Consider the following 140,826-nt stretch of genomic DNA (forward strand, 5'->3'; position numbering starts at 1 on the left):
CAACTTCTGTTCACTCTACCCTGGCTGTGCTGGGTGACAGAATGCACTGCATTTTAAAAAGTGATGCAGAGGAATGTTTTACCTCCAGATTAGTTTGGATCCTGCTGAGGGACTCTGGGGCCTGGGCTGAGTTAGCTGCAGTGAGGGTGGGAGGCAGGGGCTCCAGGACAGATACCACTGTGGGCAGCCCGGACCAGAGGGTCCTTCGCCATGGCCTAGGCCTCCAGCTGCCCCCGGTGCCCGCCAGGTTGGTCTTGTCCATCTGCTCCTGGGCTGCAAGGCCTCCCATCTTCACTGGCCTGTCCTCCAAGGGGCCAGAAGGGCCTGCCACCCCCTTGGCCAGGGAGGACTGAATTCAGGCTTTGTGGCCCTTTGGCACCTTCACACACTAAAGGCACTCATGTCCCACATGAAATGGAATTTTCTTGCAGTGGGTTATAATTTCCAGGAATCACACTTGGGAATTTTGGGGAAGTGAGATAATCGACACATTGTTTTCAAGTGTTTGTAGACACTAGCTCTAACAGTGATGGCGATGCAATGTCACTTGCATTGTGGTATAGGTACGGAATGGAATACCACGCAGCAGTAAACATGACACACAATAGCAACGGTTGAATCTCACAAATAGGTTGTTGGGCCACAAGAAAGGACATACTATTGATTCCATTCATACAGAGTTCAAAAACAGGCAAAATTAGCATATGGCGTCAGAAGTCAGGATAGGGGTTACCCTTGGGGAGGCAGGTGGTAACAGGAAAGGGCACGAGGAGAGCTCTGGGTGCTGGTGATGTTGTTTTTTCCTCTGGGTGCTGGTTATGTGGTGTGTGCGGTTTGTGAAGGTTCATAGAGCTGCGCATTTGACGTTGTGCTTTTCTGCATATATCTTACATTTTAATAGAAACTTTAAAAAATTGAATGCTAGTTAATTTTGAATTTGCAAGTTGATCTCACATTTTTGGAGCCGATACATGTTTTTCAGGTTTCAAAACATTTTCAGAGGCCCCGGGCTTAAGTGTATTCAAGACTGGGCCACAGACAGGGGCTGTCCTCCACCATTCCCCCTGGGCTGTGGCGGGTTCCTGCTCCTACTGCCTGGCCTTGCTGACCATAATCCTGTGGGATGACCCCGGGGGTCCTAGCAGTGGGCTTTAGCAGAGCAGCCATCCAGCCACCCCCCTCCCAGGTGAGGAAAAGCTCACTGCAGGGTCTCCCCTAAGCATCCCAACCCCACGCCACCCCCAAGTCGCCCACAACAGACGTGTTCACGCCACCACCTGGAACTTACTGCCTTGTGTCTCACTGAAGTTCTATATGCATGACCCGTCCCTGTGGCCTCTTGAGGCTGGGGCCCACCGCATCCTTGGGTGCCCTGCCTGGAAGACACCTGGGTGGGTGCCCCCCTGCAGTGGATTTTCCAATCACATGCAGGGTGATATGGGGTGTATCGGTTCCCTCCCCCCGAAGCCCTAGTTTGTAAAATTAGGACGTGTCACCGAACACGTGAGGATCAAATGCACTAAGGCGAGCAGGTCTAAGAATGGTGTCATCTCCCTCCTGCAGGGGGAGCTCCCAATCCTTGACTGCTACGATGTCAATAGGAGGCGATCCCAGAAGGAAGTGCAGAGCCCCTCATTCCTCAACGGCACCCCAAATAATCCACTCCTTGAAAAAGGTCAAAGAAATGCCAGCAATTTATTGATTTCCTACATTTCCAAAAAAAGCAAATACAAAGTGTATATCACAGGGAAATTGGGCCTGGCCAGCATAAGTTCTTATACAAATATGAAGCAAGGTGGGGATGGGCTCCAGGGAGGCTCCAAGATATCTCAGCGACCCCACGGGTCTCCCCTCTCCACCCATTCCATAGTCCCAGGCTCGGTCCTTCCAGCCATCGCAGGGGACAGGAAGAGACTCAGTGGTCTATGTCCCTCCTCATTTGGCTCCAAATGGGAACATTTTAATTTTTGGTATCAAATCCAGTAGCATGAGGCCATATGGGCTTAAAAATTCTGAAATGTGCCTCAGAAACATAGAGTCTGGCCAACCTGTTACTCCATTTCTCTAGGAAAGGCATCCTCAAACCTCTCTCCATTTTGCCTCTTCCAAAGTGACAGGCACAGGCCAACAGCACAGGCAACAGGCCCAGCTAGTGGCATCAAAAGGCATGAAGAGAGGTTTCCCAAATGAGGCCTGGCCTCACTGCCCACCTAGGTCCACTTGTGTTTGAACAGCTGTCCCGTCCCCCAAGGATGTGCCTCTTGATTGGGGTGAGAAGGAGCTGAGGTACCACAGGATCAGGGCAGTGCTAAGGAGAAGGGGTACTTCCTTGGGGTTTGAAGTAGATGCACTTCTGGTGGTTTATTTCTCTTTGGCTCTGACTGGCCTGGGCAGCCTTCTCAGACTGGGAGATCCCTAAAGCCAAGGACCCCCCCATCTCCCTTTTCCTCCCTGAGAACGTAAGCTCTACGAGGCCACTGTTCACTGATGTATCCTTCGACAGTGCCGCACACATGGGGATGCTCAATAAACATTACGAAGAAATGAACTCCCCTGGGTCCTAATGACTGGAGACCAGGCCGGTCTCGGGAGGCCCAGGCTCCCCCTGAGAGGGAGGGGGGAAGCCAGGAGTGGGCCTCGATCACCAGCAAGGAAACCAGGGGGAGCCTTACAGAAACACGCACCAGGGGCTCCTGGCTAGTCGGACCGGGAGACCTTTCGGGGCACAGTGTCCTCACACATCCGGCCTTGTCCACCCCACTGCCCCCAGTCTCAGTTGTCACATCTCTCAAAAGGCAGAACCTGAGTCCAGAAAGGTGTTTTTCAGTTCTGATTGTGGGGGTAAGAAGTGGGGATTGGGTTGGGGAAACCCCAGAGAGAGGAAGGAGGCTTGGAAGAGGAAGAAGCTTGAGCAGCAGTTTCTCTCCTTCTAGAGAAGGATACAGCCACGGCAGTTAATTCCTATCTAATACTAGGAACGCTAGCATGGGAGGGGAGGCAGAAGCAGGGGGAGCCTGGGGAGCCCTGAACCCCACTCTTTCTTACAGTATATATATTAAGGGCTATTGACACAGAAAGGTTTTTTGCGGAGGCCCTCCTACAACTTCTCATCTGAAATGCACTAGAGCACGGGGGCTTGGGTGTGGCTGCTGCTGTCCTGGCCAGGCTCTTTTCTCACTTCCCCTGTAGTTTTCCCAAAGACAAGAGTGGAGACAGGACCTCCAGGGCTAGGGGGAGGTGGAGACGGCCTCTGGTTGGGGCGTGGGCTTGCTGGTGCCCTGAAACGATGCTTCCCTTTCCTGGGCTACCCCAATTCTCTTCCTCCAAGTCTCCCGGGGCCTGAAACACCCCCTCACTTGAGCCTCGGCAGGCAGGCAGCCTTCGAGGGAGGCAGCTTCTTGGTTACTTTCCAAATATCCGTCTGTTCCAGTGGAACTGGAGCAGGCCGAGGCCCAGTCCCAGGCTATGCTCCTCTCTGCTGGGAAAATGAAGACCTAACAGCCATTCCCCGAACAGCTCTTTGGCTCTCAGCACCATTTTTGCCTTCTTTTTTTCCTGCAACAAGTATATTATGAGCCCCCTGAAGGATGGGGCTTCATAGGCGGAGCCTACTCTGAAGGGTACGCAGCCCAAGACAATGGCTGGGACCCATCTCTCCAGCTCCTACTCCCCCGGGGACAGACCTCTTACAGCCAAACCAGAGTGCCTGTCCTCGCTGCCTTGCAGAGCCCCACCTCCTGCCCAACCCCAGTCCTTGTGGCACTGCGGGAAGGGTGGCATCATCAGACACACCAGATTTTCCCATGAGATACACTCTGCCTCAACACCCCTCCAGCCTCCCTTCCTGAAAAGCCCCTCACACCTCGGGACATGGCAGGCACTAGACCTGCAGGTCTCCTCCGAGGGCCTGTCCCTGGTGAGGGCCCCTTGCCCTGGCACTATACATTTTAGTGTAGAACTACAGACAGCTAACCAAAAAGCACGTTATAATTGCTTAAGAGTAAGAAGCACGGCAGAGTTCTTTCACCACCTTATAAGCTGTGATAAAACAGCTTACTTAGCTTTTTTTCTATTTGTGGTCATGCTTTCAGGCATTCATGCACACACACACACTTACATTACACACATGCACACACACACATATATATACCATTTCTTAGAGACAGAAATATTGATGTCAGATATAAGCCCCTTTAACTCAAGAAAGGTCCCTCCCAAGCCCCTCCCCAACCCCCATTGCCTGCCACTTCCCCTAAGGAAAAAAAAATAGAATCTAAAAATATTTCCATTGTTTTCAGGTTTGTTCAGTTGCATTTGAACTTTTCCAAATACTGCACAGTGTGGACAGAATAACCCATCTGGCAAGGCCTGAGGTCTCCTCAGCTGGGTCATGTCATTTCTGGAAAAGGAGAAGTCCACAAGTTAGCACTTATAGAGAGATGCCGGCTCACCAGGAAGACTGGCCCAAACTGCCACTCCCCTCCTCGCCCACATCAGCACCGAGGTGTACTCTGGCCCAAGACTGGGTTCATGGCCACCTTCGATTCATTCACAGGTTGTCCTGTTGATTCAGAGGCTTGCTAGCTTTGTCCCCCGCCGCCATCCCCTGCCCGCCCTGCCCCACCGACTTGGGGCCCACACAGAGATAAGTATTCAGACTGCTCACTAAGAATCTGCAAAATTTAGTCCCCCCCCACCCCTTTTTTTGTCTCCTGTTGTCAAAGCTCACCTGCCAGGAGAGATTGTCTGCAGTCTTATTTAATCCTCATCAGGACCAAAGCTACAACCTCCTCTCCTCAAGTCCTGGGGTTGGGGGTTGGGGTACAGGGAGCTGGCAGACAGCAGGGGTGCCAAGAACCCCCTGAACTTTATGGCTTGGGAGGTCCTGTCCTCATCCCAGCTGTCTGCAGACAGCTCCATACCAGGGCTGCCTCTGGTGACCTTCTCCAGGTTTGACAATGTCTGGTTTGAATATCTAAGTGTGGTCCTTGGTTTACCTGTATCAGAAGCATTTTGGGTGCTTGTTTATAAAGGCATATTCCTAGACTCCACACCAGTTCCACTGAGTCAGAATTGCCAGTTTTGGGGCCAAGAGTGTGCATTTTGGCAAGCATTCCAGGTGATTCTAATGAATGCTAAGGCTTGAAAGCCTTTGTCATAGATACTGGTTTAGAGGTTTTGGCTCCTAGAATCAGCAACTGGAAACCTGCAAGCTTGTGACACCTAGGCATGTGCAGAGCCTGGAAAGTGGCCTATAAAAAAGATAAGAAAGTGGACTGTAGATGCCCAAACTCAGAATGACATGTTGTATAGCTCCAGGAGGCCAGTCACACTGTGGTCCATGTGAATGGCACCACATAGGTTGTGCACTGCACAACCTACACGACTGTATGCAGCAGCCCTGTCCAGGCTTCTGGCCCTGCTGACTTGGCCAGGACATTGTATAACTCTAATGTCCATGGTGGGACAGCTTATGCCCCCTGGCCAAGAAGTTCACGCAGCTGCCTTCACAGCACTTGTGTTGGTCACAGCCAGGGAGTCTGCACAGTCAAAGGATGCTTCCTGCATCCCTGGGAAGCACAGGCCTGGTCCTTCTCTCTGAGACTGGCCGAGCTCACTGCAGTGGTCCTGGAGGCACCCCCAGCTGATGCTTACCTGCAAGCTGAGCTTGCTCGGACAGCCTCTTCTTAGAAACGGGAGGTGAAGTTCCTGAGGCTGTTGGCCCCGGTGAATGTCCCCAGCATGTTCCTATCGAAACCTTGCTGCAAGGGGACAAACATCAACCTTTAGAGATGTCCTAGGACGAAGCAGTGTGGGGCTTCCCGCAGGGTCAGAGACTGCCCTCCTGGGACATCCTCAGACTTGAACCATGCTCCCTGGCTGCTTGGCTGAGCCCTCCAGACATGGAGGCCCTCTGATCACTGTGGGCATGGGTTGGGGCTGAAACTGGCCGAATTAAATGTGCAACCAAACTTAATGCTGTTAGTACCCGTGAGTTAGTAAAACATGTTTGGACTTCTACCAGCACGTTTGCATTTCCAGCTTGCCTTTGCAGAGACCTGCATCAAGGCATGACAATTGAGGCTAGTGCTTATTACTTGTTAAAAAGGAAAACAACCAAATTCAGATTGGAGAAATTGTGAGCTGCTCTTCCCTATCTCTGTCTTTTCATTGTTGTTAATCCTGACAGCTCTTGGGTAGGAAGGATGTGCCCAGCATTCCTCAAACACAGGAGCAGGGGGCTGTGCTGCTGGTGAGAAGCCACCGTGTCACAGGCCCCCGAGCTCCTGCTGGGTGGAGACGATGCCTTGTTCCTGCTATTTCTCCTAGCACAGGTGCTCAATGCATGCCTGGCAGTGAAGGAGGGCAGCATGAAGTGAGAGAAGCAAAGGGCCACATGCCCTTGGGACGCAGCCCTGGGTGCCTGCCCTGAGCTCGGAGGACTCAGCGCGAGTCGGCTCTCACCGACCTGTGGGAATGGGTGGGGAGATGGCACACGGGATCCAAAACAGGAACCAGTTCCTAGCGCCATTCCTGCCTTGTTTGGGCATGTATCATATGATGTCATTTTCCCCTGAAGATTTGCCTGCTCGCTCCTGTCAACTGGCTGAATGTGGTAGAAAGAACCCAGGAGTGAGAAGTTCTGGGCCCTAGTTCTAGCCTTTGCACTGACTCACTGAACCAAGACACTCAAACTCTGTGGGTCCTGATTCCCCTTTCTGCAAAATACAGAGTCAGGCCGGCCAGCCTCACCTGTGCTTGTGATAACCCAATTAACGCTGGATGTGAAGGGGCTCTGGGAATGGAGGCACTGACCTAGATCAGGTCAAGGCTGTTGTCAAGCACAGACTCAACAAGGTTGCTGATTCCCAAGTGCACTGCACAGAGAGACTTCACTCTGAGAGCGTAATAAGAGTGTCCCAGGCTGGTTGTGGTCTCTGTATTCTTGGGTTGAGTTGCCCCACCCTGGACCACTATCAAACAGCTCGAGGGAGCTCTCATCCAATCCTTACCTGCTTCATCCCCACTTGGCCTTCCCAGCAGCTTTCACTTGGCCAGGCCCGCACTCATTGCGGTGTTGTAGGAAAAGAGAACAAGCCATGGCCTTCAGTTCCCCAGCCAAGTGTGAGCACAGCAGCCTCACGGCCTCCCTACTTGTGTCCCCGGCTATGTTGGAGGTAGAGCTCTTCCTCCATCTGGCCTTTGGCGGTCATTGCCCCATCTCTTCTCCTGCCTCTTCAGGCCCCTCTTGACCCTCTAAGACCCATCTGGTTCTCCACTCTTCCTCCTCTTCAATCCCCATCATTGTCCCCTTCTCTGCCCACTCCCTCTCCTCTCACAACAGGGATGCTCAGATCCCCTCAGTCTTTGAACAGGTCTCCTTTTATCCCATCCCCACCCCACTTTGATCCCCTATCTTTCAGGCCAAACTGAGGTGAGCAGCCTCTCCTCCGGCCCCTCACCTCCTCCCTTCCCACCCACTGCAGTGGCTCCCTCGGGGTCCCCTTGCTTGACCAGCAGGGCTTTCCAAGGTCGCTGGTGACCCCTGAATCACCAAATCCAGGGCCTTTCCCAATCTCTATCCTCCCTGCCTTCTCAGTAGCACTAGGCACTGCCGTGCATCCCTCCTTGGAGTTTTCTCTTCCAGTAAGGTCCTTGCTGGCCCCTCACACAGTCCTCCTTGTTTTCCTGGCCCTTCTTCCTCCTCAGCCCCACCCCAGGCCTCTAGCCCATTTCCTTCTGCCTGGTCCCTTGAGACCTGTCCATGGGCACGTACCCCACGGTCTGTCTTGCCTGTGCTCCAGGCTCTGCCTGTCTGAACAATGCCCCAGTCTGCAGGGCCGCTGGCCTCGCTCCCGCGGTCCCATGTCACAGCCCAGCCTGGACTCCCCTCCGATTCTTTCAAGCTCAGTCTCTCCAGATTGGGACTCTTCTCACTCCTCCCGCAAAAGCATTTTTGACCCCTCCCCAGTTGATGTAGTTCTGCTAATGTAACCACAGCGTCTCTAAGCTAAACGCTTCAGCACCGTAGCTATTCCATTTTTTCCACCTCTTGTCTTTTCTTTCCTTCTTCACCACTGCCCCCTTCTCAGTCCAAAGAATGGCCATAACAGGAATGGGAAGGAGGGGTCCAGTATGAAGAGATTCTATAAACCGGACCTGATAAGGACTTTGTGATTGAGAGGAGAGGAGACAAAGGTCACCCCCAGACAAGTGCAGCAACCCCCCAGAGGCTCTTGGTCCACTTTGCCTTGCACACTGGCGTGGAAATAAGTCCCTTTAAAGGGTTGCTTTGATCATGAACCCCTCTACTCAAAACCCTCAATGGCTCCCCAGAGCCAAAGGCAAAAAGTCCTCTGAAATTCAAGGGGCTTTGTAATCTAGCCCAAATCTACCTTTTCAGCCAAAACACACACCACACCCCCAAAGAACTGTGTGCCTTTTGTCCACAGAGCTTTTCAGTTTGCTCTTAAACAACCCCACCCCAGGCCTCTAGCCCATTTCCTTGATTTCCTCTGCCTTCCGTGTGCTCACCACCCCTGTGAGATCCCAAAGCCTAGAGCTTTGTTCAGGACATTTATCACACTCATCGCCGTGCACATCGTTTGTCCGATTCTGCCTCCTGCCAATCTCCCTCTCCATCCATGCAGCCTCCAGTATGAAAGCGTGGGAGAGCTGAGCTGAAGGGGGTTAATGGCGCAGGCTCTTACCTGTCTGAGAATACCCTGCAGTTCCTTGTTGGACCACATGTCAGACAGCAAGAGGCGGGCAGCTTCTGCAGCCTTGGGTGAGACACTGGACAGGGGGGAGGTTCATTTGTGAGGCAAGATTCCCAGGGAGCAGGAGAGGGAGCACCCTCCTCCCCCACAGCCCCACCTCTAGGTCCTGGAGATGTACGAGGCCCCAGGGATGCCTGAGAGGGGAGCCCCACTGGGGAGTGCTGAGCCCTGGTCACCCTAAACAGTGGGCACAGCCCCATGCCCCTGCCCGCCTGGAGGCACCCAGCTTTGTCTTTGGGAGCCAGGAGGGGGTGATGCTCTCCCACTCCCGTCCCCTGGCCCTTGCCCTGAGAGGAGAGAGCCCCACGGAGCAATGCTCCCCTCCCTTGGGTCTGCTCTTCCATGCCTCCTGCTGGCCCTCTGAGGACGAGGGCCCCCTCGTGTTTTGGTCCCCCCTGTGCAGCCCTGAGGCCTGGAGGCTGGACCCCTAGCTCTACAGCATGCTCTGCTTCCGGAACTTTCCTTCCTTCTCAGCCTCTCCATTCCTGCCCCCCGCCCCTGCACTAGGTCCTGTTTCCTGCTCTATCTATGTCTGTGTCTTCTAAGTGAGCTGCACGGCTGCCTGCCTTGCGGGGTGAGGTGGGGCTGTGGTGTGGGAGAGGGTGAGAGACGGGGCACCCACCCTGCGTGCGTGCCCACCTGCTGCGGCTCAGGTTGATGACATTGTTGAGCATGCTGCTGGAGAAGTACTGCTTGGCCATCTGTGGCTGAGAAGCCATCAGGTTCCTCACGGTGTAGCAGACTGAGGACAAGATGTCTTCGGAGTTGTTGGTGTTGCCAGTGTGGTTGGTCAGGAGCCTGATCACTTCCGGGAACACCTGGTTCCCTGGGAGAAAAGGGGAATGGGGACCAGGGGGTCAGGATGACTGAGGCAAAGAAGGGATGAGGCTTCCCTTTGGGGCCACAGCCCTGGACAGCCCTCACTCAGGCCAGCTCCAGCTCAGGGCTTTGGGATTCAGATTGGACCTCCACAAACCTGCTCCACATCCGTCATAGGTGACCTCCCTCTTCCTGCCTCCAAGCCCTCCTGGAATGCTCAGCCCAGGGCATGGTTAGAGAGTTAGACCTTCCAGCAGGCTCTGGAAAGTGTGAGTGCGTGTTTGGGGGTGGGGGGGCATCTGCTGAGTGCCATCTAGGGGGAGGGAAGAGCTGGGTGCTCTTGATATCCACGGAGGTGGCACTTACCCATTGCTCTGTGCAGCACAGGGTGGCGGGACATGTTGCTTAGGAGGGAGGCTCCAGAACGCACCACATCCGAGTTGCCAGATTGCAAGAGGCGGGCAATTTGTGGCAAGCCCTTCTCCTTCAGCCCGATCAGTTGGCTCATGCCACTGGACATCTAAGAAAAAAGGAGTGAGTGAGGACCTGGCCTGTGGCTTTTCTGGGCACCATGGTGTGCAGAAGAGGGGCAGGGAATCCCAAATAAAGAAACCTCAGAATTTTCTCCCTCTCGTATTGGAAGCACTGGCAGGGAGAGAAAAATTTGCTTGCATGTGGGCAACTACAGAACAAAACACTCACGATAAAATGCACCTCCTGCTTCCACTTTCCTGACCCTGATCCCAGCTCCCTGGATCAGCCTGGAACTCAGATGGGTGGTGAGTGGGAAGTCTGAGGGCCTGCAGTTCTCTCACTGGTGGGCAAAATTTGTGCCAGTTGCCACTCCTCACCCCTTTGTCTCAGCTCTGCCTCCTTCATATCTCCCAGCAGTAACTGCCCATGCCAAACCAGACGGTTGAGGGTGTTTGTTAATTGAAGATCTGACCGTCTTCTTCTAACATTTTTTACCTCCATATATATTTATCGAGCGCCTCCCCAAGAGTTGGCGTGGGGAGAAGCGTGGACCACAGAGGTGTATACAAAAGGGTCTGGCCCACGTGGAGATACCAGCCAGGGCTCCCTGCAGGTAAGTCAGCTCCTCTGGGCCTCTAAGCAACAAAGTCACCCTGGGCCTAACCTGGTCCATGCTGGTTTGGCACTCTCCAAGACTGCCAGCCTCATGCCCTCCCAGCCAGCAAAGTCCATCTTTACCCTTGGCTTGCTGCCACCCAATATCCTCTTGTCCTAAGTAAAGATGAGGAATAGAGCTGCTTTTCCCATATAACCCCCCCTTGGATGGCAAACAGGCCTCCTATGGCTATAACCCACACCACTGTACATTCTAACCTTCAGACTCTATTTGGCCTCTGAGTCTATACTGATTCTGAGACACTTTCCCCGGGACATGCCCGGGCCCCACACTCTCTACTTCCACCACTGCCAGTTCAATGAATGGGAGATGCCCCCTACCGCAAACACACTCCCTATTCCTGCCCCCTCCCCAGGCACACAGCCCAGGACCAGGAAGCACGAGGCAAGGGGGATTCTGTGGACGCAGATGGAATCCATCAGGAGGGTGTCCTTCCGCTGTCCACTGCTGTGTGCTCCCAGAGGGCAGGGGCATTTCTGCCCTGTAATTTCCCCCAGCCCTAGCCCAGAGCCTTGCACCGACCAGGCATTCTGTACTCCTTTGAAGAGTGATGCTCTGGAGCCTGTATGTGCTTTGTCTGTCTCAGACATGGAAAAAGTAGGGAGCAGAGCCCGGCCCATGAGCTGGAGAAAAGGGGAGAGCTGCCGGGGGGGGGGGGGGCAAAAGGAGCCCCTCCTCACCAGCCCCTTGCTGGCCGTCAGGTTCTGCAGGGCCCCGGCGCAGGCCTCCAGGGTGGCATCCTTCTTGCTCTTGCCCATGAGTTTCAGGTAGGTGCGGATGGCATCTGAGTGGTACAGCCAGTTGCTGCCCTTGGGATTAGTCTCTTCCTCAGGAAGGGGGCAGTCGTAGTTGTTGTTCTGCGGAGAAAGAGCAGGTCAGAGGGGAGCCTGGAGGGGGCCTGACCTGGGCACTCTGCCTGCCCCCCAGCCTCAGGGTCGTGGTTCCCCGGTGGGGAATGGCAGCCTTGCTGCATCCCTGTCCTCTGGGCATTGTGGCAGCTCTGGGAGTGAGGAAGAGGCCGCGGTCCTCAGGTGTGTCTCCAAGGCAGGCAGGGGGCACTGCTGGTATCTCAGGAAGTTGTGGGCCAGGGCAGCCTCTGACCAAGCCATCCAGCTGGGCAAAGCTGCTTTGGGTTCTCACCCCATGATGCTTCCTCCCCTCCCAGACTCAGACACTGAACTTGATCCTCCCTTGGCCAACAGGGGTGGTCCAGGGCCTGGCTTCCACTGCCGTCCGCAGCAGACTCCATCCCAGCGGAGGAAGCCTGACCCTCCCTCCACAGCACCCTTCTGCCTCTGGGAAAACCTGGGGGTGCTCAGGAAGCAGGGGAACCAAAGGTGGGATTAGGGTTCTGGCTAACCCTGAATCCTCAAAGGGAAAAGAAGACAAGGGAAGGCTTTACCCATTATACAGCAAGAAAGACTGAGGCCTGCAGACAGAGGGCTGATGCTTTTGACCTCTGGGGTGGTCCTACAGTCCCAAGGATACAGATCCTCTCTGTATGCAACATGGGGATGCCCTTTAGCCTGCTCCCTGGGAACGCAGAACCACTCCAAGGCCACGCTTTGGGTCACACTTGTCCTCTGGGGCTGGGTGCAGGCTCCAGGAAGGCAGAGGGGAGATGGTGGATGAGGTGCCGGGGCCTGGCGAGGAGCGTGGTGGGGTGCGGTCCCGGCTGTGCTGCGCTCACCATCATTTTGTCGCTCTTGTTGCTGAAGCAGCCGGTGGAGGACTTGTCCGTGTAGGAGTTGCGGGCGTTGTACTCCAGCTGGCGGTAGCGGGTGGGCACCTCTGCATCCAGGCGGTAGGAGAGGTTGTGCAGGATACACATGCAGTTCTCCACGGACTGGGGGTTAAGCAGAAGCCAGCACCTGAGCCTCTGCCTGGCTTCTGGCAGGCTCCCAGGCTTGCTCCCTACCCTAACTAACAGTGATGGGTGGGCACCCCAGGCAGCGCCCTGCACCGGGAGGAGGCGAACACAGGGCACCCACCACAGCCCTTGGTCTGGAAAGGTCTCCTGGTGACACTTCCCGGGGCCTGGGTTTGAACCCCAGCTCTATTGTTTCCTGGCTGGGTAAACTTGAAGGACTTGCTTCACCCTGCTGGGCCTCAGTTTCCTCATCTGTAAAATGGAGCTAACATTGCCTATCTCATTGGGGTATAGTGAAGATGATATATGGAGATATCTATCATGGGGCCTGGCACATAGTAGGACTCAACAGATAGTGGCTACTGCCCCTAACGCTCTGGGCGGTGTGCTGATGGGCAGCTTGGGAAGAACTTGCCTTCCTTCCCGGCACAAACTCCTTCAGAAACAGTCCCATTATCTTCTGGGTTCAAAAGCCACCTCATCCCCACTGCCCCTATCATTCCCTCTTTTCATGACCTCCAATAGCAAATACCCAGAATCAAAAGTGTCAAACCCATTGTTTGTTAATGGGATTATAAGTATCAGTGCCATATTGAAGGCAAACATGATCGAAAGTGGTTGTTTAAAGGCATGTATCTCGCATATTAGCACTACAAATATAAATATTTACATAATATACTTCTAAGGTATGACATTGGTACAAAGAGTTAACAACAGAGTGGAATATGGGAAAACCTAACCACTGCATATTATAGACTATATTTAATAGGAATACCTCACCAATACTACACTAATACTAGGGATGAATAATCAGGGGCTGATAAGCGCTTTGGGGTGTTTTGGGTTATGATATTGTTTAAAGTTGAGAGTGATGATGATTGTTTTAAAAAAAAAAGTGTCAAACTATCCAAAGTCTACACAGAGAGGCCTGGGACTCAGTAACTCACAAGAGCAGCTGGTCCCAGACCTCTGCCGTCTTCCTCTGTTGAACCTCCCAGGCTGGGCTCTGGGGCAGCAGATTTATCCTCTTAATAGGGTTTGGCCTGCTGGAGTTTGAGGGAGTCTGACTTTCAGGGCCCCGGGTTATGTGTTGTAAGAGAGGGAAAAGAAAACCTGTTGCCCGCTGGGACCAGGCTGAGCGGCTGTGTGACAAGGCTCTTTCACAGGGCCTTGTTGCTTCCCATGGTGGGAGCAGGAGATAAAACTGCGCTCAGAACCCAGGAGTCTGCAGTGTCTAGCTGGTCCCCTGGGGGTCTGGGGGCTGCTGGGCCTCACTATTTTCCTACTCAGGTGGTTCCTAAAAGTCCCACTGCTGCTCACTGTCCTGCCACAGTGGAAATATCTCAGCTTTCAGTTTCTCTTCACACCATGATTTTTTCCTTTCTGCCCATTTGTGCCAAAGTCCAGCTCATGGCTGCTTAGACACTGGGAAGACAGCATCAGTGTGCAGCCCCTGGGGCTCTGGGACGGGATCTGCAGCACCAACAGTGGCAAACGTTCATTGAGAGTTTGCTCTGCGCCAGGCACTCCTCCATGTGTTTTACTTATTAACTAATTGAATCCTTATAGCAGCCCGTGAGGTAGGCATTATGATCATCTCCATTTGAGTGACAAGTAAACTGAGGAACAGAGAGGTTAAGCAAGTGCCGACATTGGCTCCAAAGCTCCAAGCCTGCACCTTTAAGCACCGCTGTGTCTGCCTCAGGCACCCTGGAAAAGGATCAAGGTGCTCTGCATCCAGACATCCCCTCTGCTCTGTCCCAGCCCTTGTGCTCCAGTCCTGTGACCAGGCCATACCTCAGAGGTCCCCAGAAAGTGCAGACCTGACTCGTGGAGTCTGGGAGAGAAAACTTTCAGGACTTGGAGTCCGAGGAGCCACCCTCACTGAGGGGGTCAAGGCCTGGGACCTGCGGGCTCTGGACCGAGGGGGGCTGTGGGTGGGGTGGGGTGCCGCCAGGTGGCTGCCCGCTCACCTTGTCATCGCAGCGGTTGGCTGCCACGCAGTTCTGAACGTAGGCCATGAGGGAATCAATGAGCCCTGAGTAGTTTCGCATGGTCTGGCGGCCTGCATCGGCTGAGCTCAGGTTCCTGAGGGAGAGAGCAGGGCCGGTGGGAGGACAGGGGGAAGGAGGGGAGAGGTGGGAGAGGAGAAGACGGTGGGGGGCAGGCAGAGAAGAGAACAGGAGGGGCAGGACACAGGCAGGGAGGACGGGGTGGATGTTAGAGGTGTGGTAGGAGGTGGGAGGGAGGGAGGAAGGAAGAAGGAAGAGAAGAAAGAGAAGAAAGGAATGGAGAAGGAAAAGGAAATGAGGAAGACGGAAGAAAAGAAAATCATTTAGTTCAATTCTGCCCAGCCCTAGCAGAGGCTGAGATGGGGTCCTGTTTGAACCTAGTTCTTTTCCACCCTTCTCTCTTGCCCACCCAGTCCCCTGGTCTGCAACTTTTATGACTGCCAAGGCCTCCAGGGCAGCTGGCAGGCCCGGGCATACACCTCGCCACTAGTGGGCACCTGTGGACAGTGGCTGGAAGCTTCTCTCCCATCTCTTCATTCTCTTTCCGTGAGGAAGCTCTGTGGGGTGCTGCGGGCAGGTGCTGGATGAGAGTGGGGCCAACGTGGGGCTTGGCTGGGGTCCAGATGCGCCCTCCCACCGAGGCTGGGTTCTTCCCCCAGAGGCAGGCTCACGCCCAAGCAATCTGGGCCCGTCTGCCTGGTGCAGGTGGGTGTGGCTGCCGTTCCTCCCCACAGCCCTGCAGTCTCATTAAGTCCTTAATCACACAGGCATCTCAGCTCCCCAGCTCCCTGCTCCCTGGAGGCTCCCACTGGAAGCTGGTGGGGAGGTTTTGGGGAGGAGCTCAGGTGGAGACAAAAGCACATGCCAACCATACCCTCGCTCTGCAGGGGGCATTCTCAGGAGTTGGGGAGGACAAATGGCATTACAGCAAGGGGTGATCCTAAAGGGGAGCTTCCTCCACCCTCTGTACCAGCACACCACTCCCCACCTCTGTGCCTGCCTCCAGCTTGTAAACCTCTGCTCCGAGGAATGAGCACACCCAGATTCCCTCCATCAACAGCCCCAAAGGGACTTGCCACACCTTGGTATGGAACTCAGGAAACTTTGGGCAAAGAAGTACCATCTTCAAGCTGATGAATATGGCAAATGGTTTTAACACCACAGCTGGGAAGTGACTCATTAGCAGCCAATCGGTAGACTTTTGTCTAAAAGAACACTGTTCATGAGAGTACAAGAAATGCATTTTGGGGGCACTGGAGGAGTCAGAAATGGCTGAACCAGTTTGAATATTGGATCCAGGCCTTTCCACTCTTAGATTCCTAACTGATGTCCTCTGTGTTCCCTCCAAAAGTCCTAGGGTCCTAAGCCTTACCCAGGCTCAGGGAGGTTAGGGATGCCTGGGACCCACCGTGTCTTACAGCCTGCCCAGGAGGGTCAGCCCCAGCTTCTGTTATGCTTTCCAGCCTGGCTAAATGTTGTCTGAGATGGGGCTGTCTGGGGGAAGGGTCTAGGGCTGGGGCAGGAAGACCCCATCTGCCTTCTTCTCTCACCTCAAGCAGCCGGTGGCATTAAAGAAGACCTCGGGATCCACCACTTCCCGGGACATGTTGCTGTTGCCGTCACACCAGCCGGAGAAGGGGATGATGACACGGTCAGCCAGGACAGGCAGAGCATCAGTAATGAGCTCCTCCTTCAGCTCGTCAGTGGAAGACAGGTTCCAGAGCAGCCCTGGGGGTTGTGGATAGCCAACCGCATGCATGCTGGGCTCAAGAAGACCCCAGGAGGCCCAGTTCCACCCCCAGCCTGGGCTCTAGCAAAGGGGCCCAACTGAAACATCTCCCTCCAGGTACATCATCCAATTGTTTCATGATCCCATCTCAGCATCCCAACTAGAGTGCCAGTCCTTTGAGGGCAGACAGCATCTTCGAGTTCTCTAAGTCAAAATTATGCATATGGAAGGTGATCAAAAAATGTGTTGATCAATGGTTTTTACTATACATGCTAGCACTGAGAATCTTCTAATGTTCTCTACTACCCATCTGAAAGTTATTCCAGAAATGCTTATTTATGTTACTCTGTACATGGTCTCATCTTCTCAGTCCAATTTGAAGCCTTCGTGTTGACTTCAATCTCTTGTGCGCCCCTCCTGAAGCAATTAGCATATTTTCTTGGACACAGGGTAGGTACTTTAGACTTGTTAACTCCTACCCACACCTGATATTCTACTTTTCCCATCACCTGCAAATCCCAGAGTCTACTGACTATGGATCCTGCCTGTACATCAGCCCCACCCTCTTGCCTTCCATCCTCAAAAAGACTTTGACCACACTATCCAGAGTTTCATCACCAGGACACCACTCACCTGCCCAAAGCCAGTGCCATGGGGCTCTCAGGACAATAGCCTAAGGCCAAATCGGCTCCTCTGTGCCCTAGCCCGGCCCTGAGGGCTCAACTGTCTTGCACATCTCTCCACCTTGGCTCTCCATGGTTGGGTGTCCTTACCGGTCAGTTGTTTCTGGATCTCAGTGCTTCCGGTCCTCCTCAGCAAGTTGACGGCCTCACGGATCCCGTTCTGCCGGCGGGTCTCCAGCTTGTTGGTGGTGCTCCTGAACACCAGGTTGCGCAGGGCCCCAGCCGCGGCCTGCTGGACATTCTGGTTGGGGCTGCGGAGGAGGTCCACCAGCTTGCAGATGCCCCCCAGCTGATACACCTGCGGGAACAGGGTTGCCACATGGCCTGGTCAAGGGAAGCGAAGCTGAACTAATAATTGTCAAAGTGGATTTTTTTTTTTTTTTCAGAACAAAAAAAATCTACTTTCAGTTTAGAAACACCCAAGTCAACCAAAAACAAAAAGCAGTGTGGGGTAATGGAAACTGACTTAGATCAGGAGCCAAAAGACTTTGGTTCAGATCCCAGCTCCCCCACATCTGGCCTGGAGGACCCTCAGCAAACCACTTTGTTCCCTGAGTCCCATTTTTCCCACTATGGAGGATGGTGGTGGGGATCAGATGAGAAAATGGATACACACATTTAAAAAATTCTAAAGCAGAACAAAGACATAAGGAAACCCTTTCTCCCTTGGTTTGATGCAAAAGACTCTTGGATTCTCTAGGAAATACTGGGCTAGATTGCAGAGTCTATAGGTGTCCTCCCTTTCAGCCAAGCTTGGGAGGCACAAACAGGCCATGTTTTCTACCATAGATGCCTGATGAAAGAGGGAAACATGAGATGGTGTGTATGCACGTGTATGTGTGTGTGGAGAGAGGGAGAGGGAGGGGGGAGAAGAAGGAGAGGGGGTAGGAGGAAGGAGAGAAGGGGGATGGGAGGGGAGTTAAGGGGTAAAGAGTCATGTTCTTTAGTGGAATTTGAGGAAATGGATTTCTGTTGAACCTATGGCTGTCACTGAGGTGTCTCTTCAATGACCAGTGGAGGAAACACATCTGGCTCCACATCTGTGGGGCAAGGTCCACTCAACCAGACCAGAGGGCTTTGCTCGGCACAGTGGGTTAAGGTGCTCAGCTCTACTCTTCTCTCCAGATAGCTGAGCAGGGTGAGAAGGAGCCAACTGCAAATGCTCCTACCCATCTCTAAATGCAGGGTTAAGCTGACACATCTAGACCTGGTCCAGGCCTACTGGGGAGGAAGGTGTACCTGTTGCTTGGCAGACTCATCCTGGAAGCAGGTGTGCTGGATATAATAGGCACCGATGGCCTGGTACTTCTCATCCTGGGAGCTCAGGTATTGCACAGCCTTGGGAATGGTCAGTCCACTGCACTCGATGTCCTCACTGCAGATCCTGGGAGGAATGGGGCAGTGAGGGTGGGTTATACAGGGTGGGCTGGGATCCCTGGTGCAGGGGCTCAGAATTCCCCTTCGTAAACTCAAATTGCCACAGCCTCATTGTCCTCCAGAAAACCAGAACATGACAGCCCCAGGCCCACTTGGAGAATACCCCTGTAGAACAGCTCCTCCAGAGGAGGGAAAAGGTTCACCCATTAGATATCCCCAATGTGAGAACACTGACTGTGATGAGGCCCCAGTTAATATTCAAGCAGGGAAGTTAGCTTTGGACTGAGAAACATCTCTGCCTGTTCCCTAAGGGAAACCTCCCCACCCACCCTGCATATCTCTTACATCTGTGCCTGCTACTGGGAAAATGGAAGAAAATGGCTGTGAGCCTGTCTATTTGTCCACCTACCCATCCATCCATCCACCCACTCATCCATCCATCCATCCATCCATCCATCCATCCATCCATCCACACATCCACCCATCCATCCATCCCCAGTCTAGCTGACTGCTCTTATGCAAAAATTCTTACATCCATTCCTTTCTACAGCCACCACCTTCCTACTGACCATGATCAACTCCCCTGGGGGCAGCAGCAACAGCCCCCCAACTGGTTCTCTTCACTAAGCTCCCCCACCCAACATTCTACATCTTTAGGCAGATTAGCTGTCCTAAAACTCTGCTTACCTTGTTATTCCCTAGTTCATAAATTGTCGGTGGAGTCTCCACACTGCAAGTTCAGACTGAAACTGCTTCAACTGATAGTCAAGGGCATGTGTTAGATTGAACCAAATGAAACGGTTATAGTCAACCTTTTCTGAATCACAAAGCCAGACATTTCATGTTTTAACCTAGTACTCTGGCTTCCCTGTGTCTTGCACAATCCCCGGACTCCAACAAGGATCTGCTCTGATAGGTCTGCTCTCTTCACTGCGTATTGATCAGAAGGGCTCTGAGCCTGTGTCTAGAATGTCCTGCCTTCTCTTCACTCCCCATGGGATCCTAACCACCCCACAGGCCCCACCAAGGTCCCACTTCTTCTGTGAAGCCTTCCCAAGGGGGCAGGTCTCTCTTCTAAGAACCCCTTGTGCTCTCATGGTATTTATCCATAGGCAGCTTTTTCATGTGTCTGTGTTTCGGTTCCCCACAGAGACTGAGGGTTCCCTGAGGGTAGGGGGCAGATCTTTCTGTGGTCCCACCTCATTCGATATCCTTCCAACATTTATAGAGAGAGCCCTCTCTTCATTTTATTAGCCTAATGTCTTACCTACCATTGTAGGTATTCAGTAAATATTTGTAGTTTTAGCTTTGGCAACCCAACTCTATTTCTGGAAAAATCACTCAAGGGGCAGAGCTCCCTAGATTTTGGTCAGTAGCATCCTGCCCTGAATTGATAGAATGTCACCCTGCATCCATCAGTCAAATATCACCTCTAAACCACCTGTCAGCCATCCCATCTCACCTCCAACCTGTCCTCTTTCAGGGCCTCTGGTTTGGGGCAATGAGCCAGGGCCAATGCTAGCCTGATCAGTCTCTGAGATCTTACAGCCTTCAAGTAGTTGGGAGAGGTCTAGCTTTATAACCAGGTTCTGCTTATTTTCAGAACACCATGATATGAGCAGGGAAGAGCCCAGGAGCAGCGTCAGCTGTGTGGCCTCAAGCATGCTACTGAACATCTCTGTGCTCAGTTTCTTCCTGAGGAGCACTAGCTCTGCTTCAAAGGAGTTGGGAGGATTAGCCATAAAGAATGTAAAGCTCCTGGGGCTCTGTAAAAAGTGGTTAATAATGCAGCTCTCGCAGTTCCAGCACAGGTCTGGACTCTCTTGTTCATGCTTGAAGCCCCTGCACTGACCACAGAGCCTGACAGTAGTAGATGCTCAGTCAGTATTTGCCAAACAAAGGAATAACAATGACCATTAGGTGACAGTAAAGGACAGTTCAGTACAGAATTACTATACGACCTAGCAATCCCACTTTTAGTCATATACCCAAAAGAACTGAAAGCAAAAAGCTCAATAAGTTTTCTGTACACCAGTGTTCGTAGTGGCATTATTCACAATAGGCAAAAGATGGAAGCAACCCAAGTGTCCATCAACAGATGAAGGGATAAACAAAATGTGGTATATCCATATAATGGGATATTATTTAGCTCTAAGGTGTTCTGATACATGCCACAGCATGCATGAACCTTGAAGACATCATGTTGAGTGAAATAAGCCAGACACAAAAGGATAAATTTTGTCTGATTCCACTTACATGAAATCACAAGAAGATGCAAATTCACAGAGTCAGAATATAGATTACAGGTTACTAGGGCCAAGGGTGAAGATGGGGAATGGGGAGTTAATGCTTAATGGGTACAGAGTTACTGTTGGGGTGATGGAAAAGTTTTGTTAATGGGTGGTGGAGATGGTAGCACACTGAATTGTATACTTGAAAATGGTAACAATGGGAAGTTGTGGGGTGTCTACATCACCACAATAAAACTTAAAAAAAAAAAAAAAGTTTGTAGGTTCATGGGACTCCGAGCCCTGGAGGGCAGGCTGATGTCCCTCAGGACAGGATTTGTGCCTGTTCCTCAGCTTTTATGTCTAACTGTCCTATTTGTCTTTTAGAACCACCCGTCATACATCATGGAGCATGGACCCCCTTTCCCATCATCCACACTAAGGCACGGTCGTTGGCTCATTCAGAACGTGGGTGGAGAGCTACACGCCCACTACTGCAGGTGCTCAGTCACTGGCCTGAATTACATTCACCGGGACGGCTTGTTAAAACTCACGTTGCTGGGCCCCTCTCCCAGTGTTTCTGAGTCAGTAGGTCTGTGCAGCCTGAGAGTGAGTGTTCCTAACAAATCCCCAGGTAGTTCTGCTGGTCTGGGGACCACTTTGAGACCCTCTGGCCTCAATAACCTTCTCTGATTAGTCTTACTCTGTTCATAATCTGTGATCCTTTAAAATCTACATACTCAATCTATTTATTTTAGTGTCTGGGTGATGTTCCCCTTTCACACTGCAAATTCCCTGAGGTCAGCGAGTCCCCAAGGGCAGGGACTACTGACTCCCTGAGGACAGAGGCTGTACCTTTCTCACCATCCCAAGGAGCTCCTCTGACAGAGGGCACCAGTCCAATGGCTTGCCTCCCACCTGCCCTGGCCCCCAGCCCCCGACCCCAGATTAGTTTAGATGCACTCACTTGGAGCTGGCTCTGGAGTGGCCGAAGGACAGGTCCTTGTTGCAGGACATGGGTGGGACATACACCGGGTCCGGCTTGGGGGTGCAGGAGGGTGGGTGCACAGGGTACTTCTTGACGGCCTTCTGGCCACTGCAGGTGCTGTAGAAGCTATAGCGGTTCTGGGTGGTCTTGTGGCTCTTGCTGCCCAGCGTGCCCTTGCGCAGGGTGCCCCGCGGGTCACAGTAGAGGTCAGGCTCGCTGCGGCTGGCCTTGATTTTCTGCATGAAGCAGATGTCGCTGCCCGCGCCGGTGGTGGCACAGCTGCCCCGGGGGTACTGCCGGCCCCAGTTCTCCACCTGGCTGTAAGAGCTGAAGCGCCTGTTGTCAGGCTCTCGCTTGAGGGTCCCATTGTAGATCTGGGCAGGAAAGGGGAGAAAGGCTCAGACAAGGTTTCTGATCCCGGAAATCCAGCCGGCCACTGGATCCCCCCCCCACCCTCCATAATCCTGCTTCTGGGTTCTCTACTGGAAATGCTCATAGAACTTTAGTCATCATCTGATATATTATTTGTCAAACTGCAGGCTATGGCCCATTATGGAGTATGAAATCAACTTAGTAGATTGTGGCCATTGTTAAAAAATAAAATAGTATAAAATATACTGGAATAGAAAATGTTAGATCACAATGCATGTAGTAAAGACAAGTACTGTTTTGTGAAACTGTGTATGACTTCTGTGTTATAATGTAAAATAAATTTCTTTACTGTGGGTTGTAGACAAAAAGTTTGACAGCCACTGGATCTGATCAAACAGCCATATAGTCCTTAAGGGGAGTCTGAGGTCCAGAGGGGAGAGGGGCTTCCAGTAGACACTTGGTGAGAGAGGGGCAAAACCAGGACTTGAGCCTCTGTCTCCGAGCCCTCGCCTAGTGCCACGTCCACATACCACAGCTTTCGACACAGCCTGCCCTGGTCACTTGCACCAAGTACGGGAAAGTTCCCCTATTCTGGCTATTTTTCTGCAAGAAGCAAATGGTAACAGGCCCCCTAGGAGAAAACCCTCAAATTCCAAAGAGGGAAAATAATCCTGATCCCCAGGCAGAGGGAGGCAGGCCTGGGGGCTAGGGGCTGCAGGGTGGGGCCCAGAGAGGCCACTGTGGCTTTGTTATCAGGCTTGCAACAGGGAGAAGCTGCGCAGAGCATCAACCCACCTGCAAAACACACCTGAGGGTGCCCCACTGGGCCCCGTGAGGGCACAGCCTGGGGAGGCAGCCTCCTTGGGAAGAGCCTGCGGAGCCAGAGACCTGGCAGGAATTAGCAATGGAACGACAGCGTGTGAGGAAGACTTTCCCAGGCACTCGCAGACCGTGGGTCTGGCCCGCTCTGACTTGTTCCCAGACTAGAGGATCAAGATGGAGCCTGGTAAAAGCCTCCACACAGGTGCTGACTTGGTGCTCACCTTTTCCCGGGATGAGCCAGGGCCAAGTCCAGCAACCCAGAGCCTGCCCGCCCCACCCCATGAGTGTGTGTGTGTGTGTGTGTGTGTGTGTGTGTGTGTGTGTGTGTGTGTGTGTGTGTGTAGGGGGAAGTGGTTAGGCACTGGGTAATTCTCCTCCATACCAGATTTACCCACACAAGGCTGGGGAGGGGCCGGCCCTCGGCCTGTGCTTAGACAGCAGGACACCACCCCTGGTTCCAGCTCCCAGAAAGACTGGCCATCAGTCTGCTTGTCAGAAGTGGCGTCCAAAGCTCAGAAGCCACAAACTTAACCTTGGCAATGGCGCCCTTGTGCCCTTCACCGACGCACTCAGCTGTGCGCTCAGGCAGGTGCAATTTTCTTCTCCAGACCGAGTTGAAGCAGTCTACCCCAAAGGGAACTGGCGAGTGGGTGTTGGGGGAGGGCCAAGTGGACAACAACAAGGCAGAAGGCAGAAGAGTGGGGCGCTACGTGGGATCGGACACCCAGGGGAGTGAATCTCCCTGGCAACGTGGAATATGACTCCCGGGGAGGAATGTAGATCTGGCATCGTGGGACGGAGAACATCTTCTTGACCAAAAGGGGGATGTGAAAGGAAATGAAATAAGCTTCAGTGGCAGAGAGATTCCAAAAGGAGCCGAGAGGTCACTCTGGTGGGCACTCTTACGCACACTTTAGACAACCCTTTTTAGGTTCTAAAGAATTGGGGTAGCTGGTGGTGGATACCTGAAACTATCAAACTACAACCCAGAACCCACGAATCTCGAAGACAGTTGTATAAAAATGTAGCTTATGAGGGGTGACAATGGGATTGGGAAAGCCATAAGGACCACACTCCACTTTGTCTAGTTTATGGATGGATGAGTAGAAAAACAGGGGAAGGAAACAAACAGACAAAGGTACCCAGTGTTCTTTTTCACTTCAATTGCTCTTTTTCACTTTAATTATTATTCTTATTATTTTTGTGTGTGTGCTAATGAAGGTGTCAGGGATTGATTTAGGTGATGAATGTACAACTATGTAATGGTACTGTGAACAATCGAATGTACGATTTGTTTTGTATGACTGCGTGGTATGTGACTATATCTCAATAAAATGAAGATAAAAAAAATCTATAGAGACAGAAATAGATTAGTGGTTATGTATGACTGGGGAATGACAGAGGGATTGAGAAATGACTGCTAAGGGGTATAGAGTTTTTCTTTTTGGAGTAACGAAACCATTCTACAGTTGATTGTAGTGATGAATACAGAATTTTGTGAACATACTAAAAGCCATTGATTGTACACTTTGGATGGATTGTATGATATGTAAATATATCTCAATAAAACTGCTTTAAAAAAAAAAAAAAAGAAGAGTGGGGCAGTCTTTTGAGTATTTGGAGGAATGCGCACCTTGCAGATTACATGCAAAATATGCAATTAGGCCTCCGATGCTTTAGGCCAATGGCCACACCCTTCTATCTCCATTCCCTTGTGGGGGAAAGAAGGAGGCAGGTGGCGCTTTGGAGGAAAAGCCAAGCACTCCTAACGGCAGGCTAAGCCTTAAATGGAAATGCAACAAGGAGCTCCTTTGTTCTCAGTAAATGACACTCCTGGACGTCATCTCCAACCCCTGATGAGAAGTCCAAAGCTCCTCCTGGCCCAAACCCAGTGCAAATGTGATCATGCTCATTAAGCCTGACAGAGGCTTTGGGCTAGGCTCTCCTGTGCTGGGAAAAGGAGCAGCAGCATCTTGCCAAGTCTAAGCCGAGGTGGGTTGCCCACAGGGAGCGGGGTGCTGATGCACCACACAGTGGGTGTGGTGGGAAGGTAGAGGCGCCCCCGTGGGACTGCACTTCCTAGCTTCTGTCCATCAGCCACACCCCAGTGTCATCACCCATTCCTGGAAACCCTACCCCAGCTCCTGCATCACAGGTGCTGGTGGGATGTGGTGTCTGAACACGGTGGCTGAATACAGCTGTGGATGACTTCTTCCATCGCCGTGGCCCTTTGCTGTGACTTTGACACATGGGAGAAAAGCTTCCTCTTAGCCAAGGCCCTGTTCTCTTCCAGTGCCACCAGGTGGCCTGGGTTCCTCTGCAGGGCTCAGAAAAGGGAGGTTGCACTCAGCCCTCCCTTAGCAGACCACTTGTGACCTAGCTGGAGCCCGAAGCCTTTCCCCCTTTCTTCCAGAAGGCTGAAATCCAGGTGCATTCCTCAAGTTCACTGAACTGGGACTTCCGCTGCAGAGGAAGCCATGGTGATTAAGAGCACAGATTCTGGAGCCAGCCAGCCTGGATTGAATCCTGGATGCATCAATTCGTCAGATGGGTGGCCTTGGGCAAGTTACTTAACTCCTCTGTGCCTCGGTTTCTTCATCTGTAAAACTGGGATTATCCTAGTAGTACCCTACATAGCGCAGTAGTGAGAATTCAGCAAATTAATGTTTGTAAAGCATTTGGGACAGTGTGTGACATAAGTGTTTGTTCGGTAGGTACATCCATATTCCTCTCTCAGATGGGGGCCAGGCTAGCCTGGCTGAAGAGTTTTACATTGCCCAGGGCACACCTAGGGAAGGTGCCAGATTGGCACAAAGAGGGGGATGAAGCCAGGAAGCCAGGACAGCTGGTGCACACACTCGGATTCAGAGCCCTATGCTGGAACATGTCTAAATATGTTTCAGAATAATGGAGGTGTGTGGTCTGCCCAGATGGGGCACCCAGAATGGAACGAGGTTTTATGACAGAATTGCAGGGTGTTTCTTTACATGGGTGCCATCCACACGTTAGGCAGGGCATTTCTTCATTGTGCACGATGCCCCAAGCATTGCAAGATGTTTAGTGCCCCTGGCCCCCAGAACTTAAATGTCAGTAATGCCTCACAGATAATGCAATACGCAAAAATGCCCCATGCATTTCCAAACACTCCCTTCCAGGTCCCAAGTGAGCAGCTGCAGGCAGAATGGAGTGCTGGCAAGGGCTGCACACACAGGCACATGTGTGCCTGCAGCTGGGGAGAGCTTTGCTGCCAGGGCTGGGTCTCCCAGGCACATCCCACACTCAGATAGGGATCGATCCCTGCTGGCAGCCTTCTCCTCTTTTAATACAAAGGACAGGACACACACACACACACACACACACACACACACACACACACACACACACACACGGTTATCTCATGTGCTTTGGGGAAACTCCAGCCTCAGGTGGGACGGTCATGGATTAAAACAGAAATCCAACATCGTGAGAGCAGAGCTGACCCCTCAGTGGGAGAGAAGGCTGGATGGGAAGCTGCAGGTGCATCCAGAGAGATACGCCTCTTCATCTGGGAGAGCACTGAGGCTGCTGGGGTGCAGCAGTCAAGACTGGGAACCACAGCCAAGGTGGGCCAGAGAGAGAGCTGTTTTAGAAAGAAGCCTCTCCTCAGCCAGTTCCTGCTCTGCTTTCCCCTTCTGCTAAAGACATAGGTCTTGTAACTCTCCCACCTTTCTCCCTGGAGAAGTGTGTTATTTTAACCTCACACTGAATGTCTCCCACCCCCTCAATGTAATCTACTCCTCCTGTTCCTCCTTAAATCAGAAAGCTCTCAGAGGCCAACTTTCTCATTTACAGACCAGGAAACTGAGTCCTAGAGAGAGGCTAGACCAAATTCAAGCAATACAAGCCCATGGATCCAGGGCCTCAAAGAACCGAATGTGGTCAGCTTCCCCTTAAGAGTTCCATTTAGTCTGGAGAGGCCTCCTGGGAACTGGAAGGGCTCCCATTCACCCAGGATCATTGGATAGGACACTAACTAATCAGTGAGGAAGAGACGGGGTGGTTTCGTCCTTCCATCTGAGATCCCTTCTGATTCCTACCTTTCTAAACCCACTGCTCAGCCTTTGGGCCTGGCTCTCATCAGTCCACCATGGACAACTCCAGTGCCTCCCACCAGCCACCCACTCTACCCCACTCCCCACTCCTGGAGCTCTGGTCTCTGCCCCGTGATGCCAGCACATCGACCTTCATCAGACGGAGCTTTCATTGGACTGTGCCTTGCTTGAGAGCCTACAGTATCTCTCTGTTGCTTGCAAGTCAAAGTCATCAGCCTGATCCCACCCTACCTGTCCAGTCATCTCCTCCCCTCCCCAACGCACCCCTTTACGCAGCCCTAGGGCATCATGTCACCCGCCTTCTGGCCTCCCCTCTTCTGCTCGGGCTCTTCCCCACCCCGGATAGTTTTCCTTGCCAAACTCCTCTCAAATCCCACATTCCTTCAAGGCCTCTTCTCAAATCTGTCATCGCCACAAAGCTTACTCTGACCCAACACAGAGCCCTTTCTCCAGACATCAATACTGCTGAGAGTTGGCATGACTCACGCTCACACCCATTTGCCTCTGGTCTTGGTGCTCCAGTTGCTAAGGTCGGTTTTTGTCACTTTCCAAGCTCTCCAGGGCAAAGATGCCCTTTATTGTGCCTAGAACAGGCCTGGGCTCACAGCAAATGCTCAACTATAGAGGTGCTGTGACTCATCATGGGAATTTGTGCTGGGGATGGAGATTCGATTCAGGCCGCTGATTGGTACCGGGGTTCTCACGGCCTCCACAGGCACAGGGAGCCACCATGAACTAAGTGAATTTCTAGGAAGGCAGGAGGGTTCCAGACAGGGCAAGCCAGTCTATGAGGGTGGCACAAAATGGGTTCGATCTGTGACAGCCCAGGATGTTTCACTTCACTCCTTGGCTTGGGAGACTGCAGCTGTTTGGCTGAGCCCAGAGAGGTCTATTCAATCTCCAACTGCCCAGACAGAAGCTGCCTGGCTGCTTGGGAGCCAGGTATGTGCTGGGCAGGCCAAGATGAAAAGAGTGCCTGTGTCCCCAGCTATTAGCCCATTTTGAAACTAAGCTTCTGCCAACAAGGTGGGGCCGGCCAAACCGGCTCTCCAGCAGGCACACCCTGCTCTTCCCTGGGGACACACCCTGCAAAATGCCCAACAGGGCCATCGCCGGCAACATAAATCTCCTGACACCCTTGTCATGAGAGTGTGTGCACACACTGTTTCACAGGTTCAGGGTGCCTCTTGCACCTAGCAAGGCCCTCCTGAGAAAGTACCTGGATTGGAAGCCCTTCGAGGATAGACTCCATTTGCCAGTCCCCCTCTTCCCAGCATGCAATGACATTTGATGTCTGAGGGGCTTCCCAGCCCCCAGACCCTCATCAATGTCCTGTTCCCTTCATAATCACCAAACTGGGGAAGAAAACAGATTTTCTGAAAATCTTTTTCCTCTCCCCCTCCACACCTGAGAAGTAGGTCTTTCTCAGCTCCTGACACCCACAGAATGGGTTGGGGGAACAAAGGTCTAAGGTTGAATATGCAGACATCTGTTTCCTTCCAGAAAGGAAACCTCTGGCAGGTATTTGCCACTCAAAGGCCTGAGTGGCTAGGGACCCCCAAACCTAGAACTGTCTTTTTCCATGGACTCAGACAAGTCGAAGGCATGGTCATCCTGCCCTCCAGGAGCCCCATGTTCTGTGGTCACAGCTTGGCTTTCAAACTCAGAGGCCGGCCCTGCTGCCCAGTGATGACTTTGAGGGTGCCTCCTGGGGAGGGAAGGGCAAGGGGGCCTTATGAGGTGCCCAGTGTGAAGTGTCTCCTGGAATCTCAGCTCCCAGAAGAATACACTTGGGAGTCGGGAAGATCCCATTGTGCCAGGTGCCCCCACCCTTTGCTGGGGACATCTGAGGAGGAGGTTCCCTGGCTCCTGGGTGGTCCCGTGCACTGAGCCAGTCCTAAGAAGAGGAGGGCCAGAGTGTGAGGTGGAAGAATTCAGAGGGGCATATGCTTACTTGGCCCAAAAAAGAGCCCCTTGGAGACAACAATGGTTGAAGGAAACCATTACTCCTGCTGATTAGATAATCAAGAATTCCACATGAAGGGAGGCATAGTTTTTTGGGCCCTCCAGTGCTTGTGTTAGAGATCTTCCCTTTGGAAGATAAGTGTGCATGGATGTGTGCACACACACACACACTACCATACACACTCCCCACTTGCCCATGTGGGACACATCACTTCACCTGGGGAGGGTCCAGGAAGGGTAGGTCTTTGGAAGTTCCTTGAGCATATCCCAAGAAGACCATAGCAGTGTATGGTGCTTTGCACTTTGCAAAGAGCTTCCCCATTCATCACCTTGTTGGAACCTCAGTGTATCCCTCTTCCCCCGCCCCTCCAATGAAGTGTGAGGGCAAAGGGCAGCATCCTCATTCTCTCTGTGAGTAAGCTCAAAGAACTTGAGGTTTGACCAAGGCCACATAGCTAAGATGTGTCAGATCCTGAACTAGGACTCAGGCCTCTAACCTCTGATCACTGTTTGTCCTCCAGACCCTCTATCTCCAGAGTCTGGTAACGTGGGCAAGTCCAAATGGCAAAGAGCCTCTGCTGCTCTGCAGGGGGATAGGCTTTGGGCTGCTCCAGGAACTCCACCAGTATCTCTGGCCAGTTGCCAGCCTTGACTTCTAGAAGAGCCCCCTCCCAGGGATTCCAGACATAGGAGGTGCCTGCCCCTCCTCTTTAGGCCAATTGTGGAAGGTCCAGCAAAGCCCACCTTGGGAGAAATTTAAGAAGAATGTAGCTGCTCAGCTGTGTGACATGACTCTACTGCCCAAAGACCCGTGTCCCAAGGGACATCTGTGGGCAAGGACACCTTGTGGTCATGGCAATGGGCCCATCCTTGTTAGCGACCACAAAAGGGAAGCTGCAGAAAAGTGATTGCTTTTGTACCTCTCCAACCACACCTGACTCTAAGTGCATTGCTAAGCACACACAGGTGGGGCTGAGAAAGCAGGGAGTGTGCTGAGGTTGGTAATCGAGGCTGAGCCCTGGAGTCTCCTGGAATTAATCAGGTCTTGCTGAGCTCCTTCAGGCATTATCTGCTGGGTGGCCATGCTCCCATCCTCTGGGGTAGTTAGGAGGGGGGAAAAGGGAGGGGAGGGTCACTGTCTGGCCCTGACCTCTCCAACTTTCTCTAGGCTTCCTCCCTGAGCGCTCCCCAATCTCCCAGCAGGACAGGGAGAGTTGATCAGAGCTGCAGTTAGACATGGAAGAAGCTTGGGGATTTTCTTCAAACCCTCAGGATAATCCTTCAGGTTGGTCCCAAACAGCAATCCCACAGAGATTGCAGACACTTGAGAAATGGAGAGAACTATGGACTCTCAGTGAGAAACCTAATCTGTAAATGCTTCATTTAGGAAAATTGTTCAGCCAGATGTGTGGCTGGTCACCTCCGGGAGGGGTGGGAGCTCTACCCTGTGGCTTTTGTCCCTGGTGAAGGACCACAGACAACGGTGACGGTGACGTGTTACCCAGACCCTCAGCTCTGTTCCCTGACCTTCCAGGACAGCCTCGGGAAATGATCCCGAACGGATCAGCATCTCCTTATCCCATGCCCCAGAATCTTCCAAAGCGTGGGATATACTCAGCTGGTGGTTGTGAGGAAACTTTAGGGGATTTGAGGACTCAGCAATAACTAACACTGAGGCACAGAGAAAGCTCTTCCCTTTTGCATTTTGATGACAATGAAGAGAAAGTTGACAAATTCTCAGTTGGTGCCAGTATGTTTCTTTAGCACTTGACAATCTCCCTTTCTGACCAGAATAAATTTTTTTTTTTTTTAAAAAGGCTCAGAACTTTCTGTTGGGTTAAAATATCTAGGTGGAATTTAATAATGTTTTTTTGTTTTCATTCTATTTATTATTATGGTGATTAAGATCATGGTTCGCCTTCATTAATGGCAAGACATAGTTTTTTTTCCTTCGGGTTAGTGATGTGAAGTTTCCTTTCAAAATAAATGCGTTGAAATTTAAAAGTAATTCCATGAAAAGTAAGTAAATAATAATTGGTATGATAATGATTTCACAAAAGCTGTGACAATGGAGTTCAAATGACAGGTTTGGGAAATGCGATTGCCCACAGAGGCCAAGGCCAGCGCAATGTAAGTGTAATGAGGTGCAAGGTCAAGGAGTCAGGAGATCCGAGGGCTGGTCCTGGTTCTCCCACTGACCAGCTGTGTAGCCTTGGGCCAGTCACTTTACCTCTCTGAGCCTCAGTTTCTCCAACTGCAGCGCGCCCTCTAAGGTTTCCTCTGATTCTTGACAGTCTATGATTCAGCCCTTGCTGAAAGTCACAAATGAGCTCTAGATCAAACCCCACAAGCCCTGCATCTCCACCCCTGCCAGGCCACGCCCTGAGCACAGTGTGGGGGCAGGAGGGGTAGGGAGGGGCTACTGGTCTAGAACCCCACAGCTGCTGCTCTGCCCGCCTGTGTCTTCCCCCCAACCCCGCCCCACCTGATCTGATTTTGTTTTTCAGCTGAGTTTGCTCTCCTGGGGAGGGAAGGACTCCGCAGAGACACGCCGGGGCCCTGGGGGAATGCTGAGCCTCACCTTGGTGAAGGGCGGGGACAGCTCTTCCACCCACTTGGGAAATGCTGCTGCGTTCTGTCTAGCTGAGCCCAGCAGCAAAAGGAAAACTCTCACACCAGAAAAGGGACACCAGGAGATCTACTGAGAATGCCTTTGTTTTGATGGCCCTTCTTCACGCGCCCACGCTCCTTCCTCCTCTTGCTTTGCAACCCCCGTCCTGGAAGTCCACTGGCTCCGGACTCAGTTCTGCCAAATCTACCGGTGAGGTACTGGGCCAGTCCCTGCAATTTCCTGTATCTTGATTCCCCTGAAAATAAAATCGGAATAACAGTATCTGGTTTACCTCCCTTTCACAAAGACTGAAGGATCAACTGAGAAATGAAAGCATGAGCACTTTGTGTAAATTTAAAATACTACACTAATTCAAGGGATTATTCCATTATTGCGACACTGAAGGCTTGCATTGTTGCCGCTTGAGAGCTGACTGAAGATGAGTGCAGTGGAGCTAGAGCAGCCTTGCAAACTGCCACTTGTCTCCTAATCCAGAAACTCAGGGTCCATCTCCAAACCTCTAAGACTCCGGGAACTAGGTCTGGAGAAGGGAAAGAAAGCTGAGATCATCTGGTCCCACCCTTCATTACAGATGAGGAAACTGAGGCCTGGAGAGGTTTAAGCTAGTTTGTGCTGCAAAATTTAGCATTTAATTATATTTTCTCTTATGCTGTTGTTTCATCTGTTAGTTAGCTTTTAACTATGGAGTACGGTCTTTTAATACTTGTTGTTTGAGTAGGTTAATTCTTGTCAAAAAAAAAAAAGACTCAAAACTCCACTAATTTTCTCCACTAATTTTACAATAAAGAATTTGCAATTATCCTTGATTCTTCAAATCTTCCCTCTGTCACAGAGGCTCCACTTTGAATATATGTGTGAAGGGAAAGGCTGGGGAACAGTGGCCAACTGACATGGAAGGTTCCTTCTTGGGAGAAGACCTTATTCCATTTTCTATAGCCAGAGATTTATCCGCCTCACAATATCACAGTGGTATGGGAGAAACTGAGCCCCAGGCCCATCCATGCACTAGCTTTCCCAGCCTAGCTGTAAACTCAGAGCACTGCACAAACAGAACAAAATCACCTAATGAAGACTTGCTGATTGATTAAGCCAAAGGAAGATGCAAAACAGGCTTCTGCCATCTCTCCTGAGGAGAACAGAATTCCTTGCCGTGGTCGCCCTGAGAAGGGCCAGCTGCTGATTGAGTCCCAGGGTGGCCAAGCCTGATGTTTCCCATAAGCTATGCCACTGCTACCGAGTCCCCTGGCAGTAACATCTCTCCATCAACATTCCGGGCAGTTTGCCCTGGGCTCCCCTGAGGGTCTGTGTGACCAGGACAGTGATGTGAGATGCAGAAGGAAGGTGTGGGCTAGTGTGCTCGCTCAGCTCAGAGGGGTCCAGTGGGTTCTGTGCCCCTTGGGAGCTGGCTGCCGAAGGCCAGGGAGGCTGACCAGACCTCTGGGGCCGGCAGCACAGAACCAGCTGCCCTGCTTTGGGTGGAGCCTATTGTTTGTGAACAGTCAGAAAGGGAGGTCCAGGGGCTACTCTCAGACCAGCCCCAGGTCTGGGAGCATTTCTCATCTGCTCCTTTGTCCCCGCTCTGCTAAGGGGCGGCCTCCTCTCCTTTCAAACCCAGTTCAAAGCTGGGCTCTGCCCGCTGCCTCCGAGTGCACCCTAGGAGGACCCTGGGAGGACACTGTGCCCCAAGGTGCTGACACGGTGGCATTCTCCGACCTCTCTCCTCCAGAAAGGATACGGAATACAGGATGTCACAGCCGTGAGGAGACCTTCTAGCAACCAGCCGTCCTACTGATGATAAACCTGAGGCCCGGCGGGGAGCGGTCCCACACCTGGGAGGCAGTGATGGAGAAACCCCGCCCCCAGGCCAGTGCGCCTTCCTCTTCTCTGGACTCTAAAGGAGTATCACTCCCTTACCCAATCCTCAGGCGCGAGGAGGGGCCTCAGGGAGCTCTGAGAGGCCGAAGTCAGCCAAGCTGGGAAATATAAGCTCAGAAAGGAAACTAATCTCCTGGGCCCCACCTGAAGAGTGATGGAAACTTCTCATGAAGAAAGCAGAGCCATTTCGATAGACCATGTCTTATAAAGGAGGAGCCGTCCTCAAGGAACACCCCAAAACATAGACGTCTGCCATAGTCCTCTCCTCTCCAGTTTAAATGTAGGGAGTGTCTCCAGCAGCAGCCATGTGTCCCAGAAAGCATGGCGCACAATGGGCTGCAACTCCACAGGGAGGGGTTTCCCAGAGCCCGCCCAGCTGGCCCTGGCTCAGGCGCCTCCATGCCTCTCTGGAAGCACATTCTGTCCCTCAGCAAGTAGGATCCTTGCCTCTTCTTGTTGGATGAGAGCCTGGGGCCCTGGTGGGACCCTCCTACCTCGCAGGGCTGGGTGGGGGTGAGTCACGAGCTGGCAGCAGGGACACTGAGTTGGCAAACACATCAATCAATCACTGCCTCTTGGAGCAGGATCGGTGCCCTTCTGGGGGAGGAGGAGACTGTGCTCACTTTCTGTCTTTCCCTCACCTGGACTTTCTGAGAAAAGACAGAGGCCCAGCAGGCCCTGCCAAAGGAACCCTGCTGGTGCATCCGGAAAGTGGCCTTCAGAACTGAGAAATGGGGGCAGGTGAGGGGGTCTGGGTCTGGGTTTTAAGTCAGGGTAGTTATTAGGCAGACCTATTGGCTGTGCCTCAGTTCCCCCTCTGTAAAGCTAAAAGTAAATGAGGTCCTACCGTCTTTCCATCCTATTGCAAGGGTTAATTAAGTGCTGTTTTCCTGGAGCCTGGAGATGCTCAGATGAAAGCAGGGAGGAAGTGCAGAAGCCATTATCCATCTGCAGGCCTGAAGCCGAGATCTCAGCTGGAGGAGCTGAGCCTGCCTCCAAGCTCCTCACTGCCTGGGGAGACCACCACACAGGCTGTGGCTCCAGGGACCTGCCACCACTCACAGTCAGCTCTCAAGCCACACAGAACCCTGGAAAGTTGGTGCCGAATTCATCCTTCATTAGGATCTAAGAAAACCAAGACTTCACTTCTCTGTGAAGGCCACCCCAGGCCTCCCAGCTGAGAATGGAATCCAGTTCTCCCACTGCTGATCAGATATGTCATATCCTTAACCCTCCCACTGCCCTTTGAGAAAGGAATTTTACCTCCTTCAGAAATGGGCAAGCCAAGGCTCAGCAAAGTTAAGAACTTGCTTAGGGCCACACAGCTAGTTAAGGGGCAGAGCTGGGATTTGGAAATGAAGTTCCTGGTCAAAGTCTGTGCTTATTCCATCGCAGCAGGTGGTCTCTGGGAACTGCCTCTGTTAACATTGGATTGGTAAGACTTGCTCTTTCTGCTGCTCCAAGAGAAAAGACCCTGCCATGTTTCTCTCTGGCATTCCCACTGCAGTACCTGAGCCAGGGCTCTGTCCTTGTGGATGCTTAATCAAACTGGTTAACATGACTGACGGTGACTAAGGTGACTAAACAGTGTGCTGAGATTTCCTATCCACTGTTGAAGCTTGAACCAACCGTCGTCTTCTCATCTGTTAAAGAGGCTCACCCAGGTTGCCTCAGGGCTGGGGAGGGCAGGGTCAGGTCTCAGGGTAAGGGCCCCTAGCAAGTTGTCCACAAGACCCTGTCATGATGGGATCATCAAACACAGACATACCAGTTAGCCAAGTGCAACTGAGAAGGAGCTGGGAGAAAGTTTTACAGGCAAATCCTGGGTAAAAGTGGAGAAAGGGGTCAAAGAATTCTCGCTGATTATCTTCTTGGGAGTTCTCACCCCAGGAGATCCAGGCTGGGTTAGATATGGTGGTCACCATGGGAGGCCCTGCTCCAGACCTCCTGGGCAAGGATGCCTGCGTGGCTTCTATCCTCTGCAGGTCAGATCCTGGGCAGGAGGGTCTAGTCCAATCCATAACTGAAGATCACTTCATGCAAAATGACTACCTGAAGAAATGAATGCTCAGGGTGTGCTTCTTGATTTGAAAATAGGAAAAGTCTTTCGAGTTGGAGTTGATAGAAAAGGGGGTTGCCATCTTAATTCAGGAACATTTCCTGGAAATAAAAATCTGCTTCCTGAGCTTCATTTGGGATACACACATGCAATAAAAGCCTGCGTTCAGCTTCAGAACAGAAGGGCTGTGTCTTCCGACAGCTCTGGCTCTCTATTCCCCTCGTGCTGGTCCTCAGTAGACCCGGAGGAAGACTTCCAGGATCCATTACAAGGACCTCTGAGAGGGGTCAGAAAGCCTCCATTTTCTCACCAGAAATGGCTACTACAGGCTGAACCTAGGAGAGGAGCACTTACAGGGGTGTTGATTATACTTCAGGGACTGAATGGGAAGACACTCTGGCGGAGGGTTTTCTCATTGACAAAGAAAAATGCAGAACACCCAGTTAAATTTGAATTAAAAAAAATACATAATTTTTTAGTATACGTATGTCTCAAATATTGTATCTTACTGCATTTATCTGACAACCGTACCCTGATCCCCAGTAATGCTTACAACCGTGCAAACCCAGGATGGTCTCAGAAGAAAAATCATGGCCACTCTCCTGCCTCTTTTGAGCCAGGCTGACTCCCCAAAGAGGGAGCAGGCTGGTTTGGGGTGCAGGGGGTGGGAGGAAATGTAGGGACCCAAACTCCTGAGTCTCTTGCAAGACACCGGAACACAGCTGAGTGTTAAAATATGGAGATTGCAGAAAAACATAAAAGGACCATCACAAAAAGTGTAAATGGCTGGGGTAATTAAAACAGAACTCCACTAGGTTAAGAGCCGGAAGAGAGGTTCTAGTCTGCTGTACCATTAACCGGCTGTGTGCCCTTCAGCAGGCCATTTATCCTCTTTGGGCCTGAGTTTCCTCAACTGTAGCTTGTCCTGTTGGGGCAATAACATTCCACAAGTCTGGTTCTGGGGATGGGAACAGCACAGCTGTGCCTGCTCATTTGTAAAATTAGGTAACCTGGCCAAAGGCCGCTGTGTCCTTTGCTTCATCCATATCTCTCTCCGCCCCCAAGCTCTTCCCTCTCCGTGAGGCCCCAGGGCTCCAGAGTGCCATCACTGTCATCCGGCAGGGGTAGGACTGTCTAGTAGAGAGAGGAGAACTGGCGCAGCCAATGATTGCTTTGAACCAGTCTTTTCTTTTTCTTAAGCTCCTTGATGTTTTTGGTATGCCAGACTTTGTTGTAAGTTTTATTTTATTACAAGACCAGCTCTCTATATTCAATTTCTCAATTGTGATAGAAATGATCATGGCAATCATTGATTATAAATAGTATGTTCATACATTTTTTTAAAGAATTAGAAGGATCATTGTTTCTGATGTAGAAGATGAATTAAAACTATAAGGTAACACCATGGCTTTTTAAACATTTCTAGAACTTTTTTTGGCAGTTGCCTGCAGATCTTTTAGGAATTTAAGTAAAATAGACACTCAATGGTGACAAGTGTTTGCAATTTGAGGGTAGTTTGATATCTGGAAGAGGAACCAAATCTGAGGAATGGGGTGCTCAAAGTGGGAAATGGGTGATGACAATAGGGAAATAAACTAATTTTCTTAAATGACTCCTAAAATAACACTAAGATTTTTTACTTTAAAATTTTGAGAGGTTCCAGAAACATTTCAAGCAATGGCAGCATTGGTGTAATGCCCCAGTATAGCAACTCACACTTGCATTGTCTGTTGATGGACCTCTGTGCTTCTCCAATTCGACTACAAGTTCACTGAGGGCAAAGCCAGAGTCTGTTCATCTGTGTGTCTGCAGGATGCCTAGCTCATTGCCATGCCCAGTGGTTGCTCAATACAAGTCGGCTGACAGAGCAAATATAAAATATCTGAAGGAAACGGTCCTTCCATCAGCTTTTTAAAAAGCTGCTGAGAACATGCTGACGACGTTTTGTGCAGAAGAGCCATGCCCTCCTCCTACGCTCCCTGCCTTCTGCCCCATGTTGGTTTAACCAGAGGGGAGGAAATAAAATCACTCCGTGCCACTTGTACCTTCCATGGGAAAATCCCACAGGCGTAACGACTCTCCCACTGCCGCAGAGCTCTATTACCTTCTCTCCAGCTTTCCTTGTCCCTAAGCCGGGACCCCGTTTGTTTTTGCCCGGTCCTCGGCTGATTATATGTCTGGCTCCAGTATCAATTACTCCATTTCCTCCTGACTTGTCCCCTCCCCCTGCCAGATCCTCGTGTGTGCTCGGCTCCTCACAGTTCCCATGGCCTCCCTTGGACTAAGAGGAGACGGGACGAGTCTCGGCAGCTGCCCTGGCATGAGTCACATCTAAAGTCCTGCCAAGGACGAAGGAGCGAGGAGGGCTAGGCCTCAGGGTGGAGGAAAGGGAAGGGATTTTCATTGATTGTCAGAAAATGGACATGGAGAAGGGTAGGGGACATTTTAGGGAGCATTAAAAGCTCATGAGATAGCTAAGGATTGAGTTCATTAACCAGAAGCAAAATGTGCTATGTCTGTCATAGGAAGATTTCTTCTTAGGAGCACCTCCCTCCAAAGAGTTCCTTTATGGCTCTTAAAGTTAGAAATTTCCACGTGTAATAACCCCACATTACCAATTTTATAACAGTTGACAGTTAAGGATATAATGATATCAACCTGTGAGTGAAGTAGATACAGCAAGTATCTCCATTCCTATTTTACAGGTGAGAAAACTGATGCCTGGAGAGGTTAAGTTCTGTTAGTGAGCGGCAGAAGCAGGACAAGAATCTAAGTCTTTTAATCCCTGATTTGGTAAGACAACGTCTGTAAAGACAGGTAACATCTGTCTTGTCAGTGTGATTACGCATCTGACTGCTGGTCCACCGGCCTGCCTCCTTGGCTCTAACCGAGTTCCCACACACTGCTTCCTAAGTCATTTTCTCGTAGTCTGCCTGCTCATCTTCCTTCGTGTTAAAGACCCTCATTCATATCTGTGCCTGATATATTAGCTTATTGGGCTTGGTCGACTGTATTATGTGCCACTAAGGGTATTGACTGATATCAAGGGTCAGGATAAAAAAGGAGGGAAGTAAATTTGCAGCAAACTAGTTCATTCTTCCCTTTCGTTCCCAAACTGCAAGAAGCAAAAAAACACACCCTCCAAAATTAGCCCCAACAAGAATTTAGGAAGGAAGGAATCAAGCCAACAACATAAGGACACCTCACTTGTAAACCACCCACCCTTGCCCTGGCCAGGACCCCAAGATCTTAACAATCAGACCTCTACACAACATGAGCTCAAAGCAAATGCTGCTGAAGGGAGCCCCAAGAAGACAGTGCCCCCAGCGTGCTGAGGAAAAGCAGCCCTTAATCCTCATCTGCACCATGGCTCCAGGGTCTCACAAAAGAATTTCCCAAGAACAATTCAGGCCAATGTTGAAATCAGCAATGTGAGTAAAAATCATGTAACTTGGGGCCTGGGAGAAACCTTGGGTGTCACCTTGCCCCAAACCCATGATTTCAGAGTAGAAGAAAACTCCTGCACTGGCCAAGCATCCAGCGCAGTGCTTGGCACAGATCAGAGGTCACCAAGTATTTGTTCAATAAATGGATGGATGCGTGTAGTAGATGGAGATCACAGAGGAAGTCAATCATAGAGCCAGGATGAAGGAATCTAGAATAATCCCTACCCATTTAATTAAAAAAACAGTCTCAAGAATGATTATGAACCAGGCTTTTTCATGCATATTATTTCATTTTATCCCGACAGTAATCCCACAGGGTAGATTTTGTTTTTATCCACTTTACATATGAGGAAACAGAGGCTCAGAAGTTGACATAATTTGTCCAAGGCAGAGTGGCAGAGCTAGAATTTAAACCTAGGTTTGTCTAACTTACAAACTCAAGAAAGCTCTGCTACAGCATGCAGACTCTTACTCCTGGAGTCACTGCAGTAGGCACGTTCTCTTGGCCTTGGAGAACCTTACAGCCTCCTTCTTGGCCATCAGCACAATTGAGGCCCCTTGAGGATTTCCTAGAAAAATCCAAATCGGTCCACATATGGACCTCAAGAATTCGAACTTCTCTCAAATCCATGATTGAATCAGACATATTGAGAAAAGACCCCTTTTTATGCTCTTCTTTTTACAGGCTTCTCTCGACAATGTTCTCATTTGAGATATTCAGAAATATCCAGTCACCCCAAAGACAAGTCTGCATTAAAAGCCACCTCTGAAATAATGGCCAACGGAACAGACGTGGTCAGAGTTAGTGAGGCTCACCTCACAGACCTAAGCTGTCCCTTCCCAACCGGCATCGCTCTTGCCAGCAACCAGCATGGGTTTGCTCCACCATAAACCCCAAACCATCCCCACGCACATTCCAGATATTTTTGAATGGAAGCCGTTCCTTACCGGGTATCCCCATGAGCCATTGCCTGCCTGGAACTTGGAGTAGTAGCTGCTCCGGCTGGCGGTCCCATAGTTGTAGTTGTCAGCCAAGCCATCGTACATGGAACCTTGAGGGCGAAGGAAGGGGGTTAGGAAAGCCAAGGCCATGCTCTCCCCCCACCCCTCTGCCCCAGCGTAGAGAAGAGATCATCAGCTGGATTTCTCCATCTGAGCTCCACCTCCTCTACAGCCAAGGGGCCAGGCGGCACACACCGCTGCAGGGATAGCTCTAGAGGCTTGGCTGCCCCTTCCTGAGGACCTACTGGCTCCCCTGCTGCTTGGGGCAGACCCATTGACACCTACAGGCGAGGAGTTGGCCTGGAGGGCCTTGGAGCACCGCCATTCCAGCCCAGGGAATCATGATTCCCTGTTCCACAAGGATAAGCTTCCCACTAGGGGAAGGCACGCAGGATCCCGACATTCTAGGTGCAGAGCCCCAAGGTCAGGGCCACGGAGCAGCAGCAGCTGGTTAGGTCCAAGTCCGGGCAGACTCTAAACTAACTTCCAGGCTCAGCCCGGCCCCCACCAGTGACCAGGTGACCTTCCTTCATTCTCCTAGGTGCTCCAGCTGGTGAAGGGGGCAAAGTGATCAACCTCCAAGGGCCCCGGGGAGGATTAATTAATGTTTTCAGAGTGCTTGGAGACCCACAAATAACAGGCTCCACTGGAGGACAGAATGTCATTAGGGTTATTAGCGGCAAAGTGGCTTTGAATCACGGAAAGCAGGACTGGAGTTTGGGCTCCTGATGGGGCCACCCCCTTCCTCTAACCTTCACTGGATGGCGTGGGGACCCTAAAGGACAGCTCCAACTCCATGCAAGCTGGTCTGCTCACTGTCCTCAAAACATGACTTCCATGACTTTGCTCACCACATACATTCCCCTTTCCGAGGCTGTCTTCTCTCTTTTGATACAACCATCTAATCTCATCCTTCTATGAAGCCAAGCTCAAGATCTTACCTGCTCCAGGAAGCCTTTGTTGACCAGCCTTGCCCAAGGCAATCTCTTCTGTGTTTAAACACATACTCTCTTGCTGTATGTACCCCAAGTCACATCCTGCTTGTACCCTATTCCCTCAGCTACACTGTGAACTCCATAAGGACTAAGCCATATCTCCATGGCCTGGATGGCCCCAGAGCAAGGATTGCCCCGCACCAGGACCTCTTGTTAAATGATGGGCTCTGGGAATAAAAGTCAGTGGGATCCAATGGGAGCCTCCAAAGAGGAGGGGTGCACTACTTTTCTCTAAAGTGATGGCAGGACTCCACCATCAGAAACTGTCTAGGGAGCAGGGGATTTGACGGTGATCTCACCTGGCCAAATTATCCCATTCCCCATACCCCCACCCCGTCTGCCACACCCACTTAGATGCCCAAGCCTTTTCTGGAGACTGGAATATTCAAGCTGAGTCTGAGGCAGGAGAGAGTAGAATGACTAGCAGAGAGGCAGCTTTGAAATGAGGCAGGTGCCCTGCTGGTGCCACCTCCTTACCGATGTCCTCCCCATAGTTCACAGGGGAGGGCACTAACCCCAATCTCCACCCCCAGCCCCTATTATGGAGGGCCGACTGGGCATTGGGGCTATCAGGCTGTGGCATGGAGAACCTGCCCTGGGAGCCAAGAGATGTTGAAATTGGTCCTGGTTCTGGCACCTGGGCAAGTCATTTGCTCTCTCTGGGCCTCAATTTCCTCCTCTGTAAAAAGAGGGGGTTGTTCTGTATACATCCTGAAGGCCCCATATGGCTCCAGCATTCCGTCATTGTGTGATTATAGTGACACACGCCCGATGGCATTCAGAGAAGCCCCACTTCTCTTCTCTAGAGAGAGGGTTTGGTTTACAAGGAAGAAGGGCAGACATCAAAGCCTACGCCATGGCCTCGGGGTCATTACAGAGGCTTCCTCCCTCCCTGAAAGCCCCAGCAGCCCCACTCTCTGAGCCCAGGCACAGACCTGGCTCCTGCAGGAACTCCTCCTACAAGCAACATCCTGGGACCCAGCCAAGCAGCTTCCTGAGCCTCTGACCTACTCGAGCTCCCCACTGAGTGCAGGCAGCTCGTTTTCTCTCCCTTTCCCCAGAAGCTGCCCCTAGAAAGGCTGCCTTAATCAGGAGAAGTTGAGAGGCGATCTCATGGGCTCTGACACCTTGAACTAGCTCTCATGGGGCAGGGGGGCCGCGGCCTGGCAGGTTCCTGACCAGAACCCTAGGCTGCCGGTGGCCAGGTCTTGTCTGCCATCTTGCCATCCTTCCCACTTCAGTCTTCCCTTTTGGTGCTTGGCAGGCCAGAGTTTGCTTGGCTTTCACCCTAGGAGTGGGTATTTCTCACCAAAGGGCAGGCAGGGGTCAGCCAGCTGCTTCCGGATGGAAAATCTGGGGTGATGACAGACAAAGGGTTCTACAGAGTTCCCAGAGAGGTCTCCTGCTGGAAGGGGCATCCCCAGGAAGCTCCGTGGAGGGCAAGTTCCCCTGGCTTCTGCCCCTTCCTGAGAGGGAATCTGTCAGCAGTGATGTGGCTCTACCACAAGGTCATCCAAAATAAGCATCTCTTCTTCCCTCCTCCCTCAAGGCCCTGCACCTGTGTGCCTTCCTCTCCCACACTCTTCCCCGGGTGACAGGTGGTGGATTCTTGTACCATGGAGGCAGGGGTCTACATGACCTCTGAAATGTCCTACAACTCTAAGAGCCACCCCCGTGTCCCTGGGTGACTCTATGACAGGTGTGGGATGTATGTGTGAGCCTTCAGGCCCTGCCGGGCATCTGCAATTGGGGGTCAGATGGCCCCACGCCCCCCTTCAGCTGCTTTGCTTGGCTGTCCTGTGAGAGTGAGGCTGCCATCACACAGGCCAGCATTGCTTCTCCGGAGAGGGCGGGGAGGGGTCCAGAGACTTTAATCACCTTGTGGTCACACCTGGCAGTGGGGGCAGGTGGGAGGGGATCTCTGTCTGTGAGAGCCCTGCTCTCACAACAGGAGCTATTTCTTCCTCTCCTGACCCCACGGTGTGTGGCTGGTAAGTAATGGCCTCTGAAAGTCAAGTTCAATGGCAAGAAAATGGGGCTTCTCAATGTGTAGCTTAGAAGCCTTTCACTGCCCCACATGGTCCCCGACTTCTCTAGAACTCATTTCTTCCAGGAAGCCTTCCCAGACCAGCTCCACTTGTTACCATCACCCCTGGTGGATTGTCTTCATGGTACAGGGTCGTGGTGACGTGCAGTAGTTTCTCCATCACACACCTGTGCCGGTCTCTGCCATCATGTACTTTGGGAATCATGTTTATCTTTCCTCTGGATCTTGGGTACAGGGCACTGCTCAGGCTGGAGCTGGGCCTAATGGGACTGAGCTGGCCCTTCCTGTCGACCAGTTCTTCTCCCCTGCCCAACGCTTGTCGTGAAGGTCTTCAGGTGTCTGGTGCCTGGAGGTTGGACTTCTTCGTTTAACTGCAGAATGGGACCAGGATCCTTGAATTCTACTCAGCCAGGCCCTCCGCCCTCCCAAAGAGCTCCATGGCAGGTGGGCTACACTAGGGAACAGACTAGAGCTGAGGGCAGCTCCAGAGCATCCAAGGCCACCTCCTCGAGGAAGATTCTTGGTCCTAGGGGTGGTGAGGGGAGGTGATCCTAGCAGACAACTCACCCTCCCACCCCCAAACCATCTCTATCCTCCCAGCCAAGCACCTGCCTTCAAACTGTTCTCTCCAGATCGGCACACACACCACAGGCACCAAGATGGTGGCTTCTCAGTGAAGATGGCTGCCAGCCCAACTTGCGCGTCATCCCCAGGAAGCATCTGCTCACTCCCAAGCCCCCAACCATAAGGTCAAAGGGTAAATGTCTCAGAACTTATGTTGTTTTCCCTCATATACAAGCAATACAAGCTGTGCTGTCCACACAGCTTGTGTCTTTTATGTCAGTGTCTCAGGGTGTAAAACCCTACCCTGAAGGAAAGTGCTTGGAAAATCCACCACTCAGATGATCAGCATCCCTGGATGCTACTTCCTTTTGGTATCTTAGACAACAACCGACTGATTCTCTCTTGTGTCATGGGGCAACCCAAGCTTTCTTGCCTACAAAAGCTTTGAAAATGGAGGTAACTCTTTTGTTAAGACACATGGATTCTCTCACCAATGAGGACAGGCCAGCCGTTGCCAGATGACTCAACCCTTTCCAACTCCAAGCTTTCAAATGGGTCACACCCACCGCACCTGAAACATTCTTTCTCTTCTTCTCAGCCAAGCCCACTCCCTGCATTCAAAACCTTACACAAAACCAGCTTCTCCTAGAGATGGCCCCACCCAGCTCTCAGCACTCCAAACCCTCCAGCATAACCACTTATGTCAGCACTCTCTCCCACTGCTCTTCTCACCCCGTGCTTAGACTGTGGCTTCTGTAATTCTCTGTGTGGCCTTCTCCCAGAAGGCAGGGCCTGGGTCTCCCCACTCAGGCTGGGAGCTCCCCAAAGCAAGGGATCTTCCCCAACCCCCACCTCCAGGACCAGCTTCTACCTAGGAGAAAGCTCTTAGGACAATGGCCTGATCAGCCAACATGTTGCGCTGAGGGGCAAAAGTCAACCAAAACCTCCCCTACCCCTACCCCTCACAAATCCCACTCTCTTGCTAGTCTGGAGAACTTGTCACAGGAGAAGCTGCTCTCGAGGTTTATATATTGTTGAATCTGTCATCCATAAAGCCAATCTCTCTTCTAGCTCCTTCTACACTTAAATAAAGCTTACCTGTCCCTCAGCACAAAAAGCTCAAACCCATCTTTGAGCCTTCAAAATGCCTTCTGATTCACCCCCTGAAATTTCTTCCACCCCTGGTGCCCAGTAAGGTTAGGCCTATACTCAGAGCAATTTAAATTAGATAACAAGAAGAACTTCCAAGGAAGACCCTTCCAAGACAATCCCCTGTGCTTTTCCTGCCCCAAGAGTGGGCAGGAGCCGTGTCTGTGGGATGGCTCAGGTGACTCGAGGGAGGAGAATGCCAGACCTTTCCACCCCTTTCTTCCCTGGCCTGCTGGGGGCGCTGTGGACATGCCCCCCCATTAGAGCTTCCGCGAGCCAGAGGAGGGCGAGGCGTTCAGCACAGCCTCACTCACCAGGTACTCTGGTGTGGTTCTTACCCTTTTCCCAGGCACCTGTATGGGAACAAATGCCAAAACAAATTGGGCTGCTACGGCCAGCACACTGACTCTGGCAGGCTTTACCGGGACGCGTTCAGCAGCTCTCGTGAATCCTGCTTCTCTTTCTGATTATCTGTTCATGGCCACCACTAACCCTAAGGATTGGGCAGGGCATCCTGTGGGGTCAGAATCAGCCCAGGGGGGCAGGGCGGTGGGTAGTGTGGGCAGGGGCTCAAATAGGACTTGGGCACGTGGTTGGGGGTCCAGAGTGCAAACAAAACAAAACAAAACAGTCACCATCAACTACTACATTAGATGTCCATGAGTGTGTGTGAGTGAGAGAGGTGTGCATGTCAAGGTACAGGTGTGATCCCCAGGTTGTGTTCATGCACCAGTGAGGGAGGGGGTCTAGCACAGTGCTTCTCAAACTTTGCTGCACATCAGAATCTCCTGAGGAGCTTTTAAAAATCCTGATGCCCTGGCATCTCCCATATTAGTTACATCAGAATCGCTGGAGTGGAACCCAGGCATCAGCATTCTTGATTCCAATGTGTAGGCAAGTTTGAGAAAAGTGGAATAGAAGATTTTTTTTTTTTTTTTTGTATATTTGGATGTTTATAAGAGAGAATCGACTGAATGATAGGCCTTGGCAGGGAGGAACCTTTTGTGGGATGGGTTGTACAGTTTGGGTGAATGGTTGGTAGAGGCAGGGAGTTGTATAATCCATTTTCAAAGTGTGTTAATGTTGCAAAGCACTTTAGAGATGATCTAACCCAGCCTTTTAGACTTGCAAACACCCAGAGAAAGGCAGAGACTTGCCCATGATGGCACGTCTGTCAGTGGCAAACCCAGTATAGAACTCAAGTCTCCTGAGCCAAGCTGGGCTCCTGCCACAGCACAAGCTGCAAGATGGTATGTGCCTGTGTGCACGTGTGTGTGCACATATGTGCATATGGGGTGTGCAAACAACTTCACATCAGGATGTCTAACATTTTCCATTTAATTTTCTTCATACACGACACACCTTCTAAGTAGTCACACCCCATTGCAGAAGTACATCCCAGCTTTTTAAACCTAGAACAATTGACTTATTGATATTTATAATTTGGCATGTGCAGAGATGAATTTGCTAATGAGCTTAGCAAAGGAGCAGGACCCAGGGAAACAGTATTTGCTGTGAACACCTTGGACTCTTCAGCATTTTTGCATTTGTTCTAACAGGCCAATGGAAATTCTGGCTAAAACTCCAACTTCAAGCCAAGATACACTGTCAAGAAACAAGAACTGGTTCACTTAAAGTTTAATTAGTATGTTTCACTACTGGAACAAAGCTAAAGCTTTACCATCTCCCATCACAGCTTTGGTCTAGAGAAAACAAAACAAGATGGGATGTGTGTCCACTGTAGCCAGGAAAGGACAACGTTCATGAGAGCGTAACAAGCAGAACCTGTGCTCAGGCAGAGGTTCGTGCTGCGACCTAGCCAAACACAAATACAAAAAAAGCCAAAAAAAGGATGGAGCTCCTAAGGCAGGATCCTTCCCCTGTCCTGCACTGGTGAGCTAGCAGCAGCCTGCCACACAGGAGAGACCCGAGTGGTGTTTGCCGAGGGCGGAAAGGATGAAGGAATGATGAAGGGGATCCCAGACCCTCCCCTAGCCTGATGTTGCCCCCCAACACCTGCCTCTGACCAGAGAGAAATAGATGTTAAGCAATTTTAGATGGAAAATGGTACTTCTGAGAACTTCACAAACTTCTACCAGGCAGTGAGATACAAATGAGGCAAATGGTGCTGGTAATGTTTGGATTTCCCTGGAATGAGGAATGTGACAAAGGAAGCTCATTTAAACAAACTTTGTGTGTTCGCGGTGGTGGCAGTGGGTTTTGGGGGTTGAATTAGATGAGATTTGTGTTAAGCTTTAAAAAGAGGTTCCAAGTGAAGTGATAAAGATCCTGAACGTGGAAGGGTGTTTTCTTTTGGGCTGGATAAGCAACGCACCAGCCCTTTACCGCACATAAGGAAGCTCATCATCAACTCCTGGAGGGAATTTTCCACACTCAGTAAAGTCAGGTTTTCCTTGCAAAAATATTTTGCTGAGCAGCCATGTCTCCCTCATTTTCCTCTAGCTTCAAGCACAGACTGATCTTCCCCTGGGAAGAAAAGGACCCCCAGACACTTAATGTGCACAAGACGCTCAGAAGATGGGGGAGATGTGCTACCCAGGGGCCAGCACAGGAGAAGATCAAGATGGGTAGGCAGGGTCACAGCGGCCTCCCACAGGCCCTCCAGGCCAGAGAACCCCCTCCTGCCCCAGGACTGCCTGATCAGGGCAAGGCATCTGTCTGACCTGCTGCATTTCAGGGAGGACATGGGTGGTGCCATTTGGTGCCAGGCTCCAGCCAAGGGACTCCTTCTTCCAGCCCTTGGTGACTCAATTCCCTCTCCCTGATAAGTCAGAAAAGAACCCCAGCAGAGAGGGCTCTGCGGAAAAGATGGTTCTCCTGCCAGGGCCATGGGTGGCCTATTCCTGACTGTCTTACACAAGGCACAGCAGAGGCAGACACTCTGGCAGGCCACCTGTGGGGTGTGAATGTTTTTTAGGGCAAGATTCTTAACTAGGGGGGCCCTAGATGGTATTCAGGGGGCCCAAGAGGAACAAAGACTCCAGAGAAACCAAGTCTTGACTCTTGGAGACTAAAGCAGAATCGCAGTCCATCCAGGGGCATGAGGGGAGTGGCCTAGAGCATGGTCCTTCAGTGTCCACTCACCCCTCTCAGGAGCCAGAGGAGGCCTAAGAAAAGAAGGACAGGGAGAGTAAAGGCAGCCATGGAGCCAAGCAGGGAACACTGGGCAGCTCTAATGGAGAGGATGGGAAATCTGATGAAAACGAAGCCAGATAAACCAGAAACACCAGCTCCAAGTGGCAAAACTGCCTTGCCCAGCTAGGATGGTGCTGGGAATCTCCCCAGAAGCTGAGGGCAGAGGGGGGTGTGCCTATGTGGTCTGTCCTTGGAGAACCCTGTTTCTGGAGAGGTAGGCATTAGCTGAAGACCCTTGCCAGGGCTTAGGGTGGAGAAACAGAGAGAGAACGAAGGAGACCCCATCAGAGAGATGTTGTCCACGAACACAAGGCCAGAAACAGAGCACTCCGTGACACCAGCCAGTATCCTGATAGCTGGGAAGAAGAAGGGGTGCTTGAAGCACCTGGAGCCAGTCTGAGATTCTTCTGGAGATGTGAGCCTGGAACTAGGCCAGGGATGGAGTGGGAGTGGGAAGGGAACAGGTAAGTCTTGTTCAGGGCAGAGAGGAGGTTGGCTTGACCTGTGCTCCTTGACCCGTGGAATGGGCAAGGACCTGTCCCTCCTCTTTACTACCCTCGCTATCACCAGCTTTCTCATAAGGGACTAGCTCAACAAACTAATCTACTTCGTAGTCTGCAGAATCTTTATTAACATTTCAATAAATTTATCAAAACAAAAAAATATATAATAGTAATAATTATACATACGTTAAAATTTATGATTTACTAGTTTGTATGTAATTCTTACTGGGAATTCTTTGTATTAAAGTATCTGGTCTAAAAATTATCCACGAATGTCTCTGTCAGGTTCTGCACCTTCTTCCTCCAGTTTGGGGGTTCTATCTCTTTCTCCTAGCCCACCCCATCTTGGACCTTGGCATCCACAGAGACTGCAGCCCAAGGGGAGGGGACTCAGGCCCGTCACCCTGATTGGGAAGAGCTGTGAGGGCTCTGCCGGGGTTCTCCTTGGGTCGGGTGGGATCCCCACCCCTGCCTTACTCTGCTTTAACCCACACCAGCCTCACACCCCGGCCCCCTTCCTTACTCTCTCCCTAAGATTCCTGTTCCTACTCAAGCTGGGTAGGGTAAGGAGAATTCAGTAAGAAAGGTTTCCTGCGTTAGCGACAGGGAAGGAAGGGCTCCCATCCCGGTCCCCGTGGTCAAGTGGTCTACTCGCCCCTGCGTGACCTTCGAACCAGACTTGCCTCCTGCCCGTGGAAGGCTCCCGCTGAAGTGCCCCGGAGCTCCAGGGGCTTGTCTCCGCTCCCCGCCACTTCCCGTTCCGCAGCGCCTCTCCTGCGCCCGCGCTCCGGCCTCAGTGACACCCCTCGCCACGCCACGCGGCCACACACGAGTCCCACGGGCTTGGGGTGCTGCCTGACTAAAGGCGCAGTGGAACGCGAGGCCCGGGAAGGGGAGGGAGGAGGGCCCATTACCCAAGGCGACCACTGGGCTGCGGCACCCAGGGCAGCCGGGACAGGTCAGCATGGGGGCTGGTCCCCTCCCCTCTCCCCAGCAGCTCTCAGAAAGAAAAAGCCATCCGGGTCCGGGGCTACGCGTCGGGACAACGTCCTGGAGGGAGACCCTCAGCTTTAGGGCGCTGGAGAGACGCTCCCGGCTGACTGCTCCGGAGAACCAACCCCTGCGCCCACCTGCGCACAGCCGAGCTCTTGGAACAGGCGGGCGGGTCCGGGATCGCGGCTCCGCTTCGTCGGAACCCGCGGGGAGCTCGGCTGCTCGCACTCGGCTCAGACCCGGCCTCGGGCCGGCGGCCCCTCGCTTCCCTGCGGCCCCTGGGTGCGCGCGGTCCTGGGCCCCCGCCGCCAGATCCGGGGCGCACGGACCATGCGGGCGCCAGGCCTTTACCTCGGTTGGAGTGGCTCAGGGTGGACGACTGGGAAGCCTTGGATTTCTGCCGCTTGACGGTCATCATCACCTGCTCCTGCACGCGCTGCCTGCCCGACGTGCCTGTCTTCATCTTTTGGTCCGACGGCAAAGCCAGCGTCGTGTTGTCCTGGTCCTGGAAGCATTCGTAGGCCAAGGCGGTCTTGAGCGGCGAGTGGTTCATGGTGGCGGGAGGCGCGCGTGGGCCGGGGGCCTGGAAGAGCAGAGAGGCACGGGGAGGTGCGGTGCAGCGGGCGGGAGGGTACTCTTCTGGCTCTCAGAGGCTCCCTATGGCCATAGAGTGAGTGGTCCGCGTGAGGGCTCCCGCCGGCTGCTCCTGGCGCTTCCACCTGGGTCGTCCCTCTCCTGGCACTGGCTCGGCTAGCCTTCCGTCAGACTGGATATACCACCCCTGCTCTGCACCACCCACTCCACTCGGCTGCGCGCTGCCGCTGCTCAGACGCGGAGCTGCAGGGCACCGCCGCTGCGGGAGCGAGCGCTCTCGGGGAGGGGGCGGGCGGAGGATAGGGGCTGGGCTGCGTAGCTGCGCCTGGGACCGTCAGTATCTTCCCTTTTTTCCTTGCTCTCCTTTCCCGTTCCCCACGACGTGTGGGTGGCGAGGCTCCCGGGGAGACGCCCCTCTGTCCTGTTCCTGCTCGCTCATGGAAAAAGCGTGTGCTCAGCTCAGGACTGAGGGAGATCTCTCTCTAGGAAACAGGAGTCTCTCTTGACCAGATGGGAGAGCCAGGTGTCCATCTCCCTCTGACTGAGGTCGTGACAGAGATCAGCCCTGTTGATGGGGGACAACCTGTCCTACTGTAAGGCAGCTTCCACTCTGAAGGGAGTGGGGTTGGGACCCGAAGCCCACACCCAGGACCACAGACTTGAGGTATAAAAGGAGTAGACCTGCCATGTGTGGGTATGCCTGGGTTTAACCCCACGAGGGCTGTGGATCCTCTCTGAAACTGCACTCTGAGCTCCTACAGTGGTGCCTGGCACATACTAGGTGCTCAATTAAAAAACACTTTTGAATGGTTGAATGAATAAATGCTATTTCATTTAAGGTGAATTAAGTCAAACTTGACTCCAACCCAGATCCTTACTAGAAGGGCACTTTGCTTATAAAATACCCCACTACGGACATATTATTGTGGTACTCCTGTGTACATTCTCTTCTGCCCGCACATACCCCTGTGGATACATATGCAGTGATATTTCATTCATGCAGCATCCTCCTCAGCCACTGAGATAGCCCACACCAGTGAATTGGGTATGTAACAGGAGCTGGGCATTTTAAAACCTATGTTGATGGAAATCTTTCTTAAAGTATCACATGCCACATTGCTTCTTTAAGCAAAAGATACTGAACACATTTTACATACCTCTTGATGACTTGGGGTCCTCATTCTGGACCCCCATTATGGAACTCTGCAGTGGTCCAGTCCTCTCGGGGTTTTAGTTTGCAGGTGTCCTCCAGCTATGTAGTGTTGTTAGCTGTCACTTCTACCGTCATTTGTAGTTGCCACTCACAGCTGATCTACCCACTTTTAGTTTGCTCTTGTAATCTGCAAAGGAAGGGAAAATCAGAAATCTATGCTTGTTAGGAATTGTATGTGGGGGAAGGATCAAGAAGACTTGACGACCCATGTGGGTTGCTTGCTTACTTCCTGAGAAGTGGGGGTTGTATGCAGGCAGCCCCAGCTTTTCCCCACAGTGCATTCCTGGTACCCACATGCAGAGCAGATTCTTGTAAGGCAGATCATAGTTTCCAATAGAAACAGTTTTAAAATTGAGGGTTTTGTTCCCAAGAACTCAGCATCAAATAAAGCAGAGAGGTGACCATCAATATGTCACAAAGACAAAGTTTCAACACCTGTAAAACTCTATCCTCATTTAAAACTTTAAGATTCTGCTTCCAGCCATAGACTTTCAGGGTTGGATGCAGCCTTGGAAACTATCCATCCCAGCCTCCCCATTTTACTGGCAGGGAGAGGAGGTGGCTGTGCCCACGGTCACCAAGTTAATATATGGCAAAGCTTTATTCTAACCAGTCCTGGTGACTCCTGATCCAGTGCTCTTTCCACCACTGGTCTCCCTTATAAACATCCTATAAAATGGGCATTACAGTACAGCACACACCAATTATAAAAGGGCCCCAATGTACTATAAAGTGTACATAACAACACATAAAAATACAATTCTGTTGTATCACACATTTGGTCTATCTAAGAACTAATATGCTAGTTACAATAAATGTTAATTAAGTCTTTAAATAGTGATAATTTTGCTACCTTCTATGATGTAAAAGGGCCCTGAAGGAAGTGATTTGGAGTTACCCATAGTGCTATAAAAGGTGAGGCCAAGGAAGTTAAAACTGATTATTTTAAAAATTGTTTCCAGGTTCAGTTATTCTATCTGCTTCCCTATCATTTTGATATTGATACTATTTTAATATATTGACAGTGATAGCCAACATTTACCATGATCTTACGAAGTGCCAGGCGTAGCCCCTTTACATGGACCATTTATTCGAATCCCTGCAATGACCTGTGAGGTGGGAACCATCGCTGTCATCTCTCTTTTTCAGATGAGGAAACCCAGCTGGTAAATGGCCGATCCTGGCCTGGGCACTCAATGATGGCAGCCTCCTGCACATTTCCCTATGGCAAGCCCTGGGCTCAAAAACCCTTTTACAAAACCTTGTGGATTGCACTCTCTTTGTCCAGTATATGGATGGATGGGTGGAAAGGTGGGGACAGAGACTGAATGAAGGGTGGGGTGGGATGGGGGGGATGATTTGGGTATTCTTTTTTACTTTTGTTTCTTGTTCTTGTTCTGATTCTTTCTGGTGTGGGGAGGATGTTCAGGGGTCGATTGGGGTGGTAGATGCATGGCTGTGTGGTGGTGCTGTGGACAGTTGGTTGTGCATTGTGGATGGTCGTGTGGTGTGTGAGTGTATCTCAATAAAACTGAATTTAATTAAAAAACAAAACAAAACCCTTTCACAGGCCAATCTTTTACCAGCATCCACCCATTTCCTTCTCAGGGCATGACAGTCAGTCCAGATGGGTTTCAGTTCTAGTTGTATTGCAAACGAGCTTGATTCTAGAGAGGATCCTCCCCGGGCCCCCTGCCCTAAATCTGTAAAGTGAGGGGGTAGCATGGATGGTTCCAAAGGTCCACTTTAGCCCTAACACGCTGTGACTCTCATGTCAATTTTGGGGACTTGTAGAGCAGGAGAATCTTGAGTCCTCTAGACAATATTTTCTCATCTTCCCCTTGTTCTGAGGGGACCGCACTGAACCACCTCTGTGCACCAGCAGCAGGTGCTCTTTGCATATTTTAATTCAGCCAGTCCTCCCAACTACCCCTCGAGGAGATACTAGTTTCCTCATTTGGCAAATGAGGAAACACACTTAGCTTAAGTTAGCGGAGAAGCTTGGATTTGAACCAAGGTCTGACTCCTGGCCTGGAGAAGGAGAGGAAGGGGTGGTCAAGTCACATGTTTTTGGCCAGGGTGTGCCAGGTACATTCAGGCTAGAAGGATTGCTTTGCGGGCTCAAGTGCACAGTTTTGAGCCAGCAGGCCAGAGCTGTTTCCTTGGCATCTCTCTCTTCTGCCTGCTGGAGCCCCCCTTCTGTGGGGCCCTGCCTCAGAAACAGGCCAGAGAAGAGGGTAACACTCCTGAAGTGAGAAGTGATGTTGACTAGGCACTGTCACATGAGTGAGCTCTGGGATGCTCCCAGGTGACTGTCAGAACATACATTTCGATGGTGAAAAAACTCTAATGGGTGTGGGTTGATTTGAATTTAGAGGTTGTGGGGGTGGTTTGGGAAAAGCTTCCTGAAAGAAGTTAATTTTGACTTGATTCTGAAGCAAGATGAGTGAATTTTCATCTTCAAAGGCATTAGAATGAATGAATATGAATGAGGTTCTTATTCTCTTTGCTGCCTGCCCTAGAGCATTATGCATGACCCAAATTTCACTCTCCACAGTCAAGACTTCCAGTCTTCATGAAATTAAAGCATCCTGTGACCTCAGGGTTCGCTAAAAAATAGAACATGGATTCATTTATTCAACAAATATTTATTGAGCATCTACTATATGACAGATCCTGCCCTAGACACTGGGGGATATGGTGGTGAAGAAGACAAAGCCTCTGCCCTTAGAGAGCTCATCTTCTAGAGATGGGGGAGGAGGGGAAGGCTGGGACAGGGGGAACGGCTAGCCCAGGCAAAAGCTGAAAGGAGGTCTCTGGGGCTCCTGCTGCCTCCAAGAGCTTCCAGCTCCCCAGATGAGGGGACCCCCTCCACGTGTGCCCCACACTGCCACATCCCTCACCCTCTAGGGAGCTAGTGACAGGTAGGAAGAGGCAGCTTCCTTTCTGGACCCCTACACCTGCCAGGATGGCTCCACCTTATTGAGCCCTGTTCCCCTGCGTCTGGCCCATGTTCAGACTGCCCAGACAGCTGCTGTGGGACCAGCACCCCACTATCAAGCCTTTTCTAGTCAGTTCCTTTGGCCAGATAGTGGACTCCAACAGCTGCCTATCTCAGGAACCCACAACCTTCCCTGTGAACCACCCTGCCCCCTCTCCAGTCTCTAAATAGCCTCTGTGTTTTCACCCTTATCGTTTTGTCTCCCCGGTACTGATGCCTGCCTCTTCGCCTTTGCATCTGTGCTACTCCCTCTGCTTAGAACACCCTCACCCAGCCACCTAAATACGCACTGAGTGCCTCGGTGGGCTAGACACCACACCAGGCCCCGGGGATACAGAGATGAAAAAAGACAGCCTGGGATCCTGCTCCCACGGGGCTTACATTCTAGGGAGGTTTGCAAAGAGTAAGCTTGCACATGAATGAAAAAAGTGAGTATGAATTGTATGAAGTGCTGGGAAAGGGACAAATGAGAGGCCGACAGAGAATAGAGAAGGAGATGACGTCAGCCACGGTGGTCACGCCTGGAGTGTGAGGTCAGAGCTGAGCCCATCTCAGGGGTAGGGGGAAGGGGGCAGGGCTATGGAGGCCATGAGCCCGGCAGGTTCCCAGATCAGAAAGGCTGGCGTGACAGCAATGTAGCACAAGAGGGGCGGTGGGCACAAGATGGGGCTCACACAGAGGCAGTCAGCTCTGTCCTGTATAACTTTCTGTGATGGTGGAGATATTCTATATCTGTGCTGGCTATTTAAGTCATTTAAAATAAAATGAAATAAAAAATTCAGTTCCTCAGACACAAGCACCACATTTCAAGTGCTCACTGGCCACCTATGGCTAGCAGCCTCTGACCTGGATGGCACAGGACCAGGCAGATCCTTCTGGGCCTCTCTCTGGGGTTTGATTTTATCCTAAGAGTGATGAGAAGTCACTAAGGGGACATAAACAAGGGGGCGACCAGACCCTCCCACCCCCTGTGTACTGAGTTGACTAGTGTCCCTTCAAAACTCGTGTCCACCTGGGAACTGTGAGTGTGACCTTATTTGGAAATAGGGTCTTTGCAGAGGTAATCAAGCTAAGATGAGGTCAACCTGGATTCGGACGGGCCCAAAATCCAATATGACTATGCCATTTTATAAGAAGCAAATTTGGACACAGAGACGCAAACGCACAGAGAGGAGAACACGTCGTGAAGACACAGGAACGCAGGGAGAAGGCCCTGTGACCACAGGAGGGACATGTCTACAAGCCAGGGAACCCCGAGCACCGCCAGCAACCGCCGGAAGTTAGAAGACAGGTGTGGAACACTTGCTCCCTCAGAGCCTCCAGAAGGAACCAACCCAGCTGGCACTTTGATTTTGGACGTCTGGCCTCCAGAATTTCGAGGCAATGAATGTCTGTTGTTTGAAGCCACCAAGTTCATGCTGATTCATTAAAGATGCCCTAGGAAACCAATACTCCCTGCCTTCCTGCCGCTCCTCGATCCTTGCTTAGGAATACCCAAACTGAAATAAATACTCCCTCCTGGGACCCTTTGTGACTGAACCCACTTCTGTTACCGTTCTTGTCACCCTTCATCATATTTACTCGTTTACATGACCTTGAGCAGCCTGAGGGAAGGGACGTGTGCTATTCCTTTCTGTTTCCTTGCTGTGTGTGTTACTGGTACACATTTGATGCTCAGTAATGTTTATTTTGTTGAACTGAACCCACCCACTGGCTCTGGAACCACTTCCCAGGCCTTTACCAAGCCTCTTGAGTAAGTTGGGCTTGGCTTATGCTTTTCTAATGGCCACTTTCTCCTCTGAACTTTATCCTCACCTCCTGCTGGTAGGAATTCCTCAGAAACACACATGCTCTCTCTGGGCTGCCGTGAGAGCCCAGGGAATCTGTCTTCCTGATTTCCCAAGGGGTACTTACATCAGTAAATCAGAACTGTTCAACCTCCTCCATCCCCTGCCCTGTCCTGGCCATCTCTGGAAAAGCAAATCTAGGAGACAATAATTTGCAAGGATTTGAATAATCAAAGCCTCATAGATGCTCAGTGGTGGTCTCTGTCAGAATCCTGGACCTCCCTGCCCTCAGTGTGCCAGGGCCAGGAATGGAGCACATTCTCATCCTGCTGAGACTGCATACTTTCCCAGGATGGGACTGCAGGGCCATTGTGCCTGGCAGGTACAGAGGGTACATAGGGGGGTCCCAGCCAAGTCAGGAAATGGGAAAAATGAACGGGGTGGGACCAGTGGAGGCAATTCCCCAGCCCTTTGCCCAGCACCCCAATTGCAGGATTGGAGGATGTGGCCACGGATCCCCCTATGCATTAGGGTTGGGGCTAGAGGGATGCCTGGTGCCCATTTATACCAACCCTGCTCTGCTCTGGAAGGAGGTGACAGAAAGGGGTTGGGGTGCAGAGGCCTGGAAAGGAGGGCCTGGATGACTGTAAGGCGTGCTGAGCTAGGCCTGCTAAGGGGCGAGGCCGGGGTGTGCACCAAGGGCTCCCTGACACACCACAACTCTCTCAGAGCTGCCATTCTGGTCTCTCTGGGTAGGGTGGGTGGGGCGGCAGCTGGGGAGGGAGGCAAGGTGATGAATAACAGCGGGGACCCAGCCCGGCCAGCCGGCTGCCATCAGCACCAGATCTGCACTGCGCCTGGCCCCTCTGCCAACCCCAAATTCCAGTTCTGTCCTCCTGATGTTGGCATAACCTGGGTCCTGCCTTTCCATCTGCCCTCTCCGCTTGGCCACCAGTGCTGCTTGTGTCCCCCTGCTAGGACCAGGGCTCCTGGCCTGAGCCCACACATCTCCGTGGGAGCAAAGGCCACTTCTGCACAGATTCCAGGGCACTCCTGGGGGCCAGCCTGGTACAATAAGAAGAACAGGGGCTTTGGAGTCAACTGTTCAAACGATGCCACTGATAGCTGTGTGATCTTGGGTGAGCCACATAACCTCTCTGTGCCTCAGTTTCCTCATTAGGTTAGTAACACCTACCCCACCTGGCTCTTGTGGCCAATAAATGAGGTGTTATATATATAAAATGTCTAGCACAGTGCTCAGTACACTGTAGGTCCTTAATAATAAGCAGAACTTCCCTCCTTCCAGCACCTCCCGGCCTCTGATCTAACTGCTCTCTCTTCTGTGACTCTCCACTTTAGACATATCATTCAGGGCCACATTCCCGGCACGTGGCTTTCCCCCTTAATCTCAGAGACCTCAAACCTTCCTCCCTTCCCTGCCAAGTGGGGCCATACCTCCTTCCAGACTGTCGGCACCCTCTCTCCTACAGCCCTGGCCCCCTCACCTTTTGTCTACAACTGTGGCTCTGTCCTTATTGCCCTTGGAAACCTCAGAATTTGGAGGTGGGGGGACCTCAGACACCATCGAGTCTAGCCCCGATTGATCAGAAGAGGTGGCTGAGTGCAGAGGGTTGTGGTGACAGGGCCTCGTGAAGGTCTGTCACCTGGGGGTTGGGATCCTGCCTCCCTGCCCTGTGCAGGCTCAGATCCCTCTTTAATGGGTGCATGAGGGTGGGGGCTGGATGACAAGCTTGAGCCTTAAAAGGGAAGCCAAGGCTGGAGAGGAGCCCAAGAGGCGGTTCCTGGAGATGTCACTCCTCTAGCTGTCCTGTGCTGGGAGAATCACTAGCCTTTGGGAGGCGGGGCAGCAGCCCAGGGAAGGGCTGTAGGAGCTGCGAACCTGGCAGGAGCTTGGGGTGTGCGCCCAGAGAGCTGAGCAGGCCTCTGTGCTCCCTCCTCTCTCTCTCAGTCACCTGCCCAGCCCCAACCCCAGCCCCACACAGTCCTGATGGTAATTTGGTGAGTCACCCACCCGCGCCTACAGACAGGGCAGCCCCACCCAGGGCAGCTGGCACCCTGGATGGTGTTTCTGTTCTGGGCTGCTGGGCAGGCAGCCTGCCAGGCCACGAATGGGCATTGATGGGGAGCCAAGATGCCCCAGGGCCTTGGGCCAGGCTAAGAACCTGCTGAGTGGCAGAGCCTCCCATCTGCATTGCCCCATCACCATAGTCAGGGCCCCTTGCAGGGATCCTGGGTTGAGGCGTCTTCTTCGTGGGACCACCAGTAACAAGGGACGGGCCTGGATCTCCCACATCTGTGCTCAGTAGGGCCCTGGGCTTCAGGCTGCTCCCAAAGTATCCATAGTCTCCCATCGACTGGGCCTGAGTTGGGGGCCATGACCAGTCACTTGGGCATCCCTCTACCTGGCTGCCTCTTCACCTCCACCTGTTCAAATTCTATCTGCCCTTCACAACCCGACTCAAATTCTACCACCTTCCCCAAAGTCCTACAGGTCCCCAGTTGGCAGCAATATCTGCCTCCTCCAAACTGAGTAATTTGTGCCTCTCTTGGATCCCTTAGCACATTATGTTTTTCTCCCCTACTGAACTGTACTCTCTTTGCATCATCAGCAGGCCAAGTACAGTGCCCTGAATATTGAAATGGCCCAATAAATGTTTATCTGGTTGATTTGCATTCCATTTATGTGTTCTGTTATGACATGCCTATGATCAGACACCCCTTTCGGCACCTTTCTGCTCCCACCTTCCCCCACTCTCTTTCCAGCCATATCAAGATACCAGATGACATCGTCATACCTTGACCTCAGGCCCTGCTGGAGCTGGGGCTGGGCCTGGACCCACCTTGACAAAGTGCCCCATGACAATCAGTGGTTCCATGACACTTGACCCTCCAGCCATCTCTGTTCTTAGCTCTTCCCTCTCCACTGCAGCTGGCAGGAGAGCAGGGTGAAGGGGCAGGGTGGTCAGGCCTGGGACTGGGAGCTCCCAGAAAGCTTAAACCCCACTCCTTTCTAATGGGTCCTCCAGACACGTTTTGCATCTCCCAGTCCTGACCCTTGACTGGCCTGCTTTGGTAGAACTTCTGGCCCCAAGGAAGACCCCAAGTGTGTCCTCTTGCAGGGAGGATTCTGCCCCCTACTCCACTGGCTTGGAAGCTGACTGGCCAAGCAGGAACCACTGGGATTGGGTTGAGTCCCTGGTGGCCCCTGAACCCCAGTTTAAATCAGATATTCCTGATCCACTGCCTTCAGCTCCAGAACTCAGGCTGGGATGGGGTTGGGGTGGGGAGGGTGGGTGTGTGACATTAGAGATGAATTTGCAGATCTAGTAGGAAACAGGGAATACTGGAGACACAGTAATGTGGAAGAAATATAGTCCACAGCTAAGAGATTTGCTCTTTCTACTGTCAATGGAAAATTATATGAGGACTCACACAGAGTGAGAACTTTCGGACGATTTTTGGCCTCTGTTTACATCTTTAATCCATAGAAGCATAATAATGTGTCCCATCTATCTTGCTCTTTACAGTTTACAAAGTGGTTTCCTGTCTTTTCTCTTTTGGGATCTGCCCATCAATTACTTGAGAGAAGTGTTGGCCTCTATTATTACCCCCTGTGGTAGGGATGAGGGGACTGAGGCTCAGGGAGGGAGTGTGACTTGCCCAAAGCCACTGCTGGAGAGTGGCAGGGCTGAGCCCACACACACCACACCACACACACCACATCCACCACAAACACCACACTACGCACACCACACTACACATACCATGCACACCATACCACACACACCACACTGTGTACACCACACACACCATGCACACCACACACACACACCACACACACCACACCACAAACACCAGACTACACACACCATGCACACCACACCACACACACCGTGCACACCACACACACCACACTACACACACACCACATACACCAGACTACACACACCATGCACAGCATACCACATACGCCACACTATGTACACCACGCATACCATGCACACCACACACACCACACCACAAACACCAGACTACACACACCATGCACACACCACACACACCACACTACACACACCACACCACATACACCAGACTACACACACCATGCACAGCATACCACACACACCACACTATATACACCACGCACACCATGCACACCACACACACCACACCACATGCACCAGACTACACACACCATGCACACCACACACGCCACACCACACATACCACAAGACTTATCTGGGGTAGAGAGAGTTTCTGAAGTAAGTGCACAGGCTTCAGGGACACTAACACCGGAACTCTCTCAGGCTCTTGGCATGAGCTGTCAGCCTGTCTCAGCAAACCCACTCAGTGCCAGGCTGGGTGGGGGTGTGAGACCCATGGCTGGACGGAGTGGGAGGAGGGCAACAGCAGGATGACACAGCCCCTCAGCAATGGCACCACGCAAGGACCAGCTGGCTCCTGCCCAGCATGGGGCAGCCAATCTCTCACCCTCTGTCCCTCCCCTTTCCCCATCTGACTTTCTGTTTGGTTTCGATTCCTATCAAGAAAAGAATGATGCCCCAATGGCTCTGGGAAAAGTGAAGTGGCCATGGGCGCCGTCACCTCTTCACCAGGAGGAATTTAGGGAGCCAGTTAGGTCTCTGCCAGGAAGTTGGAGGGGCCCAGCCTCTGACAACTGCCTAGCCTCTGGGCCTGGCGGCCGTCATTCTCATCCTTCCCCACTTCATGGGATGGCTTTAGGCAGTCAGAGAAAACATAGCCACAATTAAGCACAACAGGAAAACAAAATAGGACTTGGTCTTTCTAAGAGGTCTTTCATTCTGAGAGCTCAGGCAGTTTTATGAGCCTTGGGAGGCCCCCCCCCCATGCCCCCTTTACAGATGGGTAAATTGAGGTGCTGTACACGAAGAGAGTCAGAACAGGTCTCTGGTTGAGTTATGGGTCAGTGCTGGTGGCCAGGAACTTGGCTTTAAGGTCCATCTGGCTCCCCCACTTGGTTGGGTCCTCCAGACTTCACCAGAATGCCTTGTGTTTTTTTGTTTTGTTTTGTTTTTTAAAAAGTCCTCAGGATTTGTTGTATCTTCTTGGAGATAGTTAGAATGGGGCCCAGCCCGCATCTCTAGCCTGACAGGAAGTGGGGTGTCAGGGGGAGAGGTGGATGGAGGAGAAGCATGAAAGGTGGGTATTGAGGTAATGAAAGCACTGCCTGGGAGCCTTGCACCTCTCTCTACCTGGTACAAAGCTGAGCTCTGGGCCTGGCTTGACCACCAAGTTGCTGTGTGACTTTGGACAAGTCATTTGCCCTCTCTGGGTTTCAGTTTTCTGGCTCGTAAAATGAGGGGTTGGAGTAGATGCTCCAAGGCAGCGTTTCTCACATCTTAATGTGCATCGAATCACCAGGCAAACGTGTTAAAAAGCAGATTCTGATTCTGCAGGTCTGGGGTGGGGTCTTAGGCTCTACATTTCTAGCCAGCTTCCAGGTGGCATTAGGGCTGCAGGTCCTCAGGCCACATTTTGAGTAACAAGCCCCCAAGTCTCAGGGTTAGTCATCTAACCAGGATCTGTAAAACGCCATCATCTCATTGTCACTGCCTTCCCTAGAAGGCTGTTTGACGATCAAATAGGCTAATGGGTGTAAAAGTGCTTCGTAAGCTGTAAAGTACTGTCCAAAGATGTTTTTTTAAAAGATCACCCGTCATATGATTAAGGTTTGATATTTGGAGCCAAAGGACTCAGTTCAAAATCAAGTTCTAATACTCTCCCGAACTAAGGACCTCAGAGGAAGACTTCATTCCTTTGAGCCTGTGAAATGGTAATAATATAATTGACCTCACAGACTTGTTAGGAGGATTAAATAAAATACGATCATTGAAACAGCATAGAAGATACTGTACCCAGGAGATACTCAGAAATCATTCTTCCTTGTAAGCAACATCCCACCTACAGGAGCCTCTGCTGATGTTTCCACCCTCACTGGTTCTTTTCTCTCCCATCCTGGGGTCCAGCTGCCCAGGTCATGACATAATGGTCACTTTGATTCTCTATTCACCTATGCCTGGGCCCCAAGGTCCCACCCAGGCTCCTCCAATTTCCTGCTGTCCTGGAGGTGGGACCACCAACTCCCCCTGCCCAAATCTCCTGAGAGAGCTTAGCCCCTGCGCTTGGAGCTGCCGGGAGCGCTTGCCTCAGCTACCACCACCTGGAGTTTGGGGGGTTGGGTGGGAGGGAGGCCAGTTGGCTCAGATCAGAGGGATTTGCATTTCATTTCCCTTGGGAAATTGTGTGCCGCCCAAAGGTGCCTGGGGGAGTGGCAGCCAGTTTCCATGGTGATGAAGCTCTGTGGCTGTAAGCACGGTAGAGGGAAGGTACAAGGCCCACTGCAAGCTGGGGGCTCGCTCCCAGCCTCCCAGTCCTCTCCCAAGCCTCGCCCCCTCAGCAGTGTTTCTTTTCTCCTCTACCTCCCACTTCACCGCAGCATCCCACCCTCTCCCGTAGTATGAGCCAGCAAGATGGGCCCTGGGATAGCCAGAAGCAGCTGTGTGCAGGCCTCTGGAGAGGGTTCCAGGGGAAGACTCTCTCCCAACCCATGGCAGTGTGAAGTCTGGTTATGCCTAAACAGAACAATTACCCTAATTGCTGTTTGTGCTAATTATGCTGTCATCATCGGTCCTACAATGGGATGGGCATTACTCACCCCCAGCTGGCCATGGAGCAGCAGCCAAGCCACTGGACAGGGTGCTGGGGGTCCAGCACCCAGCTCACACAGTTCCCCAGTGCCCAGCTGAGTCCTGTTTGAGCCAAGATCCACCCTGCACCACATTTCAGGTCTTTGGGGGTCTTTGACCAGTACTGGGATATCTTTTCATTTCTAGGTATAAAGGTTTGGGTCTGTGGGGGTATAAAGTTTACATAATATACCTAAATGTGCAAAAATAAAATAAGTAAATTGACCTCATTGTCTATGTCCAATCTTACTGAACTCTCAATGTCCCTTTCTGATAATGGTGCACCATCAGTAGCAGAAAACAAACCAAACTTGGCCCTTCAAGGTAGCTCAGATGCTGATTTATAAGAATATCTTTTGGATTAATTCAAAGTCACCTGGGTGGGAAGTCAACTCAAAGCAGAAACTCCCTATCAGGGCTGTTCCTCCCCATCTCAAGGGAGCTGCCTCCCCTTCCTCCTGCTTGCACCCTCATGTTACTGGGGGAGTGGGGGTCTGCACACTGCCCTCCACCCTCCCGTCTCAGAGCCTTCTGCCATGTCTGAGACGAGGCACTGGGATAGCTCCCGAGCCCTGGCTGTGACAAGAACCCCACCTCAGCTTGGGTGTGCCACCCCACAGGTGCCTGGTGCTTTGCTTGCCCACTGGCGACTCTGGCTATCTGCCTACCAGCACTCTCTGCTTCTTCTGCAACTTCCTCAGGGACACACAGGGCTTTCCAGAAGTCCTGCATGCCTTGCAAAGGCCATGGGGAGCCAGGGGCCAAGAGCTCAGGCTCATCTCTCTAGTTGCTTCCCTCAGGCATTTGTAATCTACTGCCCCATGTCTTTTTGGATTTGGCCCCACGGGGACCACCAGACTCTTCTGAAGGGCTTGTAATTTTCTAGGTGTATATCCTAAGAAGCTAGGAGCAAGACTCCTGCACAAGGATCTCACACCAAACCTGTCTGGAAGTTCCTACCCCTACGTGACACCCCCTCCCTCCCACTGTCTGCATCTGATGGTGGTGGGGAGGAGGGCAGTACACACATGTCCAACTCTTTTACCCTCCTTCCCCTGCGTTTTCTGGGCCCTCTCCAACCTAGAGAAGGGCTTTTTCCTACCTCTTCCTGTTGGGTGGAAGCGTCTTACATCATCCCCTCTTACATATCCTTCCTGGGCTTAGCCTTAATGACAGAAGAGCTTCAGGGAAAAGAAGAAAAAAAAAAAAATTGGATAACTGCATTAGATCATGTGAGATTTGAAAATTAGCAACCAAAGAAAACTCATAGCAACCTGGGGTAGAGGACTGAGCTGGGACTTAGAGCCAGAAGACTGGTTTATGTCCCAACATGGCTCTTTTCTAGCTCATTCTGTCACAAAAGGAGATGCTGGAGGCGGGTCTTGAAGGATCTGTAGGAATTTTCTAGGTGGAGAGAGCATATGCAAAAGCGGAGATATAGGAACAGTTTGGGGGGATCTTGGTGATGGGGAGGGCTGGGACAGAGTTTGGCCGCTCTTACATGCCAGGTGAAGGAACGTGTGTGCGGGATCCAGCGGCCAGGAAAGTGTCATGGGACATCTGGAGCTCTGGGCCACCTGGCTCTTTTTAGAGAACTATCCCCTCTCTCCAATTTGCAGCAAGAGACAGTAGCAGGAGGCTTGTGCTTTGAACATGACTTGGCCCCCTGGTCATTGTTGATTGGTCCAGCCGTACCTAAACTGCTCCAAACGAAGTTCCCTGCACAGGGGATCGGGACTGAGCAAGGGTGGGCCTCACTGGGAAGCGGGAGACCTCGGTGCACTGTGCCGCCTGGCAAGCAGAGAACCCCAGCACAGAGACACGAAGCAGACACAGCGAGGAGAGAAGAAGGATGAAGCGAGAGTCTGGGCAAACTTCTAGCCCCTGGTCCCAGCCACTCCTCTGGCCTTGGGCATCCTTGTCTTGGGATTCATGATAACTCATAGAGGATTCTGTTGATCAGGGAGGGGCCTGGTCCACGGAGAGTAAAAACAATGATGACAGCACCCCTCTTTCCAGGTGAGTCCACACATACTAGCTCACATGGTCATGCTTGGCTCTCCTGGGCACTTCCTATGGACAGTGAATCATCCTGGGTCCCGGATGTGGGAGAGTTCCTGTGGAAGGGGACCGGACAGCGATGGAAAGAAGGACGAGGTGACCTGTGAAGACCTTATGGTGGTCAGAAGAGAACAGTCCTGCTGGTGGTGACAGGCCAAAGCAGATGTGGATTAGCTCTCCCCCAGGCTGACATGCCAGTTCTCTGAGCTTCTACCAGAGGGGGGAGGCTGCCAAGTAGAGGGTTCAAGACCTGCAGAAAGAGTGAAATGGTGCAAGTTCTGCAAAAGCTCCTGGGCACAGGCCTCCCCCCCACCCCCCACCTTTGGGGAGACTCTGGTCGTTTCCACACATTCCTCCAGCCCAGTTTCTCATCACTAATCAGGCCACTTTATCCTAGCGGATGGTCCTCAAACCAGAGAGCATAAGTATCCTCTGGCAGTGCTTCTTCTAAAAGGAACCCACCCAGGTCTGGGGTGAGGCCCAGGAATCTGAGTCTTTAAGCTGCATACCAGGTCCAGTTAACTCTGATGCAGATCCCCCTTGAGAAACACTGCCTGGTCTTTTCTCCCCTGTTCTCATTTCTATCTGTACCATTTCATCCTCTTATTCCCTTTACCAGGAATACCGTCTTGATTTCTGTCTTCCAAGTCCCTTCCTATTTCCCTTGTCTCTTCTCCATCCACCACGTCTCCTGAAGGCCAGTGTGGGCGGCATTGGGGTTCTGTGGGCAGAGCACAGGCTTTGGAGCTGGACAGGTTGGGTTTTTGTTCCCGTCATGGAAGTTCACAGTGTCCCTGGGGTAGTTAACTTCTCTGAACTTCAGCTATCCCCTTCCCTGTAAAAAGAGACTAAAACTAACTTGTAGGGTATTTTTGAGAGGATTAAATGGGAAGAGAAGTGTAAAAGTGCCTGTGACAGCATAGGTATTTAATAAATGGTAGTTTTGGTTTGAATTATTCAAAAAGGTTCTTCCTGACAGGGTAGGTGTGAGGTGTGGGACTTTGCAAAGCAAACTCTGCACCCAAAGAAGATGGGATAAGCAAAACCCCATTTCTACATGGAAATAACTAACCCGAAGGATTTTGCTCCTATAAAGTTAGTATAAGTTATTGGCAGGCACATTCTTGGAATATGGCAGGTTATGTTTTATGAGTTACTTCAATTTCTCTTGCTGTAATTTGAGCACATTTTCTCTTGTTTTTTTCTTCAGTAAGCAGCCAGACTGCTATTCCGAATCCTCTGTGATTACAAAAAAAGTCTTTCAGGGCTTGAGGACTTACTCTAGCTCCAACTTTTAGTTGGTCTAATCAAAACTCAGACATTCAATTTGGTGTGGCTGTGCCCAGCAACTTCCCAGGGAATAGCAGTGAGGCTGGAGAAGAATGAAACGTGGCCCTTGTTTCTGAGGAGGCCACAGGCATGAGGGCAAGATTTACGCAATCAGACGATCCAAGGAACAAGGCAAGACCAATGTGATTCATTTGTGTTATACCCAAGCAAACAGAGGGTGTGGACAGAGCTGCCCACGTTAGCACAAGCAATATAAAAAAGAAATAGCACAGCAACTATGAAAACATACCAGGGGGTAGAGGGACAGGAAGAAAGCAATACAGTGTGAAAACGATGGTTGAAGGATCCAGTCTGGAAGAAAGCCTAAGCTAAAACAGAAACAGATTCCTCACTTGAGTTTCACATTTTAGAATATGCTAATACGGTGTGAGTTCAAAGACTAAACGATTATAAAATTGAATGAGATGAAAAGGGATTGCAGGGTTAGCAAAACAAATGGAGAACCAAATACAGTGACATAGCTGGTAAGCGATTTTGAAACAACCACATACAAGGCTGAAAATAGAATGGCATAAGGACAGGCTTGAGACCATCATAATCAACACACAAAAAAAGAGACAGACTGGAGTGATTAGAGAGAATATAATCGGTTTGGAGGACAAAAAAAAAGATTAGCTAATATAACAGTATTAATATTCCTACAGTTGAGAACCAAGGGAATGAAACAAAAAAGACATTCAGGAATATAGCACAGAAAACTTTTCCCTTAAATAAAGGGAGAACGAAACTTGCAGACGAAAAGGGCATGTGGCCTGCCAAGAAAAAAAGAGGCAATGATCAACACTGAGACATATCCTGTCTAAGTTATTGAACTTCAAAGCATAAAGAATTTTTCAGGCATCGAGGCAGATAAAAACAAGTCAGTACAAGCAGGAAAACCCGAGTTAGCCTCAGATTTCGCCACATTCAATGGCAAAAGTGAACGAAGTAAGGGCCGCAAAATACAGAGTAAAAGAAATCAGGACCCACGAACCCTGCACAAAGCATGCTGTGTTCAAGTCTCAAGGCAACAGGGCATCTTCAGACGTGATGAGTCTTGAAAGTACTATCTGACAATAAAATCCTCAAAGTAATTCTTTGAAGAAAGGACTAGTGCTAAGCCTTGCATCCATTTAAATATAAAATTGTTGCAGAGCAAAATGTAAACACTTAAAAAAATCCAACAGAATGAAAATGATGTAAGCAACAAAACTCAGGAGGTGGGAATCTGGGAGGTGGGATGACATGCAGCATGCTAACCATCTCATCTCTCAGAGTAGGGAGCTGATCACACTGTCTAAAATGAAAGCATAATTTAAAAAAAAACAATGACAATCTCTTAGTGATTTTGAAAAATGATTTATTTTCTTATCCATAGAGGGGTCTTATAGGTACAATTGTCTCTTGTGATTAAGAAACACCTGTCCAAAATTGAGCAATGCCTTCACTTTATTTTCCATTATTTTCTGTCACATATAAGTTAAAATAAACTTATTTTCAGTTTTTCAAAGTAGTGATCCCATTCTTATAAAATTATTTGTTTGTATCTCCCTATCTGTCTGTCATCATCATCTATCTACCATTTTATCTGTATTATGCTTAGAGATACACTGAGATTAATGCAGCAAATATTTAGGCTGGTTATTTCTAAGTGGTGGGATTTGGGGTGATTTATTACTTTCTTCATTGCATATTTCTGTGTGGCTTGAAATTTTATAAGAAGCATGTGCCATTTTAACAAAATCAGCAAAATCCTTGCTTTAAAAGCATTAAAGGAAAGGTTAAAGTGAGCGTTGCAAAACTCAGTCCTGGAGGAGCAGGGGTGGGCACCGTGGGCTGTCTGAGGGTCAGAGAGAGAACCTAATGGAGGAACATGCTAGATGGACGCACAAAGCACAGGTCTTTGTGGGTAAACTGGGCACTTTAGTGCAGCAGGGAAGCCAGATGGCAGTGATCAGACTTGGCTTTCTAGGGCAAGAGGAGAATACTGAGCAGAACTCAGGGGAAACATGTCCCAGGTGGAGTGTGGAAGGTCCCATACAAAGGCTCTGAGGTAGGATCTTGCAACAGAATATGTGAAAAAAATAGGGAGTGGCACTGAGGCTGGACAAGGAAGGTGCAGTGATTGGTACCAGCGGGTCAGAGGTGGTGCCTGCCACCCTGTGCCACAAGAGGCAGGGTCTTGAGCCCTGGGGACCAGCTCTCAGCAGCAGGGAACATTGCTGGGGAAGGGCTGTGGGCCCTTGCTGGGGATCCCCAGCTCAAGAGGGGAAGGGATCAGGAAGACTGAGGTCGCAGCAGCAGGCAAAGATGGTGTCTACACTCGCCCACACCTGGTGGGCATGAGTCTGAGTTCTCCATTGGGGTCATGCTCCCAGACGTCATAAATGAATCTACCTGCTGCTTTTGCCTCCCAAAAGGTCATTAAGACATTAATTACACAGACAAGTGGTAATAAAATGGTCTCGGTCTTCCTCATGTTCCCCAGAGCCGAGGGCCTTGGGACCCATAACCCAAGGGCTTCGACATCCCAATTGGAATTGGTCATTGTCGGTCACCAGAACCTAGCGGCACAGGAATCCCTGCCTCACAGCCCAGCACCACCACCTGCTCCACCTTGGCGGAGCCCTGCAGCCTCCTGGCCCTAACTGGCAGGGGATGACTGATTCTAGGCCTGAATCTAGGGGAAGCTTCTGGAGGGGCTCAGAATGCCTTCAGAGAACACTGGTCCTTCCCCCATTACCATTTTGCCTTTTGAAGCCCTTTCCTTCCCTCTCCTCTGGATGGGATTCCCAAACCCCACTCCCACTTTGGAGACCCTGCAAACTACCTCATGGGGTAAACTGTAAGCTAAGAGTACAGGCTTCTTGAAGTCCAATACATTTTATTTGAATCACAGCTCTGTCACTTACCAGCCGTGTGACCCAGGCTGAGCCAGTCAGCCTCTCAGAGTCCCAGTTTCCTCGGACATCAAATGGAGATAATGTTATCTTCTCCATATACCTGTCGGAAGGATCCAATGAGTGCAGATTATATGTACCTCACAATGCCACACCTCTTCCTCCACCCCTTCCCTATTGCCATGTTCACTGATCTCCTCCCACACCCTGACCCCTCCTCCAGCTGGAGTCCAGCTGGTGACTGAGGACAGTTTTTCTCCCTGGGCTCACCTGCTTCACCAACTCTGCTAGGCTTTGAGTCTAGTGTAAACACTCGGTCTCTGAATCTGACCCCATGCACAGGCCTTTGGCTTGGGCCCCAGAATTCTGGCCAGTCAGGAAAGTAGGGCTGGGGCTGCAGGCTGGGCAGAGCCTAGGACTCCAGAGTGGGAGGGGGTCCAACAAAAGACACACCTAGATTGCCATGGTAGAAAAGAAGTATAATGTGAGCCACGAATGTAATTTAAAATGTTCTAGTAACTATAGTTTAAAAAAATAAACAGGTGATATTAATAATACATTTTATTTAACCCAATATATCCAAAATATTATCATTTCAACCTGTGGTCAATATAAAAATTGAGAAAGTTTGCATTTTTGTTTTCATAAGACATGCTCAAAACCTGTGCTCAAAAGCCACTTGTGGCTAGTGGTTACCACAATAGACAGCACAAATCTCAGATGGAAACCGAGAGCATCACGGTAAGGAGACTGGGGAGGGCAAAGGAGCACAGTGAACCACTCAGTCATTTGTTCTTCATCCATCCATTCCATGCCATGAGCACCTCCTGCTTATTCCACAGGGTTCTGTGCAGGGGCCCTCCTGCTGGCGTGAGGCCAACTGCCCCTCTCTTGCATCCTGGACTTGAGCCATCTCCTCACATTCTTCCCCACTTCCAGGGGCAGCTCTGGGCTAAATGGTGCCACATCAAGCCCAATCCTGAGCCCTGCTCCAGCCAACCCTGCTCTCTGCAGGGCCCATAGTCGGGGGAAAGGGAAAAAAGGGAAGAAAAGGGAAAAAGAAGAGAAAAACCTCCTCTGGGTTTTGGGGACAGGGTATCTAGCCCCAAATCTCCACCCCCTGACTTCATTCAACAAATATTTACTGTGGCATCCCACCAATAGGCCTGGGGAAGAGTGATAAGTGGGCCAGACAAGCCCCTGCCCTCACAGGGGGCAGCAGTCTGTCTTGGTGTTCGGGAGGCTTCACATTAGTCCGAAAAGAGCGAGAGACCCCAGGGAGGACTGGAGAGACCTCCAGAAGAACTCCTCATCTCCTGGCTTTTCTTTGCTCAATGAGCAGTGGGCTCAGGAATCCATCCAGTCCTCTACTTTCTCCACCTTAGTCCACCTGAAACAGTGCCTTTCACCAGGGCCCAGGTCCCCACCAGGGAAGCTGGTCTGCCCCGTCAGGGAGTTCCTGAAACAAGGTATATTCCCACGTTCTGCTGTCCTGGGGGTGGGAAAGCAGAACAGTCAAGCTTCCTGATGACAACAGTGTCTGGGCAGGGACTAGCCCCCTTCCGGCCATGACACAGACTCTGCACTGCATGCCTGGCATGCTTGCCGGGTGACTGTCAGGGTGATGTAAATCTCCCAGCACCACGGACGTCCATCTAGACCGGGATCCTCCAATGCTGCACACCTCACTGTGACCAGACATTCCTGGATAGAGCGGGGTTTCTACCAGCAGTCGGTTGTGTAATCCTGGACAGGTGACTCTCCACTCTGAGCATACATCCTTCCTCATCTGTAAAGTGGGGGTAACAACACCTGCTTTGTGGGATGGCTGTGAGAATCAAATGAGATTACGGGCACAAAGACTCACAGCCCACAGCAAGTATGCTGTCGATAGCTGCTTCCTCCCTTGCCCTTCTTTCCTGCCCCATGAGGGACAGCCTGCCTGCCTGTGCCTCCCAGGAGGCGGCTCTCTCTGAAGTCCCATCAGCCTGAGACTTCAAAGTGTGTGATGACACCCGAAGATCTTGCCTGGGGCCACCTGCAGCCAGTGTAGGTGGGGTTCTGGGCCCCGCATGCCCAATGCCGTCCATATGGCTCCATTTTTATTGTTTTATGTATTGGGATTCCCAATATCATTGTTTGAAATAGAATTTTTGATAATCCCAAAGTCTGAAAAATCACTACTTTAACTTCCTCATTTTATAGATTAGAGAAACGAAGGCCCAAGATTACAGAGCAAATGGGGGGCAGAGACTAGAACTGAATCCAGAGCCCTTACACCCACAACTGGGCTAACTCCAGCCCTGGAGCAGGAGGCTGCTAATATAACGGGTCAGCATACCACAGCCTCTCCCAGGGGCAGAGTGTTTGGAATCAAGCCTCAGCTGTCCACACCCAGTGAACAGAAGGAAACCTGGGGCTCCCGACCCCCCAGACCCAGTGGCCCAGGGAGTCTCCCAATGCAGTTAGCCGTGGTTAGAGGCAGAGGTGGAGGTGCACAGAGACCATGCAAGTGGGTTCAACCTGGACCTGTGAACTCAGTGGGGCTGCCCCAAACCCAAAGAAGTCTTTGGACACAGGCATAGGCATCCAGAGACCCACTCTACCAGAGAGAGAGTGTGAGGGGTCCCTGTGTACGGGGCAGGCAAGTCAATCAGCAAAAGCACAGGGGACACACCATGTGCAAACGGTCAGTTGGCCAGGTGTGGCAGGGATGCAAAGGTGCTCCCAACCCAGGCCCTGCCCACAGGTTAACAGTTACAGGATGACGGGGTCTGCTGTATCTTGACTTGCATACATTCATCTAATTCACCAAAAGTCTGTGCTTTCCAGATCAAAACCACAATGAGATACCACATCACACCCACTAGAATGGCTAATATTTTTAAAACAGAAAATAACAAGTGTTGACGAGGATGCAGAGAAATAGGAAACTTTGCACACTGTTGGTGGGAATGTGAAATGGTGCAGCTCCTGTAGAAAACAGTTTGGAGATTACTCAAAAAGTTGAACTTAGAATTACCATATGACCTGGCAACTCCACTTCTAGGTATATGCCACAGAGAACTGAAAGCAGGGACGCGGGTAAATATTTATACACCAGTGTTTAAGCAGCATTACTCGTGAGAGCCATAAAGTGGAAGCGGACCAAGTTGGATGAATGGATATACCAAATGTGGTGTACACAATGGAATATTATTCCACAGTAAAAAGGAATGAAGTCTGGATGCGTGCTACTGCACGGATGAACTTTGAAGACCTCAAGTTGAGTGAAACAAGTCAGACACAAAAGACACTGTATGATCTCACTTACATGAAATGACTAGAGTATGCAAATTCATAGACTGGGGTGGGGTGCAGGGCAGGGTGAGGGAATGGGGAGCCAATCCTTAATGGGTGCAGTTTCTGTTTGGAGTGATAAAAAGTTTTGGTAATGGATGGGGGTGAGGGTAGCACAACGTTGTGAATATAACGTCACTGAATTGTATGCTTGAAGATGGTTAAAATGAGAAATGTTACGCTGTATATACCGTACCACACACACACAAAAAGGGCTGTGCATTTTGAGGTGTAAAATATACCTGAATGACTAAAAAGTAATCATCAGGAGACAGATGTAGAGGGAGGGAAATTGGGAACTGGGACTACCAGACAGGTAGGGTACCTCTTTACAAAGGTGGACTGAAAAGCCAGGACGGCGCCGAGCGGGTGCTGCTGTCTGCGGGGAGCCCTGGGAGGTGAGGGATGTGTTCTCTGGCCAGAAGCCGAGGCCGGACACACCCACTGGTGTGTGCACATTTTTGCTAGAATCTGGTCTCCACAGAGGCCTCGCTCCAGTCCAGAGGCCACCCCAAGACCCGCACCTTGTCATGATCAGGCTACCTCCTGCGCCCCTTCCTGGGTCCTCAGCTCCTCCCTTGGTGCTTGGAGTGAGGGCAGGAAAACTTGCCCCCAAGTTACACGATGAGGGATTTGTCTGCCTGTGGCTTCACTTCCCTACAGTCCACTGATTAGCCTCCCTTCTTCAGAGGGCCAAGGGCCCCGGGACCACTGCTGGCTGGGGAAGCGAGGAGGCTGTCCCACAGCCACTGCAGAGAGTGGCTCCAGAAAGCCTCCCTGGGAGCTGCGGCCGCTCCAGATGACAGGGTGTGAGCCACCACCTGGCTTGGGGAGGCAGGCTGGGAGCCATGTCTCATCGCTTGGGAAGCCAGGTTCAAGCACTGACAGCTCCCCTGATGCCGCCAGGGCAACAGCAGGCTCTCACGGGGCTCAGGGCCAGCACCCACTGGCCGGCCGCCCCCAGGCATGGGGGTGGGGGAATCCCATAGTGAGCCTTACATGCAGCAGGGGCACTTGTCCAGGGAGTCCAGAACCTGGGCCTGGCCTCCTAGTAGGGAAAAGGCAGCCTTTCCTGGCTCCAGAGTAGGAGGGCCCCCGGGTGGCAGCTCTTGGGGAGAGGCCGGGCCTGTGGAGAGGGGTGGAACCACTAGCAGCAGCCCCCACACCTCTCTTACCTGTGACAGGTGAGAGCTCCTCCACCCGTCTTCCCTGGGCCAAGCCCACTCTGCCTTCCCTAACCTCCCACTGCTTAGCAGTCCTGGAAAGATTAACAAGACCAGTCTCCCCCAGTTACAGGAGGGAGGTGAGCCTTGTCGACCTCCATAGTAAAACCCACCAGAGAAGGAAGAGAGTAGCCTGAGGCAGCTCAGGCAGCTGATGGCTGCGGTGGGACCAGCCCAACTCAAGGTGCTGCTTGAAGGGTTTTGGCAGTGCCTGTGATCCTGCCAGGATGAGCCAAGATGGACCAACTCCCTGATGGTTAAAAAAAAAAAAAAAAAAAAAATCCCCAAGGAGGAGTTTGGAAACAGTAAGCTCTGCAGAACTGGGGGCCTTGTCTCTCCCCCGGTGTCGGAAAGCAGCAAGTCCCGCCCAGAGCCACACCACCCCCAGTCGCTGCCTCCGTTTCTGTCTGGTTCTGCAAATGCCTCCTCTGCTGCCCTCCCCACACCTCACCCAATGAACCAGGCCCACCCTGCTCCCAGGTCAAGTACACACATTTATTCCAGCTTTTGGACTAAGAATGAGGTTGACATTGGGGCTGGGATAGGATGACTGAGCAGTGGTGGGCAATTGGGACCAGCAGGAGGCTCCTGCCCTGTGGACGTGAGGACTGCCCCTCAGCCATGACCCCAAAGTCAGCTTTCAATACAGGGCACTGCCTGAGATGGGGTGGATGAGAGGAAGGGGTGGGGGGTGGGCTTCTGCCTTAGGCTGTCTTTCCCCCCAGCTCAGCCCTAAGCCAGGAGGATCCCGTGAGACCCCAGGGCTGGGGAATGAGTCCCTGGCCTTGTGAACTGTTGGGGGGCTGGGGAGAAGAGGTAAGGGAGCAGAGTGGCAGGGCTGGTTTTCTGGGTGGGAGAGAGACATCCACACAGGCTGGAAAGCGGACAGAGCCCTCTCAGGCTGACAGAGCTCACTTTGGCTGTAGGGATCTGGGGGCTTTGCTGGACAGGGAAAGGCTCCTCCCTCCCAGGAGAAGCAGGCCATAGCAGGCCATAGCCCAAGGCAGCTGGGAAGATCCCTCTGAGCTGGGAGGAGCCCTCTCCAGTGGCTGTGTGCAGGCAGTGCCAGCCAGGCTGCTCCTGCAGCATCAGCTGCAAGAAACTGCTGAGAAGTTCCTATCCCCCCTCGCCTTGGGCACCCCTGCTTCCCTTGGGGCCCCACCCTCCCTGAGCCTGTGCCCCACATCCCAGGCACCTCACCCAGGATTTTATGTCCTAGGGAGTGGGACAGAGCTGTTAGCAGCTGAGGCCGCACCCCTGAGTGCCTCTCCTGCCTCTGGCCAGCCCTGCTAGCAACCCCTAGCTGAGGTGGGCAAGGACGGAGGGAAAGGGCCCCTGCTCGGTCTTCCAGGGAGGATGTCTTGCCAGGGAGCCCAATGCCAGCTCCTGAACTGAGCCCCTGGATAGGCCTGGCCTAGGTTTCCTCTGCCTCCAGCCCTGCCCACTGTTCCTTGGCCAAAGCCATCCCCTGTCCAGACACCCTGTGGTCCAGTCCAGGCCCTAAGGGAGCATCAGGTGCTGTCGTGCCCTCTGTACCCCTCTTGACCCTCAGGGAGACCCTGCTTTGGACCCAGGAAAGAAGAGGAAAGGGTCTGATACAAGGACCTGGCAGGGCTTGGGGCAAGTTAGGGGCCTGGCCTGGGCCCCACCCCCTTCCCTAAGTGTCCAGTTAGGAGGAGGAAGTCTGAATCCCATCCAGGATTCAGGACAGAAGGAACCAAAGAGAGGCACTGCTGTGGGGAGGGTAAGGAGGCAGAGCAGGCCCAAAGAACAGCATGAAAAGGCCCAGAGCCAGTCTGACTGGCTCTGTCCTCTCCCCTCCCAGGGCTCGCCTGGCTCTGCCCTCACTCACATGCCATCCAGGGCACCCAGACCTCAAGGGCCTGCTCTGCTACCAACACCCCTGCTGAGCTCCACTCCAAAGCCCCTCTCAGGGACATCCAGGGCCCTGGCTTCCAAAAACCCCAGGTTGAGAGCTTGGCCAGGTTAAAGACCCTGGAGGGCAGCATGGGAAGGAGCTGGGGACCTGTGTAATTCTCTCCAGAGGGAGCTAGGACAGGGGCAGAGGGCAAGGGAGAAATTGCTGGTGCTCCCGGTCCTGGCCCCAGGGCCACCTCACCATCCATTGCCCTCATCTGCTCCCCGGCCCCCAGACTCCTCTGGCTTCACGAACAGCTCTCCACGTTCCCCAGCTGTCACCTCCCGCATCCAGAGCTTCTCTAGCCCCGCTGCAAAGCTTGTGGCGCCACCTGGTGTTCATATCTGGGGTGGCAGGCAGGTTGGCACCAGGGACTTAGAGGAAGGGGCTGCACCCTCGCCTGCCCATCCCTTCCACCCCACTGTGCTCTGCTCAGGGTCTCCTGGCCCTTGCACTGCTGGATTCCGCTGCTCCTGCTGCCTCCCACCTGCTCCAGCCGCAGTGCCTGCAGCCGGTCCTCAGTGTTTGAGAGCTGGGGCACACTAGCTTCTACCTGCAGGAAGGAGAGATTTAGAAATAGCAACAGCACTGTGATACGGAGTTAACAGTTAATCCTCATGACAATGCTGAGGGGAGGTTCTATTATCATCTCCATTTTGCAGATGAGGAACTGGACTCAGGAAGAGTAAATAACATGCCCAAGGCCACACGGTTGGTAAATGATGGCCGGGGATTGAACCCCACCTTCCAGAAAGCCCAGAGCTTCCTAGCTAGGCAGAGAGCCTGAGGCGGGACCCACGGAGCCCAAGGACCCCAGCTCAGGACAAACACAACTCCCGGAGGGGGCAAGAGTAGAAAGAACACTAGACTGGGAGTTTGGTTTTAAGCCCAGCTCTGCCACCAACTTGCTGTGGGGACTTTGGGCAAGGCCCTTTAGGGATCAGACCTCACGCCCTCCAGGAGTGCTCTGAGCTCGACCCTGGGCTTGGGGGCTGGGCTGGCATAGCTGCAGCACACCTCCCCGGGGGTGCCCAGGGAAAGGTGTTTAACGAGGCCCTGGGTTTCTGACAGGTGGTGACTCTCAGACCCTCAGAGACTGAAAGAGACCCTCAGAGACTGCTGGTTTCTTCTTTGCCCCAAGTTCCCCCCTGCTAAGAAGCATTTGTGGCAATTTTTAAAAAACTCTTGGCTTCCCCTCCTAACATGACCTTCAAAGTTCTTGTCTCCCTTCCCCTGAGCCTCAGGCTCTGGCCACCTTGGGCTTCTTACTGATGTTTGGAAGGTGCTTTCCTTGGTCTCTGAGTTTCTGCACAGGCTGTTCCTTCCCTGGGGCTGTCCTCTTCTCACCTGTTTGCCTGGAAGTCTCCCCACCCTTCAGTTCTCAGCCCAGACCAGGTGGGGTCCCCATGATATGCACCCCCTTAGCACCCTGCACCTCACAGACGGGACTGCTTGACTGGTGCAGACGGTCTCCTAGAAGCCTCACAGAGGCAGGGAGGCTGGCTGTCACTGCCGCATCCCAGCACCAGGTGCTGCACGGGACACGCAGTAAACTCTCTTGAAGCTCAACAACTTCTGTTCATGGCCCAACATGACCATCACCACCTACTCATGTTTACTCAGGAACAAAGCACTTGGCCTCATGTCTGCTTTTATCCATTTTCCTGTCCCCTCACCTCCTGTCCACCTAAGGACAAGAGCTATGTGCCCTCACAACACAGAGGCTAGGAAGGGGTTGATGCTGGGGTGGGGTGGGGGTGGGGTCCTTAAATCCTGACTCCAGCCTGACCTGTTGGCTCCCAGGAGTCCACATCACAGCTTTCCCGGGTGAAGTGCCTGTCACACTCCCACAGCCCAGCCAGTGCCACACTCTCCTCCTGTGGGTGGGAAAGCACAAGCCTGGGGAGACCTGCACACATTAAAGGTAGGATGTAGGGAAAGCCAAGCCCACCATGGCCAGAGAACAGCAGGTGCACAGACCAAGCAGGAAAGAACCCCAAGGTTCTTCTAATCCAACCTGCTCATGTAAAGAGAGGTAAACCGAGGCACAGAGAGGTGAGGGGACTTGCCCAAGGTCTCTCGGAACTCAGATCTGACTCAGGGCTCTTCCAGTGTCTGTGGTCTGGGTGCTACACAATGAGCCTCCACAGAGACACGAGTTGCAACATAGGGACTCCCCACACAGACAGGACCTTTGGGGCCCATGCCTGTTGGCTGGGGGACCTAAGGACTGATTGGGAGGACTCCCCGACAGAGGTGCAGAGTTCCCCTGTGGCCTCTGTGCTCCCAGACCAATAACTGTGCTCTGGAAGATTAATATCCCAAGCAACCTGGCAGCCAAGCCTTTTGTTATCACTGCTATTAGTGGCTTAACATTAGTATATCAGTTGAGAACCTGCTATGTGCTAAGCACTTCCATACACATTTCCTCATTTAACCCCGACAACCCTAAACATAGGCTTCATTACCCTTGTTGAGAGAAGAGGAAAAGGAGCTTTGGAGAGGTGAAGTGGTGGTGAGCCATTAGGTGCCTGGCCCTGGAACCCCTCCCTGCAGTCCCTTAAGAGAGTTCTCTCTCTGCCTGGCTTCAGCACCCTCCCAGCCCTGTCTCCATGTGGAAGCTGCACTCCCTACCCAGGTCAGGAGGTGGCAGATGATGGTCAGAGAGGTCTCCAGGTTGGTGGCCTGGCTGCCCAGGTCTGCACTCTGCTCCTGGAGGCTCTGCAGGGCCTGCTGCGTCTGCTGCTCCTTGGCCAGCTTCTCAGCCTGCAGCTCCCTCAGCAGGAGCCTGGGGGTCAGAGGGGCAGGCAGCAGAGGGCTCCGTGAGCTGGGGTCCCCTGCAGCTGCTGCCCCTTCAGCTCTCCCTCATGGGGTGGCTGGCATTACAGAAAGTGGGGACACTGGGTTGGGAGTCTGGGCCTTGCTCTGCCTTTTCTGGGAATACTTGTCCCCCAGTCTCCCTGGGGTTACCATACTCACCTCCCAAGGGACCAAACCCTGCCCATGTGGAGGTTAGCCTATCTGGTACGATCTGAGAAGGCCTGGAAAGGGCTTCTCTCTGGTTCCCCAAAAGAATCTCTTAAAGAGGCCTGAAATTCACTGTTATGGTGGGGCAGATCACCCCATGACCATCTTGGACATGATTTGAGGCTCCTGGCTCTTCCGCTTATATTCAGTCCCCCCTTCCAAGAGTCCAGTAGGTAGTGGTACCCTGAGCTTGTCTTCCTGATTTGGACCTGATTTGTAGAAGGGCAATCAGTTGCCCAGGGCCACGCAGTGAGTGGCTGAACTGGAATACAAACCAGGTCACTTCCGGATAAAAACCTTTAGATGGCTGGCATGGTGACCAAAGGACAAATGCCCACTCCTTAGGGTGTGTTCAAGGTCTCCCTTCTGCTGCTATCCCCCTCAAACCCTATGCTGCAGCAATCCCAGACCCATCTCCAATGCTCCAAGGATGCTGCCTTGTGTCCCGACAGGCCCCCTCCCTGGGGCCTGTTGCCATAAGCTGGCATCAGCAGGGCAATAAAGGAGTCCAGAGGGAAGCCAGTTATACCATCACCAGGTATCAGCACTGCTCAAAGTGTGCTCATTGTCATAACAATCTGAAGCAGGCAAGACAGGAATAACACTCCATTTAAGGAAAGTCCAAGACCCAGGGTGGTTAAATGAGGTGCCTGTGGTCTTGCAGCAGGAGAGTGGCAAGCTCCCAACTCTCAGCGCAGTTTGTCTGCCCCACTCCTCTCCTCACCAGATGTTCTCCAGCTGCTGCATCGTGGAGCCACCACTGGTCAGCTCCGCCACACTCTCCTTCACCTCCCCCAGCTCCTGCTGGCTCCTGACCTGCTGTAGCTGCAGAACCTGGGCGAGCTGGCCCAACTGGCCCAGGGTCCTCTCCATCTCCAAGGTGCGCTGGATTATGACTCCCAGCCTCTGCTCCAACCTCCGGCTAGCCTCCTGGGCCTCCTGCACTCTTCTCCCCAGGGGCCGGAGTGTCCCCATGGAATTTCGGAGGCTGGCGGCCAGAAACTCAACAAAGCGCTCCAGACGGGAGCCTGATGCCTGGGCCCGGTCCAGCTCTCTGTTGAGCAGCTTCAGGGGACCCTCCTCCAAGCACACCAGCCTCTCCCGCAGCACTGCCAGCTGGCCCGGCAGCTCCACCCCAGCCCAGAGCACCTGGGCCAGTCTCTCTGGGGGCGCTTTGGCCAGCATCTGCTCGGTCACCCCTGTGGCTTCTCGGACCTTCAGCCCCAGCTGGGCCTGTGCTATTCGAAGCTCGGCCAGCTCCTGCTCCAGGACCCCCAGGCCGTGACTCTGCAATATAACAAAGCAGGGGTCGTACTTTACTAGCTATTTGAGGGATGACCTGCACCTATGCTGCCCTCTAACCAGTTATGGTTACAACAGCTACACGGGCACCTTTTCCTGCCCCAGCCCCTATGGAGGGCATTGTATGCACTTTTAATTCTAACGGCTCTTTGAAGGGAGTTTTTGGTTTTGTGTCCATTTTACCAATAAGGAAGCTAAGGTTTAGAAAGATTAGGTAACTTGCCCAACATCACACGGCGAGTTGAGTTGAGATGTCAGTCTGACTCTAAAGCCTAGAACTTAATTACCACCCTCTTAACCAAGTATTTGAGTGTCTGTTGTGCAACAGGCATAAGGCCCAATTTTAGGCTGCAGATAGAGCAATGAACAAACAAGACAAAAAAATTCTCCTCTCATGGAGCTTACATCCTGGTGGGAGGAAACAGATACAAGGCAAACCAGTAAAATAAATATGTCAGATGGCAATAAGTGCTTCAGAGAAAGACAAAGCAAGGGAAATGGACAGAGATTGCTAGGAGTAGGGGGATTTGCCATTTTAAGTGAGGCAGCCAGGAAAGGTCTCACCAAGAAAGTGCTGTTTGAGCACCAACCCAAAGTGGGGGCATGAGAAAGCCATGCAGGTATCTGGAAGAAGAGTGTTACAGGTTTTGGGAGGTGGGGATAGGGAAAGAGGGGGAACAGCAAGGAGCCCATGCAGCTGGAGCAAAGACCAGTAGCTGAGCTCAGAGAGGCAATGGAGGGCCCAAAATGGCAACCCTAAGACAATGCTGCTGGAATAATTGAACATAGTGAAAGAACGTTGATGCCCTGAAATCCCAAGAAAAGATTTAACCAAATGTGAGTGCGATGGAACCAGGTTCCTCATACATTCCACATCCACAGAATCACTTCGTCAATCCAGAAATGCCGAGCAGTGAGGTGGAGGTGGAGGTGGGAGGTGGGCGGTGGGAAGTGGGAGGGGGGAATGACCCAATTTTGCAGCAGGAGGAAACCGAGGCCCAGAGAGTTTAAACAATTTGCTCACAGTCATTCGGCAAGTCAGTGGTAGGACAAGAGCAAAAACTCAGAACCTTTTTCTCTGAGGACTGGGTTCCCTCCTATTTCTTGACCCCTCCGCCCATCTCCAACCCATGAAATCTCCTGCCACCAGGCAGCTCCTTGACCAGAGCAAACGGTGAATTCCCCTGATGATGATCTTTTCCTTTGTCTCTTTAGATTTTTCTGTTTGTTTTTGGAGTGGGTTGGGCAGAGGCAGAGATGGGGCCTGATGATTTCTGTTGTTTGCACTGGGAGAGACGTATAAGCTAGTCTGTACCCAGAAACCCTGTCCTCCCCAATCAGGGCTCCCCACCTTAGGCAAAAGCCTAACAGACAAGGGCACAGGGGAAGCTCAGGGACCTAAAGGAGAGTGATTGGCCTGTGGAGGACAGTGGCCACAGACATTCATGACCACTCGGAGCCCACCTGACTTTCACTGGGGCTGCAGGGCCTCTCAGACAACCAGTGTCTTTTCAGGACAGCAGGGCAGAGCCTCAACTGAGGAGTTATCAGCAGGTTCCCGATTGTCCTTCCTCCTGGCATCCAGAGGGGATTTGCCAGAACACTTGAGAAGGGTCCAAGACCCAGGTTCTAGGCACAGTTCTGCCATCAACTAGCTGTGTGACTGGGGCTAGGCCCTTCCCCTCTCCAGGCTTCATTTCCTACTTGGTAAAATCAGAGTGATGGACTGTTTAAGGAGGGAGCTCCTAAATGCTGGTTCTGGCTCTTTCAGAATCAGCTGGGAGGAGGGAGAGGAGGGTGTCCCCTGATAAAATTTAGACTCCCAGGCCTCACTCCAGGGCTAATAATTTGCCAGAGGTTATCATCATCATCATCATCAGTAATATTAGTGTTATGCACTCATAGTAATTACGATGTGTACTGAAATTTGAGAACTACTGCTCAGTGGAGTTCCTACATAATTTGATGGGCCTGGTGCAGGGTGGTGGGGGTGTCTGTGCAGCTACAGGGGTCGCAGGCCCCCGAAGCCGGCCCTGCCTCCACCTGTTCTAAGGCTCTAGGGTCACCATCCTCCAGTGGCTCTGGGGATTCTCCCATCTCCAACACCGTGCCTCCTTCATACTCACCTCCATTAGAGGACTTGATGAAGACTGGGTGTCTCACACAATAATACTCTGCCCGGGCAAGGCCCTGCCTCAGCTGAGGGGCCAAGAGGATAGCAAGCACAGGGCTGAGCTGGGAGGGAAGGGGGCAGAGAACTCACACGACCCTTACAATCACAATCCAGGGCATTACTAAGACACATAAAAGCCACAAAATCTGGTTTGTTTCCTTTTAAGACACTACCTGAGCCCCTCCCCTCCCCAACACCCCAGTTTTTGGAATAAGAAAATCAACGTTAATACTTTCCCCACACTGAGCTGGCGGGTGAAGTTTTAATTCTAATAGCATTTCTCTCCCTAAGTGACCCCATTACCAAACCCTCCCCAGAGCTGCAGAGGTGGTGACCCAGCCTCACACCCCGTCCCCTGGATGGGAGTGGGGGAAAGGAAGCTGGGGAAGATCTGGGTGAGAGGTAAATAGGGGTGGGGGAGAAGCAAGACTTCAGAACGCACGCACTTCCCTGTCAGCGGCTGGGCACCCCTCCACCCCCACCACCCTCTGCCTACCTGCTCGCTGAGCTCGGCCAGGCCGTCCTGAAGCCCCTGCACGGTGGTCCCCAGCACCCGCAGCCACTCCAGCTGGACCGCAAGCAGCCAGCCCTGCAGCCCCACGCTGCCCGCCGCCAGTAGCAGCAGGAATGCGCCTAGGAGCAGCCGGCCCCAGCGGCGGCCACCCCAGGCTCCCGCGCCAAGCCGCCCAGGGGAGTGCGCGGGACCGCCGTCGGCCGGCTCCTGGCTCACCCGGTTGCGCCTCGCCGCCATGCCCGCGTTGCACGAGGCTGGGCCACGGCCCACGACCACCCGGCAGCCGAGGGCAGTGTTACACCGAGCGCCAGGAGCCCATGGCGCAAGACTCCGGCGTGAGGCCCCGCAGCCTCCGCCAGAACTCGGTGCCGGAGCTGCGAAGCATCCGGGAAGGAGGGGCGAAGGTCGTCAGAGCAACCGGCTTCTGGTTGGCTGCTCAGGTGCTCCCTCAGCCAATGAGAAGAAAGAGAGGGAAGTTTGGGCTCGGTCTGGGCTGGTGGCCGGCAACGGCTGGTGGGCGACGGGGGCGGGGAGCGAGCGGCTGCACCTGGGCTGGGAGCACAGCTGACCCCCACGGCAAGGGTTCCCGATACATGAGTGGGAATTAAGTTTTCATTTCATTTCATTTTTCCTTTCCCATCTGACCACAATAGATGGTCCTCAACAATTCTATATTATCTTCCACAGCTCAAGGCAGTGTAGGAACTTTCCTCCTATGCAGTGTCACTACACTTTGGAAATGATGTACAATAAAGGCAATATAATTTGGTTTAAAAGATAGACATGTGAAACATCTTACTCGCCCACCTTAAAATTAACAGCAGAGACCACGCAACTCAATTGAATAAATCTGTGATGTTAACATAAGCAAATGCATTCAATAGCAGTCTCTCAACTACTAGTATTACATACCAAAATCAGTTAAGGTGAGTCAGGAGAGGCGAGAGGAGAAGGCAGAGTTTACAAAAAGAGAGAAAATTCACTTAAATGATTTTGTACAATAGTTTATTACTTTTACTTACTTTTATTGGTTAAATATATCATACATAGAAGAATGTATAAAATGTATTTTTTTTTTTTTTGCTTAAAAAATGAAAGTAAAGTAAACTCCATGTGGCCACTATCTAAATTAAGAAATAGGTCTTTGCTAGTTCCTTAAAGGCCTCCCCTTAGTGCCTCCCCAACCTCATCCCCTTCCTTCTCTCAGGAGTAACTGCTATCCTGATATTTGTGTTAATCGCCCTCTTGCTTCTCTGTATAGCTGTACCACGTGTATATGCATCCTTAAACAACACAGTGATTTATAGTTTTGCCACTTATGTATACATTTTTATTTATCTGGAGTTCATTTTTGTGCATAAGGTATGGATTCTATCACTTGTATAACCAATTAACTCAGAGCAATTTATTAAATAGTTCATCCATTCCCATTGATCTGTAATACCCACTATGTCATAAATCATTTCCAATAGGCATGGATCTATTCTTTTCTATTATTCTATATGTCTATTCATACACAAATACCACACTATTTTAATTATAATGGAGATAAAAAGTCTTTACATCTAAAAGGGCAAGTTTTCTCCTTTTGTTTTACTTCTTCAGGTATTCTCAACTATTTTTGACTCTTTGTTCATCCACATAATTTTAGAATCACTTTGTCAATTTGCATGAAAAGCCCTGTTGAGATTTTTATTGAAAATGCTTTGAATGTATAGATGAATTTGGGGGAAATTGACATCATTGTAATATCTTCCTATCCAAAAACATAATATGTCCATTTATTTATACCTTTTAAATTTTCTTTCAATGAAGTTTTATAATTTTCTCCATGTGGGTTTTATACATCTTTTGTTAGATCCATTCCTAGAGTATTTCATAGATGTTTTGCTGTCCTAAATGATAGCTTTTTAAAGTTATATTTTCTAATTGACTGTAGCTGTTTATACAAATACAAATGAATTTTTGCATATTGGTTATTTTATCCAGAACACTTGTTAAATTCCTGTAATTTGCATAATTTATATGTAGACTAGTTTGCATTTTCTGTATAGGCAAACATATCATATGCAAGTAATCCCAGTTTTGTTTCTTTCTTTCCAAATCTTATACATTCATTTATTTTTTCTTGCACTAGCTAGGAATTTTAACATACTGTTAACTATAAATGATGGCAGCAGGCATTTTCCTACCTCCTGACTTTAAAGAGAATGCTTTCAACATTTCATCATTAATTATGATGTTTACCGTGGGTCTTTGTAGATGCCCTTCCTAAAGTTAAGGATGTTTCCTTTTCCCACTTTGCTAAGAGTTTTGTTCTGTTTTGTTTAACTCACTAATATAATAATAGCAAACACGTAGGGATTGTTCCAGGTGTTTTACCAATATATAACTATTTTAATCCTCTCAACAAATCTGTGAAGAAAGTACTATTATTATCTTCATGTCTATAAAATAAGGAAGGAAACGGAAGTTCAGAGAGATTAAGTAACTTGCTGAAGATTGCTTCAGTGGTATTTCTGTACTCAAAACCAAGCAGTCTGGCTCCAGAGTCCGTGTTATACCCAACACTCATTGGATGTTGAATTTTATTGAGTGTTTTATCTGCATTTATTGAGATGATTGTATGTTTTTCACCTTTAATTTATCAATTACATTAATCGTTTGTCTAATATGAACCCAATATTGCAACTGTGGTGTAGTCCTATCTTGGTCATGATGCATGAACTTTTTTCCTCCTTGCTCTTCCTCCTTGCTAATATTTGTTAAGGATTTTGCATCTATGTTAATCAGTTAAACAGGCTTGTAGTTTTCTTCTTTTGTTCTGTCCTTGTGATTCTGGTATCAAGATTAGGCTAACTGCATTTAATGAGTTAGGAAGTGTCCCTTTTTCTATTCTCTGGAGAAGTTTGTAAATATTGTAAATGTTTCTCAAACATTTGGAAAAGCCTTTAACCTAACAGACCTCTGGGCTGTGTTTTCTTTGTGGGAAAATGTTTACCAATTGAATTTTTTTAATGATATTGGATTATCCGGGTTTTCTGTTTCTTCTTGAGTCTGTTTTGGTAAATCATTTTTTCTAGGAATTCATCCATTCCATCAAAATTTTCCATGTATTAACCTATGGTTTTAAATAGTATCTTTTGTTTCTGCTGAATCTGTAATTACAACCTCTTTTTCATTCTTAATAATGTTTATTTTGCCATCTCTCCTTTTTCCTTGAGATTTGTCAATATTATTAGTCATTTTAAGTTTTCTTATTCCCCCTACTTTGTCTTTTAATTCATTAATCTCTGCTCTTGTTTGCATTGTTTTCTTCTAATTTCTTTAAATTTATTCTGATGATTTTTTTTCATTGTTTAAACTTAGTTCTATATTAGCCAGGGTAGGCTAACTGCTATAACAACCTCCCAAACTCAGTAGCCTAATACAATTAAGTTTTATTTCTCATATCACAATCCACAATCCTGCGGATTGGCATGGAGGACCTTCTCCATGTGAAATCAGGAACTTGAGCTCTTTCATCAACTGGCTCCATCTCACACTAGGGCTGCAGAGTCCCACAAAGGAATCCTTACATTCCACTGGTAGATGAAAGAGGAGAGAGTGGATACTTGCACATATGGTTTTAGGGATCAGCCCTGGAAGTTATACACATCAATCTTGCCCATATTCCATTGGCCTGAACTCAGCTATAAGACCACACCTCACTGTGGGAAACTTGTCTTTGCTATGGAACCCTTTCTCATCAAGTTTGAGCCTTTTTTCTTTTCCAGAGTAAGCCTATAAGTTATAATTTTTCTTCTGCTTTGACTTTAACTGGGTCCAACAAGTTTTGAAACATAGTGTTTGTTTATTATAAATAGTATTATTATTTTATTAGTTCTATAAATTTGCCTCTTCTCCTTATTTATTTCTGTGAATCATTATATTGCTTAAAGGTGTGTTTTGGGGGCAGGGAGGGTACGGGGTGGGGGGAGGTGTGCTTTAAATTTGTCCAAATGTATGATATTTTTTCTATACAGCTTTTATTACTGATTTCCAACTTAAGTGTATTGTCACCAAATAATGTGGGCTACATGATACCACTCATTTGAAATTTATTCAGGCTAACTTTATGACCTAGCACATGGTAATTTTCATAAATGTTTCATGTGTGCTTCAAAAGAATGTTATTCTCCAATTATTGCGTGCACTGGTCTATGTGTGTCCATTAGCTCAAACTTGTTAACTGTGCTGTTTACATCTTCTATATCCTTATTATAAATGAGGATTAGATGGGTTAAAGAACTTGTTGGAGATCACACAGCTAGTAAGTAGCAGAACTAATCTTCAAATCTGTAAATTCATGTTCAGATTCAATATACTTGTCTGGCACAGGCTTTTTTGGCTTTGTGTGGAGAAGAATGAAAATGCTCATGATTGGTCTCTCTCCTTCATATCCTACCCCAGTTATAGCAGTAAGCTAGCCCCCTTCCAGGGACACCACCCTCCTTGCCCTGGGATGGATGTTAGCACTCTGCGGTCCACCATCAAAAGAGACCACTGCTTTCCACTGCTCCAGGCCTCTGCTCATCCCAGGAGCCTCCAAGGGCAGGAATCCTGCCTACGCGGTGGTTGGCACCCAGCACACACAGACATGTACATGTGGTCCAGGATCATCTCCCTTCAGCATGAGACCTAAAGGGCTGTGATAGCTACGTAGGTCACCCTGAACTGTCCAACTAAACTGCTTGCCCATGCTCAAACCCAGTCTGTGCTTTCCTGACTCCATGCTTTTGCTCCTGGTGTTCTCCCTACTTGGTACATCTTCCCCACCTCTGCCTGTGCCATTCTTATTTATCGTTCAAAGATGTCACTGCTCTAGAAAGTCCTCCTAAGTGCTCTCCGCATGCAGCATCTCTCCCTCCTCTGAACTCGACAGCACTTTCTTCATGCCTTTCTTGGAGTATGTGTCCCTTTCTACCTTGGTTTATGGTTCTTGGTATACAAGTCTTTTCTCCCTTCCAGAAGGCAGGTACCTTGAGGGTGGGACCTATGTCCAAGCCATCTACATATCTTCCTCCACAGTGCCTGCTCAAGGCTTGTCAACTGAATCAGGACATCTCATGAAGCTACCATGAGTTTCAGTCTCTTGTTCTTGTATCTCCTTAGAAGATCAGGTCCCCACCCCACCCTTGGGGGTGCAGAAAGGACTCTCCTCTCATCCTTGCTATAAGAGCCCTTACTGGGGATCAGGCATGCCAAGGGTACTGAGTCACCACTGCTGGGCACTCCCTCTTTCTCCCCATGTCTGACACCACAGCCTATGGGCGGGAGGCCCTGCTCTCCCCCCACCTCCAGGACCCTGCAGCACAGAAGGCACTTGTGAGGACAGCCCCATCTCGGCCAAGGTGTCCAGCCACTGACTCAGTTTCTGAGAGCTTCTTTCTTTTCCCATGGCCCTGGTTTTGACCTCCTATGGTAAGACTAAAGAGCCTTGAGAGAAAAATAAAACAAGCAAGGTAGAGATGGCAAGAGAAATGCTTAGGAAAACAGTTCCTGGCAGGTTTCCTGGGTGGTGGCTGGAATGACCCATACATAGCCTACACAGCACACAAAGGTCATCTGGTCCATCCCCCTGTCTCTGTTTGGGGATGCTCAGTTTATTTTAGAGGGATGATGAATTCTCCAATTCAGAAACCTCTCTCTGGGTCACATACTCCCCTTCTCAGGAAGGTGTTTTTGACATCCGTCCTCAATCCCTGTCCTTTGATTCATGCTCCTTCTCTCCTGGGTCTGGCCTGCAATCTGAGTGTGAGGGAGGCAGAAACCAGGTCTGAGTGAAGAGGAGGCCGCCGTGTTCCAGCTCATTAGGTGACCAGGTGGGCCTTCGAGCTGATTTCCGGGAAGAGGGAGGGGCTCGGCCTGCTTTAGGCCTCACTCCTTCGGCCCCTGGGAACGCCAGAGTATTTCCTGAGAACCTGAGGTTCAGGGGGATGCGGTGGATGGTGAGAACTTTTGGGTGGTGGAGGTTTATGCAGAGGTTACGCAGAGGTTCGTTCCAGGAAGTGGGGACATCGGATAGTGGGGGGTATAGAGAATGTGAGGAGGGGCCCCTCAGGGCCTTGAGGCAGAGTTAAATCCTCCCACATTTGATGGTCTCTCTCCTACCCCTTCTGACAGGGGCCCACAGAGCAGATCCTGGAGTAGGATTTTCCTGAACCCAAACTCTTTTTGGCCCTGGGATGCTGACAGGTACATGGGAGCCCTTGGCTGCCCTGGCCCAGTGTTTCCCACACACAACACCCAGAGGGGCCTCCAGCCCTGCTGCTTATAGGATTTTTGCCAGACAGAGCAGCGTGGGAGACCCTGGCCAAAAGTGAGGGAGGCCTCTCCTCCAGCAGCCCTTCTAGCCTTTCTTGCTTTTCCTGCCCTTGCTATTGGCCGTGCAGGCTTGGGCTGGAGAAAAAGAGCCCAGTTCTGACTCAATTCCTCCCTAGAGCCAGAGCCCATCCATTCCAACCCGAGCCTGTTAGAAAGGCTTTACACTGGGACTCTTTCCTCCAATACAGCAACCCCAAGTTAATTTGCAAACGATTTGCCTGTATTAGCCTGTTTTAATGAAGAAAAATACGGAAATCACCCTACCCCTACCCCCTCTGCCTAAAACACACCCATGATGTCCTAGTCCTCACCCAGGTCCTCTGACCTCCCTCATCTGCCCTCCCCGTGGTCACAGCAGGTCCAGCTCTTCCTTGCCTCCCTCCATGGGGCCCACACCAGGAAACCAAGGAGTTGGCCTACATCCTGCAGACAGGTTCTCAGTGAATCTCCTGAAGTGGAGAAGAAAGCAACCCAAATGGTGAGGGAGGGAGAGGTTCAGTGTCACCCCATCCAGTGACTTTCTTTGGGGCCAGGAGGCTGAACACCCCCCCATGCCCATCTTTTCTTTTTCTTTCCTGAGGAGTCCATGTCCTTCTAGCCAGCTCACTCCCATCTCGATGGGGCCTGGGCACTGTCAGTGGCCTCCAGGCCCTTGGGGTTTGTTCCCCTGGTGTCAAGAGTGAAGCTTCGGGGTCATCATCCATCCTGTGGCTGTGGGGCTGGGTGGGGCTGTCCTGGAGTGCAGCAGGGCTAGGAGCTGGATTCTGCAAGACACAGAGCACCGGGATATCCCAGCTGGAGGGGGAGGAGCAGAGGCACCTCCCACACTGGGTAAGTGGTGGTAGCAGGGCAGCCTGGGGGTTAGGCCTGTAGGTTCTGTCTTCAGGGTGCGAGGATTCAAATCCACAGCCACCACAGCCACCACGTCCTTCCCTGGCCCCTCTGGTAATCATAACCACCTCCAACCACCAGCTTCTTTCCAGGACTAAGTGTGCACAGAAGCTGGGGCACTTTGAGAATGGCTTCCTGACAGCCACAGCTTAAATGCCCCAGAGAGAAGACACATCTGGGCCAGTGCTAAAGGACTGTTTTGCACAAATGCCAATTCTGAAAAATTAAATATGTTCAGGGGTTACTTTTTACTTCTTTTTTGCTATTCAAAATATAAAATGTTTAAAGAACTATAGGGGAAAGACTATATTCTTATTAACATATATTATTTGCTTTTCAGAAAAGGAGCCTACCAATGAGAGAATCAGCACAGCTTTTTAGGCACTAAATGTCCACATCTGGTCGTATTTAGGAAGGAGCAACCCAGAAAAAACCTCTTAATATCTCATCTTGAAATGTGTTGCAAGGCCATACCAGGAAGCAGACGTGGGCAGTACGTGGCCCCTTAAACCAAGGGTTATATATCACTGACTTAGTCCAAATACCTAACAAATGGACAAATCAAGGCCTCAGGAGGCCCCATGAGAGCCAGGCTAAATCACAGAGAGTTCATGTAGACCCAGGCTGAGAACTCTGGTCCTCTGACCCCCAGCCTGGGGCTTCTGCCACAGCTCAGTGGCTCTAGAGTTGGGACAGACCCCCTTCAGAAGGGGCTCCCCGAAGGCAGGGTGGTGGCTGCTCCTCTGGCTCTCCCTACCCCGCCAGCGTGGCTCACTGCCAGGGCACCATTACCTATGACAATGAGGGTGGCTGTGCTGACAGCCTGGCCCAGCCTGTTCTCAGCCACAGCCTTGTACTCGCCGCTGTCCTGAGGGGAGACGCTGGGGATGACGAGGGAGCACACGCCCAGCACGTCGGTGCTGTAGACTGTAGGGTTTCCTTCCAGGCTCTGGCCATTCTTGAACCAGGTAATGCGAGGCCGGGGCGAGCCCCGCACGGCGCAGCTCATGCAGCACTCGCAGCCCTGCGGCAGCAGATGGGTCCGCAGGCCCACCAGGAACCGGGGCTTCTGGCTCAGGTCAGGCTCCCGGTAGCTTGGAGCCTTCACTGTAAACTTATCTGTGGTGAAAAGCAGGGGAGAGAGGAGGGTCAGAAAATGGGGGAGGTCTGGCCAAAGCAAGGGTGGAAGGAGCAAGTACATGGTGCTACTTAGGTGCTGCCTTGGACAGGTAGCCATCCTGCTACACCTTACTTGCAAATTTGGCTTCCAAGACATGATTCACTTTTTATCCTTTTCTTAAAATACTTTTTTTTTCTTACCACAAGCTAATATGCATTCATTGTGGACAAGTTAGAACATCAAGAATCAAAAGGAGTAAGGATATTGAGAAAAGAGATAAAATGGAGTTACTATGGCTGAGAGATTTTGAATGGAGTCGGGAGGCCCTTCAGGAAGTTACTCCTGTGCATGTCTCAGCCAGCTATCACAAACTGCCAAGGCATGCAAAACTACATGCAACAAAAGGTGTCTGAGGACATCTGGACGCCATGAAACAACTATAAGATAAAGAAATCAATAAAGTGTCTAACTTGAAGGACATTTGAAAAGCCCCAAATACTCACCAATCATTATTCTTTACATACAACTTATATAATCTTTTTCTTTAAAAACCCTTTCTTGGGAGCCTGAAGATGGGACACAGTTTGGGTTGCACCCTGAATCTGTGTTCCCCAAATTGCAACTCTGAGACCCAAAAAAAACACTTTTGTTGCCTTGCAGCTCGGTCTGTAAGTTCTTGGTGGATAATATAAACAAACTATAATTTCACTATCTGTAGATCACCACCCTTATCATTTTGGTGTGGAAACTTCCAGACAATTTTGTATTTTATAAAAATGAAACCATCCATCCCATTTATAACCTACTCTTTCTAGTGAATTTTGAAAGGTCCACATCTATTTGACTGTAAAATATACTTTTAACTTTTTTTTGTCTTATTGCTTGCCACTTGAATCCATCCAAACGCATCCTAGACACCCAGATACCCCATCGCCCCTCCTGTGGTCCCCACAGAGATGGGGCCCACCTGAGTCAGGGACACAGTGCACATCAGTTTACCAGTATTGGACAGGAGGCAGGAAGCAGCTCCTGGCTACTGACTCGACTCACAGTCCAGCTGTTCGCTTAGAAGGTACCCCTCTGTCTCTGCCATTGGTGCCCCCGAGACTCCACCCACACACCCCTGTGCAGCAGCGGAGCGCAGGGCACCGAGCCCCCATCCGTCGCTGCTCCTCTCTTCCCAGAGGCCCATGAGGCGGGAGGGACCACTCACCTCGCTGCCGGGGGATGCACCAGGGCTGGCTGGTGTCCGAGGGCTCGCTGGCGCCCAGCTCATTCTTGGCCACCACACGGAAGTGGTACTCGTGGCCGGGGAGGATGCCCACGAGGGTGAAGCGGTTGGTGTGGATGCGGTCTGCTGCCTCACGCCAGGACCCGTGCGCGGAGGAGCGGGTCAGCACCGTGTAGTGTAGCGGCACCCCCTGGGCCTCGTCCGGAGAGGGCTCCCACTCTGCAGTTACCGTCCCGGGAACGTTCTCCTGCAGGCTGATGGGCCCGGGCGCCTGCGGGCATGCTGCGGAAGAGGGGGCACAGGGAGCCTGCATTCTGGGGACCCAGCCGGGTGCCTGGAGACACCCATGGGCTTCTGCCGCTGTCCTCCCCCAACCCCCCAAAGTCTTCCAGGGGTTCTTAGGGAATGCAGTCTTGCCATACTGGTAGCTGGAGCTAGAGAAAGCTCCACCAGGGGTCTACAGTTATCTCTAGGGGATGGAGAACACTCCAAAAATAATTTTAATTCACTTCAGTGTTTTTCAAGTAAAATGACATAGGATATGGAGCATTGTTTCCAGAGAGGTAGGGGCTTTCACAAAACCAGGTCACAGAGTTCTCATCGTCAGTCTGTTTCATCATTTCTGAGTATCTAGAAACTTCTTGAAAAAGAGGCTGCGTGAGAGTCACAGTGGAGCCAGACTTTATCTTGTACCAGGATCACATACAACCTCCCCTGGGGCCTTTGGAGTGATGTAAGAGTGCTGGAGGCCTCTGCTCATTGATTTAAAATGAGTAACTGGAGTCAGGTGAGGGGGTGTGGCTTAATCAACTGCCCCTTTGTTCCTGAGGCAGAAGAGCAAGGAAACCCCCTCAGGGACCCCCCCTCCTTCCATCCCTTCTTCCTTCATGCTCCAGGAAAGGTTGCTGGTGTGGTCCCCAGGCCTGGGAGTATAGCCGAGCCCTATGGCCAGGCCAGATGGGAACGCCCATGCTTTTGGCAAGTGGTCAAGCCAGCGTCCAGAGCCCTAGCCCGGGCCTGCCTCACCTGCCACCTTAATGTGGAAGCTGTAGGCAGCCTCCTTTCCCTGCAGATTCCTCAACGTCACAGTGTACAGGCCGCCATCCAAGTGGCTAGCTGCAGGAATCAGGAGCTGGGTGAGGCCATCCTTGGTGGTGGTCAGACTTCTTCTGGGCAAGGGTAAGCCGTCCTTCATCCAGGTCACCTCAGGCAGGGGGGTGGCCTGAGGAAAAAGAGGAGGAAAAGACTGAGGAGTGGGTGTTTGGTGGACGCGATGACATTTAAGCTGGGCTTAAGCTGGGGTGGAGGAGAAGAGCATTCTGGGAGGAGAGATCAGTGAGCAAAAACCGAGGTGGGAAAGTGCCTGTTCGGGGAAGGGCTGCTAGGGAGCTGGCGATGGAGTGTGGGTTGGCAGGTGGGACTGAAGCTGGAAGGGGGAGGTGAGGCAAAAATGTAGAGTGCCCTCCAGGTCATGCCCATATAGACATCTGGAATTTATTTTGTAAGCACTGAGTTGCTGTTGTAAAATTTTGAGCTGGAAAACATAATTAGATGTAGATTCAAACGGGGGCTCAGTGGGAGTGGGGGGAATCGGGAGGGGAGCCTGGAGCCCAAGACCACATGGAGGATGACTTGGGGCTCCCTGCCTAGACGGTGGCCACCCCGTGTAACCCTTGGCACTGGGCACACTCAGACCGCAGAGTCAAATGGGGGCGAGGATAGTAACTTACCTCATCATATTTTCCTGGGGGCTAAGGAAGTTGACAATACATGGAAAGCACAGAGAACAGGATGTAGGACATGGTAAACACTCAGGATATGTCAAATAGTTCAAAATTATCATTTTCATTATTATGTTCTAATGGTTAAGAACATGTAATTTAGAGTTAGACAGATTTGGATTTTCATCTGGCTCTGCAACTTATGAACTTTCCATATCAATGATGATGGTGATGATGATGATTTTAATACTAATAAGTAACATATCGGGTGCTTGCCATAGGCCAGGCACTGGTTATGTCCTTTCTATGTATTAATTCCCTGATCCTTTGAACAACCCTTTGAGATAAGTTATCATTATTATCCCCATCTGACAGACAAGGAAGCTGAGACACAGAGAGGTGAAGATACTTGTCCAAAGTTAAACAGCTAGTAAGTGATGATGCCAGAATTAGAACCCAGGTAGTCTGGGCTTTTAACCACCACATTGTACTGCTATCCTATACACAGAGTCAGGTGGTGTTGGTTGAGGCTCATTCTGAGTCAAATGCAGGCTATGTGCTTGCACAAAATACATTCTGAAGTCAAAGGGGATTACCCACCCTGAGGCCCCCTGAACTCCCACATTAAGGAGAGTTGCAGAAAAGTGGTCTCCCTAGTTTGGAGGTGCAGTCCCAGAAGCTACCACTAGAGGGCTTTGTAGGCTGGGAGCAGGGGCCAGGTGAGGGCTGGGGTGGGGGCGGAGGGGTGTCAGGGCTCCTCCTTCCTCACATCTGGCTTAATTTCCAGCACAAGTCCTGGCCGCTGACTAGGAGCAGAAAATGAACAGGAAATGAAGGAGCACCTCACACCTCAGGGCTGAGTCTGGCTCCCTTGGTCGTTCTGGGCTTCCCTCCCCACATCCCACTAGATGTACTCACTTCAAAGCAGACAGGCACGTGAAGGGTGTCCCCAGCCCTGACCATCAGCGAGTCCTTTTTGCTGGAGTCCATGAGGAACCTGGGACAAACTGGAACACACAAGATGGCTCATCACCTCCCTCTGCAGGAGGGCCCCAGCCCCAGGGCTGGAGAGGGAAGGCTGGGCTGACTTGGGTGATATGGAAGTCCCCTGGGACTGGGGCTCTGGAGGAACTGGGCAGGGAGTAGAGAAGAATCATGGGCGAAAGCTGCAGGAGATGATGGGGACATATTAGCAAAGGGACAGGAGGTGAGAAGGGGAGGCCACTGGGGAGAGGGTTAGGGTTAGACCAGAACAGAGGAAGACAGAGAAAAACTAATCCAACTCCTTGATTTTTCAGGTGAGGTGCAGTGTGCGTTACACTGTGTTGTCACAGGGACAACCAGGGTCAGTTGGAATGGCTCAGTGTCAGCTTGGATCAAAGACAGGTCAGCTGCTTCCGGTGATTAAAGACCAAAGGGAGAGAAAGTCCACCCCATGAGAACAGGGAGCGAGGGGCATGTTCAGTTCCAAACATGAACTGCAGGAACTGAGTAGCATTTGTGCCTTCTTCAGCTGTGCTTAGAAAGCAATAGGGATCCTGGAGAGAGCACTGACTGTGGAGTCAGAGTCCTCAGGTTTAAATCCTGGTTCTGCCACATCATCAGTGGTGAGACTCTGGGCAAATTTCCTTTGACCTCGGTTTTCTCCTCTATAAACTGGGGATACAGATATTAGCCTCATTGGATTGCTATGAGCTGTAAATGAGAGAATATATTTGAAAATGCCTATCTACCCCACTGCCTAGCACATACTAGGTGCTTAATAAATGTTACTTCACTCAACTGGAGAGGGGGATACTGGTTCAGCAAGTGCGTGGATATTGCTCACAGGTCCTCTCTGGAAGGCCCAGGGCTATGGGAGGGAGACAGTACTCAGCAGGAACGGGCATGGCTTGCACTAACTTGTCCAGGGTTGTGGGCTGGCTGTGGTCCCTGTTGTTAACGGCTGTCACCCTCACAAAGTAGCCCTCGGGGCTAAAGTTCCTTGGCTATATGGGTGGTGGCTGCCACAGTGCCCATGTGGCATGGGCTCCACTGGAGACTGTCTGAGCCAATATTCCTGGGCTTCGTCCCCATCCTGGGCATCCAACTGGGCCCAGCTCTGGGTGATGCTGGTGTGTGATGTGTCTCTCACTTGGAGATCCTGCACTGGCCCAGGGCATCCTGGCCAGGCACCAACCGAATGTCAGGAATAAAATCACCCTCAGCAGGAATATTAATTAACCTTCCTTGTGGGAAACTGGAAATTCCTTTCACTTAAGAATTCTTCCTGTAAACATTCCAGAAGCACATGCCTGGAATGGAATCCTTACTCTGTCCTACATTCTGCCTCAGTTATGCGTCACAGATCCCAGGTCACCTCCTCCAGGAAGCCTCCTCTGACTCATTCCACTCATTCACCAAATGATCTGCCAAAATGATCTGACTCCACCCCCTTCCCCTAACTATCCTTTCATAATTCCTGAAAATTGGTATTTTAGTTGATGACCTCTAGAACACCAAGATCCCTAAGACTAGAATTCTGTATCTGTTTATTCTGAACTCTGAGCTCCTAGTCAAGACTCTGCCTTTTGGGCATTCAATCCAAACTTCTTGTTCTTCACCTATTAAATGGGAAGAGTAATAATTCAGGGCCTGTGGGTTTTTGGAACAAGCACAAGGCATGATATATTGGCTCTGGTTTTCAAGCCTGGTTGCACATTGGAATCACCTGAGAGCTTTAAAAAATTCTAGTTTCTAGTTCCCCACCCTCCCTGAGATTCTGAGTTAATTGTTCTGGGGTGCAGCCTAGGCATCAGGAATTTTAAGAGCTGCAGCTGCAGTGAAGTTTGTGAGCCATTGGTCTAGGACGGTGCTTCTCAAACTTTAAATCACCTGGGAATTTTGTTAAAAATACAGATTCTGACTCAGAAGGACTAGGGCAAGGCCTGAGATGCTGCATTTCTAACAAGCTCTCAGGTGATACTGCTGGTCCATGGACGATACTTAGCAGCAAGGGCCTAGGAAAAGTAGTGATTGGTGTGGTTACTCTTGGACACTGCTTATCCTAGCTGTCTCTCCACTCCCCATAGCTGATGAGAGAGATTAACAATAAAACAGGAGAGGCTTGGCCCACTTACAAGGAATAAGATGCATCCTGCCATTCCACACTCTGCCCTTTGTAGGATTAAAACTTAGATGCCACTTGAACGACGACATTTGTAGAATGTTCTATTCTTGTTGGATTCATTCAAACACCCCCACCATCTTTAATGTGCCAGGCCCTGTGGGGGAAAGATGCTCTCGAGGTCTTAGCCACCTGGCCAGTCCAGCAAATGCCAGAAATGTGCTGCTACCTCAATGACTGGTCATTGGCAAAGTCATAAGCGGATGAGGACTTTAGAGTGGTTTGTTCCAAGCCGTATGCCTTGCAGTGATTGTCCGAAGTTTTTAATAGGTACGTTGTGAAAAAGGTATTTTCTACTTGAGTTTGGGAAATCTTGATGAAACAAAGTTGGACAGGTGTCTTTCCTGCAGGACTTGGAACTATTGTGGATGACATGTCACATACATCTTTGATCACAGGCCTGTCGTCACTGTTCCCAGAATGCCTGTTTGCACTCTGTGCACTCATGTTCCTGAGACCACTGATAGGGAAATGCTGTGCCAGACTGTGAGTTTCTCAAGGGCAGAGACCAAGATTTATTCACCTAGTTCTTGGCATCACAAGGAGGTGATGAGCAAATGTTTGTTGGATGGAGCATTGATGAATGAGTTTCTCCTTTGATTCACCAGGAATAAGAACTCCTCGCTGGGGTGAGGGGTGATTTTAAGAGTGCGCCAGCTGGGCCAGCTTGGGCACTGACCTGCCCAGAGGTGGAAGAGTGCATGAAATGATCTTGGGAGACTTGATTCCCACTGCCTGGCCTCTGGGCCCATTTGATCTCAGTTTAGGGGCTTGTGCCCCTCCCTGGTCCCTGGGAGATGCCTAGCCCAGCTGCCTTTCACGTGTCTCTTCCAGCCCTCCTGACCATTTCCTTACGAGCTTGTGGCTTCTGTCCTTCCCCGCCAGCTTCAGAGCTATCCCATGCTCACCACCCCCACCCCCACCCCGGGTTGGTGCTCCACTTACTCAGGGGGTCCCGAGCAACGACCACATCCGATGGGGGTCCAGGCTCTCTGGGGCCTGAGGGAGCCACGGCTGTAATCCGGAACTCATACTGACAGCCCTGTTGCATGTCCACCTCGGTCCACCTCCTCTCTGAAAACAGCACACCCCACATTAGTCCCACCCTGCTGGGACCAGTTGATGGGGAGACGGCTCCATGCCTCCGAGTTCTGGAGAAGACCAAGCACAGGGCCCAACATATCCGTCCTGCCATCTAGCCACCCAGGTGTGACTCAGTTCTCTCCAAGGTGAAAAGACTCGCTGCTCAGGGTGTCAGGAGCCCCTATCTGGTTCTGCCACTAACTTGCTGGGTGGCCTTGAAAAAACCTTAACCTCTCTGATCCTCTCTGCTACACAGAGTTGTTGTCATGTTTGAACAAAACAGAACCATAAAACAGTGAGGTTGGGAAGGTACGTCCTTAGTTCTCCTCTCCCTCTTGGAAAAATGAAGAAACTGAGGCCCTGAGAGGTCTCAGCTCTTCAGTAGCAAGCCCTGGCTAGAGACCACGTGTCCTGACAATTTTTTCAGTGCCCTTTCCTCTGCAGGCCTTTGCTTCCACAGCATGCATGCAGTTGGGAAATACTCTGAAGCACATAAAGCGCCAAAGAAATGCATCTGCCCAGCACTTGGGCTTTCCTGAATTTTTTCTGATCTCAGCAAGCAGTTAGTTTCTTAGGAAACTATTTGGTGGGGCAGGGGACACTTTATTTTATGGGTGAGGAAACTTGAGTTCTAGAGAGAAGAGTGAGCTGCCCAAGGTCAAGGCCAGAAGCTGAGGGGGACAGGGCTGATAGCTCCATCTCCAGCTTCCAGCTCAGCATTTTTCCCCACTACACTCAAGTTTCTCAACCTTGGCAAACATTGACATTTTGGCCAGAAATTCTTTGTTGGAAGGGGGTGGGGTGGGCGTGCTGACCTGTGTGTGTTGTAAACCTGAGTTTAGCGGCATCCCTGGCCTCTTCTCACTAGATGCCAGTAGCACACACACACCCAGGTCATGACAACCAAAATGTCACCAAACATTGCCAAATGTCTCCTAGGGGCAAAACCACCCCGGGTGAGGCCCACTGCATTAAACCAATGTGGCACAATGATACCAAAACACCCAGGAGCTGTTGGGGGTGCACCCATTCAGGCCTTCTCACCGGACACGGGCTGGTCGTTCACACTCGTCCAGGTGTTGTTCCCCGCCTTGCGCTTCTCAACCAGGTAGCCCAGGAGGCGGGCGCTACCAGGGCCCCAAGGCGCCATCCAGGCCAGTGTGATGCCCCAGCTGGAGGCCGCCAGGATGGCTGGGGAGGAGGGGGGCCTGGGGAGAGCTGGGGACAGAGCCAGGGCTGGTCAGCCAGAGGCAGGGGAAAGGGGGTGTCCTATGGGGAGAGGGAGGCAGGGCCACACTCTGTCCTTTGCTGGGGAGTGTCGAGGAGCTGAGCCAGCCTGCTCTGGGACACTGTTCTGGCTGTTGAGGGTTGGGAATGATGGAAACAGATAAGGCACTGAACTAGCCTGAGCCCCCTCAGCCTCCAGAGTCCCCCAACATAATGCTCCAGTCTGAGGGTATCTGGCAGAGGGGGATGTTAGTCCCTGCCCAGGGTCCTGAGAGAGTGGGCTCTGTGTGCCCATCCCCCACCCCCAGAGAGCCATAGCTGGGAGAAGACCCCATGAATCTTTCCTCCTATTCTGGCTGCCAAAATCCAAATGGAGCTGAGTGAAGGAGCCTCTGTATTGCTCTAGAAGGGCCTCAAGGCCTCCAGCCACTGGTTGGTGCTGCTCAGCTTCTGGGGCACGGTGGGGATCTCGAGAGACTTCCCGGCTTCCCCTCTCACCCTCAGGAGCCACCAGTACCTCCTTGGACTCCAGGGCCTTCCTAGCTCCCTCAGAGGCCACAGCCCTCATGTGGAAGGCACACTTCCCGCCCTGCTCCATGTGGGCGTCGGTGAAAGTGGTGCCAGCAGCAGGCAGCTCGCCCACCTTCAGCCAGGTGCTCCTGCCGGCCTGCCGCCTCTCCACCACATAGTGCCATGTGGCCTGGCCCCCGCCATCCCACAGAGGCTGCCAGCAGAGGCCGATGCCAGCCCCGTGGCAATCCTGCGCCTCCAGAGGGCCCTGTGGGGGCTTGGGCTTGTCTGGGGACCCACGGAGAAGAGCAGGAAGAGAAGGCAGTCAGGGTAGCTGGAAGGGGATTCGCTCACCGTGGGGGGTGGCTGCCCAGAGAGCCTGGGGTACTACCCGGAGGTCTGCACGTTTCCTCAGACAGCCAGAGCCCTCTCAAAGATGTGATGTGGAATAATGCACCTACCTGAGCCCAGCCCCACCGAGCAGCCTTCTGACAGGGGCAGTCCTACCTTGCTGGCACAGCCCAGGCTGGGGGACACCCTCCCGCCCCAGCTCCTTCCCTGTGTACCAGTATATTGGCTCAGAGAAGCTCAACCAGCTCCTCCTCCCAGGAAGAGCCCAGCCCTTCACTTTTCTTAACTTCTTTATCCTAACCAGTCCGAAGAAGGGAGTGAGGAGGAGTAGGTTTGGATCTTAATGAGCATACAAATGAGGCTCAGAGACAGAAACCATGCCCTGGGCCTGCCTTGCTGGCTGGGAGAATGGGGGACCCCCAAGGACCCCCAGTGCCTGGCTGGGGAGAAGGCAGGGCAGGCACCTATGGCTTGCAGGGTGAGCTCGGCCCATGTAGAACCTCCCTCACTCGTCAGGGTCACGCTGTGCTGGCCACAGCCCTTCCTGCCAGTGCTGGGGAGCCACAGCTGTGTGAAGCCGTCCCCCAGGGCCACCGCAGCTCCCCTGCTGCCGCTGCCCACCACCTCGGCCCCGTCCTTTCTCCAGGCAGCTTGGACCCGGAGGCGGCTCTTGAAGAGAATCTTTACTGTCACCAGCCTCCCAGCCTTGACCACCTGTGGCTCTTTCAGTTTCTCTGTCATATCTGGAGCAATGGTGGGGGGATCTAGAGATAAAACAGGGTGTGGGCATCAAAGAAGACCAGGACACCGGGCACCTTGGGAGTGGGGAAAGAAGGACGCAGAGAAGGAAGCTTGCAGAAGGAGTAGGGAGCCCTCAACCCCCTCTTGGGAGGACTAACAAGGGAATGGGCTTCATCCACAGCAGGAGAGACCAGGGTTAGACCTCACCAAGGACTTCCTGACAAGAAAGGCACTTAGATACTGGAATAGGGAGGGCATGGGCCACTTTTTGAAATCGACGAGGTTCTTCTCAGACTGAGTAAGATTAGACAGTGACTGCAGACAAGCCATAAAATTCAGGTTCTTTGAAGTGGAGCATATCACCTGGTGCCAAGAGGCTGCAGGGCAGGGCAGGGTGGGACTGGTCCTCACCCTGGACAGTTAGGGTGGCCTCGCTCTGCTGGTTGCCGGCCATAAAGGTGTACCTCCCAGCCTGGGTCCCCTGCACACGGGCGACGAAGAGTCTGTGCATGAGACAGTCTTGCTTGAAGACGACGCCATCCTGGGTGGTGAGTTGGAGACAAGGGCCACAGAAGGGGGTCACCCCACTCCCACCCCTGCCCCTCCAGGTGGAATCATGTATGGAATGCTGATGCTCTCTCATTTAATTTTCATGACAACCTTAGATGAAGGAACCGGAATATTCAGCAACTTGCCCCAGGTCACATAACTGATTCGTGGCACAGCTGGGGTCTGAACCTCTGTGACCTGCTTTCTCCTGTGCCACAGCTATAATGGAGGACAGAGGGAATGTTCTGAGAGATGAGGGATCCCATCTGGTTAGGATGCAAAGATGGCATTGGTCTGAGGTCTTGAAGGATGGGTAGGATTCAATAGGTGGAGGTACAGGAAAGGCACTTAGGATGGTGGAGGGAGAGCAAGGGGTGTGTTGAGTGAGGGGTGTGTTGAGTGAGGCGTGAGTAGGGTCCACATCCCCCTGGAAAATCCTATTTTAAACCCAACAGGTTTGTTGGCTTTTTAAGTTTCTCTTGGGCTGCATGAATGAGTAAAATGAAGAATGAGAAATCCTTCCTGCAAAGCCTCTGCTTCTCTGCTTTATCCCTGGGTCCCCACCGACTGGTTGGTAAAGAGAAGGTGTGTGGAGGCTGTACCTTGACTCCATCCTTCAACCAGCTGCCAGGCCCCAGGTCACCGGCGAGGGTGCAGGAGAACACGGCGGCCTCCCCTTCCTGTGCTTTTGTGTCCATCAGACCCTGGGAATAGGGGCCCACAGGGCCTGGATAGACAGGGAGGGGGTCTAGGGGTGAGGTAACTTGGGGATTCCCCCAAGGGCCAGCCTCCCCCACCCCCAGGCCATGGCCTGCCCAGAGACCACCACAGCTGGGCTCAGCCAGTGCCAGCAAAGCAGGCCCTCTCATTTTTCTCATGGGGCCCACGCTGAGACAGGAGATCTGGGATGCAGGATATATGAAGCAGTAAGGACCCTGGGGCTCCCGAATCATACAAATGAGAGATCTGGGTAAATCCCAGAAAGTTAGGTCAACAATCCTGGTGCTTTGAACATAGACTTTCAAGGCAGACACTCAGAGACCTCTTGAGCCTCATGCAGTCTGGATCCCATCTGCACAAGGAGGAAGAGGTTGCATCCTGAATTTGAAAGAAATCCCTGAAAATGGGGGACACTGGCAAGGACAGTCTCCTGGGGCTGGACATAGAATTGGGACCAACCTGGGAGTCCCCCCTTAGCTTGACCCCGCTGGAGCCAGCCCAGCTGAGAAACACCTACCTCGGGCCTCCTTGGAGAAACCACCGGTGCTGGGCTTGTATCTGGATCCGGGACTTCGGGTGGTATCCCTCTCCTCACCATGGAAGTCCGACCTTCCCTCCTTGCCCCCTCTCCTGATGCCAAGGTGATTTGGAGGCTCCCACCTCCAGTCTTCACCCAGGGTTTCCCCTGGGCACCCTCTGTTCTCACCTCCCTGCAGTCGCCCCATACCTCTGGTCTCAACTGCTCCCCAACTCTTTGCCACTCCACCCTCGGCCCCTGAAGCTGTTTGAGACCTGCTCCTGTGGGGACTGGGCCTCCTGTCTGATCTTCCAGACCCTTCTGCATCCTGCCCCTCAGCCTCCAGGGCCCCAGAACCTTGGGCCTTGTCATTCTCAACTTCCAGGGACCCCTGTTCCCCCAGGACCCTCTTCCTGCCTCCCTGTCCTCGTAGAGAGCCCAGGTCCTGGATCTCCCCTGTTCTGTCTCCGGAGTCTTCTCTGCCAAAGGGACTGTCTGGGTCCTTCCAGGTTCCCCGTGGTCCTGACTCCCAAGATCTTAGGGTGAGGCTCTTTCCCTGCTCAGTGGACTCCCCCTTGCCCAGGAAACCTGAGCCCTCTGGGCCACCAAATGTCCCCCTTCCAGAACCTGAAACTTTGCTCTCCAGGGACGATAGGCCTGGACACCCTCCAGCCTCTCCTTGGCCTGATGCACCTCCCCTGCCCCTGGAGCCCTCTCGCCCTTCAAAGCTCCCACTGAAAGCAGTGTCTTTCTCCTGTGGGGAACTGGAATCCCTGGAGCTTGGGAGTCGGCTCCCAGCACCTGTGCTGCTGTGGCCAAGCTGCTGGTCTTTGCAGCCTGGGGCCCAAGCATTGTTCACTCCTTGCCCATCAGCAGCCCCTGATGCTGATTTGCCCCTTCCCCTGGGCATAGCACTGCTGTCCAGAGCCTGGCCTGTCCCTGCTGAGCTCTCCCATCCTGTTCCCATTCTTCTGCCTCCTAGCAGTGAGTCTCCACCTCCCAGCGGTGAGTCTCCACCCCAGCCTGCTATCCCTGGGCCTGCTTTCCAGAAGTCTCCTCCATGCCCAGACTCCAGAGCAGCTGTCCCTGCCCAGGTCTCACCCTCCACTGCCCCCCTACCATTAAGAAACCCAGAAGCTCCCAAACCCCCTGCTTGGTCTGCAGACCCACCCTCCCCACTGTCAGCCTCTCTATCCCTAGGAGACCCTGGGATCCAAAAACCTTCTTGCCACTCATTGGTTCTTGATTTTCCCTTGGAGTCAACAACTCCCAAAGCCTTGAGGATCCCTGAGGTTCCATAGCCCCCAAGATCATTCCTGGAGCCCTGACCATCTGAAGGAGCCTCTGGCCCTCCCTGTGTCCCCAGCACCCCTGGACCTCTGGAGCTGTCCCTGGGTGCTGTCCTATCTGCAATTCCCAGCTTTTCAGCCATCCCAGAGCCCACCAGGGTACCTGCACCATTCACAAACCCCAATCCCTTGCCGCTCTCTGGACCATCCTTGGAGCTTGTACCATCATAAGACTCCTCTGATGCTACCCGATATCCTGACCCATGCTTCATGGCTTCTTGGTCGCTGGGTCCACCCTCATGTCCCACTCCAGCCAATGAGCCTCCATACCTTCCTGGACCATCTCTAGAGCCTATCTCACCCCCTAAGCCCATTTCCCCAGATCCTCCTGAGCCTCCCCTGTAACCTACCTCATTCCCTGGCCTCATTCCCTCTGCATCCCCCAAGCCTTCTCTACAACCTACCTCACTCCATGACAAAATGCCCCCAGAATCCCCCAAATCATCCCTATAAAATCCCTTGCCTCCTAATGGAATCCTCCCTGAACTCTTTAAAGCATTCCTATAATCAGCTTCACCATCTAACCCAATTTTCCCAGAACCCCCCAAACTATCCCTGTAATCTGCATACTCTGCCTTGTATCCTGAACCCATTTTCTCAGGAACCTCCAAATCTTTCCCATAACCTGTCTCACCTCCTGACCCCATTCCTTGGAGGCCTCCTGAACCATCTCTAAAATCTGCCTCCCTCCCTGGCTCAAGACCCCTTAACTCTCCTCCATAAGCTGTTCTGCCTCCAGTTCCCTGAGGTCCTGGAACCCCTGACCTATCTCCACAACCCCGCACATTGCTAGACCCATAAGCCCACTTGCCCTCAGAACCAGCCTCATCCTGTAGAGCTAATGCCTCAGGGCACCCGGTATCATCCCAATAACCAATTTCAGCCTCAGACGCGCTGGTGTCTGGGCCCCTGCTCCCGTCCCCATCACTCACTTTGCCCCTTGTCCTCAGAGACCCTGGCTCCATAGCTCCTGGACCCCCAGAGCCATCTTCACAGCCTCCTCCAGAAGACCTCAGAGTCGCTGAGGCTCTGAAGCTCCCATAATCTCCTGTCTGATCCCAAGACCTTATCCTTCCAGGGCCTCTTGGTTCTGCATCCACATGTCCCTCCCCCACAGTCTCTACTGTTTCAGAGGCCCTAAGACCACCCCTACCCACAGACCCCACTCTCCCAGGACCCCCTAGGCTGTCATCTAAACAATGCCCTATCCCAGGGCTCATTTCCCCCTGGCCGCTGGATGAACACCAATTCCCTGATCTACCCATGGGCCCTCCATCAGGGCCATTTGAGCCATTCTTTCTCCCAGGACTATGACTGCCTTTGTTGCTAGACCACATTCCACCAGGCACCCTTGAGCCATGCCTGTACCTACCCCCTTCTTCAGACTCTATCCCAGACCCGGTTTCTTCTGGCACCCCTGAGCCATTGCTATAACCAGCCTCATTTTCAGGACATATTCCCCTAGAATACCCTAAGCCAACTCCATAACTAGATTCCACTCCCCCTGGATCTCCTAAACCATCCTCCAAGCCCATCCCTTCTCTGGACCCTTTTTCTCTAGAGCCCCATGACCGTTCCCAGAAATCTGTCTGAGGCTCCCTTATCCCTGAACCTCTTAGTCCATCAGTGCCTCCTGTTGTCCCCTCTGAACCCTGAACATCTGGGCCTGGAGACCCAATTAGCCTACGGCTTCTGGCATCCATCCCCCGACCAGACTCCATCAGCCCAGCCACCTGGGTACCAGCCACACTCCCTTTCCCTCCACCAGACCCCAGCACTCCAGGCTCATGATGGGCCCTAGTTTTTCTGAGGCTAGACCATGTGTCATCCCAAGGATCTGTACTGTCAGATTCTGTTCTTCCAGATCCCCCTGCTCCCCCCAGACTTGCTGTCCCACCCTGAGGAGACTGGGGGCTCTTGGAGCCATCCCCTGCCCCATCCAAAGTCCCAGCTGTCTCCTGGCCATCCCTGCAGCCAAAGCCCCTTCCCCTGAGGTCCTGTGGGCCCCCTTCCCAGTGCCTGCCTCCTGGGCCTCCAGAGTCAGTTGGATAGCCCCTTCCCCCAACCACAAATTCCCCAAGGCCCCCACCATCTGCCTCCCACAGGGGCTCCTCAGCTCTGGCCTCAGGATTCCTGACCCCCAGGAGGAATTTTCCGCCACCAGACACTTGTGGTTCCTGGGAACTCTTGCCTCCAAAGGTCTGTCCTCGAGACTCCCCTGATCTCCAGTGGACCTCTGTTTTCCCATGGTCAGCATCCCTACCTCCCTGAGAGTCCCAGGACCCAGGGCCCATGCCTGCCTTGGAGCTAGACGCTTCTCCTCCAGGAGACTCCAGGGCCCCAGGAATTCCTGCTTCTCCCAGGTCAGTGCCACTACCCCACACTGCCCTTGCCACTCCTCTCCCCCTTTCCCTACTCTGACCATCTGTTTCCTCCACATCATCCAGGCTATCCCCCTGCAAAATCTTCTTCATCACCTCTTCTTTGGGCCAAGACCCCAGAGGACCAGACTGGGATCCCAGTAGGGCCTTTCCAGATCCCATCCGAGTAACCCAGAGTTGCTCCTGACCACAACTGTCCACTTGACTTCCATCAACCTCTCTGCACTCTTTTCCTTCCCAGCTGCTGCCCTGTCCTCCAACCCGAGCATGCCTGGACCCAGCCTCCCAGTCCCCTGCTGTTCCCCAGCATCTGTCCACATCGCTGTCTCGGCCATGATCCTCCATAAAGCCCGATCCTGATTCTGGGCCCTCTCCCAGTAGATGGGGCCTCCCTGGCAGGCTTCCACCCCAGCCATGCTCTCTGTGGAATTCATTTTCCCCAGGCAGAGTGACTCTGTCTCCCTTGATTTCGGGGCAGCCTTCTCTCAACTTCCTGGGACCCCAGGCAGAGTCAGCTGCCCCCTCGTTCCCCATCAAGGAAAAGGTGTGCCCACCATGGCCCTCTTGGTCTGGACCAGCTGCTAGCTGGAGCCCAGAAGTCAGCCCTGCCCCATCGAGAGAGCCCCCCATGGGGTCCTGCTCTCTGGGTTTCCCTCCCTCGCCACTGATCCCGGAGTCTTCTGCTTCTGAGACCTGGGCTCCTTGCGCCTGCAGCTGGCAGTCATCACTTGTGGTCAGAAGGCCTTTATCCTTCCCACCTTTGGTGAGGTGGTAAGGGCATGGGAGGTAAATGCCGCAGAAAGAGAGAAAAGAAAAGACCAAAGTCCCTGTTATTATGGGGCCAGGCAGGTGCTTTGCCTGGCCTGTTTCCTCAGTAGAGAAACAGGTCAACTATCTGAGAAGGAAGCTGGGACATACCAGCTGATTAATGGGTAAAATTAATCACCACCTTCCCCACCCTGTACCCACAGGCCACCCACCCTGCAACCTGGCTCATGAGGCTGTTGAAGGAAATACATAGGCAAAAAGTCATTTGCTTAGCAAACTGCCATGAGCAGCTCCATGCGTTTTAAAATATCTACTTGCCCTACTGCCTATTTTATAAATGTCCAATTTACAGTTTCTCGGGATCACCCGGAACTCAAATCCCAGTTCTCAGGGGAGAGGTTTAAGGGTGTTCTTTGGTCTAGACCAGGGGCTTCTCATCTGTACTGAACCTGGGCCACTGTCCAAAGCCTCGTCCAGGACCCTGGGGCCATCTTGGAATTCTGAGAGCCCTGACAAAGCAGACGCAGCCCAGGAGGACTGGGTTGACTGTGATTGGCATTGGCAGTGGACCAAAATTAGATTCACAGAGCCCTCCTTGTTCCCCGAGAATGAGGGAATCATTCAAAAGCAAACGACTGAACATAGCAGGCCTCAGCTGGCCCTGGGATCCCTCACGCCCTGCCCAGCCCTGAGATCTTGTTGTGGTGGAGGCAGGGAGTAATCGAGGAGGCAGCCACTCACCTTCAACCACCAGCCAGGCGCTGGAGGAGTGGAGCCCGGTGCCCAGCGAATAGAGGCCCATGTCTGAGAAACGGGCCCCCTTCACCACCAGCCGATGGGTCAGCCCGTCAGGGGACACACACACTTCATATTTGTCACTGGGCCGGAGCGGCCGGCGCTGGAAGTGCCAGGCAGCGTTGGGACAGGGGTTGGAGAGAGTGCACTCGAAGATGGCATCGCCCTGTTCTTCGCAGTGGGCCTCGGCCAGCGGGACCACCACCCTGGGGGGGACGGCTGCTGGGGAAGCAGGAAGGGGGTTAGCTTGTAGCACCACACAGCATGACCTGGAGCAGAGCGGCCAGGGGGCTCAGGAACCCAGGTTCAGGCAGCTCAGCCACCTTCAGTGGGTCACCTCCTTACTCCATTGTCAATTCCTTCCCCATTATATGAGGGGGTGTAATTAGCGATTACCAGGATAGGCTCAGGAAGCCTATTTTCAGCTCTGGAATTCTGTAATTCTAAACCCCAGAGCAATATCTGGGGGCAAGGTGGGCACATGAAGGAAACCAACATGCTGAACACCTGTGCTTTGTATACGTCATCTTATTCATCCTTATGACTATCCTGAGGTGGGCATTATCATTTCCTTTTACAAATGAGGAAACTGAGGCTCAGAAGGGTTTGATGGCTTGCCCCAGTCTTATGCAGCTAAGAGGTGGCCCAGACAGGGTTCAAATCCAGGTCTGGCTGACTTCAAAGCCCATGTTCCTTTTCCCACATCACGTTATTTCCAGGGTTTTCGAAGTTCTGTCCCAGGTACCCCAGACCCGTGGGACCCCTCACTCCCTTCTCTCTTCCTCAACCTTGATTCAGCCATGTCCTTTGTGATACATCTGCCAAAGCATCTTCCTCCTAGGCCCCTTCTCCTTCTCCTCCTCCTCCTTGAGCTACCCTTGGATATGGGACAGAGTTTGATGAGGGTGGAAGGAGAAATCCCCAGGTGGAGAAGGGGCATGGAAGGAGATTCTTGCTGGGAAGCTGTGAGAGATGAGGACTGTGCATTAGAAAGGAAGGAGGTTACGGCTCAAGGCTGTGAAGTTACTTTGGATCTGATCTGAATATAATTGGGAGCTATGAGTAGGAGCAGAACTTGTGTTTCTCCATCTGTGGCTGTAACTCAATAGAGCTCAGCTCAGCACCAAGAAAGACTAACTTTTGAGCAAAGCTTTGGAGGACAGAGGTCAGCATAATTCAACCATCTGGGTGTGCGTCTCTCTCCTCCACTGGACTTTGCTGTCCCTGAAATGAGAGCCTCGTCACCTCTATCTTCCCTCCAACCATGGCTCCCACACAGGCCCTGCTCCTGACAGGTCTCCCCTTCTTGAACTTCCACAGTCAAGACCACTCACCACTGGCCTCCAGTTCCGTGGAGAAGACTTCAGCGTCTTCCACCTTGACCTGGTAAACGCCGGCGTCCTCAGGCCGCAGATCCTGGATCTGGAAGAGGAAGCGCTTTCCCAGCCGCCGCAGACAGTGTTTGGTCTGGTTGTCAAAGCCATATGGGACCATCTCGCCATCCTGAGGAGAGGGAAGGAAAGGAAAGGTGTGTGTGTGTGTGTGTGTGTGTGTGGTGGGAGGAGGGTCTCCGTGCCTCAGTGGGTCCCCAGCCCCTCCTGCCCACTCCCACTCCAGCCACAGCCAGCAGACTCTCCAGCTGGCCCAGGGCCAGGCAACACGTGTCTGGAACCAGAAGGGGGAGGAGGAGAGCAGCAGCCAGAGGACACAGGACACGGGGGCAGGGAGTGTGAGGAAGGGAATGAGTGCTCTGGGAATTTCCGTGGCCCTTACTGTAGAATAGTCTGCAAGTGTTATGCAAAGAGACACCTGAGATTGCTGAACTGCTGCTCAGGCAGCGGCCCTGCAAGGTTGGGGGTGGGGAGGGTGGGGGCGGTGCGAGGCAATGGACCAGGGGCCCCAGCTCATTCATCCGGGGGAACTTTCCCTCCACCCCCACAAGGAAGGAAATTCTCCAAGACCAGATTTCTAAGGCTCTACAAAACCCAGTAATCTCTGCATGGCCATCTTAGCTGTGCCCTAGATAGATTTGCTACTTGCTGAATATTAACAGTAGGTAGTGTTTATTCAGGTGTCCACTGTGTGCCAGGCCCTGTTTTAGGTACATCAGTGAATAAAACAGACAAAGGTTCTTGCCCTCAAGGGGCTAAAATTCTGTGGGGGAGACAGACAAATAATAAACATGCTAAATAAGTAAGCAATGTAATGTTAGTTGGAAAGAAATAGAACTAGGGGACAAAGCAAAGGGAGAGAAAGGTAAGGGGTTTAGGGGTGTCGGGGTGAAGCTGAGAAACATGGCAGTTTTAAACAGGGAGGTCAGGGGAAGCCTCACTGGTGGTGATGGAATTGGCCACGTGGTTGTGGGGGCCCAGCCTGCCAGGTAGAGGGAAGAGACAGAACAAAAGGACAGAGACAGGCCAGGGTGGCAGGAGGAAGTGTAGCAGGAGGGGTCACGGATGTAAGGGGAGGGACAAATCACACATTATCGCATTTAATTTGAGTAAGCCATGAGATGGGATCTTTATTATCTTCATTTCACAAATGAGGAAACTGAGGCACAGGGAAGATGAGTATCTTGTTGAAGGACACATAGTTAGTAAGTGATAGAGCTGGGATGTTTAACTACACGTTATGCTTTGCTGCTTCCTGCCCCATACAATACACGCCTGGAACCGGAAGGGGGAGGAGGAGGGCAGGGCCTGGAGGACAGATAATAATTAACCCTGGGGCCTGGGAAGGGTTGTGTCAAGGCTCTGGAGAGACAGCTCTGGTATAAGAGGATGCACCTACTCAGAACTGGCTTTTTACCCCCGTGCCCTGGGTTTGGACACCACATACATAGTCACAGGAGGCTGGAAAGTCTGGTTGCTCAGGGAGAGGTAAGAAGTCTCTTTAGAACGTCTACACTGTGGTTTGACCTGGCTCCAACCATGAACCCCACAGGATGAGGGGCTCACCAGCTGTGTGCTCTGGCTGTTCCACAGTGGGGGCCGTGGGACCCAGAGTTCCTCCTCCCAAGGCCTGCAGCATCCCTGCAAGAACCAGCCCCTCCCCAACAACCCCAGCCTCACCTTATACAAGTAAATCTTGCTCTTAGGATCCTTGAGATCCAGCTCCAGGTCAAACACCGCGACCCCCTCCTTGGTGACCTTGATGTGTCTCAAGTTGGAGATGGCGTTGACATACTAAAGGGAAGACACACCCACCAGGAGCTCTCTAAGCTCGCTCTTCAGGGCACTCCAAACCCTTGGCTTCTCTGGTGCCATGGAAACCCAGCTGGACACCCGCTTGCCCATTCTACATGTGGGGAGACTTGAGCCCCGTGAAGAAAGGGATTCTCCAAGATCAGAGGTCAGATCAGGAAGGCAACTAAGGAAGGAATGCAGTTGTCCAGGTGCTCTGCGGACATGGCAGGACTCTCTCATTCATCTGTTCCTTCATCTGATGAACACTTATTGAGCACCTGCATTGTGCAAGGCTCTGTGCTGGTCTATGTTAAAGCAGGTCAGAGAGCTTGGGGGAGACAGAAAGCTGAGACCCCTAGATGGGAGGTTTGATGAACCACTTGCAGGTGGATAAAACACTATTTTCAGGATAAGGAAAACTAGCTGTTTTCTATTTCCTGAAGAAAAATTAGACTTAAAGTTTGGGCACAGGAAAGAACTTCCTATACAGTTTATAAGACGTTGGAGCAAGAGGGCTATTGGAAGCTGTGAAATTCTCTTCACCGGAAGCCTTTAGAAATAAGGTAAGTGCACAAATATCTGGTGACACAATGATGGCAATGATGATCATGGTGATGATAGCTGACATCAGCCCTTCCTATGTGTCAGGCACTAGGCTAAGTGCTTTAGGTACAGTCTCTTATTCATTGATAACCTCATGAGACAGACTCGACTATAATCCCCATTTTACAAATGCGGAAACTGAGGCACAGAGGTCCTTTTCCAAAGCCCCAGAGTTGAGTAAGTTGCAGAGCCAGATTTCAAAGCCAGGGTGCCTGACTCAGGTGCCTGGGTCCTTAACTGGATGCCACATTGGTGGAGCTGGGACTTGGGGGCCCTATGAGGGCAAGCCCCTCCACCATGCTTGCTTTCCCAAGTCCTGCCTCCAAGCCCAACTTAGATCTGAGGCCTCAGAAAGGCACCTGCACTTCTGGTGTGTGGGATGGGGTAGGGGTGAGGATACCTGCGCCATTTTGTCCTCTCGCTCCTTCTGCATCTGCTGCAGCTTGCGCAGCATTCCTCGGTAGTCGACGATGCCATACTTCCTGCAGATCTGCTCGTAGTCCTTCCGGTCTGCCGTCATCAGCAGCTGCCACACTTGTTCAGAGTCCATCTGTTTCTTTGGTGCTGGGGGTGGGGCCCTGGGAGGCAGGGAGGGCAGGTCAGAGGTCAGGGGAGCCCCAGGTGCTGGCCACCTGGCCTGGTGACCCTGGGACTGAGGAAGCTGCCTGATCTGTGCTTTGGGGAAGGAAATGGACATAGATTTTGGGAACTCTGGGATAGACCACTGTTGGGACTGGCAGGACCCAGAAATGGGCAGGTGACAACCAATTGAGAAATTAGAAAACTGATGGTGACAACTTCAGGTTTCACCAGGGAAACTCTGCTCATAGCAACTTGTATTATAGATTTCTGGACAAGATGCCTTTGGAAGGAGAAAGTGTTCTGTTGCCTTTAAAAAAAATAAAAAAATATCTGTTCTGTGGAGTGCCCCATTTTACCAATGAGTAAATCAAGGCTGAGAGAGGAGACATTATTAGTTCTAGAATAGAGAGCTTAAAAGTGGGAGAGCTGTATCCAGAATCTCCAGTTCCCTGCTCTTTCCATCCTCCCACCTGTTTTCTGCAGTCTAGCTCCCCTGGATGTGTTGGATGACGAGAGTTGGGGGCTGAAACCCACTTGCTTATGGAAGTGGCAGGGGATAGGTACATGGGGACCTCCAAAATCCCCCATGAACAGACCCAGACCCACCTCTTTTTCAGCATATTCCGAAAGTCCATCAGCTCCTTCCTGAGGTCTAGAAAGGGAGTAAAAATGAGGTCCTAGTCCCAATGTGAGATGCTGAGGGCCTAAAGCAGGGCTTTCCCATAGAAAGAGGCTTGGAGAGGAGGTGGAAGAAGGACCTGTGGTCCAAAGCTAACAATGATGCTTTTGACAGGGACTCTCCTGCAGACTGCAGACTCACAGGTGTCAGGGGGCTTGGCTAGGTGGGGAGCATCAGGCAAGAAGTGGCCCATGCCCTAAAGGCCCCAAGGAGATTAGTGATAATTCTACTTACCCTCCTGGGGTTCTTGGTGCCTTTTCCGGCTCTTCCGAAAGCCAACTGGAATATCCGGGGAGGAGAGAAAGGAGTCAACGTGGATAGGCAGGCAGGGAGACAAGCCAAATTGATGGTCTTCCTGAGAAATGGGTTGAATACCCGGGCCCGACCTCCCCACTCTCCTCTGAGGTGTGGCGACATCCCAGCAAGAGGGACAGAACAGGGCAGAAGGTCTGTCCATGAGCTTTGATACCCGAGAGACTTTGCATGACCCAAGTGGGACTGACCTGAAAATCCCTCTCATGCAAGGAAGGCACACTCAAATGTCTACAGGGTCCAGGAAGGTGGCATAAATCAGTGAAGTGGTCACTAGCAACCACAACAAACTGAACAGCATGTAAGGGAGGAAGCTGCCCTGTTGCTCCACCTGAGTTGCCATTTCAGGGTGTAGGCTGACCCTGCAGCCATTAATAATCCCCTCTTCTTTGTTGACTTCCAATAGAGAGGCTGGAAAAGCTCAACACTTGCCTTCCCAGCTTCCCTTGCAACTAGGAGTGGTCATGTGATACCATTCTGACCAATGAGACATAAGCAGGAGTCTCCCAGGAGTTTCTGAGAAAGCTTTTGCTTTCTAGATAAAAAGGGCAGATGTAACTGGGGCCCTGTCTTTCTCCTTCCTTCCTTTAATGTGGATTAAGTTTAGGTGGCAGCAGTCATCTTAGGTCCATGAGGGGATAAGCCAACCTGAATAATTAGCAGCTGATAAGAGCTCTGGGATGTATTGTGTTATGGTAATTGAAAAAAAAATTTGAAACACTGTGCAAACCAAGACATGCCTGAGAGAAGGAATTGGACTTTATATTACCTGTTTGCCACCTCTGACATAGGCCTGTACGAAGCATCCATTGTACAGGGAGAATCTGAGGCCCAGAGGGGAAAATGGAGCCCATTGAATGAGAGTTAGCAGAACATTCCAGACTAGTTGGTTAGAAACCAACTTCCAGGTCCTGACATTCCACTGGACCAAGAGAATATTATTCAAAGTATCTGCTCCAAGGTGATTGCTGAGTGTGTGTCTTTTGCATCATATGCAGATTTAGTGTGTAGATAAATGAAGTGAGAGCTCTGATGCAAGGTGGGGGCTGTAGCAGCAGCAGCTCAGCACCCCCTCCACCCACCCCCAACTGCCACCCCATCCCCACACCAGCCACTGGGGAGAAAGTCTAGCTGATGCCCTGGGCACCTATTAGGCTGAGGCAAGCCCACCTTCAATGACGGTGAGCCTTGCAGAGCACACGGCCTCTCCGTACATGTTCACGGCTGTGCAGCGGAACAGGTCTGTGTCCTCACCCGTCAGCTTGTTGATCTACAGAGGGAGTGAGGGCAGGGGAATGGGGCTAGCATTTCCCCATCCTCCATTTACTAGAAATGATGATGCATTCGAGGTATAACGACAACTAAGACAAATCCTTGTCCTCATGGAGCTCACAGTCTTCATCAGGAAAGGCAGACTCCGAAACAAAACTGCATCGGGACCGGGGGTGGCTGCCCAAACCTCTGCCATTAGAAGCAATGTGGTGTAGTAGAATGAAGTTGCTTTGAGGAGTCAGATGGATCTGGGACTGAAGACATTGTCTGTGGCACCTTGGGGAAGTTACTTACCATCTCTGGCTGAACCTTAGTTTCTTTGCTTGTAAGATAGAAATAATAATACCTCGTAAAATAGGGAGTGGACAGGATTAAATCAAGTCAAGTGCATAGTAGACATTCAATGACCGGTAGCTCTGACATTGCTAATGAGTGCTCACTATAGCCTAGGCACTGACTAGACATTTTACATAAACCGTTCACCTTCATAACGACCCCATAAAGTAGGGATGATGATGACCCCATTTTACAGATGAAATAACAAAGGTAAATGCCAAGGCCACAAAGCTAGCGGATAGTGAAGCTGGGATGGCACCCAGGCAGTCCAATCCAACTTGTGCCCTTAAGCTCCAGCCTCTGCTGCCCCCAGGTTACCAGCAAAGGCACCTGGGAGCCTGCCAGACCCACTCCTGGTCCAGGCCACCTCGAGCCACAGGACAGAGTTGAGTGGACTGAAACTTGACTAGGAATCTCTGGCTCTTCTGGGGATTGGAGGCTGCTACAGAGAACTTCAAGGGGTTGGGAAGAGATGGGTAGTCCCTGGGCAGGCGGAAGAGCTGGGGTTCTTACCTGCAGCATGTGCTCCTTGCTGCCCGGGGTGGAGGACATCTGGTACTTACTGGAGTCACTGAGGTTGCCTTTGGTGCAGTGCCAATGCACTTCGGGCTTGGGTTCCCCACAGACCACAGCCCGGAAGATGGCATTTCTCCCTGCGACAGGAAGAGGCAGGGGTGGGGGTAGGTTTGACAGATGGGGGGCAGGTGTGACAGTATATTTATTGAAAGTTTAACATATGTTTAACCTCATTGCTCTAGATATTTCAAACTGCCCATTCCATACTGCCCATTTCCAGAAGGGCACTGGGCCTTGGTCCCCTTGACACGAGGACTCTTATAATGCCAGGCAGAAGCAGCAGCTGCCAGGCACTCAGAAGCCAAAGCTCTCCTGGCTTTTGTCTTGCAGAAGCCCAGTTTCCTTGAGGGAAAGGTGCAGCTGCACTGTCCTTGGTGAAAGGGGAGGGAAGTGGGGCTGGGGGTGAGAGAGGCATTTGGGAGTGGGTGGGGAAAGGAGCCTGAGGGCTTCTCCCCAAGACTGGGAAGGGGACGAGTTTTTGTGGGTTCCATGGCTGCTCTCTAGGGAGAGGACTGGCTGTTTGGTGCCCAAAGGAGCTGGTGCTGAGGCACAGGCTTGCAGGCTCCGAAAAGCATCCAAGCTCCAGGCTTGGCTTGGAAGCCTCAGAACTGCTCACCCTCAACAAACCACTCAGCCCCCCACCAGCAGCATTTCAGAAGGCAGCAGGATAGAATGAAGGCCCAAGCCCTCTCCAATGATGAGAGATGGCACTTCTCATAACCTTGTTGAGTGGGGACTTAGAGTCAGATTTAATTTGATTTAGGAAAACAAAGTACTATCATTTTTCTTGTAACAAAATGGTGTGAACTAAAATTTATCACAGGGGCCTTTGTTGGGGCAAGAACACCAATTCTCACCCCTTCCCCGACAAGCCTTTGCTCCCAACACTTTTTGGGGCACTTTTCCCATGTGGCCTTCTGGAATGGTTGTCAGGAGCCTAGCCTGTGAGCCCCTGAGGGCTTGGCTTGCTGCAGGCAAGAGCTGGGAGGGCTCAGTGTGAGCTCAGTTTTAACAGTAACTCCCTGCAGTAGCTGCCTTGAGGCAGGAACTGGGGAGAAAGGGGCTAGTAAACACCATAACCTCTCCCCACTTCCCAATTTAATATTTCCCCATCCTTATCCCCTCAATGTCTCTTGCATCAGCATAACACAGCATCTCTCCACTGCCTGTACCCTCTCTGCTCCCTGGACCCCTTTCTCCTTCTGGGGTTCAGGCAGGCAGCCACCCCCCAAGTATGGCAGAGTTCTGGGAGATGTGGTGGGAGCTGGAGATGGGTTTAGGGTCTGGAAGGCAAGCCCAGGAAGGTGGGTACCCATGTCCTTCTTCCCCATGCATGACAGCAAGAATCTTGCCTCTTAGCAGCAGATTCCCCCCAGGCCTTACCCTCCTGCAGAGCCAAGGGGATGGGCTTCTGCTCAAAGTCCGGAGGGCTGCATCCTTCAGGGATCTCCTCTACCAGCTGTCGGACGCTCACCCCAGGGAGGGAGGACTTCTTGAGGAGCTTCTCTGGAGGAGATGGGAGTGGGAGATGAGTCCTCCCCTTCTCCCTCTTGGGCAGTCCTCCAGCAGTATGAAGAACCTACCCACTCACGTAAAGATCAGGAACTATCCTAGTGTTGGGGCAGGATTGTCCCTCCCAGCTCCTGCCTGGAAACAGTGCTTTTTAATTTTCCAGTGGGAATCTGGGTTGTGATCCTCCGCAGCGTGAATGGAGTCCCCAGGAAGTGGGCAGGGAGCACCCTGGGAAGAACATGAGAGTGTCCTTGGGGAAATGCTGGAGAAGGGAGAGTGGGCAGTGGGCCTGCCTCCCATAGCAGGAGCCCACATAGGGGGCTTGGCACCCTTTACTTGGGAAAACAAATCAAAAGCCATAGCTGGCACTAAAAAAGCAAATAGACAGATGAGTTCCCAAAGATCTTTGATCCCTACTCCTTCCTTCCCCTTCACCCTGGTGAGAAGCACCAGAGAGGGGCTGGGGATGAGAGTTGGGGAAGGGAGGGGGAGTTAGTTCTCTTACCCGCCATAATTCTGGCTCCTCTTGGCCACACCAAAGGGGGAGATTGATCTCCTGAGAAGAGAAGATAGAGTTGCCTCTGAGAGGTCCAGACTGGTCTCATCCTACACCTCCAATGCCATCAGAGCTGGAGGCCTTGCCTAACCCCAACTGATGATACTTGACAGGTTTCCTGCAATGCCCTGGCCCCAGAGACCAGGGTAAATTAGGATGCTGCCCAATTGGCACCTTTCCCAGATAAAGGAAACCAGGGGCTGAGCCCTGAATACTGTGCTGGAGGTCTGGCCTCCTGGTGGAACTCATGCCCCCTGACCACTCAGAGGGTGAGACATCAGTCTCTGCAAACCTGGGAAACCGTTTAACAGCCCAGTCTTCTTGATTTTGGAATGTGAATTCTCTAAGGACATTCTCTGACCTCTTGGCTCCTCCCCTAATTCCAAGATTTTCTGGCAAAGCCCAGCAGTCCTCCACCTCCCACCCTCAACCAATCTGGAATCCTTCAGATCACGGGGTCTACAGGGGAGAGTTCTCTGACTTGGCCCAGGCCAGTGGGATTCCCATAAATCCGTCTGCTCTTTTCTGCAGTGGATGAATTATAGTGTTAGGTGAACAAGTGTTTCCCAGCCTCTCCCTACCACCACCGCACTATCTCCCCCAGATTTCCTCTCAATTGGATCCATCTGTTGGGGCCGATGGGGTGCACCACCCAGGAGAGGGTAGGGGTTGGCTCTGGGATGGGAGCTCTCTTGTTGAGAGTGGCAAATGGGGGTGTGGGGGTCTTGAAAGACTTCTCCAGCAATCCTACCTCCTGTGTGGCTGGCCTGTGGCCAAGCTGCTCCATCTTGGCAATTCCATTCCCTGCCCAAAGAGCCCTGTCATCATCATCAATATAGAATCAACCAGGACAGAGCAAATTCCTTGCTCCTCCTGACACGCTTCCATTTCACAACTGCCCACCCATTGGCACTTCTAGCCCTAGGTGTCCCCTCTAGAGCCCGGCCACTGCCCCCCAGTGTGCTGGAATGCCATGGGTTGCCAACCGCATTCTGGAGTGGTCACAGGCTCCACAGCCGCTGTCTGTAGGGAGTCACGAGGGAGGGTGAGGGAAGCAGGAGTTGGGCGGCCAATGGAGGATCCAGCTGGCCATGGGTGGGGGGAGAGTCAGAGTGGACGCTATGGGGGGGCCTCTGCCCCAGCTGTTGCCTAGAACGATCAGTCTGGTAGAGGGTGAGGGTGTTGGCACCTGTCCACGAGCCCACATTGGAGTATTTGAGCTCAACACAGATATCTTCATTATCATCTTCATCATCACCTCCACCTCCAGCTATCAGTCAACTACTGGACTATTTGTCACACATGAAGAAATATAAAGATAACACCATTCCTCTCCCTCTTGCCTCCTGCCTACAGAAACCAGCAGAGAAGCGAGAGAGAAACAGTTGAACCATTTCATCCTCTGGATCTCCATTTTCTTCAGGAGTAAGCCAGATTTGGTACAGGGTCATTGACGAATGAAGAGATCTGCCTGGTTGGGGAATGGAGGAATGTTATCACAATTGGAAGGGATGGGGAAGGAAATGAATTCTATCTTCCATGGTTCATTCCCACATTGAGAAGAAACCTAATTCTTCTCGGCACCAAACAGCAGCTTGTGTTCTCAATTCAACCTATTCCGACAAGACCCTTATCCCTGGGCCCCACGGCAGTGTCTTACTGGCCTCTCTCTCCGGGACCCCACAGCCCCCCACCCTCCACCCCCACCCTCTCTCCCATCCTGCAGATCCAGCTTCCTGCTACCTCTAATTTCTCATCTGGAAGGAGTTGAGGAAAGGAGAACCGAACACCAAGTGGGGCTTCTCCCCTCTGCTTTGACCATTTTATTAATCAAGATGTTGTAACAAGTCCCAGCCCTGGGGTCCTTATTCTGGACAGGTGGTGAGATTTTTAATCTGGTCATCGTATCACACACTAAACCAAACAATGTACAGAAAATCAGAGCCTGGGCAGAACTACCTAAATGGGATTCAAAGAAATGCTCTTCTTCAAATATCCTGGAATTGTCCCAAGGGGATGTATATGCACCCCCAAAGGGTGATCAGCCAGCCAGGGAATGTTCTCCAGTCTGATCTCATGCCCACTGCTTGTCTCTTCCTGAGTAGAAAAGTTAGAAAGCAGGTCTTTCTCTGACCCTTCCCTGTCTGGGCAGCCAGGCGTGCAGCACCCTCTTACCTGGGCACACCGCTGGCCTCCAGCCTCCCGTCTGTGGCCTCCTCTCCGTCTCCAGCTGCTGCTCACTGCCAGAGGCACTGAATCAGCTGCTGGTGGATGGGCAGTGCTGGGAGCAGCCGTAGGTCACCGCGGGCTCCTCCAGCTCCCTCCGCCCCTCCTACTCCCTGCCTCCCCTCCTCCTTCTCCAGTCCCGCTGTGACAGGGCAGGGCCCCCCAGGGTTAACGCCCTAGCCTCAGAGGAGGTCAGAAATGGAATGGTCCTGTGACGTCAGCTCATTCGATTCCTCAATCTGCAGAGCTTTAAGCTGTTAACCAGATCGGCTTAACCTAAGTTTGTTCCAAGTTGTCTTATTTATGTAACACCCCCCCCCCCCCTTTTGGGGTGGGTGTTTTCATCACCCAAAGCATCATCTCTTCAGCAAGCTGATCCTTTGGGACTCTTGGTACTCTAAGTCACACAGGCACGTGCTCTACTACCCTCTTGGGAATCACAACCAAACATGGCATCAAATAGACAAGAAATTTCAGGAGCAAGTCACAGCCCCAGATAGGAGGGTGTGATTCCAAATGATCTGTGGTGGGGTGCACACTGCTGAGAGTGGTAGGAAAGGGAGAGAGACTCTGGGAATTGTACAGTCAGGAAGCCTTCCAGGAGGAGGTGAGCTTTCTCAGAAGCTTTTTAAAGGATAGAAGGGAGAAGGGGTGACCTGGACAGCTGGGCTGGGGGCTGAAGTTGGCAGGGCAGGTGGTTGGGTTTTGGGGGAAGCATGGATGGAAGGTGGACACTGGGGATAGGATGTCTAGTGACAGATTTTCTCAAGGAAAGTGGAGGGCAGGTGAGGTGTGGAAGAAGATAAGGCCACTTGGTCTGTCTTGGAAATTCCTTAAGAAGAGAGCACTCTTTTGCTACCAATAAGCAAGACTTTATCAAGGATACAGGTGAAATAGAAAGGGAAATGGGGCTAATGTTTCCTTCAAGGGGAGGGCACCGAATATTTACATCTACTCATTAGCACATTGCCCATTCTGCAGGCGCTCCCTCGGCATGTGCCCTGAGATGCTAACACTCAGGTGTGTGTCTGTGTGTGCATGCACACATGTGCATATGTGTGCATTTTTGTGTCCCCCTGTGTGTTTCTAGCTGTCAGTGTCAGTTACTGGTCTTTCCTTTATTCATTTACGAGTTGAACACCTACACTGAGTCATGTGCTGGGTGTGGCACTGTATTAGGCCTTGGGGATACAAAGGGGAGCAAACAGACAGGGCACCCATCTAAAAGGGCAGACAGATGTCAAACAATCATAGGAATGAATATGCTTTTACAAACCACACCATGTGCTCTAAAGGAACTGATAGAGAGGCAGGTGGAGCAGGGTCTTGGAGAGCTGGGTGAAGAGCTGCAGGAGGTGAAATTGGACAGATAGGCTTTGGAAACCATTTAAGAATTTTGATCTTTATTCTAAGGGCTCTTGAGGTTTGTTTAGCTGGGGAGGAAAAACTCACTCTTGCTGCTGCTTGGAGAAGTGATTGGAGGAGGGCAGAAGGAAGAGGCAGGGATCCAGCTCCCACGAGGGCTGTCCAACAACCTCAAGGTGATCTTTCTTCTGGTGGGTCTTTGGGGCTCCAGTTGCTACCTAATCCACAGTGCTACATCACCCTGGGAGGAGAAAGGCGGACGCAGTAGCCTGGCCCAATATGGAGCCCTCCAAGTGTTCAGCTGCCTCTATTGACCCCATAAGTCGCTGGCAGGTTTCTTCCCTAAAGCTTGGGGATGGCCATCAGACCCACGAGTCAGGGTGTTCTCTGCCACCTGGTCCCCATTTCTTCTGTTTGAAAAGCAGCCCAGATCCCTCTCTTTGCAATAAGATGGAAATTTCAGGACTCCAAGGGACTGAGATGGGTCAAATGTTTTTCACCCGTTCTTTATCCCCTATCAAATACAATGCCCAATATTCGGTTATGCCTGGCGTGTTTTGGCCATCCACACGAAGGTGAGAACCTTCTTGTATGAAAGACACTGGGCCAGACACTGGCATTGCTCCTTGACATTGGCAGTCAGTGAGAAGTGGAGTGAAAAGGGGGTGCCCACCCCATGGCCAGCTCCTTCTGGGAATTACCATTCAAGTCATCTGAGGGGATGTTCTGACTATTTTCCAATGTCTTCCCCAGTGCCCAGATTTCAGCCAGTGGTGAAATCACACCATATCTCCTGTGCAATAACCCTTTTGAGCTCCCTGACAGAGGTTTTGTTTTGTTTTGTTTTGTTTTGTGTGTTTGTTTTTTGGTGGTGGTGGGGAGCTAAAGGGAAAGGAACAAGTCTCTGACTTCACTGATTAGGGAAATTTTCATGTCAAAAGATCTCCTGGAAAGGGAATCATGCAGTATTCCTTCTTCCTCAGTGTAGATATGCACATTGGGTAGAGAAATGGTCACAATTTATTAAGGCTCTTCTGTTTCCACAGAGAGAAGTGCATTGTATAGCCGGTGCCAAAAGGCTCAGGCTCCATAAAAGGGACCCCTCTTAGAGCCCTCTCTTCCCTGTGGTGTGGGTTGGATGAGATAATTTCTGAGATCCTGTCCAACTTTAACATTCTGTTAGTTCTGTGACTTACTAAGTGTGTTCCACGGGCAAGCCCTACGGACTCGAAAAGCAGAATAATTTCATGTGGAGTGTCTGAATTCATTCATAGGCAGCCATTGCCTGTATGTCTTGATGTAAAAATGGCTTGCCCCAAAACCACTCAGTTGGGAAAGAGTAGTCTCTTCAACAGATGGTGCTAGGAAAACTGGGTCTCCATTTGCAAAAAAAAGGAGGACCCCTAACTCACACCATATACAAGAATCAACTCAAAATGGATCAAAGACCCAAATATAAGAGCTAGAACTATCAAACACCTGAAAGAAAACCTTGGGAAGCATTTTCAGGACCTTGTGTTTGGCAATGGTTTCTTAGACTTTATACCCCAAGCACAAGCAACAAAAGAAAAAATAGATAAATAGGACCTCATCAAAATTAAAATTTTTGTGCCTCAAAGAACTTTATCATGAAAGTAAAATGACACTTTACACAATGGGAGAAAATATTTGGAAACCACATATCTGATAAAGGTTTACTATGCAGAATATATAAAGAAATCCTTCAACTTAACAACAAAAAGACAAACAACCCAATTTAAAAATGGGTAAAAGACTTGAATAGTCATTGCTCCAAAGAAGAAATACAGATGGCCAGAAAGCACATGAAAAGATGCTCAACATCATTAGCCATCAGGGAAATGCAAATCAAAATCACAATGAGATACCATTTCACACCCATTAGAATGGCTGCTATCAAAAAAAAAAAAAAAAAAAAGAAAGAAAGAAAGAAAAGAAAAGAAAAGAAAAGAAAATAGTAAGTGTTGGAAAGGAGGTGGAGAAATAGGAATGTTTTGTCATTGCTGGTGGCAATGTAAAATGGTGCAGCCACTGTGAAAGACAGTTTGGCCATTCCTCAAAAAGTCAAGTATAGAATTACCATATGACTCAGCAATCCCACTACTAGGTATATACACAAAAGAATTGAAAGCAGGGACTTGAACAGATATTTGCATGTAGATGTTCATAGCAACACTATTCACAATTGACAAAAGATGGAAGCAACCCAACCGATGAATGGATAAACAAAATGTGGTATATACATACAATGGAATATTATTCAGCCATAAAAAGGAATCTTGAAATTCTGACACATGTGACAACATGGGTAAACCTTGAGGATATCATGTTGAGTGAAATAAACCAGATACAAAAGAACAAATGTCTATGAGCTCACTGATTTGAAACAATTAGAATAAGCAAACCCACAGAGTCAGAATCTAGAATACAGGTTACCAGCTGGCAGGGTGGCATTAGGAATGGGAAGTGTTCTGGTTTCCTAAAGCTGCTGGAATGCAAAATACCAGAAATGGATTGACTTTTATAAAGGGGATTTATTAAGTTACAAATTTACAGTTCTAAGACCATAAAAGTGTCCAAACTAGATAAATAGGACCTCACTGAAGAACAGCCGATGGCATCCATAACACCTCCGTCATCTGAGAAGACCGGTGGCTGGCATCTGCTGGTCCATTGCTCCCGGGTTATGTTTCAAAATGGCTTTTGTCCTTGCTTCTTTCTCCCAGGGCATTTCTCTCTAAGCATCTTGGGGTCCCTTCTTAGCTTTTCTGGGGCCAATTCTGGGCTTCATCTCTTAGTTTAACATCTCCAAACATCCTTCTTTCTGCATCTCCAAGCATCTCCAAGTGTCAGGGTCCACTCTTAGCTTCTCTCTTAAATACTCCAGTGAATTAATCAAGACCCACCCTGAATGGGCAGGGTCAACACCCTCATGGAAATAATTTAATTAAAGGTCTCACCCACAGTTGAGTGGGTCACATTTCCATGGAAACACTCAACCAGAAGTTTCCACCCAAATCAAAAGACTAATAGAGAACATGGCTTTTCTGGGGGGACACAATATATCCAAACTGGCACTGGAAATTAAGGCTTAAAATGTACAGAGTTCCTATTTGGAATGATGGAAATGTTTTGACGATGGATGGTGGTGATGGTAGCACAACATTGTGAACAGCACTGAAATATATATTTGACTTGATTACAAGGGGAGATGTTAGATTGTATATAAGGTAACAGAATAATTCTTTTTTAATCCATGAACTATATCACACAAACAGTGGATCCTAAGTTAAAGAACTTTAGTTAATAGTACAATTATTAAAATGTGCTGTCATCAATTATAACAAATGCTCCACACCAATGCACAGTGTTACTAGTGGGGTGGTATATGGGAATCCTGTATTTTATGCATGATTGTAAACCCAAAACTTCTCTTAAAAAAAAAAAAAAACAACCCTGAAAACTAAAAAAAAAGAGAAAAGGCTGTGCCCCAGGTGGGTGAGCCACTGAGAACACGCTCCATGGGGCAATGTCCTCTCTTGCACCCACTGAGGTCCAGGTCGATGGGTGTAGTTCTAACCAAAGCCATCTTCTTAGGTGGAGAGAAGGAGCCCAGAAGGACTTGGGGAACCTGGAGAAGCAGCGTGATCAGGTGGCTTGGAGGAGCCAAGCACATCGAGTTGACAGCTCGCAGGGGACCCTGTGGCAGACTGGGGTGGGCAAGCCAGGAGCCCTGAGACTTGGAGCTGCCCCCTGGAAGCCCCTCCAGGACAGCCTGATTCGGACCATGATATTAGAAACAGACTCAGTGGGGCTCCGTTCAGAGGGAATCTTTTTTCCAGTCAGAAAAGGCCACTGCCCGGCCACTACAAGGAGTCTGTGAGATTGAAACTCATCCAAAGCTTTCTACCAACCATCACCTTTTCCCAACTGACCTCCCAGCTTGTTGTCTCCACCTCAGTCCAGCTGACCTCTCCTCCTCCACTTCATTCGCCCTCCTGCAAGCCCCATAGTGACAGTTCCATGTGACTGCATTCATTTATCTCAGCTTTTATGTCTCAGGCCTATTCCCAGGCATGCCCAGTTCCACTCCACATCCTGGGAATGCCCCAAGGGCAAGAAACAGCAACTCTCCTTCCTTTACACCTTTCCCCATCCCCACTGCACCCCAGAACAGGGCTCTGCCCACAGGGCAGCTTTATCACTGGGCTCCTGAGCAGAGCCCTGGGGCTTGGGAAGCTGTCTCTGCCCTTTCCCTTACCCATCCTTTAAGTGAAAGACAGTCCAGACTAATGTTTAGCAGAGACTCACAGGTACATAAAAAAAGCAGGTCAAATTTCTTGACATGGCAGGAAAAAGCCCTTCTCCAACCTGCCCACCCATCCTACAGGCTTCATACCCAAGGTTGTAAAGTGCCTTTTATAACCTTGCAATGTAATTTGCTATATATTTTGGACAGGATGAGGACCCATGAGAGATTTTCAGGTAGAGAAATACCTGTGTTTTAGAAAGAGCCTTTGGAAGTAGTATTGGTTAGATTGGAGAGGAAAAATTCTAAAGCCAGGAACTGTCTCCACCATTAGACTGGCATTCCCTGAAGGCAGAGACTGTGTCTCCCCCATCACATGAGGGGCTCCCAATGGCAAAGGCAGGGACCCCAACCCCTGTGCCTAAGCCTGGACACGTGCCCAGGGAAAGCTTGGTGTTCATGGACTGATTTACCAAGGAGGAAATCGAGGCCCCAATAGGGCATGACTTGCCCCTGGTAACCTGCATTCCGTTGGTCAGCCAAGGCAAGGATGCTGGAGGAGTGACCTGTAAAGCAATCCCTCTGCCTCTAGCTCCGAGGGCAACATGGCTCCTTCTCTGGGCTCAGCTGTCCTCTTCTGGCACCAACTTCCCAAATTCCCAGCAGCCTGGTCACATGCAGCTGGTGGTAAAGATCAGGCTGAAACCCCATCCCCGGCCAGTGAGTTGGCCCTGGGACCACATGCCAAAGCCAGGCACTGCAGGCAGGGTCAGGCTGAGGGCTGGGCAGGGCGCTAGGCTGGGGCTGCTGGGCACCTCAAGTCCTTGGGAAGCCCAAGAGGAGGAAAGGTGGCTTGCAGTCCCTTGCCCCAGGCAAGACTCCACCCTGGGGGCTGGGGAGGAGACAGTTCCTGCTCAGGTGGCTCCTCCCCTGATGGAGAAGACACAGCCCCTGCCTGCCATGTCTGATGGCAGAGGCAGAGAGCTTCTGTCTTATTGCAGAGACGCAGTCTCTACGGTCAAGTCACCTATAAATGGTATCTGTCATTGCCATGGTTGGCTCTGACAGCCAGTTCTCTCTATGACATGTAGAGATGGTAGCAGACATGTATTAAGCATCAACAGTGGGTGACTGTGCAAGGCACTTGCTATTATTATCTCATGTAACTTGACTTTTTCCACTGTGGATGGCGGTGAGCTATGTGTGCATAATGTTGCTGCTGCCTAGCTGACACCTTGTCATTTGGTTCAAATGCCACCTTCTCTGATTATCCCATGCAAAGTAGCATTCTCTGGCCTTCCCATCACTGGCACAGCACTTATTGCTATTGAAATGATCTTTTACCCATGTATTTGCTTACTGTCTCTCTCCTTATGTTAAGGCGTAAACCCTATGAAAGAAGTGACTTTGTCATGTTTGCTGCCTTGAGAACAATGCTTGGCACTCCTTTATTTAATGAGTGGGGCCCAAGAGTTTACCTAACTCTAATATGGGGGGAAAAGAACAAACCATTTCCCACCACCACCATGTGATTTTAAGTCTGCACATTTGGAGATGTCTGCAAAAGAGAGGAGGGCGAGGTTCTGAATAGCAGGGAATGATGAGATTTGGAGTGGGCACGGGACTCAATGGAAATTTCACAGTAAATGTAGGAGGACGTTGTTAGAATGTAGTGGTAACAGCCTCAAAGTTAAGGGCTGAGAGCTGAAGGTCACGGTGCAGAATTAACAGACGCACCCTTGCCATAGCCCCTAACTACTATATATGACCAAACAGTTAAAGTCACCAAGTGACTTACCAAAGCCATCCACCCCCTGATTCCTGGATGGACATGGCAAATTGGTAACATTTGAAGACACAAGGAGAGCCAATGGTCAAATCAACTTCTCCTTATTGATTCTGGTTCAGAAAGAGCGATCAGCTGTTTCAAAACCCAAACGGAATTTGAGATGCAAAATGTTAAAATTCCATCAACAATTTAAAATTTCACAAACACGAATACCAAAGTGTGATGGCCAGGTGATGGTGTCCAGGTATCTGGTCAAGCAAGCACCGGCCTAACCGTTACTGCAAGGACATTTGTGGCTGGATAATAAACCAATTGGCTGGTTTATTAAATCATCAGTCAATTGACTGCACCTGTGACTGATTATATCAATGAGAGAATTCAATCAGCTGGATTAAATCCAATCAGTTGAAGACTTTTAAGGAAGAGAGAGAGAGGACCTTCACTTCTTCGGCTAGCCAGCAAAGTGTTTCCTGAGTAGTTCCTCAAACACCTTCATTGGAGTTGCCACTTTGCTGCCTGCCCTATGGAATTTGGACTCATGCTTCCCCACAGTTGCATGAGACACTTTTATAAAATCTTATATTTATAGATATCCTTGTTGATTCTGTTTCCCTAGAGAACCCTAACTGATACACAAAGCAATGAAAGAAAGTAACCATGAGTGCTGGAAAAATACCAGTCACTGTAAAGGACAAGACTTCTGTGTTTGGTGATACACAAGGCATTTGGCTCCATGCAGGGTGGAAAAGCCATGAGTCTTGTTGTTTTAGATTCACATCTTTTCTTTGGCCTCAAATATTTTCACTACAGTTGATCCCCACCTATTTAATTTCTCAAACATGGCTCCAGATGATTTTTGGATTTTTTTTCTGTAAAAATTAAATCCAATGTTCGAGAAAGTTTGAGCTGCTCTTCGTGTTGAGTGAGTGACATGGAGGTCAGGAAGACATGAAGACCTTTACCAGGATAGTAACGGTTATGTCTATGGAGCGCTGACTTAGTTGCCAGGTGCCACCCTGGGCTCTTAGACGTACCAGTTCATCTGATCCTACAAGCAACCTGTAAGGTGGGGTTCCTTTCCCCATTCTGCAGACAGGGAACCTGAGACATCAAGAGGTGGGTGAATTTAGGTTACAAAGAGGTTAGGCATGGAGCCAGGCAGACAAGCCTCTTCACCTCTCAAACTTGGGTTTCTCCATTTAAACAAAAAGAGAGATCCAGGTCTGCTTGAATGCAATCCCTGTTCAATTCCCTCTATGAAACTTCCTTCTAGAGAACCAGAAAAGCCAGAAGAAAATGAAAGATAAAGGGAGGAAGGAAGGAAGAAAGAAAGGAAGGAAGGAGAGAGAGGACAGAGGGAGGGAGGGAGGAAAGGAAGGATGGAAGAAAGGGAGGAAAGAAGGAAGGGAGGAAGGAACCAGAAGAGCAAAGAAAAAGAGGAATACTATCAGTACCAGCCACTAGGAAAGGTGACAAAACCTTTTGGTTTGTTTAGCTCAGTGACAGGGTTCAAATGCCCAGCCAGCATCATCAAGTGATTTCAGGTATCTGGAGCATGCTCCTCCCCTTTATGTCCCCAATTCCCTTATCCTAAAACTCCGATGCCTCCCACCCTCACTCCAACTAATTCTGGAAAATGCCCCAGGCAGTCCCTGGGCTTGACTGTAGGCCACATCCCAGGGGGCCACCTGTCAGCCTAGGTTGTTAGATGCTGGCTCCTGGAGATTGACAGGAGCCGGCTGGATCTCACTGATGCCCCCAGTGGAAAAGGGCTTTGCTGCCTGATGACTGATTTGTGCCCCTGGAGGTACTCGATCAGGAACTACTTGACAGCAGGTCAGCACGGTGGCTCCAGGAAACTGGGGAATTGAGGGCTTGAGGTCTGTGCTGGTTTGGATGTATTATGTCCCCCCAAATGCCAAGTTCTTTGAAGCAATCTTGTGGGGGCCGACATATTAGTGTTGGTTAGGTTGGAACCTATTGATTGAGTGTTTCCATGGAGAAGTGACTACTAACACCTTTGATCAGGGTGTGACCTGTTAATAGAATTGTTTCCATGGAGGTGTGGCCCCACCCATTCAGGGTGGGTCTTAATTTAATTACTGGAGCCCTATAAAAGCTCAGAAATAGAAGGACTTCAGAGAGCTGCAGCTGAGACATTTTGAAGATGGCTGTTGAAAGGTGACACTGACATTTTGGAGAACACCATTTTGAAATGCAACCTGGGAGCAAGCAGATGCCAACCATGTGCCTTCCCAGCTAACAGAGGTTTTCCAGACACTGTTGGTATGGTGAAGACATGCTTGTTGATGCCATATCTTGGATATTTTCATGGCCTGCAGACTGTAACTGTATAACCAAATAAACCCCCTTTATAAAAGCCAATACATTTCTGGTGTTTTGCATAATGGGCAGCATTAGCAAACCAGAACAAGGTCCATTCTTGGTCTGGTCTTGTGTCCATCCTGGAAATATTAACTCTGGTGTTCTATCTCCATGCTGGAGAAAATGTTCTGGGGTGCTCCTCATCTGTTCTCATTGCAAGGGTGTGCTCTGATCCACATGAGTGGGAGATGGTGTCATGAGCCGCTTGGCCTGGTCCCAGGGTTATCTTGTGTGATGGGCTCTCCATTGTCCCCCAAAGACAAGTGCACAGATAGTACAATAAAGGCTTCCACTAGAGTCTCCTGAAGCTGGCATTGAATGCCCTCTCTGCAGGAGGCTGGGAGCAGAAGGTGGCATCTCAGACCTTCTGGGTGCCACTGAGAGTGGCTCCACTTACAAAAATTGTGGGGATGAGAAAACTGCTCTTACATTCTGGGTAACATGAGAATCTCCTGGCTGACTCTCTGAGAGCAGTTTAACCGATCTGAAGCTAAAAAAACCAAGACCACGAGCTAAATAGAAATGAAAACTGAGGGGACCTCTACGATTCCCCAGAAGTGGTGGTGGTGGTGGTTGGGCCTGTCTATCCTAGAATTTAAAATTTGACTGATCTGGGTTCAAATCTTTGCATAACTTCTAGTCATGTGACTATAGCCTTAATCTTATACTCATTGAAAATCTGTTTCTTCATTTGTTAAAAGAAATGATAATATTAGTATTGGGGGTGGGGAACATGGACTTCTGAGTCAGAGAGACCCAGGTTTGACTTCCACTTGTACTACCTGGAGTCTGTGAGCCTGGAGTGCACTGAGCAGAGGGGGTGTAGGAAGAGATGTTTGTCAGAGAGGCAAGTGGACAGTGATCTTGTATAAGGCCATAAGGCCATGGTAATGACTTTGGCCTTTACCTTGAATAAGATGTGAAGCCATTGCAGTGTTTTGAGTGGATGGATCACAAGGTCTGATTTATGTTTTTAAAGGACCACTCTGGCTGTTGGGTTGAAAATAGACTGAAGGAAGAAGTGTAGAAGCCAGGAGACCAGATAAGTGGACACTGCATTTATCCAGGTATGGGATGATGATGCTTGGACCATGATGTAGCAGTGGAGATGGTAAGCAGTGGTCAGATTCTAGAAGTATCTGCAGGTAGAGGCTACAGGATTTGCTGATTTGTCCCAGTGTATCATTCTATATTTGAGTAATATTTTTTTAATATTACTCAAATATAGTTTTATGGGGCAAGAATCACATGTGTGTTTTATCCATTGATGGATTCCCTGGGTTGAGCCCAGTTCAGTAATATCTAATGAATGAATGAGTGAACAAATGAAACCCAAGCCTCTTCCTATCAAGCTGTGTCTGTCGGATCCCCTGAGCCCATTGCCTCATGCCCACCCTCTCTACTCCTCCCCAGTAGTTCTCTGACTCCACAGCAAAAGGTCAGGATCAGATGAGACTGAGGGCAGGAGAGCGGTGGGAAAGTGGTGATGGAGGCAGAACAAAAAGGAAAGTGAGGATGAAAAGGAGGTGCTTCAGTGCCAAAGAGAGAGAAGAGGGATGGGTGAGTGAGTCATGGGGAAGACAGAGACTGGGGTGAAGCGGAGAGAGCTATGGGGTTCTGAGATTTTCCAAATGATAGCCACACAGTTCACCAGTGCAGTGGGGATGGACTTCGCATCAGAAACCCTGGGAGGGGGTTCTTCCCCGTGGAAGCTGTGGGGCTGGGGGCTTGTGCCCTCCATAGTTGTAAGTCTACCTCTGGCTTCCTGCCCCTTTGTTAGCCTGGTGGTTCTGGCAACAGGGTAGAAGATGGATGTGACCAGGTGGAGATGTCGGGGTTGGAGAGGCATGTGAGGGTGAGGCAACAATGAAGGAGGATGCTGATGTATGTGGAGGTGAGGCATGGATGTGCTGCAGGGAGAGGCGAGAGGGGGCAATGGCTGGGATCTGGAGGGAAAGGCAGGAGAGAGGGGTTCATAGGGAAGGGGACACAGGACTGGCTCTCTGTCTGGGCTCCCACACAGCCTTCTTAAACTAGCATCCTTCCTCCCCGAGCCCTGCACACACTCAGATCACTGCCCTTGGCAGCCATTCGCACCTGCTTCCTGCTGTCGCAGCTGCAGCCACAGCTCACCCTCACTCCTCGCACGCAGCTCACCGGGGTGCCTCCTCCACACACATGCACACAACCTGGCTTCCTCCACAGCCCCACCCACATATAACCCCATACACTTGATTGTGGAACACACATGAGTGCACACTCACAAACATACACACATGCACACACATGTGCACATGTACACACAGACACACAGGCATATCTGGGTATTGGGCCACTTGATTTTAAGACTGTGATTTTTCTCCCTAGAACGTGAAACCTTTCTTGCCTCATCATCCTCTCCTAGGTCCAATACAGGGAGAGAAAATTCCACTGGTGATGCTGGATTTTTATTCCAGTCCAATATACCTGTTCACTGACCTTCCAAAAGAAAGCCCCTTTTCTGTCTCTGGGCCCTGTTTTTAGGTCACTTAATCTGCCTTGAATCTGCATGCCTTTCCTGATTTCAAGAATCATTCTTCAAAGCTTCTTGAAGGCCCTTCTCTGCCAGCAATTGTCCCTAGTTAATTCCTCTGGACTTAGTTCCCTCCTCCCCTCCCCATCCACACAAATGCCAAGAAATTGCCAAGGATTCAGCCTGCGTGTTTTGTCCCTACCACCAACAACCTCCCCAACCCATCCCCACAAACACACACTCACACTCATAAACACAATCCCACCAGCTCCCCAAGGAGAGAACCTTGTCTCCTTCTCCCTCGGGCTCTCCCCAGAGCAGCTCATCCTGGGTTCACACAGGAATCCCTCAGCGTTGGGCATTTGGCCAGGAGATGAGGAGCCTAAGGGCAGAGGCCTGAGCAGACCCAACACCACTCGTGTGTACTGAATGACTGCAGGAGGACTGGAGATGGACGGGCATGGAGTGCAGGATGGCAAAGAGTGACTCAGGCCTGGAGACACTGAAGTTAAGCTCCTGGCTAGCAAGTCCAATCTCAGAACTTGAGACAGATCTTTTCTACTGAACAACCTCCAGGCAGTTGCCCTTGACTGGTTGGAGAAGATATAGCATCTCTCAGCTCTAGCATTTAATGAGCAGCCCGGGCTCTTAATTGCCTTGTCCAGCTTTTCTGCCAGAGACAGACACTCTGGAGGGCAGAGACGGGAGAGGAACCCAGAACAATGAGGAATAGGGAGGGCAAGTCTCCCATGGCAGGGAATTGGGGAGACTCCGCAGTCAAAGGGAATCTGGGCAAATGAAGCCCCTCTCCCAAGAGCCCCCCAGGAGGCAAGAAGTTGGAGGCAAAAGGCCAGGAAGAGAATGATATATTTTTTTGCAATCTATTTTAATACCCAACAAACATGCCTTGCTCTTAACCAAGGTTTGGCTGAGCTTCCAAGCAGGCTGATTCCATTTGACCCCCTGAGAAATACATCAAAAGTTGTCCCATCAAGGACACAAAATCCTGAAATTAAGAGAAGCAGAACTCCCCAGACTCATGCCAGTTGCTGCCCAAAGCCTGTGAGTGTGGCCATTTATGGTTGGCCCCAAAGAAAAGGGTAAAAAGAAATCAGGATAGGTTTTCCAAGGAGGGAGGAGGGATGGGTATGGAAAAGAGAAAACCATCTTTCCTTCCTCTTTCCCCTACCCCTCCTGTCCGCGTCTCCTGCTGCATGAAGCTTCAGCAGTTTCCTCATGTCTCGCAGCCCACAAGGTGGTCGCCGATCCAGCCTGGGGCCACAGAGCCACCCTTCAGTGGCCATGATGGGGGCAGGGAGGGGTGGCTGAGGAATACAGCAGTGGTCAGGGTATCAGGAAAGGAGCCATGAGTTGCCATGTGAATTCTAATTCTCACTGATTCCTTTGACCTGATTTTCTTCAACCTGTATCCCAGATTTCCTGGTTCTCTGTCTTTCCCCTCCTCTCTGGGGAAACTGGGATGATTGGCAAGCTGACATCTGCTCTTCCTTCTCTTTGAGAGATAGTTGCTGGGTTATCAACTGGCATTATCAGAGCCCCTAGGCTGCAATTCTGGCCCAGGTTGCCCCAGCCCTTGGAGTTCATTTGCAGTGGTGTGCAAATCCAAGCCCAAATACAAGGGGAGTTTTCCAAAGAACACAGTAAGCAAAGAGTCAGAAACTCCCCCTTTCAAAAGAAAACCCCTCAAACTACTCCAGAGGTAAATGTTCACTCTCTCGAGTCTTCCTTCACACATATATACCACACACACGAAACATAAACACTGTAACAAAAGTATGAGACTGGAGCCGGCCCCCAGAAATTCCATCTTACCAAATGCTCCAGTCTCATAACTTTGTCAACACCAAGCCACGTTGAGAAGGAACATGAAGAATCACCTTCTATGGAGAGTTTCATAAACAGCCCTCAGTTGGGCGAGGAGGAGGGAGTGTCCTGCAGAGAAGCAGGAGGTAGACTTCTCAGCCTTCTAGCCTTCTATGTGAGCCAAGACCGGATGACAGAGAGATAACTTTGAAGGTCTGGAAAAAAAAATTATGAAAACACTGCAGCTGTGAGAGAAGGATCAGGTGGAAGCAAAGGGCCGGGCACAGGGAGGCCAGGGCGGCTGCAGGAGCAGGAGAGGGCTCCCTGCTGAGCCCAGAGATTATCAGCATTGCCCCAGGCTTGTGAAACAGAGAGGCCCTGTCAAGTGATGTTTTCTGATGCTGCACCCCTAATCCTGCAGGGTTTGCACATGTCTCTCCTGGTCCCACATTGACAGCTGAACTCAGTCAAGGGCCCAGACAAGCCTGTTGGATGCTTCAGAAAGAGAAGCCAGTGAAGCCTGGGAGGGAGGAATTCTCCAGGGGGCCTTGGAGGCATGTTCATCTGCCACAGCCTCCAGAGGTCATCTTGGTCACCCCTCTCTCTGCATCCACTCCACTGGTGGGAGGGAGGTAGCTTTCAGGTGGATGGAGCCCATGTCTGATAACCATACCACGGGGATGTTCTTCCCAGGCCTATACTTTCTGGGTGGTTAGGAGGATAGAATGGAGCCAGGTAGCCTGGGTTTGAAACCCAGCCCCACCACTTCCTTGCTGTACAACCTTGGTCAAATTGTTTACCCTTCTTACACTTCAGTTTCCACACTTTCCAGAGTTGCTGGGAGTTCTAAATGAAATAGCATTTGAGTAGCATGTTAAAGAATAGCTGGCATATGGTAAATTCTGTATGTATGACATCTGCTACACTCAACCACATTATTAAATCCTTCCCCCAAGGTATATTCACCTCCTCTTGGTCTAGGCTCAAGCATTAAAATAAGTAGTTGGCAAAAGACAGTAGATACTTCCTCTGATTTAGACCTTAAGGCACCAATAGTGTGTTGGGTCTGGTGGCTCAGTGCTCAGCTGTATGGCACAATGGGGTGGAACATTCTGGGATGTGGTGTCTGGCCTTCCTACCTCCTGAGCACTGAGCCATTAGACGGCTACTCTACCAGAGTCCTGGTCTTGGCCCCAGGTAGATCCAGGATGGCCCAGGGTCTCCAATTAGAGATGTCATAGATGTCCAAGGTGTGGAGTGGTGTGGGCCCCATCAGAGACCAAAGAAAGAGAAGCAGAGCTAACATTTTTGTTTTGGTCTGCTAAACCTGACAAAATGTCATATACCATAAATGGATTGGCTTTTACAATGAGGATTTATTACCCTAGAAGTTTACAATTCTGAGGCTATGAACGTGCCCAAATCAAGGCATCATCAAGACGATACCTTCTTCCTGAAGAAAGGCTGCTAGTGATCTGGGACTCCTCTGTCATGTGGGAAGGTATGTGGTGATGTCTGCTGGTCTCTCCCTGCTCTCCCTGGTTTTGTTGCTTCTAGCTTCTGACTTCAGTGATTTCCTCTCTGAGCTTCTGTGTGTTTCTCTCATTTAGCTTCTATGTGGCTTTTTCCTGTGTCTTCTCTCTGTCCTTTATCCTCTCATAAAGGACTCCAGTAAGAGGATTAAGACCCACCTTGAATGAGGTGGGTCACATCACAATTGAAATAACCTAATTAAAATGTCCCACCTACATGACCAAAAGAGGGATGCAAAATGAAACAAAATTAAGTTTCAGTGGCTGACAGATTTCAAATGGAGATGAGAGGTCACTCTGGTGGGCATTCTTACACATTGTATAGATAACCCTTTTTAGGTTTTAATGTATTGTAATAGCTAGAAGTAAATACCTGAAACTATCAAACTCCAACCCAGTAGCCTTGACACCTGAAGATGATTGTATAACCATGTAGTTTACAAGGGGTGACAGTGTGAATATGAAAGCCTTGTGGATCACACTCTGTATCCAGTGAATGGATGGATGAGTAGTAAAGTGGGGTAAAAAACTAAATGAAAAATAGGGTGGAGGGGTGTGATTTGGGTGTTCTTTTTTACTTTTACTTTTTATTCTTATTTTTACTTTTTCTGGTATAAGGAAAATGTTCAGAAAACAGATTGGGATAAGTAATTTGGGCAGATAATAAAAAATATATTTACAGCCTCCCCCCACCCCACCCTGAGGAGCTGGGGGAAGGTGCAGAAGTGTTGGACTTCCTCACCTGGACTGGTGTTGATGTTGTCACAAACATTGGGAGTGGTGGTTTGATGTGCTGAGCCCTCGATCGATCGTGGGACTTGCCCTTATGAAGCTTGTTACTGCAAAGGAGAGGCTAAACTTGCATTTAATTGTGCCTAAGAGTCTCCCCCGAGTACCTCTTTGTTGCTCAGTTGTGGCCCTCTCTCTCTCTAACTGAGCCATCTCGACAGGTGAACTCGCTGCCCTCCCCCCTACGCGGGACCCGACTCCCAAGGGTGTAAATCTCCCTGGCAATGCAGGATATGACTCCCAGGGATGAATCTGGACCCGGCATCATGGGATTGAGAATACCTTCTTGACCAAAAAGGGGATGCAAAATGAGATGAAATAGTTTCAGTGGCTGAGAGATTTCAAATGGAGGCGAGAGGTCACTCTGGTGGACATTCTTACACACTGTATAGATAACACCTCTTAGGTTTTAATGTATTGGAATAGCTAGAAGTAAATACCTGAAACCACCAAACTCCGACCCAGTAGTCTGGACTCCTGAAGACAATCATATAATAATGTAGATTACAAGGGGTGACAGGGTGATTGTGAAAACCTTGTAGATCACACTCCCTTTATCTAGTGTATAGATGGATGAGTAGAAAAATGAGGATAAAAACTAAATGACAAATAGGGTGGGATGCGGGGGATGGTTTGGGTGTTCGTTTTTTCTTTTATTTTTTAACTCTTATTCTGGTTCTTTCTGATGTAAGGAAAATGTTCAGAAATAGATTGTGGTGATGAACGCATAACTAGATGATTGTACTGTGAATAGCTGATTGTATACCATGGCTGTTTGCATGGTATGTGAATATACTACAATAAAACTGAATTAAAAAAGAAAGACAGGAGAAAACAAAACAAAACAACAAAAAAAACAGATTGGATGATGAATGCACAACTATGTGATGGTACTGTGAACAGTTGTACACCACAGATGATTGTACGATATGTGAATATATCTCAACAAAACTGAATTAAAAAAAAAGTCCCACGTACAATTCCATCCACAGGAATGGATTAAAAGAACATGATCTCTTCTGGGGTACATACAGCTTCAAAGCACCACAATCTTGAGCTTACCGACCTGGCTGCCCAATGGCTGTTTTTGCGGCCTGGGGATACCAATCACAGCAGGTTTCTGCCATCCAGTTGGCAGTTGAAACCACCAAAATCTCTTTTTCCCTCTCTCCTGATGCTTCGGGGCAAGGCCTCCCAAACACCAGCCTCTTAAAGAAGTCATTAAGCACCGAATTTGTGCCAGGCACTATGTTAGGCATTTTATTCAGGTTGGGACATTTGAAGGACTCAGATGAAGAGTGAGACATCAATTACGTATACCTTTTTCATCATGTTGGGAGCCCCTATGCCACTGCCTCCTTCCTGGGACTGATTTTCAGGCCTCGGGGTAACTGAAGGAGGCTGTTCCCTGGGTGCTCCTGCCTGCCCCTCCTCAAGACGGCGGATTGTCCCTGTCAGTTAGCTGTGATTAATGACCTCTACTAACAGCAGGTTGTAAATTCACCAGGTACAAGGTGCCACTGAAGAAAGCACCAAGGAATACTCTTTAACCCCTGAACCCTCCCTGCTTCCTCCAGTTTGAGAGACATGGTATCAGAGAACGCCTTTATCAGGCCAAGGAGTTCAAAATGCTTTGGAGACAGGAAACAATTCCATTAACTCCCTGGGGAAGGGTCAAACCCTAAGACCCTATTCCATGATTCCATGCAGGGATGAAGGTTGGGGGAGGCAAGATTGAGGCTGAGGTCAGGGAAGCTGGTTTTAGCAAGCCTCACAGAAATTCCAGAGCTGACTGGCCAACAGCTAGCTGTGTGCCCTTGGGTAAGTTACTCACCCTGTCTGGGCCTGCTTCCTTATCTGTCAAAGGAGAGGTTTGGCTCAAAATGACCCCAGCCTCCTACTCTAATCAGTGGACCTAACTGTTTCTGACCACAGAAATTTTTATATGCATCTCACTACAGGACCTCCCCCCATGTCTTCAATCCCAGAGAGAGTGCCTGCAAATAAGCAGCCATCTCCTATCCCCAGACTACCCTCATTTAACCAACTAATTAGGCTGGTTTCCTTCAAGACCACTACAGACCTTTTTTTTTTTTTTTTTTTTTGGTAGGGTAGGAATTCTTTGATGAGCAAACCTGCATGCCAGAGACGGCTTTGAAGTTCATCCCAGAAAGAAACCATTCCACTTGTTTTAACTTTCCAAGCACTTTTTGGAGTTCCTCTTTTATCCTTAAAAGGCAATGAGGTGAGAGAGGCGGGGCAAGATGGCAGACTGGTGAGCTGTATGTTTTAGTTACTCCTCCAGGAAAGTAGGTAAAAAGCCAGGAACTGCGTGGACTGGACACCACAGAGCAATCTGTCTTTGGGCATACTTCATACAACACTCATGAAAACGTGGAACTGCTGAGATCAGCGAAATCTGTAAGTTTTTGCGGCCAGGGGACCCGCGCCCCTCCCTGCCAGGCTCAGTCCCGGGGGAGGAGGGGCTGTCAGCTCCAGGAAGGAGAAGGGAGAATTGCAGTGGCTGCTCTTATGGGAAACTCATTCTACTGATTCAAACTCCAACCATAGATAGACTGAGACCAGACACCAGAGACTCTGAGAGCAGCCAGCCCAGCAGAGAGGAGACAGGCATAGAAAAAAAACACCACGAAAAACTCCAAAATAAAAGCAGAGGATTTTTGGAGTTCTGGTGAACGCAGAGGGGGGAAGGGCGGAGATCAGGCCTTGAGGCGCATATGCAAATCCCGAAGCAAGGCTGATCTCTCTGCCCTGTGCACCTTTCCTTAATGGCCCTGGTTGCTTTGTCTATTAGCATTTCAATAACCCATTAGATCTCTGAGGAAGGCCGTTTTTTTTTTTTTTTTTTTTTTTAAATCCTTTTTGCTTTTTCTAAAACAATTACTCTAAGAAGCTCAATACAGAAAGCTTCAAAGAATTGAAATTTGGGCACGTCAAGTCAAGAGCAGAAATAAGAGAGCTCTGAGACAAAAGGCAATAATCCAGTGGCTGAGAAAATTCACTAAACAACACAACTTCCCAAGAAAAGGGGGGTGTCCGCTCACAGCTACCATCCTGGTGGACAGGAAACACTCCTGCCCATCGCCAGCCCCATAGCCCAGAGCTGCCCCAGACAACCCAGTGTGACGGAAGTGCTTCAAATAACAGGCACACACCACAAAACTGGGCGTGGACATTAGCCTTCCCTGCAACCTCAGCTGAATGTCCCAGAGCTGGGAAGGGGGAGCAGTGTGAATTAACAGAGCCCCATTCAGCCATCATTTGAGCAGACTGGGAGCCTCCCAACACAGCCCAGCAGCCCAGAACTGCCCTGGGGGGACGGCACTCACCTGTGACATAGCACAGTCATCCCTCAACAGAGGACCCGGGGTGCACAGCCTGGAAGAGGGGCCCACTTGCAAGTCTCAGGAGCCATACGCCAATACCAAAGACTTGTGGGTCAGTGGCAGAGGCAAACTGTGGCAGGACTGAACTGAAGGATTAGACTATTGCAGCAGCTTTAAAACTCTAGGATCATCAGGGAGATTTGATTGTTAGGGCCACCCCCACTGCCCGACTGCCCAGAAACACGCCCCACATACAGGGCAGGCAACACCAACTACACACGCAAGCTTGGTACACCAATTGGGCCCCACAAGACTCACTCCCCCACTCACCAAAAAGGCTAAGCAGGGGAGATCTGGCTTGTGGAGAACAGGTGGCTCGTGGACGCCACCTGCTGGTTAGTTAGAGAAAGTGTACTCCACGAAGCTGTAGATCTGATAAATTAGAGATAAGGACTTCAACTGGTCTACAAACCCTAAAAGAACCCTATCAAGTTCAGCAAATGCCACGAGGCCAAAAACAACAGAAAATTATAAAGCATATGAAAAAACCAGACGATATGGATAACCCAAGCCCAAGCACCCAAATCAAAAGACCAGAAGAGACACACCTAGAGCAGCTACTCAAAGAACTAAAGATGAACAATGAGACCATAGTACGGGATATGAAGGAAATCAAGAAGACCCTAGAAGAGCATAAAGAAGACATTGCAAGACTAAATAAAAAAATGGATGATCTTATGGAAATTAAAGAAACTGTTGACCAAATTAAAAAGATTCTGGACACTCATAGTACAAGACTAGAGGAAGTTGAACAACGAATCAGTGACCTGGAAGATGACAGAATGGAAAATGAAAGCATAAAAGAAAGAATGGGGAAAAAAATTGAAAAACTCGAAATGGACCTCAGGGATATGATAGATAATATGAAACGTCCGAATATAAGACTCATTGGTGTCCCAGAAGGGGAAGAAAAGGGTAAAGGTCTAGGAAGAGTATTCAAAGAAATTGTTGGGGAAAACTTCCCAAATCTTCTAAACAACATAAATACACAAATCATAAATGCTCAGCGAACTCCAAATAGAATAAATCCAAAAAAACCCACTCTGAGACATATACTGATCACACTGTCAAACATAGAAGAGAAGGAGCAAGTTCTGAAAGCAGCAAGAGAAAAGCAATTCACCACATACAAAGGAAACAGCATAAGACTAAGTAGTGACTACTCAGCAGCCACCATGGAGGCGAGAAGGCAGT

The 140,826-nt window shown here is 50.9% G+C and overlaps 3 protein-coding genes across 7 annotated transcripts; all 3 read right to left on the reverse strand.

The window, feature by feature from the left end:
- Positions 1-4,245: 4,245 nt before the first annotated feature.
- On the reverse strand, positions 4,246-50,031 carry PKP1 (plakophilin 1). 2 transcript variants are annotated; one of them, XM_037812218.1, is made up of 14 exons: positions 49,659-50,031; positions 39,847-39,950; positions 21,616-22,010; positions 18,283-18,427; positions 17,134-17,341; positions 16,182-16,359; positions 14,593-14,707; positions 12,440-12,595; positions 11,430-11,606; positions 9,966-10,119; positions 9,420-9,606; positions 8,712-8,796; positions 5,656-5,762; positions 4,246-4,399 (listed from the first exon to the last, which is right to left on the reverse strand). In XM_037812218.1, exons 1-13 carry the CDS (start codon positions 49,858-49,860, stop codon positions 5,688-5,690), a joined length of 2,181 nt encoding a protein of 726 aa, XP_037668146.1. In that variant the 5' UTR covers positions 49,861-50,031; the 3' UTR covers positions 4,246-4,399; positions 5,656-5,687. The 2 variants fall into 2 exon arrangements, with proteins under 2 accessions (XP_037668146.1, XP_037668149.1); XM_037812221.1 differs by lacking the exon at positions 49,659-50,031 and adding an exon at positions 40,842-40,925.
- A 1,086-nt stretch (positions 50,032-51,117) lies between these two features.
- Positions 51,118-82,666, reverse strand: LOC119516029. Of its 4 annotated transcripts, none has more exons than XR_005213183.1 (5): positions 82,420-82,666; positions 69,212-69,394; positions 68,954-69,044; positions 63,754-64,962; positions 51,118-51,241 (listed from the first exon to the last, which is right to left on the reverse strand). XR_005213183.1 is itself a non-coding variant. In XM_037812227.1 (3 exons), the coding sequence occupies exons 1-3, from the start codon at positions 79,631-79,633 to the stop codon at positions 64,834-64,836; spliced, it is 681 nt and encodes a 226-aa protein (XP_037668155.1). In that variant the 5' UTR covers positions 79,634-79,646; the 3' UTR covers positions 63,107-64,833. The 4 variants fall into 4 exon arrangements, 1 of the variants encoding a protein (XP_037668155.1); XR_005213182.1 differs by lacking the exons at positions 69,212-69,394; positions 82,420-82,666 and adding an exon at positions 79,173-79,646 and having other exon boundaries at positions 63,754-63,832; positions 64,153-64,962; XR_005213181.1 differs by lacking the exons at positions 69,212-69,394; positions 82,420-82,666 and adding an exon at positions 79,173-79,646.
- Positions 82,667-89,101: 6,435 nt separating this feature from the next.
- IGFN1 (immunoglobulin like and fibronectin type III domain containing 1) lies at positions 89,102-118,800 on the reverse strand. The gene is made up of 24 exons (XM_037806221.1): positions 118,726-118,800; positions 117,486-117,536; positions 116,852-116,974; positions 115,406-115,545; positions 114,455-114,554; positions 113,207-113,251; positions 112,900-112,945; positions 112,112-112,289; positions 110,995-111,108; positions 109,258-109,426; positions 107,870-108,142; positions 107,067-107,118; positions 102,631-102,746; positions 101,998-102,120; positions 101,256-101,399; positions 100,568-100,867; positions 99,741-100,040; positions 99,060-99,233; positions 97,878-98,006; positions 94,685-94,773; positions 93,072-93,267; positions 92,028-92,327; positions 90,487-90,813; positions 89,102-89,567 (listed from the first exon to the last, which is right to left on the reverse strand). Exons 2-24 carry the CDS (start codon positions 117,490-117,492, stop codon positions 89,554-89,556), a joined length of 3,459 nt encoding a protein of 1,152 aa, XP_037662149.1. The 5' UTR covers positions 117,493-117,536; positions 118,726-118,800; the 3' UTR covers positions 89,102-89,553.
- Between the last annotated feature and the right edge of the window lie 22,026 nt (positions 118,801-140,826).

This window comes from Choloepus didactylus, chromosome 2 (assembly GCF_015220235.1).
Source record: "Choloepus didactylus isolate mChoDid1 chromosome 2, mChoDid1.pri, whole genome shotgun sequence".
Taxonomy (NCBI): domain Eukaryota; kingdom Metazoa; phylum Chordata; class Mammalia; order Pilosa; family Megalonychidae; genus Choloepus; species Choloepus didactylus.

What these genes read in the sequence shown, in the direction of transcription:
- LOC119516029 (XM_037812227.1), bottom strand. Translation starts at nt 79,633, where the DNA reads ATGCTGGCCAAAGCGCCCCCAGAGAGACTGGCCCAGGTGCTCTGGGCT. An exon ending in CAGCAGCTGGAGAACATCTG is followed by an intron (nt 69,045 to 79,172) that starts GTGAGGAGAGGA and finishes TCCTTCCGACAG; the next exon opens with GTATATGGAGAAGATAACAT. An exon ending in CAGCCTGGGTCACACGGCTG is followed by an intron (nt 64,963 to 68,953) that starts GTAAGTGACAGA and finishes CTCTTTCTGCAG; the next exon opens with GTCTTGAACCCTCTACTTGG.
- IGFN1 (XM_037806221.1), bottom strand. An exon ending in GAACGACCAGCCCGTGTCCG is followed by an intron (nt 98,007 to 99,059) that starts GTGAGAAGGCCT and finishes TGCTGTTTTCAG; the next exon opens with AGAGGAGGTGGACCGAGGTG. An exon ending in CGTTGCTCGGGACCCCCTGA is followed by an intron (nt 94,774 to 97,877) that starts GTAAGTGGAGCA and finishes TGTGTGTTCCAG; the next exon opens with TTTGTCCCAGGTTCCTCATG.
- PKP1 (XM_037812218.1), bottom strand. Translation starts at nt 49,860, where the DNA reads ATGAACCACTCGCCGCTCAAGACCGCCTTGGCCTACGAATGCTTCCAG. An exon ending in ATGAGTCTGCCAAGCAACAG is followed by an intron (nt 17,342 to 18,282) that starts GTACACCTTCCT and finishes CTGTTCCCGCAG; the next exon opens with GTGTATCAGCTGGGGGGCAT. An exon ending in CCAACCGCTGCGATGACAAG is followed by an intron (nt 12,596 to 14,592) that starts GTGAGCGGGCAG and finishes CTTAACCCCCAG; the next exon opens with TCCGTGGAGAACTGCATGTG.